The sequence below is a fragment of the Artemia franciscana genome, chromosome 6 (genome assembly GCF_032884065.1).
Source record: "Artemia franciscana chromosome 6, ASM3288406v1, whole genome shotgun sequence".
Lineage (NCBI taxonomy): Eukaryota > Metazoa > Arthropoda > Branchiopoda > Anostraca > Artemiidae > Artemia > Artemia franciscana.
Window position 1 is genome coordinate 37800143 of NC_088868.1, and position 144179 is coordinate 37944321.

At 35.3% G+C, this 144179-nt stretch overlaps 4 protein-coding genes across 5 annotated transcripts in view; 2 read left to right on the top strand and 2 right to left on the bottom strand.

The window, feature by feature from the left end:
• Positions 1–4205: 4205 nt before the first annotated feature.
• Positions 4206–89506, bottom strand: LOC136028385 (DNA replication licensing factor MCM6-like). Its single transcript, XM_065706196.1, has 15 exons — positions 89321–89506; positions 74159–74302; positions 66061–66325; positions 55819–55967; positions 52578–52833; positions 39809–39980; positions 36820–36944; positions 32214–32447; positions 29735–29902; positions 23989–24126; positions 20916–21068; positions 15328–15475; positions 12350–12472; positions 8072–8214; positions 4206–4396 (listed from the first exon to the last, which is right to left on the bottom strand). Exons 1-15 carry the CDS (start codon positions 89416–89418, stop codon positions 4277–4279), a joined length of 2436 nt encoding a protein of 811 aa, XP_065562268.1. The 5' UTR covers positions 89419–89506; the 3' UTR covers positions 4206–4276.
• Positions 46666–47909, top strand: LOC136028386 (enolase-like). The gene has a single exon (XM_065706197.1). The coding sequence runs from the start codon at positions 46666–46668 to the stop codon at positions 47899–47901; it is 1236 nt and encodes a 411-aa protein (XP_065562269.1). The 3' UTR covers positions 47902–47909.
• An 11903-nt stretch (positions 89507–101409) lies between the features above and the next one.
• Positions 101410–128512, top strand: LOC136028387 (protein FAM50 homolog). Of its 2 annotated transcripts, XM_065706199.1 has the most exons (3): positions 101410–101713; positions 117144–117280; positions 127370–128512. In XM_065706199.1, exon 3 carries the CDS (start codon positions 127381–127383, stop codon positions 128380–128382), a length of 1002 nt encoding a protein of 333 aa, XP_065562271.1. In that variant the 5' UTR covers positions 101410–101713; positions 117144–117280; positions 127370–127380; the 3' UTR covers positions 128383–128512. The 2 variants fall into 2 exon arrangements, with proteins under 2 accessions (XP_065562271.1, XP_065562270.1); XM_065706198.1 differs by lacking the exon at positions 117144–117280 and having other exon boundaries at positions 101412–101713.
• A 14310-nt stretch (positions 128513–142822) lies between these two features.
• The window catches only part of LOC136028388 (charged multivesicular body protein 4b-like), a 31596-nt gene continuing 30239 nt past the window's right edge, over positions 142823–144179 (bottom strand). The window contains exon 6 of the mRNA XM_065706201.1: positions 142823–143170. Coding sequence (XP_065562273.1) covers positions 143112–143170 — 59 coding nt within the window. The 3' untranslated portion in view covers positions 142823–143111. The remainder of the gene's footprint in view (positions 143171–144179) is intronic.

Sequence of the window (144179 nt, forward strand, 5' to 3'; positions counted from 1 at the left end):
AACAATGTTAGCTTGGACAGGTATTTGTTTGGACGGGGGAATCACAATTGTTAGCTAACATGAATAAATTCTCCAACAAGTTTTCGATTCATTAAAAATATTCTCTAACATTGTTAGCTTACAGTTTTTAGTTGGATGGCGGAAACACTGTTGGGAAAATGTTTAGGTAACAATAGAGAAACCCCTTTGAACGGCAGAAAAACCCCTTAGGAATTCACTTGGAATCATAAAATGATAGATCCACTTCCTCAATACGTGATTTATTAAAATACATTAGCGACCGAAGGAATGTGCCCAAGTAAGTTGACGCGTCATATAGAAAAAATATTATTCCCGCTGTTAAAAAAAGCCAGTTGACTTTTTTCAACGTAAATTGTTGAATATGACATCTTCGCCAAATATCCTTTCCCATTTCACTAGTATTTATGACAAAGCCGTTTATGGCTCGTATTTCATTAGCTTCAATATTATCAAACAGTTCGTGGTAACGAATTGTAGTAAGGAGCGACCCGGCTCAATAGTAAACGAAACTCTAAAAAAAGGAACTTCGATGCTAAAAGATATATCAAAAGATCCGGTTTATTATGCTGATTTTAAATATATAAGTTTCATCAAATTTAATCTTTGTCATCAAAAGTTATGAGCCTGAGAAAATTTGCCTTATTTTGGAAAATAGGGGGAAAACCCCTTAAAAGTCATACGATCTTAACGAATATCACACCATCGAATTCAGTGTATCAGAAAACCCTAGAGAAAAAATTTCAAGGTCCAATCTACAAAAATGTGGAATTTCGTATTTTTTGCCAGAAGATAGATCACGGGTGCGTGTTTATTTGTTTGTTTGTCTGTTTTTTTTCTTTTCCCAGGGGTCATCGTATCGACCAAGTGGTCCTAGAGCATTAAAAGAGGGCTCATTCTAATGGAAATGAAAAGTTCTAGTGCCCTTTTTAAGTGACCAAAAAAATCGGAGGGCACCTAGGCCCCCTCCCACGTTCATTTTTTCCCAAAGTCAACGGATCAAAATTTTGAGATAGCCATTTTGTTCCACATAGTCGAAAACCACACTAACCATGTCTCTGGGGATGACTTACTCCCCCAAAGTCCCTGAGGGAGGGGCTGCAAGTTACAAACTTTGACCAGTGTTTACATACAGTAATGGTTATTGGGAAATATACCGGCGTTTTCAGGGGGATTTTTTTGGTTTGGGTGTGGGGTTGAGGGGAGGGGGCTATGTGGGAAGATATTTCCTTGGAGGAATATTTCACGGGGGAAGAGAAATTCAATGAAAAGAGCGCAGGATTCTCTAGCATTACTATTAAAAAAAACAATGAAAATATAAACATGAAAAAGTTTTTTCAATTGAAAGTAAGAAGTAGCATTAAAACTTAAAACGAACAGAGATTATTACGCATATGAGGGGTTCTAAAAATACTTTAGCATAAAGAGCGAGATATTTACGAGGAGGTAGATACTTCGCTCTTTATGCTAAAGTATTTTTTAGTAAATTCAACTATTTATTCTACGGCCTTTCTGATTCAGGGGTCATTCTTAAAGAATTGGGACAAAACTTAATATTTAGCGTGAAGAGCGAGGTATTAACGAGGGGACAAACCCCCTCATATATATAATTAAAAATATAAGAATATAAAAGTTTGTTACGTAAGTCAATTCCTAAGTTACGTGTATTTTTACTAATAAAAACGTTAGTTAAAAATTAAAAGTTTTAGTTGCCTTTTTAAGTAACCGAAAAATTGGAGGGCAACTAGGCCTTCTTCCGTACCCCTTATTACTCAAAATCGTCTGATCAAAACAAAGAGAAAGCCAAAATATGCAAATTTCATTAAATTAACTATGCAAATTTCATTTTAATAATTTATGTACGGAGAGCCCATATCAAACATGCATTAACTCAAAAAACGTTCAGAAATTAAATAAAAAAACTGGTTTTTTAAACTGAAAGTAAGGAGCGACATTAAAACATAAAACGAACAGAAATTACTCCGAATATGAAATGGGTTGTCCTCTCCGCAATCCCTCGCTCTTTACGCTAAAGTTTGACTCTTTGCCACAATCTACTTTTTAAAACAATTAAAAACCTTAGCGTAAAGAGCAAGGGATTGTGGAGGGGAAAACCCATTTCATATACGGAGTAATTTCTGTTCGTTTTAAGTTTTAATGTCACTCCTTACTTTCAGTTAAAAAAACTAGTTTTTTGTATTTGATCGGATTAGAAGAGCCTTAAACCACTGGCGAAGATATAATAATCCAATCGATTAAAGAAACTGTTGGAGTAATGCTCGGAGAAAAAGAAGTTAAGGAAATCGAGCGTATACCATAATCCAATAATACTCTTGCGTGATGAATTGACAAAGTGGCTGAATGGACTAAAGATGAATTAATCCAAAGAGTAGTTGGTAGTAAATATTATACTCTGTAACTAAATGAGTCTGTTGACGCAGAAGGCCTTTCTCAACTGCTTGTTTTGTGCATTACATATGGCAGAACGATGTACATGAAGACATCTTGTTCTTCAAGCGAATAAGTCATGGAACTGCTGAGGTAATTTACAATGTAATTGTTTCCCATATAAAAGAAAAAACTTTACCAGATGAATAACTGTATCGGTATATGCCAACGACGGAGTGCGGGCAATGTGCACGAACATAGAGGTGTAGTTATGAGAGTTCTTGAAGAAAGAAGAAAATCGAATCTTCGTCTTAAATTGTACTTCCACTCAATAGGATGCTTAATTATTTTTTTTTAATTTATTTTCTTTATTCCACTCAAAAAATGAGGAGTAGGCTACAATATAAATATAAGGAAAAGACAAATGATAACGCTTACAATCAGAAAATATCAAATATTGATCAAACGCTTAAAAAAGAAAAAAATATGCAAAAACACTTGCTAATTTAACCTGTAAGAAATTGCTAATTTAACGGAAATAAATTGTGGTCAAAAAGGATATTTTTCGCCTTCTCTTCAAACGTTTTATATTTTTTCTTTATACAAACTACGGAATCCTTCACTTTAAGCTTTAAAACAATCTCAGTGTTACTAAAAGAAAGGGGGAAACCAAGTAAAAATTTACAAAATTCAAAATAAGAAACTTTAATGGGCGAAAGATCAGAAGGTCAGAAATTACGGAAGAGGAGGGATGGGAACAATACGTGAGGCAGAGCAACAGCGCTATACACACGACCAAGGATATCCCGACGGTAAAGACCCCGAAAACGAATTAAAAGACGAATTAAAGTTTGATTTATACTGTGCTTAATTGCTTGATTATTTGCTTAATTGTCGAGAATTCAACTCAATTGTTTAAGTTTAATTGTTTAAGTTAGTATGATTGTTTTGGAACACTTGAATCTTTTATTATTGAAAACCAAGTGCAGCCTTGGATAAAAAACTGTCTGAAATTTCCAGTTTTTTATCACTGTTAAAAAAAATGTTGACGACTCTTTTGGGCAAGAGATGAAAAAGATTGAATAGTTGAGCTGGATTTGTAACCCATAAACCAAGACGGCAAACCAACTAGCATGTCAACAAAAGCAAGTGAAGAATGGCTTTAATCGTAAACAGCTGTCGAAATTCTGGCTCCCCAGTGCTGATAACTATCCTTGCCTGTTTGACGAAGCTACAATAGTCCTCCCCCCTTTACTACCTCATCTACGTGAGGTCAAATTTTTGGCTATGGTTTACATTAAAACTAAGTACCGAAATAAATTAGACATATCAAAGTCACTGCGATTAAAAGTGACTAAAATTGAAGTTAATGCTGAAAATATAATTTTTATACGAGAGGTCCAAGCTTCGCTCGGTTTAAAGTTCGTTTCCTGGCGTGAAAAAAAAAAGAAAACAAAAAGAACGATCGAGCTATGTCTCAACTTAGGCAAAGTTCGTTTATGGCCTTAATTAATTTTTGTATAACAGTTTTTATATGAATTACGTTGCAACTACGCAGAGGTCCAACATTTTAATGGTTTTACTGTCTACAGCTTCTAATATAATCTGAAATTAAGGTTGTTCTACAAAAGAGAATAAAACAGTTCTTTCCCTTGCTACTACCATAACCTCCGAAGTTAGAAAAAAAAACATAGAGAAACCATTGTCACTCAGATACGCAAATAATAACTGAAAATGGTGAAATTAACGAATGAAGCTAAAACTAGATGTAAAAACAGCATAGGAAAAAACCAACAAAGTAAATTAGGGTTTCTTTATTACCCATATATAAAAATATTAATAGAAAATGATCAAAATTAAGGCACAGTTCTTAAATCTCCAATACATAATCAGGATGGACCACAACGATAGGGTCTTCTGTTTCTTGAGTGTCCTCGTCTCTTGACTTACTACGAAGACCAGTGCCCGACAAGGGTATAATTACCTGATCCTAAAAGAGAAAAGAAGCATCATAAATACAAGTTAAGTAATAAATAATTCTTATTTACTCTTATACACAAGTAATTTGACGTGCCACCCTGTGGCACCTTTAACGGACAAGTGACTTTATGTTTGCCTTGGAATACGTGGCTCACAGTTGAACCACAGCTGCTGCTAAGAAAACACGAGGATCTATGCAGGCAAGACACTTTGTTAATAAATTTTTAAAATACTTTTCAATTCAAAATGTGATCATTATAAATACGCAGGGGAAGTTTTCTGTGGGACAGGGGAGGCAGAATTTCCGGGGGTGAGAAGGAATCCTCAGCGTGGGAATTTTCCAGGCGGCGATTTCTTTTCTTTTAATATTGCAGCAACACGCGGAGGGTAAACTAAAACAGTATATATATATATATATATATATATATATATATATATATATATATATATATATATATATATATATATATATATATATATATATATATATATATATATATATAAATAAAACACACATAAATAATAACATGTTCTACTTACTCTTTGTTAATTTATCTAATCAAAATAATATAACAATTGTAATTAAAATTTTCCTATAGTTAAAAAAGGGCATTAGAAAAAGAGACATAGATTCCACATTTATTCCAAATCTTTTCCAAATCTTGTACAAATTATTCTTAAAACACCAGGTTTTAAGTAGTAATAATATTAGAAAGTAGTAGGAATTAAAAACTATACAACAATAGTGTCTTGCTCAAAGTTTTGCCCAAAGATTGCAGCAACAGCGGTCGGGTAAGATAGTACACAAATAAATAATTTAAGAACTATTATATGCACAAGATATTAAGTATATACTATATATACACATAAGAAAGTAAAATAACAGTAAATTTATAATAATTGATATAATATAAGAAATTATTAATGTAATAATTAATAAATTAATTAATAATTAATTTGTGATTGTCAGGGAAAGTAGTAATCGTCAGAATAACAAATTATTTGAGCACTATTCTTTCAAATATGTGCATCCCATTCATTGCACAAATGAGCCGTTCAGAAGCCAACCAGGACCGTAAAATAAAAGAAGAGAAAAAATTGAAAACAAAATTCATTTTAAAACGTTTATCATTTTAATTCACCCATAATTTGTTAAAGAAAACGCCCTAGAGCTTCTTGAATGTTTGATAATGTGCTAACGCAAAGAAAATATTTTTAAGAGTGAGAATTTAAATCGCCCCCCTTGTCTCAGCAGCAAAGATTTTCGCTCACAGGGTTGGTACGTCACCTCCACACTCAAACACCAATTCATCAAACCCAATTCATCTTCGACCTTGATCCATCTGCATTTGACAAAGGGCATCAACTTCAATGAAGCCGAGTTTCTGAGTTCTTTTATTGTACAGTAAATTGTACAATAAACACACCTTTTTTGCATTTTCAATTGAAAAAACGAAAAAATCGTCGCCCCTCCCACCTAACTTTCCGTAAATTGACAACACTAAAAAAAAAACTAGGTAAATGGCTGACCTGTGATATAGCAGACCCTAAGATTTTAGCGACTAGGTCAGGGCCGTATCCAAGTGGGGTTAAGGGGATTTGATACCGCTCCCCAAGCGAAAAAAAAATGTTTATCTGACTCGTAAAAACGCAACAAAAAGGAATATAAACAAATTTTCGATGCGTTTTTCAAAGTTTTTCTGACAAAAACTTAGAACAAGCTCCAACCATTGCCCAAGAGAGAACATTCTGGGAAAGACTAATTTGATTCCTCTACGCTGGCACGTAAGAGCATTAAGTTAAGGCATTTTAGGATAAACTTAGTTGAATTGGCTTTCAAAAATATTGTTTAGTGTTAGATAGCAGACAAAAATTACCTTCATTTTTCTAACCGTATTTTAAGAGAATATCTTTGTGATTGCCTAAATTTAGTGTTCGTTAAGCACATTTATGCTAGAAACCTCACTAAATCTAAAAAAGTGGACTTTTCAATTTTGGCTTCTTATTGGTTTAAATACTACACCGTTTTCCTCACATCTTTAGCAAAAATATTTTTTTGAGAAATTGCAAACACATGGTTCGTAATTTCAAAAGTTTCAAGGGAGATTACCGCACTATGATGTTTTATCTAACTGAAGCTCTGCCAAAAAATTCCGGAAAGGGGGGGGGGGGGCAAGTAAAGCCAAGAGTTTTGCTTCTATCAGGATTTATACGGGAATATTTCTAATTTTTTTGTTTTGATGCATTTTTAAAGTTATTTCCTGCTTCCTGATGGACCCCCCCCCTGGAGGCACCCATGCTTTCAAGTGCGGGTAAAACGCAGGAGCAGTTACACAAACTGACAAATTATGCATAACGAAATCATACTAAAATATTTGAATCAAAGATGGGTTCGAAATCAGAAAAGACAAAAAGATAAGTTGTAAGATTTACCCACTGAATAACTATTATTTAAGAGTGGTAAATCATGATTTACGATTGCGATTTTTATGCATTTCTACTCTGTCCAGAGAATAAATATATTTCTATTCCCACAATCAACACCACCTGAGAAGCAGAGGTTTTCACAACAATAGGGGGAAGGGGGCGAAACATTTTCTAATATCTGAGGGGGGAGCGGCTTTTTTTCAATGAAAACACCAACAAAGGATGCATTTTTTCAATGAAATTTTGGCTAGAAAAGACATTTTCTAAAATATAGGAGTAGAAGCCAAGGGGCGAAAAACCCTTCTAACTGACGCTAAAAACATAAAGTGGAAAACTTAAGAGGCACAAAACTACTCTTTGCGAGCTTGTAAGTCGAATATACAATGATCCATGTTTGTATGCTCGAGATTGATTAGTGCATAAATGATGAAGCAGAACTGAGAAAGAGTTGCTTGCAGGGATATTTTGTTGCTGCCCACTAAAACATGTTTATGCGTTGAAATTTATAAGTTTAACTAATGGGATATAAAAATAAAACTAAAAAAACGGAAGATATCAAATTAGAGAATGTGGAACAGATGACCGCCATATTTACTTATATTTGATAAACCTTTAAGAGTGCAATATTTCCAGGTCGATGAGTCCCATTTAGTGAAAGTTGGAGGAAGAGAGTAGCATCAATTGAGGAGGGAGCAATCTCTTGGATCTTGAATTAAACCCTTTTTTCAACCAAACTACTTTCTACCTTTAAACCCATTTCCCTGCCAACCTCCCCCTAAGATATGTATGAATTAATTGATGATTTCCCCGTACAACGAAGTCACTGCTACCCTTTAATTTAGCTATTTTTGTGCAATGATATTATGTTTTAGAAATCTTCTTTAAAAATAAATTGAAAAAAATCCTTCTACCACCACATTTCGTGATTTGGCATTACTGACAAGAGACGGGAAATTTCAGGTTGCTGAGTTGGCGCATCCTTGATCATTTTTAAATAAAAAAAAAATGAAGCTTCATCCCGATCTCTCCTCTCTAAGTGTTTCCCAAGATGTCAGGTTTCCCCCTTCAACCCTAATGTCACTGGATCCGATAGGATTTAAAATAAAAGCTCTGAGACACGAGGTCCTTCTAAGCATCAAATTTCATTAAGATCCGGTCACCCGTTCGTAAGTTAAGAATACCCCATTTTTTTTTTAAAATTTCCAAATTATCGAATTCACTTAAAAATCACTTTTAAATAGGAAAAAAAGAAGCTTACATGATACATGAGTCTATCCATGATTTTTTCTAACAGAAGCTTTTTGTCTCCAAGTTCTTCTGTTGACTCAATTTCAGTCTCTATCTCGCCCAGATACCAATTAATAACGTCACTTTTCCGAAGACCTGTTTCATTACCAGATTCTAAAAAGTACAAAAATAACGTAAGCCAAAAGGTTAAAGGGTTAGTTAAATAGTTCACTGATTAATTTAGATTAGTTAACTAAATTAGGTTAAAAATCCGTAAGTTTAAGGTTAATTCATAGATCAAACAATCGATAAATTTATAAACTACTGATAGTATTATTGGGATAGATTAATTTACACATGGAACATTTATTAAATTAGATTAATCACAAATTACAATGTAATTACATAGTTTAAAAATTACACAAGATAGTGACACAAATTAATTACACAATTAATCAAAATTTCACATTGCAGATGCGCAAGGAGTATTTTCCTCTTGATCCGCGGTGCTGCCTATCTTTGGCATCAGGAGATGTGGATGACAGATAAGGCACTCGATGGTGACTAGAGAAGGATACTGCACCATACACATCGTTCGGGGAAATCTTCGGGCAGCGACAAACATTAAGTTGCTATGAAGAGGCATCGATTTGTCTTAAGGCGTGTTCACACTACTCCGTAAAGCCTTTCATACTAGCAGGACTTACAACTTCACGTTATTCTATGTAATCTTAAGAAACAAATTTTGTCTGTAACGTAGGTATTATGTAGACTCAACAGGGATTTTTGTAAGGTTCCATCAATTCCAAGATCGTTCACAGTGGATTTACATATAGATGATCTGAGTTAACATAGTTGAGCTCCCGTAGCTACAAAACTGGGCGAAACTCGATGCCAACGAACATATATGTTTACCTAATCTTGAAAACAAAGAGAGTTTACGGATTTAGTTGAACTAGGGTTTGACTGCACTAGATAACTGGGTTCGTTTTGATGGTGTGACTTTTGGAAGATTCAACTAAGACCTGCTGATTCTCATGACCATTATCGTCATTAATAAGGAAGGACGTTCAGTCACAGGCGGATCCTGGGGGATACTAGGGGAACCCTACCCCCAAAGATTTTTTCTGGGGTCTTCATTCCTTGTTTTTTCTGCATTGATTCTTTTTGAAAATAAATTTGTCAACTACGTCAATTATTGGCCCCCTTGTCACACATTCCCAACCCAATATTTTGCTTACTGGCGCCCTTGTCACATTGGTCCACTTCCTTAATATTTTTCTCTAGATCCGCCTCTGTATCCAGTAGAGAAGTGACAGTATCCTACCGCTTTTTTATGTTGTCAAACTGTCTTCTAGCACCTGAATGGGCCTGGAACTCGAGGGGTTCCACGATACCCAACGTGCCTTAACCACTTAGTCTAAGAAATTATGTACGCAATGAAAAGCCATGTACAAAAATTACGTATGTGGCGTATGCACCGGTCAGTGAGTCTTACTAATTCAACGACTCATTAAGTATACCGATAGTGAATTAGGTTAACTACACAAAAAAAGATCCACATTTGCGAAGATTTGTAGACAAAAACCGTTTATACACTTAATTGAGCTGAATTGGTCACGTATTCTGAATATCCAATTAGACTTTGTCTTTGTCAATAAATCATTTTATTAGCCCTAAAAAAAGAGAACTTCAAAACTATTTATGTGGTTTATTATATAGCTGCCCTAAGGTTATGGGAAATGGCTCTATTTTTAAAAAGCCAAGATTTTGGCACTCACAGATACAATTTCCCACAAGTGCTTCACCCCGAAACAAGTTATTTCACCAAACCCTGTCAATCCTACAGTAGCAGAAAATTACAATATAGCTGTATTGGCCTTTATTTTGAATACCATTTTTGAAACTGCGCACAATACGCTCTATATCCAGACCCAGATTTGACAGACATCATTAATTCAATTCCCTACACGAACTTCACCAAAGAACAAGATAGTTTAGCAAACACAAATCTATATGAATAAAATTGAATGTATGCCTGTCTTTGTGTCTAGTATACACTACTACACTGTTCATTAGATCCCCAAGAAACTTCAAGAAGTTGCTGCGTACGCTCTTGTGAAGGTTTTAGGCATAAAAAATGTTTTTACTCCCCAGGGCCCTTGTAATCTTCCGATTTTGTTTCGTTCTGACTGAAATTAGAGAACCCTGAACACAAATACTTGGAATAGATGGCATTGACGTGGTAAAGTGGAAGTTAATACTCCTAACCTAAATTTCCAAATACTTTAAATTTAGAAACACGATCGTGGGTGGAATTTTCCGTGGGGAAGCTTTCTGCAGAGAGGCATTTTTCTAAGCAGAGGGATTTTCTCTTGAATTTTTTCTTTTTTTTTAAATCACAGCAGCACGTAACAGGCAAGCTATTAAATGCATAAATCCTAAAATACCAGAGATTTAACTACAGAACTATCTAAGCATCTTAATGCGTAATTGCATTGACTTTCGTTATTTCTTCAGTTTCTTGAGCTTAGTACGAAAATATATTTAAGGGGTTGAGGATGGGGCATCCCCCCTCCAACACGGAATCTATTCGTTTTAATTTTTAAATTGCTCCTTATTTTCAGTTGGACAAACTTGTGTTTACTATTTAATTTTCCATGGAGCCCATCTAACTATTTAGCCCTAATATGTGGAGATTTATTACCATGCTCTCTTTTTTTTGGATTTCTTAGGGTGCCACAACTAGGAAGCATGCTTTCTCTTTTTGAACTTCTAAGGGTGCCACAATTAGGAAGCATGCTCTCTTTTTTGGATTTCTAAGGGTGCCACAATTAGGAAGATTGCTCTCTTTTCTAGATTTCTAAAGGTGCCACAATTAGGAAGAATGCTCTCTTTTTTGGATTTCTAAGGATGCCACAATTAGGAAAGTTGCTCTTTTTTGGATTTCTAAGGGTGCCACAACTAGGAAGCAGCTATGCCTTCTTTAGATGCATTTCGGTATCAAAATTAGGAAACTGCTACCTCGATTATAGATTCTAACGAGCATCAGCCCGGGCGCCAAAGAGCTGATTTTGGTGTTTTTGAATTCAGCACGGAAAATATCAAAAACAAGATTTTTAGAGAATCACAAATTCTATTCCAAACATGAATGTTAACAAAAAACGAGAATCTTTGCAAAATGCAAATTAAAAGAGTCGATTTAAAACTAACTTAAAACAAATAATGTACATTCGCCAACATGCTTGATAATAGCTCTTAATTTTAAATGATGCTTTATAATATGTCGGTAAATTCGTTATTCAGGTTCGATCTTAGCAATGCGAACAGAAAATCATTTGTGTTCGCACCTTACCAAAACTAATCTTTGCAAGAACAGACACGAATTTCACCAAATTTTCATCACAAAAACAGTCGTGCAATACAAATCGGTGAAACAGTTGAAAGGGAATATTACTAACTGTTTCTGAAAGAAAGTCTTACTTCGACTAAAATAAAATAATAACATTAATAATATGCGTTTTAATTAATTTACTCTTATGATAGACTTATTTCTTGACTTATCGTCCTCTTTCTAAACTTATTGTCCTAAGCATAAGTCGAGACCATACGGAATAAACTTTTATTACAGACTTATTTCTGGACTTATTGTCCTCTATCTTGACTTATTGTCCTAAACATAAGTCCAGATCACACGGAATAAACTGTTATTACAGACTTATTTCTTGACTTATCGTCCTCTGTCTAGACTTACTGTCCTAAGCATAAGTCCAGACAATACGGAATAAACTCTTATTACAGACTTATTATCCTATGCATAAGTTCAGAACAAATGCAATAAACTTTTATTACATACTTGTTTCTTGGCTTCGATTGACAGTTATCTGACATGTGATTTGCTTGATCTAAAAAATACACGGACAATAGCCTATAGTTAAATTAATCTTTAGAGGTCAGTGAATCTTTATTTTGGACAAGGGGAGGGGGCTAAAATGGACGATTGGTTTTTACGCCCATGTTTCCTAACTTTCCAAAAGAAATTCTTCAGCCCAATACTAAGTGGGGACGGGGGGGGAGGTTGATCGACGATCTCTGTATATTTGTGTTAAAAATGATATTACAAAGCTGATTTATTATTTTACTTATTCTATCTTAGTTGGATATTTATTCTATCTTATTCTATCTATTTATTCTATCTATTTATTCTATCTTAGTTGGAGCAAAAGGGATCATGGTTGCAGCGATGACTGCAACCTAGTAAAGAATGAAGTTCAGCCCATAGTAATCGAAATTACAGAATATGAAGTACCTTCCATTCGAGCCTCCTCTTTCCGCATATACATTATCATCAAGTTACCAATAGACTTGTATTCTTCATAAGAGATTTTAAGCTTCTTTGTAGGGGGTGCTCCACTACCTTGCCTCTCATCACCTAGAAAATGAAATAGTTCATCCATTTGCCGAGAAATTATTGGTCTATTTGCTTGTAATGCAACTTCGCGGCACGCTCCACACTGCAGCACAAACTTGTATAGCACCAGTCCGCAAAAAGAGAGAAAAATAGATGAGAAAGATAGATAGAGAAAGATGAGAAAGAATAAATAAAAGATGAGAAAAATAGATAGAGAAAGATGAGGCAAAAAGAGAGAAAAATAGAGTTATACGTAGAAAGATTGTATTTTTGATACCGTTTTGTTTGAAATACAAGCGCCCTTTGAGCAAAATTATGTCAGAGTTTCTGAGAAATCGCCAAGAGATTATTTGGTAGGAAAATACTGTTGAAACCTTGAATGACAGCAATGAAATAAAATTAAAACCTAAAATTTAAGAGTGACATGGGGCAAAATTTAGGAGTTTTTTTTATTTAAAAAAGCTTAGAAAACGCATCACAAATTTGTCTATATTCATTTATGTTACGTTTTTACAAGTCAGAAAAAAACAATTGAGGGAGGAGGGAAGGGGGATTTGACCCCACTCCCCTGTTTACGACCTTGGGGACACGAAATTACGGAATTTTAAAAATTCACTTACGGATAACTTTCTATGAAAGCCCCACTTTGTAGGTTTTAGATTTTTATTCATTGAAGATTTTTGCTGAGTTAGGCTTTTTTCTCTGCATATGTTGGTGTTATGACGAAAAATAAATTTCATGTAATCAATTTTATGATTTTCTCTTTATTTATTGTTTCCATAGAAAGGATCCCAATTTGAACATATTACTTAATGATAAAACCATTACTGCTACATCAAGCAGTATTTATCTTTGAAAACTAAAGACACATCGACTTAAAAATACAGTTTTTATGTTTTATTAGCCTTGTAGAATTCCGCCAATTTGACGCCACATTAACTAGAGACAAACATTAAACAAAACTAAACACACATAGGACTTAATAAATACATAATCTCATCATCTGTTTCAATATTCCAAAATTTTATCTTGTTGAGAACGAATGAATTTATTTGCTCAGCCAAAATAATAAAGCATTGCACCAAATAATAGCCCCTCCCCCACCCAAACCGAGAGCTGAGCTGGTGACAGGCAGGTGCAAAGAAAACAAGGATTTCCGATGATCTTCAACGCGAAAAAAAGTAAACAGCCTTAAAAAAAGAACAAAACCGCAAAAAAAAAAAAAAAAAAAAAAAAAAAAAAAAAAAAAAAAAAAAAAAAAGGGCAAGCAGTGCATGGATGGTAGTCACAACATGGACAAACAAACAAAAAAGAATAAAAAAGGGATATAAAAATATACCCATGTTCAATCATCAAAGCTCCCAACCAAAACTTAATATTTTTTGTTTCAAATTATACAGACTATATTATTTTTCTGATTTCTTTTTCTGATTATTTATCTTTCAGATTTATTAAATTATTCTTATTTAACTTTTCCAAAATATTAATTTCACTTTTCATTTTCAAATTATAAGAATATATCTACATGACTCAGCTATAATTTTTTCTCTAAAGTTATATGTTAAAAAAGAGAAATAAAGAGTGATGACCGGTAAAATGTAAAATTATTCTGAGTGCGACTGATTCTGACTCAGTTAGGTTTTATCAGGGTGGTGAGCACGGTCTGCCAGCGCTATTTGCATGACCCCAGTATCAATATTTTGGCAATCTGTCTCAAATGTGAACCACCTGTCTCAAATTTGAACCACCTGTCTCAAATTTGAACCAAGATTAGAGTTGAATTCTTATTTTACTCGATAGAGAGTGGTTTTCAATGGCTGTCAGTGACGCTTTGACTATGGTATAGAATATTAATCTCCCTTTCAGTAATTGTATGTCAATAGAAAACGGCTCTGATTAGTTGAAAATGATGCCATACGACCAATTTCATCCAATCAAAACCAATTCCACGCAACTGTTGGTTCAACTTTGAAACAGATATTGACAACTTTGAGACTAAACAGATAAAAACTAAAAACTGCATATGAAGGTCTTCTTCATTAAAAATTAAATCCCCAATATTTCTTCATTTTTATAGATATATATGGTTGAATGAGTTTCCCGCTGACTCATTCAAACAATCAGGTTTCATTTTGACACTTGTATGATATAGCCCCGACCATTCAAGTTGTTCATCCACTGACGCTTATTGTGAGACAAGACAAAGAGAAGTGACAGAATAGATGGGAAATATATAATTTGGGCTATATATTTGCACATTAGGGGGTGGTGTGGGGGTAAAGTATTTGGACATTTTGAAGTTAGAAAACAATTCTTATTTCATAATATGCATCATAATTGTACCTAATGCATTAGCCATGCATACCCGCTGTACTTTTCCTCCCCCCCCCATAATGTGCAAATATATAGCCTAAAGTTGTTTCTAAATTATTATATTTTTATCATTTTTATTATATTTATATTTTTTAGGTATATTTCATTAGGATTGAGCGTTAGAGAAACAGGTTCTACTTAGATGAAGAATATTAGGTCAGGGTTATACCATACAAGTACCTTCATTTTTATTGCCCTTGGTACTTAAAAAAAAAATTACTTCGTATTTAATGTGAAAGAAAAGCATTTGCAGAGAGGGTAGCAAATCCGTGGAAATCTATACCAAACACTATGAAAACATACATATACAGATAGACATATACACACACATACATATAAAGAAACATTTTTTAATACCAGTAAGCAAACCTATTATTTTGAAATATAAGAGTATGTTTAATATAACTCTCATATTTCTGTCGAACATCAGAAAAGTTGATGATTTGTAATTTTTTTTTTGTTCGGGGGAAGGAAAGCAATTAGTTTAAAAACTTCTAACTAACTTGATGGAGCCTCCTGTCTTGCTTCTGCTTGTCCAGCTTCAGTGCGCATGTCATCCTCTTCTTCCTCCAAGTTCACATCCGGCTGTTCAATACGAATGATACTATGACTAAGCAAACGGTAGGCTTCTTTGACGTGATTTTCAGTTACCTGCACAACACAACAACAAAATCGCTATTATAACGCAATAATATTTGGCACAACAATAATATTTGGCACGACAATTGTGCAAATATTTGGCACAACAATTCTCCGCATTTTTTTTTACTAAAAGACTTCAGAGGTAATTATTTTGAATAATCCTTTACAACGTAGTGAGATACATGTGCTTCTGGAGAGTCAAGCAAAACTCTAAGCGAGACAATATAGACTCGTACAAAAAAAAAAAACTTAAAAAAAGGTGAGGAGGTGAGAGAAAGAGAGAGGGAGAGAGAGAGAAAGGGGAAAAGGAAGGGAAGTAGGGAGAGAGAGGTAGAGGAGAAAGAGAAAAATTTAATAATTGGATAATCTAGTAGAATGAATATCCTCAGGGCTCGGAGTGATTCTTCATCATTAGAAAAGGGACTTGACGGCCCGTTAAGGGACTTTTAGGGGTGAAAAGGAGACCAGAGTGGGAAGGTTGATTGTCATTCAGGGTCAAAACATTCCTTTATTCAGGAATCAGAAACGGTGGCGAAGTCGCCCTGAGAATCGTCATATTCATGAGCCTTGGAAGGGACTCGTTTTCCATATATATTAGTCAGTTGTCCTTTTTTTTCATTTTCTTTTTGTTCAAACTTTCAGTTATGATTATCTAAAAAAAAAAGAAGCAACTTCAAGACTAGAAACAATTTAAAAAAATCCGTATGACATCAGCTTGCATGCAAACTCATTCTTTTTTCGATTTCTTTGAGATTAGTGAACTTGCTTATCAAGTCTGACTTCCTCTTTTGTATATCCTATTTAGCATGCTCTTTTTCATCTATTTCCTTTTTTCGTCTTCTGACGTTTTCATGACATTCTCTAGTAGGGAATTGGCCAAGGCAACGTCCACACAATCCTTTGAAGCCTCCACACTCAGTAAGCAATCGGTGCCTCTTTCAAGAGTGCATCAACAATTGCTCGTTGAAATGTCAACTCGGTTCATCTACATTTCTTTCTGTTGGTCGTGGACCCTTCGTTCAGCTTGTTCTTTTAACTAGCTCTCCACATAGTCCTTTCGGGAATAGGAAACCTTTCGGGTTTGCTTCTATACGCGCTATTTTCGTCTATCATACCCATCTTCACATTTAGGATTCTTTATGACATGGAGGCTCTGTCTGGCGGAAGAAGTCTTTCTGAGAGCGGAAAATCCCGATTTGTGTCAGTACTGCCGTGCAATAATGTTAAAGCAGCTTTTACAAGCTTCGACGAGAACTAACTGGTGTTCTCAAGCAAACTGGTAGAAATTTCATCGGCAGATATGAGAATGTTGGATTTCACAAGTTTCACCTAGTTGGAAGTAAGTTTTTCCGCTCGACATGAGGAGCATGCACAAGGGGTTCGTTCTTCTGAAATGCTGCTGTGAATTTGGTTAAAAAAAAAAACACAGACAATGAATACATGAACTCGAGTTCTGCTAGCATACACTTCCTTTTGGTTAGCTTACAATCTTGACGTATTCTGCTGCCAACACGAAATTCTTCAAATGTTTCTCAGAAGGTGTATAAGGCAAAAAATACTCCAAGAGTGCCCGGAACTGATCAGCCGCTCAGAAAACAGCAGGACCCAACGTCAGCCACCTTGTTGGGACGTGCTACATGAAACTATTGTGTGGAACACACTTTCTTTATCTGGCACTCTTGAAAATCGCATCATACAGGCCAGCCAAGGGAAAAATGCATCAAGATGACCACAAAGTCAGATGGTGCCTTGCCAAATTTCTGGATTCATTTCATGAATGCGTTGTGCTCAACAGGAATGTTTCAAGTTCCAATATTCACAAGCTCTTTCAAGAACATTTTTATCGACACTAGGCCCATTGCTACATATCATTGTTAGTCTTTCAAGAGGTAAATTCATACTCCCAATGCATGACAACAGCTTTATTTTAAATCCCCACCAATTGCATGTCCCATGAAATGTCACTAGATGGCAACTTACGATTTGATCTCTTAAAGAGGACTAAAAGCGTACTTTAATCGGTAGCCCTCTTTTCCTTCACTGTTTGTAGTTTCATCGTATTCAAGAACAAAGTGAGCTTCACCTATGCCCTTCATATGATTCTGTTTACAGTGTGGGTGAAGAGGGTACAGAGCTTTCTTCGCACTCATTGACATCCTGGGGGGGCAGCTAGCCAGGGAACATGGCTTCAAAGACATCAATGATTCCGCCACGCAAAGCTGTAGACATAGAAGCTTCCAAGGACTTGAGTACCCAGATGATTTCTGCTTTGAATGGAACTTCTTTTTCAGATTTTAAAAATTTTTAATTCCATTTAGTTCTGTAACGAATTGACATTGATCTCAACTTGTTTCTTGTGCTCGTCCGACGAAGCATGCTGAATCAAACAGTTCGTGGTAACGAACTGTAGTAAGGAGCGACCCGGCTCAATAGTAAACGAAACTGTAAAAAACGGAATTTTGATTCTAAAAGATACATCAAAAGAATCGAACTTTCATGCTGATTCTAAATATATAAAGTTTCATCAAATTTAATCTTTGTCATCAAAAGTTACGAGCCTGAGAAAATTTGCCTTATTTTGGAAAACAGGGAGAAACACCCCCTAAAAGTCAAAGAAAATCACACCATCGCATTCAGGGTATCAGAGAACCCCATAGCAAAAATTTCAAGCTCCTATCTACAAAAATGTGAAATTTCGTATTTTTTGCCAGAAGACAAATCACGGGTGCGTGTTTTTTTTTTTCCAGGGGTCATCGTATCGACCAAGTGGTCCTAGAATCTCGCAAGAGGGCTCATTCTAACGGAAATGAAAAGTTCTAGTGCCCTTTTTAAGTGACCAAAAAATTGGAGGGCACCTAGGCCCCCTCCCACGCTCATTTTTTTCCCGAAGTCAACGGATCAAAATTTTGAGATAGCCATTTTGTTCCGCATAGTCGAAAACCATAATAACTATGTCTTTGGAATGACTCACTCCCCCACAGTCCCTGGGGGAGGGGCTGCAAGTTACAAACTTTGTCCAGTGTTTACATATAGTAATGGTTATTGGGAAGTGTACAGAGGTTTTCAGGGGGATTTTTTTTGGTTTGGGGGTGGGGTTGAGGAGAGGGGGCTATGTGGGAGGATCTTACCTTGGAGGAATATGTCATGGGGGAAGAGAAATTCAATGAAAAGGGCGCGGGATTTTCTAGCATTAATATAAAAAAATAACAATGAAAAAATAAACATGAAAAAAATTTTTCAACTGAAAGTAAGGAGTAGCATTAAAACTTAAAACGAACAGAGATTATTACGCATATGAGGGGTTCTAAAAATACTTTAGCATAAAGAGCGAGGTGTTTAGGAGGAGATAAATACCTTGCTCTTTATGCTAAAGTATTTTTAGTAATTTCAACTATTTATTCTACGGCCTTTCTGATTCAGGGGTCATTCTTAAGGAATTGGGACAAAACTTAAGATTTAGTGTAAAGAGCGAGGTATTAACGAGAGGACAAACCCCCTCATATAAATAATAAAAATATAAGAATATAAAAGTTTGTTACGTAAGTTAATTCTTAAGTTACGTATAATTTTTACTAATAAAAACGTTCGTTAAAAATTAAAAGTTCTAGGTGCCTTTTTAAGTAATTGAAAAATTGGAGGGCAACTAGGCCTCCTTCCCCACCCCTTATTTCTCAAAATCGTCTGATCAAAACTAAGAGAAAGCCATTTAGCCAAAAAAAAGAATTAATATGAAAATTTCATTTTGATAATTTATGGGTGGAGAGCCAAAATCAAAAATGCATTAATTCAAAAACGTTCAGAAATTAAATAAAAAAAACTATTTTTTATACTGAAAGTAAGGAGCGACATTAAAACTTAAAACGAACAGAAATTACTCCGTATATGAAATGGGTTGTCCCCTCCGTAATCCCTCGCTCTTTACGCTAAAGCTTTTAATTGTTTTAAAAAGCAGAATTGTGGCAGAGTCAAACTTTAGCGTAAAGAGCGAGGGATTGCGGAGGGGACAAAACATTTCATATACGGAGTAATTTCTGTTCGTTTTAAGTTTTAATGTCGCTCCTTACTTTCAGTTTAAAAAACTAGTTTTTTTTTATTTAATCAAAATGTAAAAGCCTTTGCGTCAGCTAAATTTGTTCCCACATATTTTGCAGTAAAAAGAAACCTCATCATCACCAATCCTACAACATTTATTTATCTTTCTGCTATTTGTGTCTTCTTTAGTTAGCCAGGAGCAACAAAATTTGCAATCTTTCCTAAAAAAAAAACTTGGGAGACCTGAAAGGGAAGTAAGTTTAAACAGAGAAGGGTACAAAATTTGTCACACAAGTACAAAATTTTTACCATCTGAACATGCTCATGGTGCAATGCTCTTCTCACTTAACCTGCTATTAGTTGACTAACTAGCCTTTTGAGGGAAAGAATATATAATTCTTACCGTTAGAATAAAAGTGGTTTTGAACAAATTCCTAATGGTATGTTTCGTTTCATGAAGATACAAGAAATTATCTATCCTTGAACATTACCACGATATGACCAATCCATCACACCCACCCTATAGACCAATGTTGCAATCTATCCTTGAATGGTACCACAAAGTGACCCATCTATCCTATCCATTATATAACTCAATTTTGTGCAGTTTTCAGCTGCCTATGTTTAGAACAGATTGACACTTTGACCACAGAAAAAGTTCCCTCTGTTTTGTTTCTTCTTTCTGTACTGCGATGGCGTAACCAAGAGACGTATGAAAACAACAAAGGAAATAATAAATGAAAAGAGAAAAATTAAATAGGTGAAAAACGAAAATTTCGTCAGCCAGTAGCAAAATATGAAGATGAAAATCAAGCAAATATTTCGACAAGGACCTCCGCCAAGTCGTTCTCAGTGCTCAAAAAAAAAGAAAGAGAAAAAAAAAAAAAAAAAAAAAAAAAAACAGCAACAAAATCTAACCTTCTTAAGTGAACTCTACACGAGGAGACTTTCTCTGCTAGAGAACTCTGTACGAGGAGATAACAAGACATCCTCGTTATATGTTTGCCTCGTTATATTTCAGCATTACCATCACATTTTCCCCTAACGAGAACTTGTCCTTGTGTATCGGTAAACCTTTAAGCACCGCCAGTATGTTTGCCATAACAAGACCTCCTCGTTATCTGTAAGCCCTTGAAGAATCCTCATCATATTAGCCATATAACGAGGTCTCCTTACTATATGTTTGGCTCGTCAAAATAGAGCACCACCATCAATATGTTTTCCTTAAAGACGCCTCCGTTATATGTGTCTTTGCCGCGTTACATCTAAACCATTGATTCATCTTCAGTGTCTTTACCATTAACGAGCTGTCTCGTTATATGTTTGCTTCATTAATAGCTAAAAAAGCTGATGATGCTTCAATGACTCAAAAGCACTGATATTTTTCAAGATTTAAAAAAAGTAAAATATAATTTACCTCTTCGCAGCAGTACAGTTTTGCCATGGCTTCTGAGAGGCGAATCATTGATTCCAACTGTCTCACTGTAATTCTCCAAGCTGATTGAGAAACTCCACCACCATCACGCTGCCTCAATCTTTTATAGTTCTCAACAAGTAGATCTCCAGCTTCCTAAAAACGGTTGAGAATAAACAAGGGTTGGAAATCCTCCCAAAAATATAGAGAGGTAGAGAAGAGACAGAGAGAGGGGGAGAGGGAGAGGGAAAGAGAGAGAGAAAAAGTGAGAGAGAGATAGAAATAAAGATAAAGAGAGAGAGAGAGAGTTTTGTGTTAACACGTCGTTTCTGGCTGTTTGGGTGCTACATAAATTCTGATTATACTTTTAGTTAAGTATATGAAGGTTTTCGTCCAGCATAGAACTTTCGGTAACATCCCACGTGACAACAGACATAAAAACAGCTGATTGACACCACCAGGGTGCAATCCATTTTTATTCTTCACCACCTTCACTGTTTCAGCGGGTCAACTGGTATAGTACTACTACTAACAGTAAATCAAGCCCCCTGAGGCCTATACAGCTGCACACATTTCATTTCCGTCCCTATTTATTCAAAATTTCACTATCTACCCCCCTCCACCCTCATGAATTTAAAATTTTCTTAAATCCTTTCTTACAACCTATTCCCACCAGGTTAGGGGGGGGGGAAGACTATCCAATTTTTATTTGGCCCAAAATATATGACAAAAAACCCAATCTTGGGCAATTTATCATCTCTATTTGTAAAACATGGCCCTGTCATGCTAATCTTTCTTACATTCAACCCCCGGAAAGAGATATCGCACTAAATTTTTTAAATAACATATTGTTTGGTATATTCTCCATCGAATGAGGATTGAATAAACTTTCAAAATTTATTTATTTATTTCCCTCACAACTAATTTGTATATCAAATGAAATAAATGTAATAGTATATGAAAGTATGCAGGTTATGTAAAGTATGTACGGGTATATGAAATAAAAAAATACGTAAATGAAAACCGTAAAAATATTTCAACAAATAGAACAAAGCAACAATTTACAATAGGCGTAACTGAATAAAACATGTAAAGAAAATAAAAATATTTACGAGTAATTTTAATTCTGGTAAAAACGAAAAAGCTTACGGATAGAGAGAATATTTTTAGACTGGGTAAAAGTTTATCTATTTTAATTTTAGCTAATGCCAACTACTCTTGAATTTAAATCTCGAAACTAATTCAGGGAAAGCAATTTGGAAAACCAAGCAAAAATTTAAACTAGTAAAGGCGGAGAATATGCGGGAGTGCTACTGCGCTACAATAGAGCCTAAAATATCACAATGATAGATAAGACTAAGTCACATAATTGATCAAAGTGTATTTCTAATTCTTTCTTGAATATATAAAATTAAAATCGATTCCCTTTGTTACTAATTTTCCTTGATCTAATCGTTTCTTCCTTATCTTTAGTTGAAGATTGAAAGTTAGCATCGACTTTGGATTTCGAGCTGATGTACTATAAGATAATCCCAAATAGTATAAAAACCTGGACAAAGTCCACAAAAATGATACATATAAATGGGGAAATAACAAACATCCTTCACTCCTGATTTAATACAAAACCAGTTGCTAACCTCATTTCCTACCTTAATCGCAGCAGTGTTATTCTCGCACATACCACCAATCAATCTAATTTACCTGGTATACTATAGAAGAATAAGACCTTCACTAAAGCTCTTATATCAGCTGAATAAAACGCTTGGTCATAATCTATAAAACTGAGGACTAAAGGGTTTGATGACTCAGGCACTCAAGTGTTAGTCTAAGAGTGAAAACTTAGCCGACGCATTCTCTCTCCTTCCTAAAACTGATTTTTCTCTGAAAATCTACAACATTTCTATGCTTAAGCATCATCATCCTAAGTAATTTGCTTCCTACAGAAACCAGGCTAATTAGAGAAAATAATAACTTAGACCAGTATACAAAGAGGAGGCTTTAGGCTCATTAAACCTTAAGAAGCTTATCTATTAAAGGGAGGTTTTAAAGGTGTTTGAGGTGCTCGTCGAAGGTACGTTTTCCGAAGCTAGTCTAAAACCGAAGCAAACCAAATGTTTACTACATGAAGCTATTTTTTTCGACACCCGACGCAAAGTCCAGAGGCCGAATAGAGATTCGAATCCTACCGGAATGTAGCTTAAGAAGAGGCACATTGCGCAAATATTGGGAAAAATATTGAAAAAAGCGAATCGTATAGAACAAGATAGTTTAAAAAGCAAACTTGCTTCTGTAATCATACTATATTCTTAACTTACTGATAACAAAGCAAACACCCAAAACAAAACATCGAGAATTCTTTTCGCAAGACAGTGGGACACTGTCTTGTCTTGGGACAATGAATATTTCGCCCCCATGTTCAAGGGCCGTCGTCAGCAAAACATAAATATATAAAAAGAAAAACTTACAACAAGATACAACCAATATAACTAAAATGAATTTTTTTTTAAAGAGTCCCAGCATCCTTACTTCAGCGAAGTTCAACCAGGAATCTGGTTGATTCATTCTAATTAGTTTCCCACTGTCTTGCGAAAATAATTAATTTTGATTAGTTAATTAAGATTTAAGACCCTATTGTTCTTCTTGTTTTTGGTGTTTGTTATCGAAAGGCACGGTTGTCTTCGCCGCTATTTATGATAACAAATCATTCGAAAGGATATCAATTTTATCGTTCGCTCTGTCAGTTTGAACTGCTTTAAAGGTCTTTTCATGTTTTTTTTTTCCTTATTCTTGTCTAAAATAATACTCCACCTTAGTAATTTTGTTTTCAATGCTGCCATAATGCATTCTCATTTTCCATTATTTGACAAAGAAAAGGGGTATTTTACCCTATTAATAGGGGTATATCGATTCCATGTTCTGCTGAGCTCCTTATGTATGAACATTATAGGCAATTTAAAAAATATCCTGTTTATATAGCAAATAATTATATAAATAAATGAAAAATAGTATAGTGAAAATTACATAAATACTATATAGGCAATGTAAAAAACTTAAATATTTTTGAAATTCAACTTACCCGAGAAATTGTTGGCTTAAACTGTCTGGCAAAAAGAAGGTACTTTAAAATATATTCTGGTGAGTAGACTCTTTCAATAGATTCTTCATTTCGACAATGAAGGTCAACAATTCGCTGTGCAATTGAATAATCCATCACCTAAAATAAATGAAACATCAACACCATTGATTGACAGTTAGGGAAGAAACTGACGGGCGAAAAAGGCCAAAATAAGATATGAAAAACTGTCAAAAAAAGACCAGTATTTGGGAAAGATCGACAATCCCACCGCAAAGTAGCATAAGCCCTTCAAAAAAGTTGTCACAGTTTTCATTACAATCTCGTTTAGATATTATAGACTTTAAAGATAAATAATTTTATTCGGCTTAAATTTTTATAGAAAAAAAAAATAGTACAAAATATATCATAAAATATCAAGATCTTACCGTTTTAGCTAAGAAATATGATAACAACTAGATCTGCCAGTGAATTTAGGACTAGAATTTAATACTAAAGACTTATCAGAAAAATCAGCGCCATCCCTCCATTACCCCAAAAACACATACGTTTTACAACGTCCTCTTATTTGCCATATAAAATACAGGTATTAAGGATGTTCTCAAATTCCTACTTTCCCTTCACTTCCAAAACCTGGGTCGGCCTCTATCGTACAAGTAAAGCAATAAGGGTCAGTGCTAAGGAAGTCAAAAAGAAATATGTTTCATAGAAGCGAATAATATTACTAGGTCATACATTAATTTTTCAAGGAAACGAAACAATATACTTTACAGGAATTACTTTTTCATATGATTATATTCTTCGTAAAAATTGTGTTTAAAGTAATAAATTGCAATTGTATTACTAAGTTTCACAGTTAACAATAAAAAAATGTTTCTAAAGGTAAATAAAAACGAACTATTAAAATAAAAAAAAATTTAAGGCACAAGGCAGCTCAAAAATACATCGACCTGAAGTTATATATATATATATATATATATATATATATATATATATATATATATATATATATAATTTGTTTCTGTGAAATCTGATTTTTGATCTACGAAATGGAATGTGCAAAGACATGAGAAACACCACCTTAATTTGGCAATATTATACATAGAGAAAAGAGTTACATTATACTTTATAGCTGTTTGATTGAAAACATCTTATTTTATTACCTTCTCTTTGCATTTTAAGTTCGATATTATGACATTTACAGCTAAAAAGGCAGAAAATCAAACTGCTGCATTATTGACATTTCTTTTTTCATTGCCTCCTTGAAAATTCAAAAACATCTTTGCCAAATTTAAATACTATTAGCAATGCCCGATCTAGTGCCTTTTATAACCTGTTTTAGCGCAGTGGATTGAAACTCTACTTGGCAATACGGAGCACCAGAGTTCGATCCCCGCTGCAACAAGGTTGGACGAATACTCACTAAACAAGTCTAGTGCCTTTTGTAGATAAAACAATTGTTTCAAGATTATATTAAAAGACAAACTATAGCCCGTAGTACAACTAAGTAATGCTAAAAAGCAACCATAGGTTTTCGAAAAAAGCATGAAGTAGGAGTAAACAGTCTGTCAGATTAGTCTGCCATGTCTTGGTATTGAAAAAAAATATACTCGTTTACCGGTTCATTATCGCATAGTCTACATTTTTTGGGTTTGAGCCATTTCAAGATTTTCCCCTTGTTTTAACCTAATTGATTATTTTGGTAATTTTTGTTTGTTTTAGTATTTTTCTTTCCCATAGCTTGGCTATATGTTATTGTGACTTTTTTTTTTATATATGTAAATTAATTGGCTTCTGAACCGTTCATACATGTTACGAATGAGGTATACGATATTTGACGGGACGTCATAATGCAGTAGTATATGCCACAGGCCCTCTCTCCAAATTAAGTCGAAAGCTTGTTTGAAGTCAATGAAGAGTTGATAGGGGTCCTAACCGTATTCAATGTTGGTAAAAACATTTACTAACAGATAAATATATTCAAGTTAGACCTTCGCTGTTATCAACCAAAGTGCTTTTTCATGGACGATGTATAACAAAACTGACTATCAGAGCAGAGAGGCTTTGTCTGCCACAAACACCTATGCCCTATGATGTAGCGTTCCTTTGAATGTGGTGGACACGTACACATATCATAAACGTACATCTTAAAAAAAAGGAAAGAAATCCAGAACTCGATTTTTAATCAGCTAAAAATAAGCTAAAAACATATGGCACCAAAGAGCTTAAGAAGGTGTGGCTTTCCTCTGAATGTGGTGGGAATCATACATCTATCATTATATGACAGATGTATGATATTACATCTTTAGATGTATTGTTAGATGTATGATGTATATTATACATAACGTACATCTTATCATAAACGTACATCTTAAAAAAAAGGAAAGAAATCCAGAACTCGATTTTTAATCAGCTAAAAATAAGCTAAAAACATATGGCACCAAAGAGCTTAAGAAGGTGTGGCTTTCCTCTGAATGTGGTGGGAATCATACATCTATCATTATATGACAGATGTATGATATTACATCTTTAGATGTATTATTAGATGTATGATGTATATTATACATACAAGCAAAAAACATAAAAATATATCTTCGGTAAAAAATTAGCTAAAAACAAGCTAAAAAGCTAAATATTATATGAACGATATAAATAACGTACATTCAACACTCTTTTATTATCCTAATAAAAGAGCGGTGAATGTACTATACAGAACGTTATATAAATGAATATTTGACGGTTCAAATTGGCAAAACTGACGAGCATGTGCAAATGTTAAATAAGCTTCATAATTTTAAAACAAACAAGAGAAATACTTTAAAACATAGTGGTTTTCAGGTTGAATAGACCTGAAAGACCTGAAATAGTCACAAGGAATCTCAGAATCTTGGTTTGCCTAGCTCTAATCAGATTCAAGGCCAAAGACAGGTAGGACTGATGACTTTCCTCATGAAAATGATAGGCAATGAAAATATTATACTGATTCGGATACTTTACACTTATTTGATTATCGACTCCTGTCTGTCCAAGAACCGAGGTTTGACTGACCAAAGGCTGATAAGAACTAACCAGGGTAGCCTATAAATCGTAACTCCGTAGCTCTGGAGTTGTCTTATTTTGAAGACAATATTTATTTTGAGGTGTTTGTTTTGAAAAATGTCTTAATTTTCAGTCTTTGGCTCTACCCAAAACAAAGTTCAAAGTCCCCCTCCCCCCTCCATCCCCCCAAAAAAACATAATAGTTTTGTTTTGTGCCAAAGTCAGAGAAAAAAAATGTAGCGTAAGCTCTTTTGCACGGATGGGTCATTTTTTTCCATCCCCTCCTCACAAAGTTCCAAACTTCTCACACCCCAAACAAATCCTGAAGGTTTAAAACTGACAACCAGCCATTAGACACAACAGGGTAGACTTTCTAAGCCAGTGTGAAATTCCTTACCTTTAAATTTACTCTACTGACTGTATGCTATTTCCATAGGCAGACATATTATCTTGCCTTTGGTCTACAGTTATAGCCAGTCAGTCAGACTAGAGTCTACTCTCATCAAGCGAATGTCTATGAGAAAAAATTTCCTGGGAGGGTGATTCAGATCTTAAAGCCTTCCCAAAAAATATTGAAAACTGTTTTAAGATTTTTTCAAAACGTTTCCAAAATTTTCGCATTATTCGCCTATTTTTGGGTTTTGATTAGCTAAGACCTCGACAAAATGTGTCCCATCAAAGAACGTCCTCTGAAACCTTCCGAATTAATACTTAATTTGCCTGTTTTTGGGTTTGAATTAGCTTAGAACTCCGCAAAATGTGTCCCACCAATGGGGGTCCTCAGAGACCTTTCGAATTAATACTTAATTTACCTGTTTTGGGGTTTTGATTTGCTTAGAACTCCACAAAATGTGTCCCATCAAAGAACGTCCTCTGAAACCTTCCGAATTAATACTTAATTTGCCTGTTTTTGGGTTTGGATTAGCTTAGAACTCCGCAAAATGTGTCCCACCAATGGGGGTCCTCAGAGACCTTTCGAATTAATACTTAATTTACCTGTTTTTGGGTTTTGATTTGCTTAGAACTCCACAAAATGTGTCCCACCAAAGGAGGTCCTCTGAGACCTTTCGAATTAATGGTTATACTATTTTTTCAATCTTATTTCTTTTGAACCACCCAACAGGTGCCACAGAATTTCTTAGATCTGTACTTCTTTTGACATCACGGTTCAAGGTTCTTTATAATAATACCAATAAATTACAGAGTTTTATATATTTTCTGTTGGCGGGGAGTAATGCTCTATCATGAAGTTGACATAGCGGCGTTATCACACCTAAGCGCACGCTTACCGTTATAGCTTACATATTTTTGCTGCATCTTCATACATCATATCGGTTCAACGGCATTGGACCGTTAAAAACACATTGGTTGAAAACATAAAAGAAAAAGCTTTCTAGCCAATTTCAATTCTGATTTTGCTATTTGCACTTTACGGATAGAATAAACCGGTTTTATACGAACAGCTCTCTGTTTTTACTGCATCCTTCGCGCAGGAAATATTTTGTGGCAGAAAATAAAAACCAACTTGGTAGAGGCGGAGTGTAAGGCGGAGCCGGAGTGTAAGGTGATCCTGCATAATAGCCAAGGCTGTATATAAAAGGGGGTCTCAATGTTTATCCCCAATATTTTGGTAGTTGCATAAACAACGTTTATTGCACCTTCAACTTCTTGAGGATTTTCGCCAGCCTGTACAATTTCTCCGCATATAGGGTCTCTAGTGAAAACATTAATTTCTTCTATTTACTTTAATTACGTGCCTGATTTTGTTCTTTTTTCTTTCAGTATATTTGATACATTATATTATAATAACAACTCTGGTCTTTGCTGTTGCATAGTAAATTAGCATTTTTTATTTATTTCAGATAAAGCATTGAATGACTTAAATGATTTTTATTCTTTTCTATTATATATCATTTTATTATTAATTTATCATTACTTTTTATTGTATTAATATTATTCCTTTATTGTATTATCATTGTTATTACTTTATTATTTATTCAGTAGTAATTATTTTAGCTTTATCTCTTTTTTAACTACACTTTAAGGTCGGTTCAGCATCATACCTAACTAATTATTTTAAAAAATACGGATTTATGACCAACATCTACAACGCACATCTCATGGGTAATTTAGGAAATATTTGCAGTGGCCAATTAAAATGAACGTTCTAATTATATATATATAAAGATTTTTAATTTATCCTAGGCATAGATAATGATCCATGACTACATATGACCTCAAATGACAGAACCAACTTCTAACCACATCATCATCAGCTTTGGAATGGAGTACTGCTTAACCAAGCAAAAAGTGCGCGGAAAAGTTCCATATGAATACATCTGGCTGCTTGCAATATTCTTAAGTTCAACTGCTTGCCATCAAGGACATATCCAGGATTTCTGTTCGGGGGAGGGGGGAGATCCTTCCAGAGGCACGATTTTACAAAAAAAAACTTTCAAAAACGTATCAAAAGCTTATTTATATGCGTTTTTTTACGTTTCTACGCGTCAGACAATTTATTTCTTTTTGGTGGGGGGGAAGAAGGGGGGTTAACCCAGACCCAATCCCTGGATATGGCCTTGCTTACCATAATACCAAAATTTGATGATTTTAGTATTTCACTAACTGTCACGTATTAGGTACTTGAAACAACTGACCCAAGGAATGCTATAAAAAAGTTATTAATCATAATAAAAAAACAGCTTCAAACCTCATTGCATTCATCAACGAGAATGAAAAACAAATCAAATCTTGACATAATAGGTGCTGTTAAAGTAATATTCTGACGGAGGGATTTTGCACGATCATACCGTCCACCAACAGGATTAGCAGCTGCTAAAATAGATGTCCTTGCATTCAATGTGGCTTTGACACCAGCCTGAAAAAGAAAACGAGTTCAAAGAAGCTCCTCCAACACCCTCGGTCCCTCTAACTTTTTAGCACAAAGGTATGCATGTTCCACCTTCTTTGAAGCGAAATCACGCAAGTATCTTGATTTGCAAAGTGGAGATAAAAGCGGAACCTTGATCCCATGAAATTGACAGGGTTACGGTTAATGTGGTTGCTTGGACAGCAGTCAAGTGCATAGACAAGATAAAATCTTTCAAATATAGAAGAAAAGAACATGACAGATAATGATGACAATCATTAAAGCATTCTAAAGATATATATACATTACAAGACAGATAAATGACAGATAATGAACATGACAGATTACAAGAACATGACAGATATAATGATGACAATGATTAAATCATTCAAAAGAGATATATACATTTATTAGTGTTGCAAGCATCGGAGTGCAGCCCCCAGGAGTAAGATTAACTGGAAGATCCCAACTTTCAATAAGTAAAAATTGTACTGTTAAATATTATACTTTGACATTTTAAACTCACATTTCTATAATAATTCATCACTAACTTCTTAAATGAAATTACATTCATATGATCAATTGCAAAGAGATGTGGTAATCGGGGAGGACCTTCACAAACAAGATTAGCCGAAAGCCCCTTCCCTTCAAAAATTTCAAATTTACGACATCAAACGTCATTTTATGGTTTGAAAATGTCATATTTTGACATTTGACTCACTTTTCCATAATAACTCCTTAGTAATTTCTTAAATAAAATATTTTATGCGCATCATTACGTAACGGAATCGGGGACAATCCTCAAGAACAAAATTAGTTTAAAGAGTCCTTTTCCTACAAAATTTTCAAAATTACGACTTGAAACGTCATTTAATAACTTGAAAATATCACGTTCTGACAATTCAGACTCACATTTTTATAGTAATTTATTAATAATTCCTTAAATAAAACAATCTGAGCATATGATTACCAGCACAGAGATGAGCGAAATCATCCGCTTCCGTAAGAAACCAGAATTATTCAGCGGAACAATCTGCGCTCTTTCGGATGTTCTATGTGATGACATGCAATGGAGCTACGCCCCTGCTGACTACTTAATGGGCATCGCTGTCAGACGTTTAGTCTGACAAATGACTTAAGTGACTTAAGTGACCAATGACTTTGTCATTGGTCACAGTTTCATGACTTTTTGGGCCATTGACAAAGGACTACTCTGAATCCTAATTGACACGTCAATACTCTTTTTTAGAGCAAAACAATCCTATCCCGCATAATTGTTGTTACAATAATTAACAGAGGAAGAAAAAATTAGGCTGGTACAATTTTACTAATTGCACTAAGGAGCGTTCGAAAAGGAGCATATTTATTCTTTAATCGCGTTCTCTTAGAATTGTTTTCAAGCAGTAGGACAATTCCGCTCTCCGGTGCGACTTGCCTGAAAGTTTTCAACCAGTAGGACAATTTCACTCTCAGGTTGTGAGTTACATGAAAAAGAAGACAATTTTAAGGAACAAGGAAATAACTGTCAAACATGAGAAACTCTCTTTCTGATTTGGAGGGTGGGAGTTCAAGCCGCTTTGCGACAGCCACACGGTAATAAAAGACTAAAAATTCAAACTACGCTATATTTAAAAATTTACCTATTCTAAACTCAGCAGACTTTGCCCCCAAACAGGATGGCAGTATATAATACACGTAAGTCTATGCAAACAGATAGGTGGCTTGTGGCTCATGGTTCTGACAGTGGCTCGACATCGCTGTATATGCGGTTCAACGAGTAAGCTTAAACCAACAGAAACAAGTTATTGATTAATTTCGATTTATTTTTACCACACTCTGTTGCACCATCGTGAAATGCCGCTGAATGCTTCTCCATAGATGTTGACTCTATGTATTCTATTCTTTTTCCGTAGATATGGCGGCATTAACCCTCAAATAAATTTGGTGCCAATACCTTAGAAGTCTACAACGCCAAAGTTCTTCAAGTAGAGTAGCCAAATATGTAACTGATCCTAGCTAACCACAGAGGTTTACAAATTTACTATTAAAACCGCATTTTTAACATCTAAATACGGTCAAAAACAAATCTCATTATCCAGATGTGACCCAGTGAGATCCTCAGATGAGGATCACAGTGGACTGTGATCCTCTGGAATGTTATCTAATATAAACATTCATCATTTTAATATTAAAGTTGAAAATAATTTCATATTTTCTCCTTCTTGAAGGTTGTCCTCTATTTCAAATTAGAAATTCATAAATAGGTCTATTAGAGGTCCTAGAAATAAGTCTTAGAAATATTTAGCCGAACTTGCAATACCTTTGTGATGGAGATCGTTTGTTGTTCCATTGCTTCGTGGATAGCGACCTGATCTTTTGGGTCCATTTTATCAAACTCGTCAATGCAACAGATACCATTGTCTGCCAACATGAGAGCACCAGCTTCAATGACAAATTCAAATGACTCTTCGTCCTTAACGACAGCGGCAGTTAAACCAGCAGCACTGGAAGCTTTGCCTGATGTGTAAACAGCTCGAGGACTGAAGTCTGCCACCTAAAAGGGATTGATTTACAACAAACGATAACAATTGAAACAGGAGATAGCCTGTATTATTACGAGGCTTAGACTTGTTTTGACTCTTGTGTATTAGTAGAGCTTTTCTGACGAATGAATTTCTTAGGAGCATACTTGTGTTGGACATACTACAATTCAGCACCATTAGGACCATAGCTACCACAGTAAGATGTTAACTTCTCCATCTTCTAAAAAAAAAAAAAAAAAAAGATAAAGCGACTCTAGTAGTAATTAATAAATTTCTGAGGAGCTTATGCTTGTTGACCATATTCCAAATCAGCATTAGCAGAACCATTATTACCACAGCAGGTTGGTAGAGTGTCTCTCTTCTGTAAGAAAACATACGAGATAAAGCCAGTCTATGGCGGCAATTATAAATGTATAAGAGGTATATACTTGTAGAAACCATATTCCATTCAGCATCATTAGGGCAACAGTTACCAAAGTCTGCTGTTAGTGTCTCTTCCGAAAGAGAAGATGCGAGAACCAGCCATTATGGAGCAGCAATCCGTAAGGTTGTAAGGAGAATATTCTTGTATTGACCCCGTTCCAGTTCAGCAGTATTAGGACCATAGTTACTATAAAAATGGAGTAACTTCCGTTAAGATTCCAAAAGTGTAGAGAACGTATCGTTGATTTTCCTCTGAATTAAACTCGTTTTAAATTGTACTGGTATTCATCTCAGGTGCCTCATTTTTAATTTACTATGGTGTATTTTTGTTTCACTGATATGTAAAATCAATTTTTATTGTTATTTACTTCCTATGTGTGTTTTTGTATATTTTCTTTTTTCCCTTTATTTATTCATTTTTTTATGATCTTAAAAAGGGCTTATGCCAGGTTTGCCTGTCATATACATATACACACACACATATATATATATATATATATATATATATATATATATATATATATATATATATATATATATATATATATATATATATATATATATATATATATATATATATATATATATATATATACATAATTAAAAAAGAAATCACCAATACAACAGCACAAACACAGAAATAAATATAAAAAAAAGACAGAAGGAGAAAGGAGGATTGTTTTCCTACTTTAGTAATTAATATAGATCAGTACTTGAATGAGGCCTTAACCATACTCATCCATCCAATTACATAGGTCAAACAGTATAGCCATACACAATCAACCAAAAAGAAAAATCCATGGACAGGCAGTTGTGTCGTAAGTAAGTATTAGTTGTCAATTACCGAATATTATCTTGTCAAACATTGCTTTCTATTAGTTTATGTCATGAAAGAATAATACGAGATATTAATAATTAAAAGAAAGTTATCTAGTTCACATCAATACGCATTTCAAACAATTAGATAATTCATTTAAAACCGCCATCCAGTTTAGGAGAAAGAAAGAGAAGCAGCTCTCTCATGAAACTAATCATCTAACAAAAAGATAGTGAATCACACGAAAGCAGTGCACTGGTGTGGTGCATCTTTCAAGCTTACCTCTCATATCCAAAGAAGAGATAGATAATCTAATTTCAGCAATATTTCATCTACTTCAGTTATGCATATGGTTTTTGGTTTAAGCCATCTCTGTTTTTCTTACGTTAATCATTTCCAGACACGCCCCTTCTTTTTTCCTTAGGCAAATGATGGTACTATCACGTTATTTAAGATGTTTCAGACTTCATTTGGGTATCCCCAGTAGATGAATAGGACATTACCCTATGTTTTCAAATACTTAAATATTTAATTGAATATTTAAGCTTCATTACTTCTGGTGATTTTTTTTCCATTAAAGGGCCCATTCACAAGGAACTTTTACTAATACTGATATTTAGCTTGCGATATTTTGAGTTAATCATGTTTCATAGAATGTTCTGATTGGCTCAGTAAAATCTCTTTTACGAATAGGCCTTTAGCAAGATTTCCCCGTAGACCAATATCATTCCTTATTGTGTTGTAACAGCAACATATTGATCTTGTCTTTTTTTTAACCCCGCGATTTCAACTTATTGCTAAAAGGTGGCAAGAGTCTGACGTCCACAGTTTTTACGAAAGGTGAGGATCTAAACCCAGATTGATGAGTATGACAGCACATTTCGCAAAGCTGTGTAAAACTGAGGACCAGAAAAGGATGGATTTGGCTAGTGATTGAGCCTGTTGTCAGCGAGTTGAAGCGGATAGTCTATGTGGAAGAAGACTATATGGAGTAAGCAGCCAACCTTTCGTTTCATGAGCCATTTTTCTGCTTACACAGAAGTATTTCGAGAACCAAATGTTGTCTAATAGTGACTACCAAGATCCATCTATGAATTTGATTTTGGCTCCAAATGAAAGGAGCAAGATAAATTCTAAGCCAACCTTTTTCAGCATCTGTAAAGGCGTGCTAATTAACAAACCTTGGAATTCGGATTTACTCCACATTCTAACAAATTACAAGTGACAAAAATCAAGAATTAACACCAGCAGCTGTAGAGCGCAAAGATTTATCAGCTTTAGAGTCAGCCCCCTCATTCAGAAGACACTCTACAACACACAAACGTTGTGAGGACAAGGCTTTGTCTAATGGTGTACTACCAGAACCATCTATGGAATCGATATTGCCGCCAAAAGAGAGGAGCAACTGACAAATAATGGGACAGCCTTTCTCAGCAGCATAATGTAGAGGCATGCTCTTCCAACGGTCCTTAGAATTTGGATCTGCTCCACGATTTAAGAAGTATCTAACTACTTCAATTTTATTACCGAGTACAGCACAATGTAAAGGGGTTCTTCTGTCGTTATTTAACTCATCTATCCCAACACCAGACGAAACAAGCCATTTACATATACACAAGTTTCCTCGAAAAGCATGGTCATGAATTTCTTCGTGATAAAGATCTTCTACAGATTCATAGCCATTATTTTCCAACTCCTCCATAACACGTTTCATTACTCCCATGATTTACAAATATTAAAAACGGTTTTTTTACACGGATATTTAATTTTAGTAGCTATACTTTCGTGAATATAACATTTCTACTTTTAGTAGCTGTTCATTATAGCAGGAGCAGGGAATGAAGTTCTTTTAAATTATGTCAAGATTTTTATACATTTTTGGCTTTTGGCTTTTTGCTTTTGAAAGAAACTCTTTAGCATCAAATATATGGTTCCGAACGCACGCATCCTCGATTCGTCATAGAAATCAACTAAATCGAATAAACTGAATAAAACACAGCTTGTATTCTATTCATGTATGTCAGTAGCAATAGATGAATTGCGTAAAAAAAAGAACAAATGCACATAGCTGTAACTTGTCATGTGACAAGTCACAAAAAAAGAACAAATGCACATAGCTGTAACTTGTCATGTGACAAGTCACAAAAAAAGAACAAATGCACATAGCTGTAACTTGTCATGTGACAAGTCACAAAAAAAGAACAAATGCACATAGCTGTGACTTGTCATGTGACAAGTCACAAAAAAAGAACAAATGCACATAGCTGTAACTTGTCATGTGACAAGTCACAAAAAAAGAACAAATGCACATAGCTGTAACTTGTCATGTGACAAGTCACAAAAAAAGAACAAATGCACATAGCTGTAACTTGTCATGTGACTTGTCATATAACTAGATTGCCAAAAAACTGAACAGAAAACGACTTTAATGTTCCAAGTATCCATAAAAACCACAAAACAGAAGTAAAATTACGTTAAAGAAAGAGCAATTTACATCATAGTGTAATTCGTCACATGGATTTACAAATTGTCGTCATACAGTAAATACCCATCAGTGTAACTCTTCATTCGACGGCATATAATTGGATTGCCAAGAGCCAACCCTGAACCGTCCAATTAGAGCCCACCATGCTATCCACAACGCAAAGTAGGTTTATAGACACTAATAAAGGATACAGAATGATGAAAATCCATGTGAATGTGACATCATTGACATGAATTTTTTCTACAAAATTAAGACTCTAAGCGAAATTTCTCACAGTTGCGACCTATCTAAATTGTATCTTTTTTTACACCAAAAAAATGTTAGTTTACCAATTCTCAGAAAAAAGAATTGAGTGCCGTTTTCGAAAATGCATAGACAAAATGCAATTTGGTCTCAGAAAAATTACCTTATATCGATTTCGATTGGGCTTGAATTTCCTTGAAAGAAATGGATTGCCACATATGCGGCTCGAAGGCGGGGCAAAGGAGAAATATCTGACTTTTGCAAGCACAAAATCTTTTTTTTTGAGAAGATAGGGCCTTTCACAACCTTATATTAATCGTAGCCCCACTTGGCCAACGATCGGGCCACTTGGTTAACCCTATTGAAGTTTCCACTAAATAGTAGTTGCTGAAATTTGCTCAACGTTATTACATACCTGTTTAAGAAATTGTGATTTCGCGCAGCTAGGATCACCAACAATGCACACGTTAACATCCCCTCTTAATGAAGTCCCTTCTCCAGTTTTCTTCGGAACGCCACCAAATAACATCAAAACTATCCCTGGATAAATTGATGATTAAATTACTGATACATGTGAGCAGGTCATATCCAGGATTTTTTCGGGGTAGGGGGCACAAAAACTTCAAAAAACACAACAACAATTTGTTTATGTTCATTTTTGTTATGTTTTAATGAGCCGGACAAACACTTCTGGGGAGGGGGGTCGCCCCCCCCCCTCTTGATACGGCTCTGCAGAAGAGCATGTAATAAATTTCCCAACATCGAGAATGTAGTTTACTAGTCAGATATCCTGTCGAACGATAGACATAAAAAGAAAAAACTGTAGCATCTACTTTTTTTGTGAGATCCAGAGAAAAATACTTTGCCCCTTCCCCAAAAAAGTAAATTCTAAGCAATCCTTAAATCCCTCCACCCCTAAAAAACTTCTCCAAGAAGTTTCAAATTCAACCCCTAGACTTGAGACAAAACAGAATGAGCCTGCCGAAACTACACATAAACTTCGTCATCTTTTAACAAAACTAACTCTATGCAATTTCTATATAGCAAAATACTTGCTTGCCTTCAGACTTCAGGCACCCGTTGTATGACACCATACGATTGAGTTCAGGGCTAAAAATATTGAATGGTATTGGTATTGGATGGAATTATTTTTATATTTAAAAAATACCGTCCCTCTTACCCCAAAAATTAAATTCTAAGTAATCCTTAAACTCCTCCACCCCTCAAAAAATTCACTAGTTACAACTTCATCCTCCAGCCTTGAGACAAAACAGAATAAACCTAATATGACTACACTTTAAACTTAATCTTTTAACGGAAGAAACTACATGCAATCTCTATAATAAGAAATATTCGCTTGCCTTCAGGCTTTATTACTCCTTACAATAACATCCCGCGATTGTTTTCAGAGCTGAAAATTAGTAACTGACTGGAAGTTATGGACATTTGCTGATTATATGACACAAGATAAGGTAAGACAGAGGAAAAAATCTCGAATGAATTCTTCTATCAAACATCTATTAATACAACAGTATCACAATTAAGAAAAAAAAAGCAGAGATAGAATACACGAAAAGAAATAAAATTAAATCAATAAGCCTAAATAGGAAAACGCGAAACTGCCCGAAAAAAGGAAAAGATTTAAAAGGAGGAAAATAACTGGTATTTTTATTCAGAATTATATGATTTACTTTTTTTGTATCTAGGGAGAATTTCTATGTTTAGGGATCACTAAAAATTTCGAGATCAGAGGCAGTAAAAACATAGTAGCAATCTTGTCTGATAGAAAAAGCACTTTCATTGGGTTGATCGTTAACGCATTCTATATTTATCTACGTTATGTTAAATATAAAATATTATAAAAACACAGGATATTTTAATTTGACACTAAAAACAAAAATTTAAGACAAATATTTTAGAACCCCCTCCAAGACCCACTTTCAACGTTTGAAAAGAATTTTCAGGCTACCCATGTAAAACGGGTTCTGGAAGAGGTTGCAAAATTTGATTTTTAACTTTGCTTTCTTTGTCAAATCAAATATTTTGTTTTAATTTATTTGTTTTATATGTGGTGAAGACGGGGAGGGAGCTGTGAGATAGAAACTTTATCCCATTTTTCCATCCATGCCTAAAAATTCCTAGCTGTTAAAATATTCAATTTTTGATGTTTTTTTGTTGTTGATGTTGTCTCAACCAAATATTATTCGGGTTTTCCAATTATTATTTAATATGCATTTCTCGATTTCTATCAAAATCAACTCTATTCCGCTTAATTCATTTAACTCAACACTCATTCAATTCCACCCCCATCCCCCTTGCAACACAACCCCTGAAACAGGTTAGGTCAAATCTGGTTGAGTTGCACGACGGTTGATTTAAACGGGGGTTGTTTTATTGATTTAAACGGGGGTTGATTTAAACGGGGGTTGTTTTATTGATTTAAACGGGGGTTGATTTAAACGGGGGTTGATTTGTTTTATTTTTGGCATTGTCTTTTGCCTAAAGAATCTTATGTCTCAGATGCTCCATTTTCAATTCGAATCGGATCCGGGGACATAGACGGTTGGGGGGGGGATACAGAAATCTTGGAAAACGCTTAGAGTGGAGATATCGGGATGAAACTTGATGGGAAGAATAAGCACAAGTTATAGATACGAGATTGACATAATTGGTACGGATCCGTTCTCTTTGGGGGAGCTGGGGGTTGTTAGTTTGGAAAAGTTAAAAAATTGAGGTATTTTTAACTTAAGAACGGGTGACCGGATCTTGATGAAATTTGATGTTTAGAAGGAACTCATGTCTCAGAGCTCTTATTTCAAATCCCCACCAGATCTGTTGACATTGGGGGGAACTGGAGGGGAAAACAAGAAATCTTGGAAAATGTTTATTAATGTCGTAGATACGTGACTGACGTAACCGGACTGGATCCGCTCTCTTTGGGGGAGTTAGATGGTGGAGTTCAGTGCTTTGGCGAGTTTGGTGCTTCTGGACGTGCTAGGACGATGAAAGTTGGTAGGCGTGTCAGGGAACTGTACAAATTGACTTGATAAAGTCGTTTTCCCCGATTCGAACATCTGGGGGGCTGAAGGGAGAGGAAAAATTAGAAAAATCGAGGTATTTTTAACTTGCGAGTGGGGTGATAGGATCTTAATGAATTTTGATATTTAGAAGGACCTAATGGATCAGAGCTCTTATTTTAAATCCCGACCGGCATTAAGCCTCTGATTTTCCTTTTAAAGCAATCTATTGATTCTTAGAATTTTGCTAGAGCTCACACCATATGAGCTCTTGGCTCTTCCGACCTCGTCACAAGTGTCATATGAGCTCTTAGCTCTTGTTTTGTATAGGCTAAGCAGATTTGACATCTGAATCACTCAAAAGCTAACAATAGTAAAAAAAAATACCTTTTTTGACTTCTTCATTCCCATGAATAGTTGGAAATAGGCTTGTTGTCAGATTTTGGAGAAGATTTTTGTCGCGAGACATCTCGAATATTTTCAACCATTCATCATCTGTCATCTGCTTCTTCAGCAATTCTGCAGTTAACCCTTCTGATCTAATCTCTGTATTTGAAAACTAAATCAAAAGGGTTTAAGTTAGTACCAATCATTTTAATTAACTATTAACACTAATGAATAAAATTGCTGATACAACAACAAGAAACTTCTCTTTTAAATTTTGCATTTTAAAAATATAAAAACGATTTTTAATAATAAAAGAATAATAACAAGAACACAATTATGGTACAAAATATTTAGTAATTCATAGTTCATAACAAAATCTTAAGGGGATAAGAACAACACTAAAGTACAAGGGGCAAATCAAGAAAACTGGGATTATCTACGATTTTTATTTTGGATCAGCTATTAAGGATTTTGGATTTAGGATATTGGATTTTGGATATTTGTTTTGGATCTTTTTCGTTACAAAAATTACCCCTTGATTGCCAAACTAAATCATGGAGATAAATAAGAAGGAACTTTCTCGGTTTACACAAAAGGCGGAACCGAACGACCATATTGCCCAAATATGGTCAAGCATTTCAACAACAGGGCTTTTCAGAACCGAAGTGACAAAATCGGCAAAAAGACGCTTTTAGTATTTCCATATAAAGCTCTAAAAAGGCTGAACCGAAAGATCGTATCGCCCAAATATAGTCAAGCATTCAACAACAGGGCTGCTAAAACTTTTACGAACCAGAGTGTCCAAATCGGCAAAAAAGACACTTTTAATATTTCTCTAAAAAGCTTAAACAGCTCTAAAAAGGCCGAACCAAACGACAATATCGCCCAAATATAGTCAAGCATTTCAACAACAGGGCTGCTAAAACTTTTCAGAATCAAAGAGTCAAAATCGGCAGTATTTTTCTAAAAAGCTTATGGGGCCAAAGATTGAAAAATCTTTACTGTTTCTTACTGTTTTAGAAAGTAGAGTTAAGAGAAAGAATCAAACTTTAGCGTAAAGAGCGAGGCGTTGAGGAGGAAAAGCCCCTTTCATATACGGAATAATTTCTGTTCGTTTTAAGTTTAATGTTGCTCCTTACTTTCATTTAAAAAAACTTTTTTTTATTTAATTGTAATAAGCGCGGTTGTCACTACGGAAGTAACAACACTAATTTTCATTCAAATTACATAAAATTCTACTGTTATCAGTTTCAAAAGCAAATAGATTAAAGTACTTAAATTCAAAATCTACACAATCAGAGACATTACTGTATTACTGAAACCAAAAATATCAAAATATGAAATCTTTTTTAAAACGTAATCATACGGAAAAGACATACAGCGTATTTCACATCGGCAGATTTTTTCTCTAACTCAAATCAATTTGCTAAACGGAAACAATTAAAATCTACATTTGGATCAGACCTCATCCAGACAGAAATTCTCAAATAGAGTTGACAGGGCTGCTTTTTCGAAGTCCCTCAATACTAGCACGAAAATTTTGCTATACTGAAAAGAAAACATTACTGGAAGTCAAGTTGAAAGTCAAAAATTATATTTTTCCTGGGAAAGATGATGACAATTAAAAAAAAAAAGAAAAATGGTTTAGGAGTATCCTGAAATTCGAAGAAGTTTGGAGTTCGGCATATCGGGTGTCGGCCCAAATCAAACATTCAAATCAAATCAAACCAAATCAAAACAAATACAAACCAACCAAACATTACCCCTTTTCCTAGTCATAAATCCTGAAGGATTTATGCTGGGAGAAAGAGGCATTTAAAAGGGAAAGAGGGGCTATTTGCCCACCAATCAGTCTTAAACAACCCCCAACAATATACTCTGAAACGTTCAACTTAATACCCTCAACCTTACCTTAGATATTACTGACACGTGCTTTGGACAGCCAGCTTTCACATTATATGTTTTGGTCAAGGTCGACATCCCTCTAAACATGTCCTTAAAGTTTCACCTTAATACTTTAGCCCTTTTGGAGACCCAGAATCCAACATGACCCCCTTTCCCAAAAACCTTATATGTCAACAATGGGCAACTTACATTACTTACAACCCTTGCTCCAGGGGCTGTGGGAGTTATATCAACTCCGGAGACATTGTTATTTGACCTTTGAACTATTTCGAACAAAATGATTATCTTAACATTTTTATCAGATGTCTTTAAGGCACTAGAACTTTCTATTCCCAATCAAATGAGGCCCATCCGAAGTTCATCCGACCACCCCTTCCGTATTAAGTGGCTTTGGAAATTTAGTAAGAATGTACTAAAACCTCCTAGTTCTTTACTATAGGCAACGCTAGAGTGTTGGCTCAGATTTCATAAAGCGTCACAGACCTCTAACTTTATCCTGTTAACACCCATCACTCTAGAATTTACTCATTATTAGGCTAACGACAATTTAGGCGGTAACCTCGATTTTTCCTATCATATTTACATACCTAAAACTGTTCTACGGCAATCCTCATCATTATGATAACGCTTCTTAATCCTTTATTTTGCTCTGTCAATTTAAGCTGCTTGGTAGTCCTGGTCCGTTGAATATTCTGGTTTTTCCTGTCATTTGTTGCTCGATAATTCATTGTTTTAAAATCTAGATTACAAGACAACTTGGTATACAGCCTTCTATGTGCTCAAATACTGTTGGTTTGGGGGCCTTTTTATCTCTTTTCAATCATTTTCACAATTTCTAGGATCAAATATCTATTTTTGCTGTAGCGATGTTTCCTTGCAATAGACACTTCGGATACTCGGCTTTGATAGTTTTTTCATATTATCTCCCGTTTAGATCGCTCTCTCGGCACCATTTTATTTACGCGTGCTTTGCTAATAAGGCGAATTGATTTTATGCATCCTTTTATATTAGCACACTAGCTGTTGGGGTGGCGCTTCGCGCCACCCCAACACCTAGTTGGTGGGGGCACTTCGCCCCCCCAAGCCCCCCCGCGCGCGTAAGTCGTTACGCGCCATATTAGTTACGCGCCATTGTAGTTGTGTCCCTGTGTCCCACCTGTGAATATAGAAAGATATATATATATATATATGTTTTTAACTACGTAAAACTTGCGAATATACAACATTCTTCGATGTCCCATTGTCTGTGCATATAAATAGATTGTCAGGTTTACCGACTCTTGAACATGCAACATAAAATTGTCCATGGGAAAAATAATCCGTATTCAGATCTATACCTGATTATTCTAATGATTGCCCTTGAGCTTTGTTGATGGTGATTGCTAATCGAACGTTCCCTGTGTCCCCGTCGTCATTTATATATCCCCCTGTGCCCCCGGCATCCCCCTTGTAGTTGTGTCCCTGTGTCCCGGTCGTCATTTATATTCCCAGTATCCCGGTCGTCATTTGTGTCCCAGTGTCCCAGTCTGTAATTTCTCTTTGAGCGTCCCGGTCGTCATTTATATTCCGTGTCCCGGTGTCCCGGTCGTCATTTGTGTTCCGGTGTCCCGGTCGGTAATTTATCTTTGAGTGTCCCGGTCGTCATTTATATCTCCCGGTCGTTATTTGTGTGCCAGTGTCCCAGTCTGTAATTTCTCTTTGAGTGTCCTGGTCGTCATTTATATTCCCTGTGCCCCGGTTTTTAGTTTTCTTTTTCTCCTTTATCTTTCAGTTTTTTTCCTTTTTTTTCTTTTTCAGTTTTTAGTTTTTTTTTTAGTTTTTTTTTATTAGTTTTTAATTTTTTTTTTTGTAGTTTTTACCTTTTTTTATTTTTTTATTTTTAGTTTTTTTTCTTTTTTAGTTTATTACCTTTTTTTTTATTTTTTTTTAGTTTTTTAGCTTTTTTAGTTTTTTTTAGTATTGTATTTTTATTTTTTTGTAGTTTTTACCTTTTTTAGTTTTTTTCTTCTTTTGTATTAATGCTAAAGCCAAGGTTCAAACCTGGAACCTCTCGGACCTGGAACCTGGAACATAACGCTTTACCAACTCAGCTACTTCGGCTTGAATACATTCATTTTTGAATTGGTATATGATGAAATAATTCAGACGTCATATAATGACGTCACTCGACAGACAGACAGACAGACATAACACAAATACAACTTATTTTTATATATATAGATATATATATTTTTAACTACGTAAAACTTGCGAATATACAATATTCTTTGCTGTCCCATTGTCTGTCCATATAAATAGATTGTCAGGTTTACCAACTCTTGAACATGCAACATAATAATTGGCCATGGGAAAACAATCCGTATTCAAATCTATACTGCATTTTTCTAACGATTGCCCTTGAGTTTTGTTGATGATGATTGCTAATCAAACATTCCCTGTGTCCCCGTCGTCATTTATATATCCCCCTGTGCCCCCGGCGTTCCCGTTGTAGTTGTGTCCCTGTGTCCTGGTCGTCATTTATATTCCCTGTGTCCCGGTCGTCATTTGTGTCCCGGTATCCCAGGCTTTTATTTCTCTTTGAGTGTCCCGGTCGTCATTTATATTCCCTCTGTCCCGGTCGTCATTTGTTTCCCGGTGTCCCGGTCTGTAATTTCTCTTTGAGTGTCCCGGTCGTCATTTATATTCCCTGTGTCCCGGTCGTCATTTGTGTCCCGGTCTGTAGTGTCATCTTATAATGACGTCATATACAAAGCCTTATATACTTATAATGACGTCAAATGCAAACCCACAAACAAACAAACATGCATATATACAACTTATTTTTGTATATATAGATACAGTTTCTTTTTTAGTTTTTTTTTTCTTTTTTAGTTTTTTCTTTTCTTAGTTTTTTTCTTTTTTAGTTTTCCTTTTTTTGGTTTCTTCTTTTTATTGATTTCTTTTCTTCAATTTGTCAATGTTCATTCTAACATTGACAGTTGGAAAAATCTTTACGTGCCAAGCATGCTAAAGCTCCAACAATTTATAATAAACCTCAAATTTTGGGTATCTGTTTTAAGGTTTTCAAATTACTTTGATCTATTGTCAAAATATATTGAAATATTTGTGCTTTTCCCAGTTTTTTATTAGTTTTTTCTTTTTTTTTAGTTTTTTAGCTTTTTTAGTTTTTTTTTCTTTCTAGTTTTTTACCTTTTTTTTATTTTTTTATTTTTTTACGTTTTTTCTTTTTAGGTTTTTTCTTTTTTATTTTTTTTTTTTTAGTTTTTTTCTTTTTAGTTTTTTTTAGTTTTTTACCATTTTTCTTTTTTCAGTTTTCTTTTTCTTCTTTATTTTTCAGCGTCACTATAAAATACATATCGCCGAACCTTTGTTTTTTTTTATAACTAAAATCTGGTAGGCATTGATGACCTTATCCAAGTCAAAATCCCAAACCCAATCATCATCGCTATCATTTTCAATTTTGATACGTTTTGACTCTCGCTGTCCAGGTGGATTTTCATCTAACTGCGCGGTTTTGCGTTCTTTAGCCGCAAGTCTTTTGGCATTAACCCTTTAAGCAGATTCCTCGGCTGTTTCTTCTGCCATTGTAGGATTTATACTAAAATTTCTCTTTGAATTAACTATTTGAGCAGCTTCCTCGGCTGTTTCTTCTGTCATTTTAAGATCTACACTAAAAATTCCTCTTCACGTGCCAAGCTTGCTAAAGCTCAACAATTTATAATAAACCTCAATATTTTAAGTATCTTTTTTAAGGTTTTCAAATTACTTTAATCTATTGTCAAAATATTTCGAAATATTTATGCAATTCCCAGTTTTTACATTTAAACCCTCAACACAAAAATACATACAAAATATTTATATATATATAGAAGATGTAATCTGGCGTAACAGACAAAGTGTAACAGACATAACCCACAGACAACTTATTTTTATATATATAGATATATATATAGATAACAACTTCGCGAATGGCATCATATTGTTTTCATACATCATGATTTAAGTTTCAATATAACACTATTTGCCCAGGGTTGTATCCCCACCGCAGCAAGGTTGTTTGACAAGCTTGCTAGTTGTCCCTGTTATAGAGATTCGGCAACAGAAACATCGATTCACCCTGTATGCCAACAATGGCTCTGGAGGATCTTTATCCTTTATGACGCTATTTATGGTTATATTTATGACGCTATTTATGCATGGCGTCATTCGTCATCTTGAGTATGAAGATGCCGTTTTTTGTCAAAAATTACATTTTATTACCACATTATCTTTTGTTAATTAAAAAGAGCACTAAATTGCAACTTCCATTCAAATGAGCGATTAAACAGCCCATTCGTTGCCCCTAGAGACAACCATGATCATGATTGCAGTGGCAGCTGCGACCTAGTAGACAACGAACCACTGCCCATAGTAACCAAAAATTAAAACACGTGTTTTGTAAAAAAAGAAAACTGCAGAGTGGGAAAAAATTGCTATTTCTAGCTGCTTCAGGAAAAACAACTGTTATCCCGATAAATCTTAACAGTAAAATGTTATTTTGAAAACAAGTTTATGGACATTTCGAAAAATAGCCTGAAACCCCTAAAAACCGGCGTCGGATCCGAACAAAAGTACACCATCGGAATCGCCATGGCCGAAAACTCTGCACAGAAAATTTACAGCACCCTTGACTAATACAACAAGGAAAATCCCTTTTTTGCATCTTTTTTCCGTCTAAATATATAAAGCCGGAGTACAAAACATTATCATATAGAAAGTTTCCAGTGGCAATACGTTTTGAATATTTGAATTTTCGGAATTCAGAAGTCCAAAAAATATTTGTTATAAATCATTGTTGAACATCATCTTCCCCATTGGAATCCCCTAAGCCGAAAAATTCTACATACATTGAAGATAGTTTAACGTACATTACGGAAGTAAATTACTATTATATTCATTTCTTGCGTAAAGACATGTCAAATAAAATGAAAATTTCTAAAATTCATGCTTATACAATTTACGACTCTAGAGGAAATCCTACTGTTGAAGTTAGTCTAGAAACGGCCTTGGGCACTTTCAGAGCCTCAGTACCAGCCGGGGCTTCTACTGTGATATATGAAACATTAGAATCATGTGAAGGTTGTAAAACTAAATATTTCAGTAAAGGAATATCTAAAGCAATCAGAAACATCAACCATATAATTGCACCTGCCCTAATTAAAAAAGGTTTTTCAGTAACAGAACAGAAAAAAATTGACGAGTTCTTGTGCAACTTAGATGGCACTGCTAAGAAAGAAAGACTCGGCATCAATGCAATTTTTGGGGTATCCATGGCGGTTTTTAAAGCGGGTTCGAGACATCTAGGGCTACAATTGTACAAGTATATAGCCGCTTTAGCTGGCACGACAAAATTTATTTTACCTATACCAGTATTTACAATGATTCATGGCACATCTCATGCCAGTAATAAGCGTGCAGAGTTCATGATTCTCCCCACAGATGCAAGCTCTTTTTCTGAGGCTATGAGAATGGGTAGTGATATATATCGCGTTCTGAATCGTTTGATAAAAACTCACTATGATCTTGACGACATTACTGCTGGAGATAAGAGAAAATTTGCACCTAATATACATAACAATAAAGAGGTGTTCTTAATACTATTTGCTATCCGTGAGGCCAATTATAAAGGAAAAGTCCAAGTTGGGATAGACGTGACCACCTCTGAATTATATCAAGATGGAAAATTCAATTTAGACACCAACAATCCAAACTCTAGTAAGGCCACTTCTATTTGTGCAGACGCTTTGGTGTATTTAATAAGTGACACAGATATTCAAATAGTGGGCAACAATATGATTGTAACCAATCGAGAACGAATTCAGACCTCACTTGAGAAGAATGCCCCCTATTGCTTACTCCTCAAAGTCAACCAAATTGGTACTGTCACTGAGTCAATTCATGCACACAAGCTTGCCAAGGTAAACGGTTGGAGTACAATGGTTTCTCACACACCAGGCGAAACGGAAGATAGTTTCATTGCAGATTTAGCTGTTGGGCTAGCAGCTGAATTGGTTAAATTTGGAGCTCCTTGTCAATCTGAGTATCTAGCGAAATATAATCAGATTCTACGCATCGAACAAGAGCTTGGCTTCGGTGCCAAGTTTCGTGGTATACATTTTCGTAATCAATTAAGAGTATTTCTTTGTTAATGGAGATAAGAAAAATAGGACGATGTTCTTTTGTTTTAGCATTAGTAGTACTCTTCGCCATATTCACTTCTTTGTCGAAATAGAGCGGTTTTTACATTAATTACAAATTCAGGTAAATTCAAAGAAAAAGAAATGAAAGACAAAATAAAAGACCAATTCTACAACACCCAAAACATGTAGGAAAATGTCATGGAGCGAACTTTCAGACAAAATCAACTAACATTTTATTTCCTTGTCGTTTTGAACGGATGGTCGAAAAACCTGGGAGACGGCTCATTAGATCGCAATGTTATTAAATATTGCGTTGGCAGTGGTTGGCACTATTTTTTTTTTTTTAAACTGATCAATCAAAGGCCAAACTCGTGGCCTGACATCAGTCAGAACACCGAAAACACTTTGCATTAGTATAGAGCTGGATCATCGTTCATTCTGAAAATCTTCTCATCAGGTTCGAATTTTCAAAACTTAAATTCACATATCCCACATCGATCAGACTTGGTTATACTAAGCCATTTTGTAAAGCAAGTTTTGTGGGCATTAGCAATCGATAAGCAAATTAAGATTTTATCAGTTTCTGGACAGCCACAAATTCGACAAACCGATACGTTGAATATATCGATACAGATTGATACGTTCTAACGTATCAATCATCGTTCCCACATCGTTACTTTTTCCTTATAAATATTCTTCTAATTAACATATGAAATGTTTTCAAATCTTTCCAGTATATGTCCAGCCGAAAATTCAGAACAACCTTCAAATCGAAATAATGTCCAAGATCTGAATGTATAAGATTTTCATGCAAGTTTTGGCAATGTTTAGACATTAAATCTTGGTTACCATCTATCTGGTTATTGGTTGCCATCTATCTTTCTTATCTGGTTATCTTGGTTGTTATCTTGCCAGCCAATTATCAGTTGCTCCCAGTCAGTAAAGATGAACAAACCCAAGCCCATATTAACCAAAAATATATAATTCTTCCTAACCAGACTTCACCCCAGCATATTTATCAATGTATGAATTTCATTTATCGTTCCTTTTATTATTTTTGCCTAGTAACGGCTCCCTAAAAATATTCCAAGCTGATCAAAAATCCAAGACTAAACCTGGCCGTACTGTAGAGGGGCTTTAGCCAATCCCTACGTTTAAACGTATTTAAAACTATTCACATAACATACCCGGCGTTTGGGTTTGTTTGTGTATAAACAAACCCAAACCCAGAAGAAACGGATGTCATCACACTTCTCACTCTATCTCACACCAAAAAAAAAATTATTAAAATTATTGTCATTATTTATCCGATAGCTGAACGGCCGGGAGCTACTCACAAATTAATATTTACTAATTAGCAGAGCTTTGATTTTAGTTTTTAAAGTTGATAGCGATAGACTCTGATCAAAAAAAAGATTCATAAGTGTTCCAATTAATTTGTAGTAATATTTTTAGACGAAAATCTAGACCGTTCGAAGACAATGAAAGGCACAGGAAGCTTACTTAAAGGACAACGAGTATTGTATGGTCGGACTGAGGGAGGGCCTGAAAAAAAAAATATTTAAAACAATCTAGTAGAGGATCCTTAACGGACACGGAAAACGGAATGATATTAAAATAACTGTAAAGACTCTTAGTTGGAGATTTACCAGGAAGAGAAACTGGGGAATAAAACAACATCTTAAGGATTCTCATTGCTTTATTTGCTGCATTTATTTTTTTTGAGCATTTGCTCATATATTAATTACAGATTTACAAAATCTGTATCTTTTAGTCTTTATATTAATTAAGTCTGTAAATTTAATCTCTTTTTGGAAAGAAAGGGAGATTGAACCCATCCATTAATTCATCAGTCGACCTTTAGGCCAAACCATTTTCTTCATTAAGTTGTCACTCCATCTTTTCCCCCCTCTCTTTCTTCTGATAGCTCAGTAAATAAGTTTAAATTTTGTATAATATTAGCAAATTATCTTAGAAGTTTCGGAAAATTTTGTTGTGTTTCTTTTTATAAAAGACACGGGTTCTAACATATTCAAATCGTAGGGCACCTTTGTCTTTGAAGGTTGATTCTTATAGAAAAGAGGTTGAGCATTCATTGCTTATTTTTACGTATTAGTAAATCTAAGTAGAGTTTATTGTATTATATGTTTTGAGCATGATTCCTTCGACCAGCAAGTCACCATGTGTCAGTACTGTTTGGTCTTCACTAAAAAGTACTAGCGAGCAATATTGATCTCGTACCTAAATAATTCGGTTTAGATTGCCCTTTTTACTTGCTTGAAAAACTTTACATTCCTTAAAAGAAGAAAAGAGGCAAGTGTAAAAGGCACTAAAATTGAAGAAAACAAAACCATGACGTCTAATGGAAGTCCCATTAAAATGCTTGAACGATATCTAGACAATTCTAGAAGAAAAATCAAAATGAAATGAATGCACAAACCAGACTTGAATAACTAAACGCCCATGTGATTCTAGAAGCCCAAGGAAGTTCACTATTTTCCTCGCAAATAAGTGGAAATGCATATGATTACGCGAAAAGTTTTCCTGGAATAAATACAGAAATACTGCGAGTATTTTTAAAAGCGGTTTTTTGCCATTTATCGGTAGGTGGGTATTGGAAAAAACCGAACTGACTGAAAATAAGGAGGACCCGTTGAAGTTGGGGAAAAAATTCGAATCAGTTCACTTAATTTACTGACATATTTTCATGAACAGTGGAAATTGAACAAGAAACTACGATTACCAACGACAGAACCCTTCTAGGCGTCCAAAGGAAAGTCACTCTAGCAAGATTCAAACCAAATAAGCACTTCATAACAATATGTTTCAATTGTGGAAAGCTATGTTTTGCTAAAGGCGTTCTAGAGATTTAAAGCCCATAGCAAAGGATGGACGACAGATTGCGAAAGATCATTCTTGTCGGCCAACCCTCGAGGGCTGAAAAAAAAACAGGTTGTCCCTAAATGGGGTGGAAGGATGTCACAAGGAAAGATTTAAGGGAAATGAAAACTATTCAGGAATGGAGATAGAGGCTTTGAATAGATTAGGATGGAGGAGGAACGTGCGTAGCTATGTTGGCCTCGGGCGGCTTGGAGCTGCGGTGAGTTATTAGTAGTAATAGTAGTAAAGGCTTTGGGAGTGTTAAAGAACACCATTTGGTAGGCGGTTACATGCATGATGATACGGAATAAGTCAACGAAACCGGGTAATTTGGAAAAATAAGAAATTTCACGGGACCTCTGGGCTCAGAAAATGTATACTGAGGAAAATATTTTACTTGAGTTGAAGACCGCCTTTGCAACTGGAGCATTTGATTTAGGCAAAATGAATTTACCATGGTATAAAGTAGAAATAAATCCAAATGTACCCATTAAACGTGTAAAACAGTTACCCCTACGGTTATTGTAGCTCCATCTAATCAAAATCAGCTTGATTAGAACCTCTTGATACCACCGTTAGTATCCTAAGCTGCATTACCAAATATAAGTGAAGAGGACATAGGGTAGAATAAGCTTCTACACAAGATCTTTGCAGAGGACTATTTAGAAAAATAGAAAAGTAATTACCCCTGAAAATCCCTTTTATGGTATCTTAAACCCCTATACCTAGCGTTAATGCTTTGTATACCTAACTAGAATCGGTTCTATTTAGTTTGTATTCCACCTTTCTCATGTTCCTACTGTTTACTAGGCTGATACTAGTTTGTTTTTACAGGTAAAATTTGCCCCCCCCCCCCTGCGAAGTGTAACTTTTTTAAGGATGTCTTTAAATGTGAAAAGTGAGATTGAAAAAAAAACAATGGCAAAAGCTAAATTTCTTCATTTAATCCTATTTTTAAACCTCACTATTTCATTTATATACTTTTTATTTATGTCAATGCACACTAAGGTCAGCCAGTGATTTTCAACCCGATTTGCCTTTTCTGCCTTTAAAATTGGCATTGAGGTCAAGTGTTTGTTTTTTCATTTTCTGAATATCGCAGTGAAGAAAATTATTATATAATTTAGGATCTATTTTTAAGACACTCCCTATCCATCTGACAAAATAGAAAGAAACGAAAGGGTGTCCCCATATCAAGAAAAAAAGGAAATCTTAGCTCACACGCTTTTACCAGACGACAATTTTAAATGAGGGGACAGAACATGAGTATTTGTAATTTTCAAAGATTTATTTTACTATAAAACAAAACAATGAGGAAATATATCCTATTAGTACAGTAGCCTTTGCTTTTGTTTGGCTTGGCACTTTTTTTCATTTTTAAAAAGACTAGCAAAGATAAAAAAGACAAAAAAAATAACAAAAAGAAAGAGGGCTTCATCAGGGTTTCACGGGGCTTTACCTCATCTTTGATTCAAATTTTAAACATGGTACAGTCAGATTACCTACAAGAGAAGACAAACCACGCCTTAAACCACAAACAAACCAAAACCACACTACTTAAAGTACAGCTTTGTAAGACACAGTATCTCCACTTGGAATAGTCTGTCGAGGGATATTATCCCTGGAAACATATTGATTCCTTTAAAAGAAAACAACAGAAACCACCCTAGTGAGAAAATTGTTATAAATGATTGACTATTTGCACATCAAACCCCAAGTTTTAAAAGCCCCACGCTAAGACTTTAGTCAGGCAGCAAAAAAAGCGATTTCAATTGGGATCAACTAAACATATAATAAAATCAGACCTTGGGGTTGGACGATTGAACACTACAGGCTAAAAACGCAGTTTTGTAATGCAAATCTCGAACTCCAAGGGACTTCAATCCTCTGACACCATCCATATCTGTCGACTGATTCCCCTTTCTTGATTGAGTGTCAGCTTGAACACCAGGCATTGAGATACTCCCGACATCTGGGACAACAATCAAAGTGCCTATGAAATCGGAGCGATCCCCTGCTTGGGCTGTTTCTACCATTTCACCACGCAAGATTATGTCAACACTGGAATCAAGGTAATACTTACATTTTGTAGCACAAAACACTACAATAAACAAGCCAAAAATTAAATCTAATCCATAATCTATGTATAATTCATAAGCTTTACAATCATAATTATAAATAAAAATTAGCCACGAAATTACATTAGCTAGTCTTTAAGCTAGAGAAATTTTTGGTAGAATTTTTTTTTCTTTTACTAAAGGTAGCATACAGCGCCAAAGGTTTTCGAGTTATTACAAATTTTTGATTTGGCAAATTTTATTTTATTTTACAAGTTAATATTAGAATTTTTACTATTCCATCCTTTTAAAGCAAACAAAAGCTATACAAACCAAAATCTTGGCGTTCATCACAATCACAAGTAAGACTTGTGAATAACTTATTGAATTTTAGATTTTTCTTTCCAGATTTTTTTTTTTAACTACAAAAGCTAAATTATTCAATATTTTAAACTATTTTTTTCTTCTTATTTTTAAATATCTTTTACCCTTTTATCTTTAAGACAGCTCCTTTGAGAACGTCACTCACTGAAAGAGGTTTCAAGTTACTAAGTTTGAAATCATAGATTAATACTAAGTGAATATTAGCCAGATTTTCAATATTTATTCGGGTTTTCCAGGCTTTCCTGAAAAAAGAGTTGATTTTTGAATTTAAAAAAGAGGGAATAGTTGTGGGAAAAGTCAAAGTCATGGCCAATTGTAGAAAAAAGCAAAGTAACTAACTTGTTTCATCTCATGCAAACAAATATGCGAAAGGCTTGCAAACATTGTTGACTCAGAAAAAAAAATATGCGGAGGTTCATCATTTTATAATTGGGGATACTCCCCCCTCCCCTTAGACTTAAGATTTTAAGTTAGAATAATGAAAAAAAAACACGGAGAAAATTGGTTCTATTAAAATTGCGAGTAAAAAAAAATTATTCTGACTGAAAATTTGTTCCAGATATTTATTAAAAATTTATTCCAATTAAAAACTATGGCATAATTCTACTCCAAATAAGGTACGACATGCCAAGCGTTGTGCTATAAAGTTGGCATAGAGGGTCAATGTATGGAGAAACAACCGATCCCATATTGACTCTTTGATCGTGCTAATTGAAAGTCCTTATGCAATTTTATTTCAAAAAGATAGATTATGTCTACATTTTCACGAAAGGGTCGAGAAATAAGAAGTTGGGAGGGGGAGAAGAGTGGCAGAAGGGGAAAAGGACGACGTTGGTTCCAAGTTCTTTTTTGCAACGTAGGACATATCTTATTTTCGAAAGCATTGTTTTTTTTTATCTGGTGTACGGCAGCAAAGAAGCACAATATTTAAAAATGAAGGGCCACATAAAGAAATTTTTCGAAAAAGATTTTTTAAAAGATTTTAAAGGGGAATTGCATCTCAACTATTATTTTCCTGCCATGAGCCAACTTTCTAATATTCCTGCTAACAAACAAACGAAAAGAAACCTTCGATATCCTTATTAGTAAGTTGAGCATTGAAGTTTAAGAGGATGAGGATTAAATTAAAAACAGAAATAGCCTAGGAAAGCAGTAGATGGCAGCACTTTCGTACCCGTGTGAAAATATTCCTTTTTTGGATCTCTAAATAATTTCACGCGATTATTTTAACGAAGAAGTCAATGCCTATCATCTTTTAACCACTTCCAGATTTCATTTCTACCTGAATTTGAAACTGATCCCTACTACCTTGCCGGCTTGAATAGAGCTATCTACTCGGAAGCAGAATCACGGACCGAAGAAACGAAACCTCTAAGAATAAAATTCAAACATTTCTCTCTAAAATAGACTATAAAACTCCACTTAAGCTCACATACTGTAGGGTCTGACTCAATTAGAACGAAAAACCATCATTATTAATCCCAGGCAAGCATTTTACATAACTTTCGAAACTTAATATCCTACTCACCGAAACCACCAGAAGTCCAAATCGGTAGCATATGAAATAATAATGAAAACAAAGAACAAAACCAAAGAACTTGAAAATCCAAAACGGGGAGAAAATAGCTAACTCATTGTCATGTTAGGTTTTATCTAAAAAAAATTGCCTACCAGTGCCATTGCCTACTTTTAATGGAGCAGATTAGAAGAATACAAACAGTCATAAATTATCCACTCAACACCTTCAATGCCATAAAGTTCATCCTCAAATCTAATAAAAAATCAACTGCCCAAGATTTACGTCAATCACTTTGATATTTAACAGATATTCTTCAGCTCCATCTAAGATCAATAGATATATTTATATTCAATCAGCCCTTTTGACATTATTAATCGTATCCAAATATTCAGAAATGATTTAAAGGAGGTAAGAACTTCTTAAGAGGGGGTTAGGAACGAAACTTTGAATAGACTGGATGGAGGAGAAGCGTGGGAAGCAGTGTTGATTTCAGGTGGCAAAAAGCATATTCCCAAGCCAAAAACTAATCTGTCAATTGACTTTTCGCATTTTTGGAGTGGGAGGGAGGATGGGTCTTTCAATATTTTTCTCAAAGGGTGGGGAAGGTCACAGAAGGATACATTTTTGGTCTGATTTTTCCTTATTTAACCAGGTTAGGATATTTCTCAGAGCAATCTTGCGGGAACAGAGTTCCCCTCCTCCCCCGCATCCTTTGTCTAAGTATAGATAGGAAGCTAGTTGGACAAACGCAAATTATATTTGTGTTTTCTTCCTAAGATTTAAGAAAATCACTCAGGTGGAATTTTGCAAATAAAATACTAATTTTCCAAAAATTCAGATAGGTGGGTTAAAAAACTCGCCTTTATAAGCAAATAATCCGTCACAACCCATACAAATTCTCCCAATCCATCCTCAAGGTCTTTTTTTTAGTATAATTACAAGAACAAGTCACATAAAACATACAAATAAACAAATTGTAAAAATTATATGGTAATAATTACACAAAAAAATGATTATCAAAACACAGAGGCATAACCCCCATCACTAAAGATGTGCTTTAGACTTTCTAGAATCTTTATTTTTTACCTTCTGGGGATACAGCCTCTGGGTAGTTCGGATTGCGTTTCCTGTATCCGGACTTTTTGAAAATCAACAAATCGAGATCTACTCGAATCCAAGGTGAAATCAGTTCGATTTTGACAATGAGGATTACGACAGATTGCTGGCTGGGTATACTAAAATAAAAAATTAATTAATTAGTCTGTCAATAAAATATGGATGATATTCAAGGCCGTAGCCAGGATTTTTGGTTTTTATCGAGGAGGGGGAGGTAAAAAATTAAAATTGCACATAGATTTTGTTTATATGCATTTTGTTACGTTTTTACGAGTCGGACAAATATTTCGACGAGGAGGGGATAAACCCCCTAGCCTCCTCCCCACTCTCTGGTTACGGCCTTTACTCTGAAGAAACTGAGATCGAAAAATAATAGTCCGAAACAGCAAAGTAACAACGATAAGATCCAGGATCAACTTAAAAAGAACACTATCTTCCCAGTAGAAAACTTGTCATCTAAATCTCCAGGTATTCCTGGCGGTGCACTGAGAATTATGGATACTATAAAAAATATCACCGAGGAAAGAATCGATACTATAGAAAATATCACCGAGGAAAGAAATGACTACTCAGGTCCTGATCTGAGCTGCCTCTTATGTGACGAACCGACAAAAGACAGCCTTTCGTTTGATTGTCACCTTTGCTTACACCGCATGCATGCGGCCTGCGCTGCAATTGATGCAGACATAGTTCTTGCTCTGCAGAAACCCTCGGGACGTTTCTTTCTTTTTACCTGTGAGAAGTGCTTAAACCAGGGTAATATAACCAGCTCTAAAGTTCTCAGTAATAATGTATCTGTTCAATGCAGTAGCTTTCTTACTAGTCAAACAACACAAACCGACCTAGAGTATTCTCAGTCTCCGCATACCGATGAAGAGGGTGTTACAACAGATCATATTCCGGAACGACGTGTCTGCAGATTTCACATAAGGCGAGGCTGTAGAAAGGCGGAGAATTGCACGTTTCTCCATATTTGCTTGGATTATTTCAAAGGCATCTGCCGTGATGAGTGTTGTATTCTGCCTCACAGATCTCTGTGTAAAACATTTGCTCATGGCCTTTGTTTCATAAACTGCTGTCCTAATGTGCATCTCACTTCCCCCAGAAGGAAAAAGCTACGTTCCAATACTGAATTGCGAAGTTAAAAAAACGGGGAGCGAAAAATTCCACCTCTGTTAAAACATGGTTGCCAAAGACAACAGTTTACAGTCCCACTTATGAGCTTGAAGCTCAAACCACCTGTCTTAAATCAGCCAATGCAGATCCCTCCCCCCTCATACCAACCACTCCTCGTGAAAACTTGGAGAAACTGGCAAGAACCAACATCTGCCAGCCTTCCGACAATATATCCAGTACTAACAACCAACCAATTTGGAATTTCAAAGAAATCAAAGATTCACCCACCCCTCAAACCATGTCTTCCGAGTATCCCAACTTGGAACCGATTCAATGTGTTGGCAAGGAGATTCGAGACCGCAGTGTAAAGCCCCCCTTTCATCCCTATATATTTCCGAAAATACTATTATCAAATGTCCGGTCACTTATGAACAAATTAGAAGAGGTTGAACTTTGCTTGAAGAATGAACTGGTTGATATTGCTTGTATCTGTGAATCATGGTCCGCGACTGAAGATGTTGTAGCATTTGAAGGATATGATACCTATTTCAAACCTAGAATGACACCCAATGATATTTCAGTAACACATGGTGGTGGTGTTGGTATTATTTGTCGATCGTCTATAAGAAATCGAGTTCTCACTTTCAGTAATATACCAAATAAGCATGGTTTTGAAGTATTATGGTTGTGGTGCAGGCCTAAGAAGCTTCCCAAGGAAGTGGCATCACTGGTGATATGTGTTGTTTACTATCCGCCCCGTGGCCCCTATCGTAAAGACCTTGTGAAATACTTACAGAATTGCACTGACAATGTACAATCTTTGTATCCTAATGCTGGTATCATAATGTGTGGTGACTTTAATGACTTAGATGCCAAATGGCTAAGTAATTCACTATCACTTAAGCAGGTTGTGAATGTGCCCACAAGAGGTAACCGTATGTTGGATCTCATTTTTAGCAACTGTCCTGAATATTATAATACTCCAGTTACATTACCCCCATTAGGTTTGAGTGATCACTTGTGTGTTGCTTGGACACCCAATCATTTTATCCCAAATAGACAAATAAATAGTGTGGTGTACAGGCCTTTCACACCTGAACTAGTAAATCTCTACAAGAAATGGCTCACAGATCGTGACTGGCGTGATATTCTCTCATTGTCTGATGGTGACAAAATGGCAAGTTTATTCTGTAAGGAACTATTCGAAAAATACTGTGAAATTTTCCCACAAAAAAAAATATATGTGAAATCTAATGATAAACCATGGATTACTCAAGAGATTTGGAATCTGATAAAAGTGAGGAACGAATTGCATTTAACTGGATCCGTAAAAGATTTCAAAAGAGTAAGAAATTTAATTGTATATAAAATAAGATGTTCTCGTAAGCAGTATGGGTCGAAAATAATAAGCAAAATATATAAATCCAACCCAAGGAAGTTCCATGACTTAGTTCAGAACATTATCGGGAAAAAAGTAACCAGAGTTGAAGTGAGAGATGTCAATGGTAAACCCCTGTTACCTAGTGAAATTAATAACTTTTTTGCATCTGTTTGTAAAATTCATCCGCAACTAAGAAAATTACCACCGAATGATTCAGTTTCAAATATCCCTATACTAGAGATTTGTTCAGTTGCTAAAAAGTTAAAGGCACTTGATTCTCGTAAATCTAGTTATCCTAGTGAGATACCAATTAAATTGATTATTGAGTGTGCTGATCTTTTATCTACTCCTTTAACGGCAATTTTTAACCAGTGTTTTATTGATGGTGTTTTCCCATGTATTTTTAAACAGGCATATGTAACGCCAATCCCCAAATGCAAGGCACCTAAAGATATAACCGAGATGAGGCCGATTTCGAAAACTCCAGCTCTCTCAAAAGTATTTGAAAGTTTTATTTTTGATCGTTTATTTGAGGACATAAAGGATAATATTGATCCCCAACAATTTGGATTTAGATCCGGGCATAGTACTGTTCATTATTTGGTTGCATTATTGGATACTATCCTTAAGCACTTAGAGAATAATGGGGCCTATGTTGAAGCATTATTTGCAGACATAGTTAAGGCTTTTGATAGTCTTGATCATAATGTAGTTGTGAAAGAAGCAAAGGCTATGGGTGCCCGTCCATTTGTTGTACGAATGCTAGCTAGTTTTCTTTTTGAAAGATCTCAGTGTGTCCAACTTCCTGATCATGAGCCATCTGAATTTGTAAATATTTTTTGTGGTTCGCCACAAGGGACTAAATTAGGCCCGCTTTCTTTTCTTATTGTTTTTAACCGTATTTTAACAACAATACGTGAGCGTTTTAAATTTGCTGATGATTATACTGTTTTATCACTGCGACTAAGCCCTCCGACTACTGAACAGTCTGACTTGATCAAAATCTATCATGATCTAAAAGCCAAATTAGGAAAGGTAAAACTGGCGGTCAGTGAAACTAAGAGCTCTTATATGACATTTTCCTTCCTAAAGGGTAACAACCACTCTTCTCATAATTCCATACTGCCAACAAAGAAAACTGTTAAAATACTTGGGATTCTTTTGGACGATGATTTAAGATGGAATTCGCACGTTGACTATCTGACTAAAACAGGCGCCTCGCTTTTACATTCATTTTCCAACCTAAAAAGATTTGGTACACCAACTGAGGTTTTAAAGTCTGTATACTGCAGCTATGTTAGACCTTCTCTTGAGTATGTATGTCCTGCTTGGCATCCGGGATTGACAAAAGATCAAACAGATAGACTTGAGACGATACAAAAAAGAGCTGTAAAAATTATACTTGGACAAAACTACTCAACTTACGAAGATGCACTGAAACAACTCAATTTGGACTCACTTGATAGTCGTAGACATGGCTTAACATATAGATTTGGACTAAATTGTTTAAATTCCCCAGCTCATTGTCGTCTACTACCCAACTTTGCGAGCCCCCCAACTGGAGGACCAGTTACTAGACTTCGACAAATAAAAAACAATTGTCCACAGTTACTGACTTGCTCAGCATATAGTACTGAGAGATATCGCAAATCATTTGTTCCATATTTTACCCGTCATTTCAATAATATTGGCGCGACTAATATTTAATGTTTGATTAATATATTGTTTGTTTAAATTTTCCTGTGAGTGTTTTTGAAGGTATAAATTATTTTTGTCATGACATGCTAATGCTAGCTCCGGCTATTGTAGTGAATAAATATATTCCATTCTATTCTATTCTATATTAATGAAGAGAATAGCATCGGTCAGGGGAGTCACGTCCCTCTAATGAGCATATTTGATGGCAACAAAGAACCTTAAACCACAAAAATAACCTAAACTGTTTGGAAGATTGCAAAACAACAGTGATCCAATAAATAATCAGATTTTTTTTATTTTTTAGATGTGGAAAACTGGAGTTTGATCAAATCCCTAGCATTTTAACCAACTCCCAGTGGATGACAAAATAACCTATGTCAACATAGAAATAATACAAACTAAAGCCTAGGTGTAAGCTTAAAACATCGCGTCATGACATAATTTAATCCGAGTGCTGCAATACATATACCATCTATATCGCGTCATGACATAATTTAATCCGAGTGCTGCAATACCATCTATATCGAGCCATGACATAATTTAATCCGAGTGCTGCAATACATATACCATCTATATCGAGCCATGACATAATTTAATCCGAGTGCTGCAATACATATACCATCTATATCGAGCCATGACATAATTTAATCCGAGTGCTGCAATACATATACCATCTATATCGAGCCATGATATAATTTAATCTGATTACTGCAATATATATAGCCTACCACTTGATTTCTAAGGACATTCAAATAGCAAAAACTTTGAACAGGGTGGGATGAAGGAGGAGTGTCTGTCAGTGTGGTGGCCACAGGGATGCTTAATACTGCAACGAGTATAGTAGTAATAGTAGACAGAATAGACTAATTCAACCTAGGGATACTGCAGCTTAAAATAAACTCGAGAAGTGTGATCCGAAACCGAGATATCACAACATTTTACCGTTTCTTTGGATGTGGCCAAAGCAGTGTATTTGAACAGGGTGAGATGGAAGATGAGTCTCCATCAGGGGGTCAGCCTCACGAGATTAGCACCACGACATTTCATTGGTAGTAATAGTAGATGTGGCAAGTACAACCACACAGTGTTTGTACAGAATAATAATAATAATAAATAGTTAGAAACGAACCGTAACATTAACCTTCAGATATCAACTAAGCAATAGCATGCAACAAGTATTTACCCCCTACTCATATTCCGTAAATCCAATGCTTCCACTATCTTCGCGTTTTTCAGGGCCTCCTCTAATTTCTCAAAAAGAGATTTGGGTTTTCCAAAATATCCCTGTTTTTCGAACGTTCGTAAATACACGAAAATTAACAGATTAACTTTCGTTAACGTTAATTTTCCAGAAAACTTCGGGGAGCCCAGTTTTCTTTGAACTCCGAAAACAAAGTCGAGAACATTGCAATCACAAACCCGAGTTTCATTTTAAGTTTTAACAGACTTGAGTTTTATTCCAGCAAACAAAAAAAACAGGAAAAGAGAGAGAAAGAGAGAGGGAGAGAAATATGGCAGGATTTTAAGGTCTAGACAGTATCCTTGCTCATTTGAAAAGCAAGTCTTTCCATAAGAAAACTACTACTACTACTACTATCAGTTCATTGCAGCACCAAGCCGCCTGAGGCCAACACAGCTGTGCACGCTCCTCCAATGTCCCAATTTATTCAAACCCCCCCTCTTAAAACCCTCCCAAAATGTTCCCATTTCCCTTAAATCCTTCTTTACGGTATCATCCCAATCTGTTCAGCAACGACCTGTTTTTCCTTTGGGCTTCGTTGATTGGCCAACAAGGATGGTCTTTGGTGAACTGTCATCCTTCATTCGAAGAATATGTCCTAGCCGCCTCAACCTTTCACTCATTACAACTCTAGAAAGCAAGATTGAATCAAATTTTTCGTACAGCTTACTGTTTGATATACAGTCAATCAGTCGGGTGCCCAGACAATCTGCAGGCAATTGCTCTGGAAAACATCCAGAAAATCCTCCTCCGTTTTTCAGGGCGTCCACGCTTCAGAACCATACTAGACCACTGTCATCACTGTAGCTTCCACTATTCCAATCATGGTTCTCAGACTAATCTGCCAATCGTTCCAAACCTTTATTCAACAGTAAAAAAAAAGCCATGGCTTTGACTATTCCAATTTTTACGTCTTCACTGCCACCGTTTTAACTAACAATTCTACCTCGGTAGGCGAAACTGTCTAATCCGATCGATCTGCTCGATACTCCACGTCACCTTTTCACCTTCACTCATTCCTAGTCTTAGCTACTTAGTCTTTTTAATATTATTTTAAAAATCTAACTCGATCGATCTGCACGATATCCAGCGTCACCTTTTCACCTTCACTCATTTCTAGTCTTAGCTACTTAGTCTTTTTAACATTAATTTAAAAACATAATCCAATCAATCTGCTCGATCTCCAACGTCACCTGTTCACCTTCACTCATTCTTAGTCTCAGTTACTAAGTCTTTTTAACATTAAATTAAAAATCCTTTCTTGCACTCTAAACTCTTACAACCTCCAAAAAATTCATGAGTATGCTAATATTTTCATCTAAGATGCTAAATAATCAGCATAATCAAAGTCTAGGAGAGTTACTTCCCAATTGATTCCATATTCTCCCATCACCTTCGCAGTGCTTCTCAGAACAAAGTCCATCAAAATGATCCATACAAATGGGGATAGATAGAACACAACCCCGTTTAACTCCTCGTTTTCATGAGAACAGAAACAGGTGAACTCATCAACAAATATTTCTTATATTGTGTAATATAACAACAAATATTGTGTAAATTATGCATGAACTTTCATAGCGAACATAGATGCAATGCCATGAAAAAAAGGAAAAACAGATTGTTGTTTTTATTCTAATGGTGCAAATAACTTGCTATTTTTCCATACACAATTTGGGGACAATAATAATGAATCATTAATTTCAATCGTTAAAACAGAATTAAATCAATGAAAAACAATAAATGCAAAATAATGAAAAACCTAATTTCGAATGGAACTCTTTTATAAATTCATTCTACGAGCGTGACCAGGTTTTTTTCGCTCCTCTGAATGCGTGACTAACTGGTGTAGGGGAGTTACAACCTCCTTTCCAGTTAGGCCAAAAATTGGAACATTTTTATTTATTATTTCAGATTTCCAGCTTATAGCACGGTGCAAACACGTCGTTTGATTGATTGATAGAGCCGAGTCAACCAAAACCTATCCCCTCCTTTATTCCCCCTCCTCGCTTTTTTCTATCTGGTTGAAACAATGTAATATTTAATTTCTATGTACCATTCAGACCAGCACGTAGGTCACCCTTTTATGTCCAGAAGAAATCCCACACAGAAGGATTGGAAAACAATACCCAAGAATTAAAATTGTTTATGTAAGTCCTATTTAACTCCAATTCAAATAAATACTCTGTCCCCATCTCCTCAGAGTTGGAGTGTCGTGCACCCATGACCACATTCATACCAGTATTTCATGCAGAATTACAATGTAAGCACAACTTAATCGAGTAAATGTAAGACACAGATGCATGTAAGTTTGATCCTTTGAGGGAAAGAACTCGAGATTTTTTTTTTGTCAGGGGGTGTAAAAACCCTCAAAGTGAATTAATAGACCACTTTTTTCAATTAATCGGGGTGATGGGAATATCACAATTCTCACTTTCCCCTTTATATAGGCATAGTGTAAGAGAAGGTTTATTAAACTTAAACAAGAGCTAAGAGCTCATATGTCACTTGTGACGAGATCGGAAGAGCCATGAGCCAAGAGCTCATATGGTATGAGCTCTGGCAAAATTCTAAGAATCAACGGATTGCTTTAAAAGGAAAAATCAGAGGCTTAATGCTGGTCGGGATTTAAAATAAGAGCTCTGAGTTCAAAATTAATAAAATTAGAATTAATCAAAATTAAATAAGAGCTCAAAATTCATTAAGATCCGATCACCCACTCGTAAGTTAAGAATACCTCAATTTTTTTAATTTTTCCTCTCCCTTCAGCCCCCAGATGGTCGAATCGGGGAAAACGACTTTATCAAGTCAATTTGTGCAGCTGTCTGACACGCCTACCAATTTTCATCGTCCTAGCACATCCAGAAGCACCAAACTCGCCAAAGCACTGAACCCCACCCCCTAACTCCCCCAAAGAGAGCAGATCCAGTCCGGTTACGTCAACCTCTCCCTTCAGCCCCCCAGATGATCGAATCGGGGAAAACGACTTTATCAAGTCAATTTGTGCAGCTGTCTGACACGCCTACCAATTTTCATCGTCCTAGCACATCCAGAAGCACCAAACTAGCCAAAGCACTGAACCCCATCCCCTAACTCCCCCAAAGAGAGCGGATCCAGTCCGGTTACGTCAATCACGTATCTACGACATTTATAAGCGTTTTCCAAGATTTCCCGTTTCCCCCTCCAACTCCCTCCAATGTAAACAGATCTGGTCGGGATTTGAAATAAGAGCTCTGAGACATGACTTCCTTCTAAATATCAAATTCCATTAAGATCCGTTCACCCGTTCGTAAGTTAAAAATACTTAATTCCTAATTTTTAAATTTTTCAAAATTGTTAACCCCCAGCTCCCCTAAAGAGAATGGATCCGTTCCAATTATGTCAATCACGTATCTATAACTTGTGCTTATTCTCCCCATCAAGTTTCATCCTGATCTCTCCACTCTAAGCATTTTCCAAGATTTCCTGCTTCCAAGATTTCCTGTTTCCCTCTCCAGCTCCCCCCCAATGTCACTGGATCTGGTCGGGATTTAAAATGAGAGTTTTAAAGCACAAGATCCTTCTGAAGATTAAATTTCATTAAAATCTGATCACCCGTTCGTAAGTTACAAATACCTCATTTTTTCTAATTTTTCCGAATTACCCCCCCCCAACTCCACCAAAGATAGCGGATCTGGTCCGGTTAGTTCCGTCACATATCTTGGACTTGTGCTTATTCTTCCCACCAAGTTTCATCCTGATCTCTCCGCTTTACGCGTTTTCCAAGATTTCCCGCCCTCACCCCCCCCCCCCCCAATGACACTGGATCCGGTCGGGACTTACAATAAGAGATCTGAGTTACGAGGTCCATCTAAATATGAAATTTCATTAAGATCCAAACACTCCTTCGTAAGTTAAAAGTACCTCATTTTTTCTATTTTTTTTAGAATTAACCCCCCCCCCCCCAACTCCCCCAAAGAGAGTGGGTCCGTTCCGATTAAGTCGATCACGTACCTAGGACTTGTGCTCTTTTTTCCCACCAAGTTTCATCCCGATCCCTACACTCTAAGCGTTTTCCAAGATTTTAGGTCCCCCCCCAACTCCCCCAATGTCACTGGATCCGGTCGGGATTTAAAATAAGAGCTCTGAGACACGATATCCTTCCAAACATCAAATTTCATTAAGATCCGATCACTCCTTCGTGAGTTAAAAATAACTAATTTTTTCTAATTTTCCAGAATTAACCCTCCTCCCCCCCCCCAACTACCCCAAAGAAATCAAATCCATTCCGGTTATGTCAATCACGTGTCTAGGACTTGTGATTATTTTTCCCAACAAGTTTCATCCCGATCCCTCCACTCTAAGCGTTTTCCAAGATTTTAGGTCCCCCCCCACTCCCCGCAATGTCACTAGATCCAGTCGGGATTTAAAATAAGAGCTCTGAGACACAATATCCTTCTAAACATCAAATTTCATTAAGATCCGATCAATCCTTCGTTAGTTAAAAATACCTCATTTTTTCTAATTTTTCCGATTTAACCGTCCCCCCAACCCCCCCTCGCCAGATGGTCAAATCGGGAAAACGACAATTTCTAATTTAATCTGGTCTGGTTCCTGATACGCCCGCTAAATTTCATCGTCCCAGCTTACCTGGAAGTGCCTAAAGTAGCAAAACCAGGACAGACAGACCGACAGACAGACCGACAGAATTTGCGATCGCTATATGTCACTTGGTAGATACCAAGTGCCATAAATAGCACTAATCTATAATAGCACTCAAACGTGATTAACAGGCATGTACCTTAAATTGTTGTTCAACATCGCGATGTTCAGTAGAACAATCATTACAAGTAAAAGTTCCAGCCACAAGTTCAGGATGCACTGGGTGAGTTCGAACCACTTGACCAGAAATACGAGTTAATGTGCCTACTCTTGCCATAGTCAAATCCCGAACTTTGATTGATGTGGGGACATCGGCGAATGCAACATAATATTCATTTTGGAACCTGACTTGCGCATGTTCACGAACAAAAATTCGTAAAGCCTCACATAAATAAGGATAGACCCTGAAAGAAAAAAAAAACAATAAGATGAAGACTTTACCTTTCTAATTTCATGATTTGGTCTAACAGAAAACCTGAATAGATCCCATAGGCAACTGAAAGACCATCATGAAAGCAAATGACAGACAGTCGGATCATCACAAATAGACCATCGTCATTAGGCAATCATGAAGCGAGGAGCATTAAATATGGTCTCGAACTAATAATGATTGGTTGGCACCACATAAAACAAACTAGAGAAAGGAAATTTTATATAAGCAGGGATAAGGATAAAATCCATGCGTCTGGTGAGTCTATTTCTCATGGAAAATACCCATTTTTCAACGCACGAACATTAACGTGAAATACAAATTGTATTGTATGCACAAATTGACATTATGTGTCATATAAATTGTAAATTGTCATTATATTTTATATATGAAAAAATTTACTGTTCCTGAATTTTTTAGGGTTTTCCTGAATTTCTCCAAATAAATATTGGTTTCTCTGAAACCTCCCCGTAATACTAAACGTTCTTGAACAGACGAACGTTAACGCGAAATACAAGTTGTCACTGTTTGTTTACACAAACTGTCAAATTGTTGATATGCCAATAATGAAAAAATAATATCCCAGAATTTTTTTAAGTTTCCTTCTTTTAAATGTCTGTTTGTATTTGTAAATAGAAATTGTCAATTTGTCAATATGTCAAAAAGTAGAAAAAATAATATTCCTGGATTTTTTTAACGGTTCCCTGATTCCCTTCAAATATAAATTGGTTTCTTTGAAACCAGCACAAAATCAAAATTCTTTAACACAGGACAAATAACATAAAAGTTAAATTACCAATTTGTATCTCTATATACAAACTGTCGAATTCTTAAAATGAAAACACATAAAACAAGACCTATGAGCTCATATGGCACTTGTGACGAGGTCGGAAGAGCCAAGAGCTCATATGGTATGAGCTCTATTAAAATTCTAAGAATCAATAGATTGCTTTAAAAGGAAAATCAGAGGCTTAATGCCGGTCGGTATTTAAAATAAGAGCTCTGAGTCACGAGGTCCTTCTAAATATCAAAATTCATTAAGATCTGATCACCCACTCGTAAGTTAAAAATACCTCAGTTTTTCTAATTTTTCCTCTCCCTTCAGCCCCCCAGATGGTCGAATCGGGGAAAAAGACTTTATCAAGTCAATTTGTGCAGCTCCCTGGCACGCCTACCATTTTTCATCGTCCTAGCACGTCCAGAAGCACCATACTCGCCAAAGCACTGAACCCCGCCACCAAACTCCACCAAAGAGAGCGGATCCAGTCCGGTTACGTCAATCACGTATCTACGAAATTTATATGCGTTTTCCAAGATTTATGGTTTCCCCCTCCAACTTCCCCAATGTCAAAAGATCTGGTAGGGATTTGAAATAAGAGCTCTGAGACATGGGTTCCTTCGAAATATCAAATTTCATTAAGATCCGGTCACCCGTTCTTAGGTTAAAAATACCTCATTTTTTCTGGTTTTTCCAAATTAATAACCCCCAGCTCCCTCAAATAGAACGGATCCGTACCAATTAAGTCAATCTTGTATCTATAACTTGTGCTTATTCTTCCCATCAAGTTTCATTCCGATCTCTCCACTCTAAGGGTTTTCCAAGATTTCCGGTTTCCAATATTTCTGTTTTCCCCCTCCAACCTTCTATCTCCCCGGATCCGATTCGAATTGAAAATGGAGCATCTGAGATATAAGATTCTTCTATATATCAAGTTTCATTAAGATCCGATCACCCATTCGTAAGGTACCTCGATTTTCACGTTTTCCAAGAATTCCGGTTTCCCCCTCCAGCTCCCTTCAATGTCACCGGATCTGGTCGAGGTTTGAAATGAGAGTTTCTAAAGGACAAGACCTTCTAGATATCAAATCTCATTAAGATCTGATCGCCCGTTCGTAAGTTACAAATAACTCATTTTTCAAAATTTTCCGAATTACTCCCCCCCCCCAAACTTCACCAAAGAGAGCGGATCCGGTCCAGTTATGTCAGTCACCTATCTTGGACTTGTGCTTATTCTTTCTACCAAGTTTCATCCTGATCTCTCCGCTTTAAGCGTTTTCCAAGATTTCCGGTCACTCCCCTCCCATAATGACTCTGGATCCGGCCGGGATTTAAAAAAAGGGATCTGAGTTTGGAGGTCCTTCTAAATATGAAATTTCATTAAAATACGATCACTCTTTCGTAAGTCAAAAATACCTCATTTTTTCTAATTTTTTAGAATTAACCCCCCAATTCCCCAAAGAGAACAGATCCGTTCCGGTTATGTCAATCCCCTATCTATGACTTGTGCTTATTTTTCCCACCAAGTGTCATCCTGATCGCTAAACTCTAAGCGTTTTCCGAGATTTTAGGTTCCCACCTCAATTCCCCCCCCCAATGTCACCGGACCCAGTCGGGATTCAAAATAAAAGTTCTGAGACACTATATTCTTCCAAACTTCAAATTTCATTAAGATCAGATCACTCCGTCGTAAGTTAAAAACACCTCATTTTTTCTAATTTTCAGAATTAACCCCCCCCCCAACTCCCCGAAACAGAGCAGATCCGTTAAGGTTATGTCAATCACGTATCTAGGACTTCTGCTTATTTTTCCCACCAAGTTTCAAACCGATCCCTCCATTCTAAGCGTTTTCCAAGATTTTAGGCCCCCCCCAACTCCCTCCAATGTCACCGGATCTGGTCGGGATTTAAAATAAGAGCTCTGAGACAAGATATCCTTCCAAAGCTTAAATTTCATTAAGATCCCATCACCCGTTCGTAAGTTAAAAATACTTCATTTTTTCTATTTTTTTCAAATTAACCGACCCCCACTCCCCTCCCCCAGATGGTCAAATCGCGAAAACAACTATTTCTAATTTAATCTGGTCCAGTCCCTGATACGCCTGCCAAATTTCATCGTCCTAGCTTACCTGGAAGTACCTAAAGTAGCAAAACCTAAAGATTTGTTTCATGGAACATAAATGGTAATTTTTTTAATAAAATATCAGTACTGGAAGGTATGCTGAAGACTTTAATGTGTATTCAGGAACATTTCCTCATACGCCTTAGTCTTAGTTTATTGAATGAGTATAGACTTTCGTACTTTTAACATTTCCACAAAGCGTGTTCATTCCCGAGGTCGTCCGTCTGGATGTATACTGCTGAATTTAATGTGTATTCAGGATCATTCTGATTCACAGACGTGTATTCTGATTCAATGTGTATTCAGGAACATTTCCTCACACGCCCTAGTCTTAGTTTACTGGATATGAGTATACACTTCCGTTCTTTTTACATTCTCGCAAATCGTGTTCACTCCCGAGGTCGTCCGTCTGGAGGTATGCTGCTGAATTTAATGTGTATTCAGGAACATTCTGATTAATAATGGGTATTCTGATTTAACGTGTATTCAGGAACATTTCCTCACACGCCCTAGTCTCAGTTTATTGGATATGACTATACACTTTCATACTTTTTGCATTCCCGCATTTTGTATTCCCGCGGGTTTATTCCCAAGGTCGTTCGTCTGGAGGCCTGGCAACTTTACTTTCAGCGAGTATTCAATCATGTTTGTTTAGTTTTTGTGATACTTTATATAGTATATAATACCTGAACGATTTGTACAGGCCTGTGAGAAATTGCATGCCTGTATTAGACAAGTTCAAAAACCAAATATCCCTTGTGTTGTTGTTGGGGACTTTAATTGTGATATTAATTTTTCTGAATCATCAGTATCACTTCGTGCTTCAATTCACCGTGGTATTTTTTCTGATAATCTGATTGTCCGAAAACTAAAAGCAGTCAAAAACTGAAAATTTTACAAAGATTCACACTTCATCTCATACATCAAATCTAGACCATGTGGTTACTTCAATTGATTTCTCAGTTTCTGTGGTTATCGTTATATTCAATTACCAATTATCGGAGCAACTTCCCATAGCAGCGTCTTTTAAACTAGATTTAACATATACACCAATGAATCAAAATACGCCCAAGCCTAGGTAGTCGTCAAAGATTGACTGGGATGAGATTCATTTGCTCCTATATCAAGAAGTTCTTGATTCTATTTTGCAAAAAAAAAAGAAATCCCATCCCTTTCCGGCTTCTTCAGGAATCTTGCTATATTGATGAAACAGATACAGATTGCTCTTAATTTTTATAATGCTGAAATTTGCCACGCTCTAAGATGTGCCGAAAAAGCAGCGGTTCTATCTAAAAAAATACACATCAGCACTTAAGTCCCCGACTGGTCAAAAAACACAAAACTCTCCGAAGCTGCCCCCGTGGAAAGCTTTGGTAAGATAATGATCGTCCTAGGTCGGGTGCTTTGAATTATGTTCGGCTCAATACAAAAAAGATTTTGGCAAGTGAGCTTGCTCGTCAAGGTGCACGCATCGTTGACTTCACTTAGAGTTTCTGCTTCGCCCAATTCCATTTGGACATCTCTTGCTCCCCTAAACACATCTTCACATACTCCCAAGGTTCTGACATTACTCTATCTGAGTGGGAAACACATTTTTCTAATAAATGCACTGCACCGGATCCAACTTTAAAGTCTAAGTATGAATCCGAGCCTGATGAATTTCTATTTGTTTACCTGGAGTAGGTTGGTGCGCTGGATTCGGGATCCCTTGTCTGAGAGGACGCGGGTTCGAATCCCAGTGTACCCGATTCTTTGGTTTGGGACGGGGGTCAGTGGCGTGACTCTGTAGGCTTAGCCAGAGTAGACCCAGCTCCAAATGGGTACCTGGAGAAATCTGGGGAAGGTAAACAGGAAGGGTGTGCGAAAGCACAGGATGGCTGGCCCCCAACCCCCCATTGCACTTCCTGGCTGAAGGGCCAAGAAACGGAGATCAGCACCGCCGGTCCGGAATGTAAAGTCTAATGCCGTATCCTTTACCTTTTTTTACCTTTTACCTGGAGTCTCACTATGTTGTTACAATGCAAACCGCAATTACGACAGTCTCCAAGCTCAAACGGACAGCTTCGTTATAGATAATATTAGTGCATTTTATGTTATCCAAAGACCCCCTTTGCTCATGTCACAACTAGGATTGCTCAAGCAGATGATTTTTGACACTTTTACATTACCGTCGTCTTTTGCAATGGTGATCTCACTCCTATATCCAAGAAAGGCAAATCTAACATTCAGTGCTCGATCTCTAGGCTTACAACAATCTCTACTACATTCTGCAAACCGTCTGAGCTGCTTTATGCAGAAGAATTAAAGGAGAAATGTAGCGTTCCGTCATAACAGTTTGGTTTACAGAATAAAATAGGGTGCGTTGATGCCTACAGTGTTGTAGCTAATGTCCTAATGGAGGCTGAACTGGCTGAAGAAGGCCTCGTTATAGCAGCGCACGATATTAGGCATGCATTGGAGTCATTAGTGCATGGAGCCATGCTCCTTCGTACGGCAAAAAGCTCTCTATTATTCGTATCTCGAGAAATTTATATTTGCGACTTAAAGTACGGATTAAAATTACAAATCCATTAAATTTACCAGTCTTGAATTCATCTAATCTAATATGTACTCCACGAAATACTCTCTTGCTCCACTAACCCACCGAATGAACTGAATAGTTTTGTTTCTGCTTGTAAAGGTACGCGTCAAGGTGCTATCACTTTCTCTACTCTTTTTAACAACAGTGCCCTAGGCGCTCAATCACAATGCATACCCTCATCCATTGAGGCAGCAAAAAACGTGGCATTGTCTGTGACGCGGACCTTAGTGTCCTTAATCTTAGCAGGTCATTACAGAGCATCGAAGAACACTTCAGCATACTTGAGAATGAATATTCTAAATTCGGGCTGGAATTTAACTCTGAGAAATCTGAGATTGTTCCTTTTAATTGGGATAATCCAGGTCCCACATCATCAGTCCAACATTCTTTAGGAAAGCCAGCTGAAAAACTTATTTATCTTTGTCTGTCAATTAGCCCATCCCTAAAGCAAATCTGTTTCCTGCTTATTTCCCACCTTGAAAAAAAGTGGTGCGTCTTATACTTCAGTTTTCCAAAATAAAAAACGTTTCAACCGAATAATCCTTGCTACACTATATAATTCAACAACACTACCATATTTTTATACAGAGCACCATTTTGGAAGATTTTCTCACAAAGATATAAATGTAAACTTTGTTCACTATATATCAAGTTTGCAAAATATTTAATTCATTTACCCCCTTGGACCCAAAATTCAGTATTAATCCGTAATTGAAAGATAGTCGCCCCAGCAATAGCTCTATCAAAACTTATTTTGAAACACAATCGCAACATCAGTATTCATTCATGGTATCCCCTTCTTATAGATTCATATTTAAAGTTTAGTGTATGTAAATGTTGTTCAGTATTTTATAGATGTTCTTTATTAATTGTTCTGATAGTTGTGATGTCTCTTTTTTTCTTTATCTTATTCCTTTTTCTGTCGTTTTCTCTATATACTGCGCCTTTGTGTACTTTTGTATTTTATGACGGATTCGAAATAAATAAGTATCCCTCAATTTTTGTAGGTTTTTTCTAAATTTCTTTCAGTAAAAATAACCTCCCCAACAATATACTTTCTTTAAGACACAAGTTTTCTTTCAAACAAATTTGAAAAAACACCACAAAATTCAGGGATAATGATTGCATTAAATCAAGCATAAGTAATTATTCAAATGTTAATCAGCCAACACCATAACTTGATACCAGAATTCTGAAGATGGTAGCAATTATATATGTATATTTTTTTTAATATCTTGATTAGTCACCCTTAAACAAGTTCAAACTTGTGGAAGTTAGGCGTTGTGGAAATCTAATTTGACTACTAACTAAAAATCGGTTTTGAATGGGTTTGTATTCAAATAATGCAAAGGCTAGCATGAAAAATCTTGATTCCAGTAAATAGCAGAAAAAAAGGAATAGAAGGGAGATTAAATTTGGAGGGAGAAATTTATTAAACTGGGAAAAGGTAAGCTCTACACAATTGGCTGAAATCCTCGAATTTGATGGCAAAACTAGGCTTTGTAGTACCTTTTGAGGGCTAAAAAAGAGCTAAGAGACTCTCGAATTTGTTGGCAAAACTAGGCTTTGTAATACCTTTTGAGAGTAAAAAAGGGCTTGGAGACTCAAATTTATTGACAAAAACAGGCTTTGTAGTACCTTTTAAGAACTAAAAAGGGCTTGGAGACTCTCGAATTGCTTGCAAAAACCAGACTTTGTAGTACCTTTTGAGAGCTAAAAACAGCTCGAAGACTCTGGGTTCTCAAAAGAAAGGAGAACTAAATTTGTTACTCTTTTTTAGTAGGGCTCTCCATATTCACTGGAAAAGTTTGATTTTTGCTCGTTATCATCTCTCCTCTACAACCCAACCCCCTTGCTATTCCTCAAATCCCTATTTCTCCCCAATAAAATTAAGGCTCCCAACATTAACACATCACTATTAATTAGCATTCATCTTACTTAATATTAATTACTCACTATCAATGAGCATTTAGCCTACTAATCATTAATGAACATAGATTTTAATCATTAGAAATATAGCCTAATAGATTAAAGTAATTTAGCCCAATAATAATTACACCCAATTAGTGTGCATTGACTTTACTCAATATCAATTAAAGTCAACACTAATTACTTATTATTTATGCGCATTATATTGCTAAATATTAATTTAACTCAATATTAATGATTCAAAATTAATGAGCAATAATTCTAATAACTAGAAATTTTACTGAATGTTAATTACTTACTACTAATAAGCATTAATTTTAAACAATATTAAGGCTCAGGAACAATTATATACAGCAGCCTTGCTAAAATAGGGCTTATAAGTTAAAAAACTAAAATACCTAATATACTCCTCAGTTATGATCTTCCCTAACTGTGGGTTGTGAACTTCAACATCTGGGAATGACACAGTCAAAGTATTTCTCTCGGGCTTGTCCATACTCTTGGCCTTGTTGAAATATTTTGCCTCACCTTCAAAATTGAACCTTAAAATAAAAATATTGAATATATCCTTTAATTACTATCTGCCAATATTTCATAAATATTGAATATCTCTTACACTAAAAAAAAAATAATCCTCTCTTTTTTCAGTGTCAAAGTATTCCTTTCAAGCTTGTCCATAATTTTGGCCTTGTTGAAATTTACTAACTCACCTTCAAAATTTAATTTTTTTTTAAAAATTCAAAATTAAAATGTTGAATAAAAATATATCCTTAAATTATTATTTGCCAGTTTTTTACTAAATATGGCAGACATGTTACAATAGAAATTGTGATCTTGTCTTTATTTTTGATTCACCAGCATTCTTATAACCTTAGATTTATGATCATAAACAGTGGCGCACTCTGACAATAATTATGGGGGGGATGACTGGGGTCCCTGGGGCAACCATCAGTAAATACAAAATTCCTTTAAAAAGTGGTATTTTAAGGTGCTACTTTAAGTTTATTCTAGCTCTTTCAATGCAGTTTTTGAGTAGGGACTAAGGGATGAATGATAATACCAAGCAGATTAAATAAGATTTAGAAAACAGAATGTAATTTTTTCTTGAGGGGAGGGCTGTCAGATACACCCTACCATGGAAATTTTCCCTGGAATTCTCCTCATCTCCAGTGGAAAGTTGCTAACGCCAAAAACTACTCCATGGACAATCCTCCCCCTCCCCCAATGGAAAACTCTTCCAAACAATCTCAACCCCACTAAAAAATTCTTTCTGAACACATCCACATATTAAACTTAGTCAACAAAGACAAAGGAAGACAAATAAAAAGAATTTTGTAAAGGAGTTGGGCCATTCTCCTAGCGTAAAATTTCCCCTGAAAAGCTCACCCCACAAAATTTTCAATAAAGTTCATCCCGCCAAGCAAGAAATTCACCCCCACCCCCAAATAAGATGTCTGTATACTCTCCAACAATAAATACTATACATAAACAAAGGGGAGATTTTGTAGCTTACAGCCCTTTCACAACCATCTGTGGAAGGAGCAGTCCTGACACCCCCAAAGGCATAGCTACTGGTGCTTTCAACTATGCTAAACCAAATATCTATCTCAAAATTTTTATTGCACAACTTTGGGGAATAGAGGGACAGGGGAGAGGGGCTAGATGCCCTCCTCTATTTTTGGTTGCTTAAAAAGTACATTAGAACTTTTGATTTCCGATCAAACGAACCCTCTCCCGATCTTCTAGGATCACTGGTTTGATATCATCACGCCTGGAAAAAAAAAATAAATAAGAATAACCACACATCCATGATTTCTCTTTTGGCAAAAAATGCAAAATTACCCATATTTGTATATAGGAGCTTGAAGCTGCTACAGCAGTTTACTGATATGCTGAATCTGATGGTGTGATTTTTATTAAGATTGCTTGACCTTTTGGGAATGTTTTCCCCTTTTTAAAAAATTGGACAAATTTCCTCAGGGTTGTAACTTTTAATGGGTAATAAACTTAATAAATTTTAAATATTTTGAATCAGCATAAAAATTTAAATCTTTTTATGTATCTATTGTTATCAAAACTCTGTTTTTTAGATTTTGGCCAAAAATTAGATTTTTTTGGATTCTGTTTTTTTAGATTTTGGCCAAGAATTAGATTTAGATTCTGTTTTTTTTTTTGGATTTTGAGCCATGTTGCTCCTTACTTATAGTTCATTTCCTGAACTGTCTGATATAAAAGATGGTAATTTCCTTAATCTTCCATGTGAATTCAATGGGTAGATGGTAACTAGTGGAATGGCCCCTGTTACAACCAATTATGCCAATTACAAAACCCAACCAAAATATTACAACCCAATTCATACCTGGCAAGAGTTGAATGGCAAAGTAAGTCTTCAAACTAGATTTTTTTTTTGCTATTTCTAGTGCCATCTATATACAATACTATAGAAAGCATATTTTCATCATTGAGCTTCAATTGGTGTTAAGGAGCAAGTCATGAGAGTCAAGGTAAGAAACAGAAATGGAACTTTGGTATTAGCCCTTGGATATGCTTGTCCCTACATTGGTTTCTTAAATTAATTTCACAAATAGTGTATGTCCCCCCCCCTCCTCTTTCATTTGAAAATAGATTTTGGAGAGGTACTTTCACTGAAAATGCATTTTTTTTTTTTTTGTATTTTAAAGTTTTTAACTTCAGATTTTGGTGGTCTTCAAAAACTGAAACATCGCAAGATGTCACAAGTAGAACTGCAGATTAGGCACACAAAATTTCCACTGATATGTTGGTTTTTTTCTATGGTAACTTCTCCCTGAGTCCCGAATTCTTGCTGCAGTCAAGGAGAATGGGGCTCTTTATTTTTCTTGGAAAAAGTTGATCTAATTAATTTCTTTTAGAATCCATAGTTTGACTTGATAGTTGTATGTTGGAGAAACTTTTTCAGCAATATTTAATCCTGACACAGATAAAATTGTTTAATTTAAGTTTATACCTTCCTTTTTTCATTGTAGTGACATGTGAATTAACTGGTTATAGTGGAAACTGTAACAGTCACTAGAGATACTAGAGAGGTTAGAAAAAATCTCTCTATCAAGAAATAAAGAGCCATTATAAAGATTAAAAAAATGAGAGGAATCTGCCATCGTGCCCGCCCCAGTGCTACATAGTTACAATAGCGGCCCTGGTCGTTTTAAACCTCTGGAGCTTTTAGAGCAGTATATCATTTTGCCAGTGTTGTCATGTTAATATAAACAAGCAAAACAAATTAGTTAAATTCAGCAATACCTTTCATTTATCAAATTTCAATGTTAAATACCTGTTGATTTCCAAAGACAACAACACTTAAAAAAGCTAAATGTTATTTAGCTTTGTTGTTTGGTACCACCTTTTTTTTGATTAGCTATGTTTTTAGTTTTATTTTTATCTTTTCACCTCCCTTTCTTTTTTTTAATGTCTTTACTAACAAATTGCTACTGCCAAAACTCCATGCGGTTTTTTTTATTTTTTCAAGAAACTGAATTATTGTATTTCCTTATTTTTTTAAGTATGTAGCTGTTTCACTTTACACTTAGCCAACTCAAAAAAATAAGATTTCATGTTCCCAATTCATAGTAGACATACTTCAAACTCTTTCTGTAATATTAGCAAGGAATTGCTTAAGGGGAGGTGGCTACAGTCCTCATTTTGTGCCCAAGATTCCAATTCAGCATATTAGTTATTGTTTTAAATAACATTGACCAGCAAGATAAGGTGGAGTTGAACCTCCTGCAGAATTTTTGGGGGTGTGAAATTCATCTGGTCTGGCAGCACCCCAAGTTAGCTTCTATTTCACGTTTCTCTGATGTTGAAGATTCAGCAGTCTTGGATTGAATAGTGAAATTTGATAGATTATTCAATAGTGGTCCAGAGCAAATAGTAAAGAAGTTTTGATGAATATATTGTTGGCTTCTAGGAATTTGAAGTTTCTGGCTGTGTCCCCCTAGTGGAACTGTAAAGGGGTGGAGAGAAAACTAAACTTATGTTATGTTAAAATGTGTGTCAATCTTCTTTCTTTTCCTTTCTCACAATCGTTTAGTAGATTTCTTCTCACTGTTATATATTTCTTGTACTTTTTTTGTTGCAATAAGCTTTTGGCCAATTACAGTCTGGACTACAGAACAAAAACCAACAAAGTTTAATTCTTAGATGGTTATGAGAAAAATGAATATTGATTCACTCATGGTCTTGGGCAATGGAGTCCCTAAGGGTAATGTCTTTGCACTAGGGGTAACATTTATTTCTAATAAATGGCTACTGCAAGGCTAGTTGGGCCAAATTCGCAATTTGGAATCAATAAACACAAAAAAAAAGCAAGCAAAGATATTAAGATTGGACAGGAAAAAATTATTGAAGTGTCTAAAAGGTGTTGAAAGATTTCAAAATAATTAGAACTGATAAAATTAAAAGGGAATAAACCAAATAAACCACAAGGAAAATTCGGTCTTGAGACTAAAAATTACAATACATAATTTAATTCTTAAAAAGGAACTATAAAAAAGAAAGCTAAAAATTTGTAAAATAAACGTTAAATAATTGTAAAGCAGAGTGTAGGGGGGGGGGGGGTAAATCAGTTATTTGACAAGTCAAATATATAAGGGCGAAAGTTCTTCTATATAATCAACAGAATATTTTATTGGGGATTTTGATATCCTGCAAAAGTTGAGTTAGGAGAGTGAATTCATGTTTCAGATTTTTCCCTATCTCTATGGCTCTCAAAATTACACAGAATACAGGTGCAATAGTGTCTTAATCTGGATAAATTTCTCAATTTTGGTTTTACTCAGCTTTTTTTAAAGACCTTCCTAGGACATAATTTAGGCTCTGATACCATTCCTTAAGGTATTACTGAACTATGGTAGTATTGTCCTAAGGTTCCTTTTCTGAATTAAATAGCAGGCTTACTATTCAATTCCTTACTTGGCACTGTCAAACAGTTCGTGGTAACGAACAGTAGTAAGGAGCGACCCGGCTCAATAGTAACCAAAACTCTAAAAAATGGAATTTTGATACCAATACCTACATCAAAAGAATCGCATTTTAATGTATATAAGTTTCATCAAGTTTAGTCTTACCCATCAAAAGTTACGAGCCTGAGAAAATTTGCGTTATTTTAGAAAATAGGGGGAAACGCCCCCTAGAAGTCATAGAATCTTGACGAAAATCACACCATCAGATTCAGCATATCAGAGAACCCTACTGTAGAAGTTTCAAGCTCCTATCTACAAAAATGTGGAATTTTATATTTTTTGCCAGAAGGCAGATCACGGATGCGTGTTTATTTGTTTGTTTTTTTTCCAGGGGTGATCGTATCGACCCAGTTGTCCTAGAATGTTGCAAGATGGCTCATTCTAACGGAAATGAAAAGTTCTAGTGCCCTTTTTAAGTGACCAAAAAAATTGGAGGACACCTAGGCCCCCTCCCACGCTAATTATTTTACCAAAGTCAACGGATCAAAATTCTAAGATAGCCATTTTATTCAGCGTAGTCGAAAAACCTTATAACTTTGTCTTTGGGGACGACTTACTCCCCCCACAATCCCCGTGGGAGGGGCAACAAGTTACAAACTTTGACCAGTGCTTACATATAGTAATGGTTATTGGGAAGTGTACAGGCGTTTTCAGGAGGATTTTTTTGGTTGAGGGAGGGGTTGAGAAGAGGGGGATATGCTGGGGGAACTTTCCTTCGATAATTTGTCATGGGGGAAGAAAATCTCCATGAAGGGAGCGCAGGATTTACTAGCATTATTTAAAAAAAAACAATGAAAAAATAAATATGAAAAAGTTCTTTCAGCTAGAAGTAAGGAGCAGCATTAAAACTTAAAACAAACAGAAATTATTACCCATTTGAGAGGCTCACCTCCTCCTAATACCTCGCTCTTTACACTAAAGTATTTTTAGTAATTTCAACTATTTATTCTACGGCTTTTGTGATTCTGGGGTCATTCTTAATGAATTGGGACAAAATTTAAACTTTAGTGTAAAGAGCGAGGATCTGACAAGGGGGCGAATCCCCTTATATATGTAATAAAAATATGAGAATACAAAAGTTCTTTACGTAAGCTAATTTATAAGTTACGTAAATCTTTTACTGATAAAAATATTCGTAAAAAAATAAAAATTCTAGTTGCCTTTTTAATTAGCCAAAAAATCGGAGGGCAACTAGGCTTCCTCTTCCGCTCTTTTTTTCTCAAAATCATTTGATCAAAATTATGAGAAAGCAATTTAGCCAAAAAAAAAAATGCAAATTTTGTTTTAATTATTCCTCAGCGGAGAGCCAAAATCAAAACATGCATTGATTCAAAAACGTTCAGAAATTAAATAAAAAAAAACAAGTTTTTTTAACTGAAAGTAAGTTCAGTTATAACAGTTTTTTTTACTGTTTTAAAAAGAAGAATTGAGAGAAAGAGTCAAACTTTAGCGTAAAGAGCGAGGCGTTGAGGAGGAAGCAGCCTCTTTCATATACGAAGTAATTTCTGGTCGTTTTAAGTTTTAATGTCACTCCTTACTTTCAGTTAAAAATCCTTGTTTTTTTTTATTTAATCAAAATCAAGCATCACTACTGTGATAATTGCATCCTAGTTTCCCACCACTTATTGGGATAGATATAACTGTAAACTCAAGATAACGGGTCCCCAGTCTATTACCGCCCAATCAGCCAGGCCCTAACAATAACCTACCCTCTCTGATTGTTCATCATCGTCATTTTATTTATGACCCATCACAAAAAACCGGGCAGACAACCCAGAAAAAGACAGAGTAAAAATCAAGAAAAAAAAGAGACAACAGAAATAAAAATGCACTTTGATAACTACAAACAAGCTACCAGGAGTTTCTTTACAATTAGGAACCTACAGGGTCTTCCACAAGAGTCTAGATCAACAACCAATATCTACACCAAATGATTTTTTTTTTAATCACTGGAGCATCACAAGGATAGAAATCCTTATATCACTCCAAGCTGCAATTTAAGGTAAGGTACAAACAGAAATGACCGAAGATGGGAAGACTTCTGGCATTTGGTAGAGAAATCGCAAATATGCTTCTCAATAACCCCATCTGGTACTTTCTCTGCAGAAAAGAGTTACTTGTCTAAGTTAGAAGGTCCAATAAATACTTCGCAAATTTAAAGTAAAGGAGATGAACTAAAGAGGAGCAAGGGCAAGTAAGTGAGGAACTGTTAGGCTATTATATAGCTGAGAACAGTGAACTCAAATTAGATACAAACATTTGAAGCCAGGGAGACATTTGCAGCCCAGATCTTACTGGCATAATTTTTAATGGCTAGGTTTATATTTTCTTTCAGTTTGCTCCAATAGGCATGCCCAAATATGAAAAGCTGCTAGTAAAAGGAACCTCAGAGCTGGATAGACTTATTGAGTCTCTATTCCCTTTATAGTTGAATGACAGAGCAACTGTTTTATCAGTATTAAAGCTAAAACCAATGTGTTTGTACTCTTCCTTTAATTCCAGCCTTCAGATTTCTATATATGTATCTTAAACATCAGCACCTTTCAAAAGGGCCTCAAGCAAAACCTGCAAAAATATACACAAGTCAAGAGCTCTTGCAACATCAAGTGCATATAAGACCAAGAAATCACCTCTCTTCAATATCCTTCAGCACATTTATAAGCAGAAAGAGAGCATGCTGTCTACCTAAGCCACGCTGGTACCCAAACTGACAAGGAGGTGTGGAACAATTTTCTTTAATATCTCTCATCAAAAAATAAATAAATTCAAAGAGATTGAAAACAGTACATAGTATGGTAATAGGGTGATATAAAGTGCACAGAGAAGTGCCTTTTTTGCCTTGCTGAAATAGAATCAACACCAGAGGAAGATTTTTCTTTTTCACAATTGCATTAAAGATTGAAAGGCACTTTAATTTTGCTGAGCATCTCATCACAGACTTTACTTAAAGACTCACTTGACACACTTTTCCAATCTTGGTAAGAAAAACAGTTCAATTCTGTATTTTGAGCCATAGGTGGGGATGAGTAAAAGCAAATACAGATAAGAAGGTAGTCAAAGCAGAATCCTTTTAAAACTTGACCCCATGACTGCCAAACAAAGCAACAACATGGTCTAAGTAAGAAGTTGAGGACATCAGCCTAATATATGTAAAGTTATCATTCTTAAGCCATACACAATAGTTGTAAGGAACGCAGCCCCAAAAGATTTGCAATTGGAGAGACATTGTGTTTGTTATATCTATATCAAAATCTCTGCTGATAATTTTGAGGCAACTTTTCTAAGAGACCTGCCTAAAAGGTTGCAGGCAGACACAAATTGTGAATCAGATTGTTTGTTGTTATAATTTGTAGGCAGATAAACATTTTTAGCAAACAAGTTTAGCAGCAATGAAGTAATCAGTATCTGCTAATAGCTTGCAAGGGAATCAGGATAGGATAGCAAGCCTGCCTGATGGTCTGCCTTGCAGTCTCACAAGTGCACTACAAAAGAGGATACAAAAATTAGAAAATAGTGGTAACAGGTTTTGGCAGTCTCCCAGCAGGAAATGCTCCTGAATCAGAGCTAGGTCATGGGACTGCAAAAACTGTGAGAAAATTTGGATTTGATTGGTAACTTTCCCATTAATATTTTATAACAACATTTGGCATCTGAATCTCATTTTGAACTAGATTTACCTTTCAGCAGAGCCTGTGCAATAAGGCATATGCAACTGTAACTTAGGTGGCTGTCTGATTTGCAAAGACCACATTCTTTTGGTTTCTGGCAGGGGGCTGTTTTAGAGCTCTTATGACCGTTTTCTCCACAGATGGAACAACAAATCTTGGCATTTATTGGTTATATAATAAACACTCAGGAAGTGAAGTGTGATTAACACTAATGAAATCAAACAAAATATGATGAAAATATAATAGTTTAGAAACAAATTTGGGCTATATATTTGAACAATAGGGGGGGGGGGGTAAAGCATAGCATATATTATACTAACCTAACAAAACCCAAAATACCAACTAAATACTTAAATAAGATATAGCTACAATTTATTTTTCAACCAAGCCAAAGCTAATTTTGCAGTATAAAGAAGTTGCTTGACCAGTTTCTTGTGTCATGTTTGCATCATACACAATCAAAATTCTATAGTGTTTATTATACAACCAATAAGTATGCTAATTTCATCTATATATGCACTTGAAATATGTTCATATGATTGGCACTTATAGCATTGAAGGGGTGGAAACAAAAACTCTTGAATAGGGAATTGTTCAAAACCAATCACTAGTGGGAACTTCATTGCTTTATTCTTATACTCACTCTTGAGCATGACATTTTTTATTATAGTGTTTCTTCATAAATTTTTATACATAGCCTAGAGTTATGTCAGGTCTCATTAGAGGGAGAATAGAATTGGCATGATAAGGAAGACTAAATTGGGAGAAAATATTCACAGAGAATTAAGTTTCACCACTGAGCTATAGCGTGAGCTTCCCAGGAGAAATCTTCCAACTCCAACAGGCTTACCTTACATCATTTGATACAATGAACTAATTAATGATGAGAAATAGATAGGCTACAAACAAATAATACAAGCCAAGAGACTATTACAGTACTGCCCACTTGCTCTGGCAGAAGCACTGTGGTACTCTACAAGTGGTATACTTCCAATATTGTAAATTGTTGCTTCATTTATTGTAATGGTACAGACTGAAAACATACTGGACTTGATACTGTCAACAAACCCTGACAACATACTAGATGTTAAGCATCTGCCTCTCCTTGGGAAAAGTGATCACTGCTGTCTTATGACAACAATTAGTATGCCAAGCTCAACCAAACGCTTCCAATGTAGCAAACAGGAATACGCCTGTGTTGACTTCCAGAAGTATAGATAAGAAATGCAGGCTGTTGACTGGGAAAAAGTCAAAGTTGCAGAAAGCATTGATGAAAAGATGGCCATCTTGAAGGATGTCATTGGATGGTCTATTGTGTCTGCAGCAAAATGGAAGAAAACACTTGCTCCAAAACCCTCCCCAGACTAGACTCCAAGATGAAATGGCTTATCAACAGGAAATCTAGAAAGTTCAAGAAATGGAGGAAGACTGGTTTAATCTCAGACCATGAAGAATACAAAGAGGCAAAAATTCAGTTCAAAGTTTATCAAGAAAAATAACAGAGCAACTGAAAGGAAGATAGCATCTGAATCAAAACAGCCTCCAAAAATTGGAAGCATGTAAACTCCGAAATCATTTCTTACCAAGGGGTGCCTGACCTGGTCAACAAGGATGGTGGCACTGTATCAGAGGACCAAGAAAAAGTGAAACTCCTCAATGACTTCTTCAGCTCCATCTACACCTCCCAGATAGCCAAACAAACTGAGACAGCTGCCAGAAATAGCCCCAAGATGAATGAGATCCAAATCACCCCAGCACATGTTCTGAACCAACTGAAGCCCAACAAGTCTCCTGGACCAGATGGCATCCATGCCAAACGGCTAACCAAAGGAAAAGAAGAAGCTAAAGTGCCCCTCTTATACATACTTCAGTTCTTGCTAGAGTAGGGGAAACTACCCACTGATTGGAAGACAGCTACAGTAACCCTAATCTTCAAGAAAGGTTTAAAAACCAAAGCCAAGAATTACAGACATATCAGCTTGACAAGCCTGGTCTGTACACTCATGGAGAGAATTTTATAGAGGGGGCAGCATTGAACATGTATTGGAAAATAAGCTGATCAACTCAAACCAATTTGGCTTTCTACCAAGAAAGGGCACCACAACTGCACTTCTTTAAGCCTTGAATGACTGGACGGAAGCCATTGAGAGTGGAAAGTCTGTTCTTGCAGTATTCTTGAATGTGGAAAGGGCCTTTGACTCAGTCCATAACTCTGAATTACTAAACCAGCTCAAAATTGTCAACCTGGCACTCTCCATTACCACCTAGATAGAGGATTTCCTCAAAAGCCAATCCCAGCAAATAAGAATCAAAGAATCAAACAAAGAATGGAATTTTCTCTGATCAAAGTCATGTAAAAAGCAGTGTCATTCAGGGCAGCACCCTCAGGTCTACACTGTTCCTACACCACTTAAACTCTGCCACCACAGGGCTAAGCAGCCCCCACAAAATCTATGCAGACAATAAAAAGATCTACTGTAGCCTATATACAACAGTCAAGACAATTTAGATGCCCTAAAAGACAGCTACTCCCCTCATCCATGATTTGAGACAAGCTGGGCAAAACACACACTATGCCAGTAAAAGGTAAAGGAAAAGACCTTGGCATCATCACTGATGACAAGCTCAAATTTCACCTCCAAACCAACACCACAGCCAACAAAGCTAATAAGGTACTGTCCTTGATCCACCAATCCTTCAAGTACTTCAGCAGGAAGACGCTCACCCATCAATACAAAACTCTAGCCCAGCCAATCATTGAGTACAGAAACATAGTCTGGGGACCATTCTATATTGGGGACTGCACAGCTGTGGAAAAGGTAAGAGCAACCAGAATGATACCAGGCCTAAAAGGGAAGCCATACAAAGACCACCTAAAAACACTCAAGCTGCCAGTTCTGTTGTACAGATGTAAGCAAGGAGATGCCATCCAGATGTTCAAGATGAAAGCCAAAATAGAAAATCTGCCCTTTCTGGGAGAAACAGAACAACAAATTCAATGCATTTACTGAGTAGTCAACATAACTTAAATATAAACCAACTACAAACCCATCAAGGAAACAGAGGGCTTGAACAGGCAGGTCAACTACTGGATGGTGAATAAAAACTTTAAGCAAGTAATAGTGAATTAGAGGATAGGTTTTATTTTATTGACATACCATCTCAAATAAATGGTCTTGCTGATACTTTGTTTGAGAACCTTTAATTTTGTTTCTATTTATGACCCCATTCTTTACTTTTTCCTTTCTGAGGTCGGCTAATTAATTCTCTTACTATGTAATATTTAATATTATTTTTGAACCTTTTTCTCTATTCAATTTTTTAATCCACAGGTTTTTTTTTTGTGGGTAACAAATTTATATTATTATATATATTAGAATGGTAAAGTTTTTTTTGTATAGCCTGAGGCTATATCTGGTCTCAAAGAAGGAGACAGAGATACAACTGTTATCATAGAAAGCGTCATACTTGAAAAGTGTGAAATTGTACAAGGCTACTCTTATGTTAAAAAATTTTAGGAAGAGGCAAGTGCTTAGGCAATGCAAAGTAGCCTAAGAATCTTAGTTCAAGATTATCTTAACCATTTTATGAGATAGCAAAAAACCTCTCATATAGATTTTACTAGTCTTTAAAGCTCCCTTAGCAAACTAGAAGGCAAAGGCTTAGAGTAAGGGGTATTGAGAAGGAAACATATTAAGAAAACAATTCTTACTTTATAATATAGGCTATAGAAAAATTATAGCTAACACATTTTAACAACATCTCTATTGTAAGATAAAAGACCACTTTTTGGGAAAGATCAATTTTCTTTGGCATTCCAAAAAAATATAGATAGGTTTTTGGACCACCCCTATTTTACAACAGCATGATGCAATGTGAGGGTAGTAACAAGAGTCCTGGCTAATTGGTGAAATTTTCCCCAATCATTTGTGAGCATAAATTATAATGTGGTCTCTGTTTTGACAAGCAATTGAAAAGAAAAATTTGTATTTAGTATTCACAATTTATAGAGTAAATATCAAGCAATAGAAGTTGTATTTTTAGAAGAGAATGAGCTTTCTTTTAGTATATGAGTAAAACTGAAACTGAAAGGACATATACATCAAAATAGGATAGTTTGTATTTCCATAAACTATAATTTCAAGCGTTGAATCTAAGTAATTTTTACAGTAACTATATTGATGCATAGCTTTGGCTTTTAGCTATTTATAGGCATATATAATTTTTTTCAACTACCATTTGGTAACAAGATGTGGGATTTTTTTACACAATTTTGCTCAGTTGGATCCTGGTTTTTTACCCTACTTTACACCTCTTACCTATTGTACAAATATGTAAACCACAATATAAATTTCCCGTGCATCTCTCTTGTTTCAACCTGGGTACCCATAAACTAAAGCAACTGTGACTAATCAAAAAACAAGAGCAACAGGTGGCAGAATGTACAAGAAATATATGCTTTTGGTAAAATTCTAGTTTAGCTACTTTTTGCTATCTTGGAAAGAGAAAAATAAAACTTTCAATAATAAATTCAGTGCCACAAACATACTCTAGAAGGTATAGCCATGCCTCTATGTTGAACTTATTCTGATTTCTAATTCTTAGAGATTTGCTGAGACCTACTTGACAAGTTTGTCTTTATGCAAAATGTACCTCATAAAATTTTGAAAAAAACATTTTAACTTAATTTTCAGTTATCCTTTTCCTTTCTCCGGCTTTATTTTTGGAAATACAATTACTGTTATTTGAGTACAATTTTAAGCCACTATGTCAATGGTTTTTTTTTCTAAATTTAGGAAATGTACTTGTAGATCTTTGAAACCTTATAAATTAAAAGTATGAGGCAGATGATCTGTTTTACAAGGCTTCTCTTTTTTAACACAATGATTGTTGAAGGTTATCAAAGGTCCTTACTCTCTAGAGGGAGAACAAATGGAGGTAGATACTTAAAAACACCCTCCCAGGACATGCTTGAGTCTACAGACACATTCCTGAAAGTTTCATTTTCTTAACATAGTTTCTTTCAAAAAACACAAAAAGTAGCTAAACGTGAATTTTACCATACTTTGGGCTAAAATGTGAAACTAATTAGCCCAATGTTGCTAAAATTATAGTTTAATGACTTTTGGCTATCTTGGAAAGGGGTTAGGTTAGGAAAATGGAACTTTCAAGGATGGATCTACAGGCTAAAAGATATCCTGGGAAGGCATTTTAAAGTACCCACCTCCACTCCTTCTTCCTCTAGAGGGCCCTGAAATTTGCCTACATGATAGGTCTATACCTATTGAAATTTTGACAAAACAACATTTTACATTCATTTTCAATTACCAGTTGCTTTTTCTATGCCTTTAGCTCTCAAAATGCAATTTCTGCTATTTGAGTAGAATTTTGAGACCTATCAATTCTTTTTAAAAATTACGAAATTACCTTAAATTGCAACTTGGAGCAATTGAAAGATTTTCCATCCTGTAGCACTGCTCAGCAATTCTTCAAAAATCGACATGTGGATTGATTTGGAATTGTTTTGAATATTGAGTTGGTTTTATTGACTAGGGTTTATGTTCTGGTCCAGGACTCCAAGGTGTTCCATTCCAGCCTCCATTCCTTGTCAAGTGAGACTTTGAATTCTTTGACAGTCTTACTGGATACAGTATGATTGCTCAAGGAGTTCCACTGGTCTACCACCCAATTGGTTAGGAAGTGATGGCATTTCCTCCTCTGAGCATTGACCTTTATGAGCTTCTTAGAATGACCCCTTGTCTGCTGTGATGAATCAATGAAGAAGAGACCATGAATTGGATTGTTGTGAATCCATTCGTAAGTGTTAATCATGTCACCCCTTTTTCTTTGGTAAATCATACTGCATAAGTTCAGAGTTTGCAGTCTCATTGGGTAAGGAAGATGTTGGCACCTGTCTACTATCTTTGTTGCTCTCCTCTGTACTTTCTCTATCAAGTCCTTGTCCACTTTGTAGAAGGGAGATGCAATTGACATGCCAGTTTCTAGCCTTGGTCTGACAAGACTTTTGTATAGCTTGGTGATTGTTTGTGGAGATCTAGTTGTGAATGTTAATTTAATTGTATCTAAATTGCAGTTTGTGCAAGCTAAATTCTTTTCAGTATGACTTCAAAACTTTAACTGGCAGTCAACTATGACACCCAAGTCTCTTTCCTCTGCAACTGCAACTAATGATTCTCTTTGACCAGTTATTTGGTTTTGCATGGTGTTGCCTAAATATGTTTTTGATTTTTATTGCCAAAATGTAAAACTTTACATTTATTCAAATTAAATTCAAGGAGCCATTGTCTAGCCCAGTCACAGAAATGTATTTGCATATCTTGAAAACCTTATAAATTGGGATTGAGCAAAGTTGTGAAGCTGAAAACAATTCTGTTGTACTTCATTCAAGCAAAAGATCTATTTTGCAATTCACTTTTATAACACACATATTTTTAAAGGTCATCAAATGTCAGAACCCTCTAGAAGGAGAGGGAGTGGAGGTAGGTACTTCAAAATACCTTCCTGGGACATACTTTATCCTTTAGACACATCCCTGAAAGTTTCATGTTCCTAACCTAACCCCTTTCCAAGATAGCCAAAGGTCACTAAACTAGAACTTTACATAAATGTTTACACATTAGGGGGTAGGAGGGGGATTACAGGGGAGCTATAGCCTAGGCTAGTAAAGACATTTAGTCTAGGCTACCTATTATTCTGCATTGGCTAATATTATGCAAGAATTATTTTATAAGCACATTCACGTCTCAATATCTCCAGTTTAAACCTTTACCACCTAGAATTTGAGATAGCCTACCCACAAACAGATTGAACAGGCACATAGTCTGATAGGCTAGCCTACTGCTACCAATTGCAGCAATAATGAAAAAATTACGTTTCAAGGAAATCAAGAAATAGTCCTTGGCATCTTTCACCAATTTCATCCTTTAGAACAGAAACTTGGTCTCTATTATCAAGAATTCTAGTGTCCATTTCTCAAAGTTGCTTAAACTTCAATGATGGGTGAGTCACGTGTGCCGCGAAATTTAAAATGGTACCGCTGCTTCCAACAAAGTTTAAAAAGCCTCTCTGTTTGGCACATTCTGACGGTTTGCCGATTGCAAAACGCTTGTGGTCTTATTGACCACTGTTGACCTCATTGCCATCTTCTTCCTGGGTTCAATGATTAGCCTCTAACAAAACTGCTCCATTCGACACTAGAAATTATTTGTTCTATAAATAAAAAGGAAAATATACGAACAAACTGAGCGTTGCATTAACTGACAAGAATAATAGTAATAATAGGAATATATCTCATTAGATTTCGTATTCTTATTAATGGTATATCTATAATAAATATAGTAAAACAACAAAAATTGTCGGCAAAATAGTTTTTTTGTATTTAGTTGAGAATTCATTATCATTACTTAAAGGTTAGAAACATGGAATACGAAACAGACTCTAAAACGTCTCATAAAATTTAAAACAAGTAATCTGCAAGTTATTTCCGGCATTGCTCCGTTAAGACATTTCAAGATTTATCTTCTTATATACTGTTCATATGCCACATGACTCGGCGAACGATTGCTATTTATATATTTTTTTTCTTCCAGCGCGGCACATTTTCTGTTTTAATCTGATCAGGTAAACTGCTTGCTCACATGTTGGCTGTGCTGTCGCTCCTATTTTAATAATAATTACTTATGATCAGCCATTGTGATATTAAAATACCGGATTGCATTCAGCAATAACATCGCATCAAACTTCATAGTTGTGTTTTCGTAAGTTATTGCAACGCGATCAGAATTGTGTAGTAAGAGTTTCTCATCATTTCGGTGGCGTTTTTCAGTTTTTTTTATTAATATGAAGGACAAGAATCTATTTTTCAAAGGTTCCATTATTTCTAACTCCAAACATGAATGTCTTAGATTTTTACTCTCAAACAGAAATTATTACGTATACGAGAATGTTCATCCTTTAGTCAATAGCTCGCTCTTTACGCTAAAGCTCAAGTTTTTTCCTATTCCTTAAGAGAGGACCCCGGAATCACAAAGACCGTTTAATTAGAAGAAAAAGCTCTTTTGAAAGTACTAAAAAAACTATTGTGCAAAGAGCAGAGAATGAACTAAGGGACGGACCCCCTTGTATTCGTAATAATTTCTGTTCTTTTTAAGTTTTAATGCTGCTTCTTACTTTCAATTGAAAAGATCTGTTTTTATCCCTTCCCCCATAAAAATTCCTCCATTGAAAGATCATCTCATCTAATCCCTTCCCCCACCAGAAAAAATCCCCCTGAAAGTGGTCTGTATACTTCCCGATAACCAGTACTATGTGTGAACATTGGGTAAGGCTAAAAACTTGTAGCCCTTCCCCTGGGGTCTGTGGGGGATTAAGTCACCCTCAAAGACATAGCTATTGGATTTTTTGACTATGCTAAACAAAATGGCTATGTCACAATTTTGATGAAGTGACTTTGAGAAAATAATGAGTGTGGGAGGGGGCATGGCTGCCCTTTATTGTTTTGGGGACTTAAAAAGTGCACTTGAGCTTTTAATTTCCGTTTGAATAAGCCCTTTCGCTTTTTAGAACCACTGGGTTAATACCCTTTCTTCTTGTAAAAATTGAAAATTATTTCACTTTTTTACTGCAAATAATGCAAATTTTTCATACCCCAGTCACAGTAAATTTCTTTCAGAAGCATCTTTAGAATAGCAGTAATTTCAAATTGTCTAGTTAGGTAGTTCAACCTTGTTTCTGGTTAGTATTATTTTTTTAAGGACCAATGATAGTTGAATTGCATTAGCTTGCATTAAAGAAAAGCAAAATGTTGTTGTTGTTTAGTTGACGTTTGAGCAAATCAACCGCTCGTATACGTGCGATCCTCTTTTGAAATTTAGGCTTATGAAGCCACAAAGCAAAATGACCAGCTACTGGTTTGACTTCATTTTCCTCCATAAAAGTGTCCCAATAAAATTTAACCACAAGCTACCTTTCTGCAGCACTATACTTCCAATTAATGGGCCATTTTGTTTTTCTAGAATAGAGGGTACCTAAGATACAAAATTTTCCTTTGGACTCTTACAGAGTCTGATTGTATCGGGAAGAAACACTTCAGAACATCTTGTTTGATTGTCAATTTGTGTCAACACAAAAAAATCTTCTAACGTTTCTAATTAAACATATTTTCAGAATAAATTGACGTCTAATTTCGACAAAATTACAGAGGCCAAAAAATAATGGCTTGAATCATAGGTATTCTAAGAGCAATAAGGGGTGCGTTTGTTTACTTGTCCGATTACTAATCTGATTAATCCAAGCGTTTTTTTAGACACATATGACGTCAGAGGTTAGTCGGATTATCCCCACAAACGCTCAGGATTACTTGTCCGTGGGCTGGCACTTTATAACCCCCAAATAAAAAGATTATTTGAGGATTGTGACGTCAATGCTATATCTTTTTTTAAATGGATAAACATGTGAAATCGTCAAGTCTATAGAAAAGACAAGGAAACTGTAAATAATAGAAATAATCTTAGCTTTTCAGTGACCTGTAAGTAATATTATGCATATTCCTTAGTATCTAAAGAGTTTTTGGTGTTCTAGGCCTGTCTTGCATAGGCTAAGCTTCATAAGGAGTCAGAAGAAAAGTTTTTTTGTTATTAAAAAGGTTGATTCTTAGGGAGGCAGCTATCACATTGGTGAGTTAGTCAAATGTTATTATATCAAACAGGCCTAGTTTCTAAACCATCCTATAATTATTAGTTGGAAAAAATTTAGAATGATTAGGCCAATACCTATAGCCTTTTATATAGTCTATATTTGTTGAGATTGCTATTTAAACTGGATTTTTAAGATACAGTAGGGGTAAAATTTTACTTTAGCTACTTTTGGCTAGCCTTGAAAGAGGTTAGGCTAGGAAAATGAAACTTTCAGGGATGTGTCTACAGGCTAAAGTATGTCCCAGGAAGGTATTTTGAAGTACCTACTTCTACTTCTTTCCCCTCTAAAGGGTCCTGAAATTTTTGGGTGCCTTATTTTTTGGTTATCAGTTTCTTTTTCTCTGGCCTTAGTTCTTAATTATTCTGGCTTAGACAACTCCTGTTGATTGAGCAGAACTTTAAGCCATAACACTGTTTTTTTCTAATTCTAGAAATAATCTTTTATGCCACCTCAGTATAGGTTAAATATATGGCTTATATTATTTATTCTCCATGAATTTTTGTTTTATTTGATTTCATTGATGTCAGTGGCTTTCTGTTAAAAATACATTTATTTTTTTTTACATCAAGCTTCTTCTTTTGTGAAAAAATTTGAACTGTTTTTCTTTTTATATATTGTATAAAATGTAAAGGAATACCTGGCCCTTCATTTCACAGATTCAACTGAAAGTATTTGAGGCATCTTACATCAAAATTCATTTGACTCATTTTAATGTTTTTTTTTTTTTTAGATGACATAGGACACCATTAAAGTTTTGCATTTGCTTTGCTAAAAATTGTCTTAAAAAGTGCCAAGTTTAGAGAGTTATGTTAATATTTTTCTGGCTGATGAGTATAATTTTTTTTTAAATTCCTTCTGTTTAAAGAATTTTAGAGAGATTCTGAGCCAACCATGGGTATATTGTTGTTACAAATAATTTTTCTCAAATGGGCTTGTGGAAAACAAGTGGAACATATAATTTCTCTTTTTTTATTATTTCAAAACCAGAATATCACAAAACTAAGCAATAATATTGCTGATTGTACTTTAAGTATATACAATCCCTGATGGAGTTTTGTTGATACCTGTTTAAAAATTTATTTGTCTTAATGAAATACATATTGTTTGTGGGACAGCAATGAGCAACTATGACTTGAGTTATTATTTTTTTTTTTTCAATATTTTCTTTTTTCCAAATAATTTTTGTTCTCTGGTGACATTTGTGTTCCTTCCTAAGTGACTGGCACTCTAGGTTGAGAATCCTTTATCCAAAGGGCACAGGTTTAATTTCTGGCATTAGCAGTTTATTTGGTTTGGGACGAAGGTCAGTGATGTAACTCTGTAAGTTCAGCCAGAATTGGCCCAAACTTAACAGGTTACCTAGAGAAATCTGGGGTCAGTAAGCAGGAAGGACATGCAAAAGCATAGGATGACTGGCCCCTAGCTTCCTATTGCACTTCCTGTCTAAAGGATTACCTGGTCCTTTACTAGGCTTCTGACTTAGCCATAGGAGCTTTCTTTTAAACCCATTAAATATAAGTACAAAGGAAGAAATGTCAGTAAGGTGGTCCTTCCTTTTCAATGAATTTTTGATGTACAGACAACAGCGTAGGTCATAAGAATTGGCTGGTGAATGTTTTGCAAGGTTTAAAAATTTAGGGCAATTGCTCAGGTTGGCAACTGAGCACAAAAGTAAAATTTTGTGAATGGTTTTTCTTTGTGAATGCTATATTTATGTCATGTCCAGAATTTTAAAGTTAATCTTCATTGTTTTTTTTTTTTTATTTCCATGGCACTAGGACTTTAGTGTATTAAAACCTACCTATGTCCATCCATTTTCTTTTAAACAGAGAGGAGTTCTATGTTTCCTAGCTTCAATAAATTTATATGCAATTTTGAGACCAGGGTTACAAAGTAGGTCAAAACTTGCAAGTGGAACTATGATATGACTAATTAATTTGTAAGAAATGTATATCAATTTAAAGATTAAGAAATTATGTAGAAAACAAACAAGACAAATAAATAAAAGTATCCCTTTACAACCATTTAATTAAGTGTAACAAATGTAGATTATCCCTAAGATTGAAATGAACAAAGCTTCAATTATGAATCTGTTTTCTTTAAACAGACTGAAGGGACAAACCTCCAAGCTATGACAAATTCAATCTCACTTTTGATCTCTTTCCTTTTCAATAGGAACATTCTTTGGATTTTTTTTCAACTAAGTAAAAACAGTAGGGACATGATCAGGTATAAGTGACCTTCCACTAAGCCTACATACCCAGGGGAAAATTGTGCAGCTATACTAATAATTGGTAAATTTTTTGTTGTTCATATGTTTGATTTACAAATAAAGTGAACATACTCCTTGATGCCCTTTTTTATTTTTTACAAACATAATAAGTGCTTCAAGTACAAGTTTTTGAGCTCTTGAAAATGACCAAAGTATACTCAAATAGTTTTTGGGTATAAGAAAGCTTAAAACATTGGTCTCAAACTTACTGTTTCATTATTAATCCATTTTTTACATGTTGTATAATCTATGAGCACTGATTTTCCACAATTAGGTTGGATTAATAAATTTTACAATATTATGCTGTATTTCTTCTTCTTTGATGCCAAATTTTCAATTAAGGTATGTGTTTTTGGTCATTTTTGACAAAATAATGTATGTTTTTCACTGCCAAAATTTGTTAGGTTAAGTAAGGTCAAAAAGTGCTTAAACTTGAACTAGCAAAATAAGCAATTATTATATTTGTAAAGAACATACAAAAAGGCATCAAGTGGTATATTCACTTTATTTGTAAATCAAAATATGAACAACAAGAAATTCACCTCTAACATGCCTAATTTGCAAACATATAGCCCAAATTATATATTTCCAATGTTTTCTGCCACCTGTTACTTGTTTTTCCAGTTCTTGTTTTGCCACAGTTGCCTCAATTAACAGGTACAAGGGTTGAGGGATAGATTGGCAGAATCAATAGAAAATATGTAATTTCAGCTATAGATTTCCATATTAGGAGGGTTGGGGCTAAAGTAGAGCAGGGCTGCATGTAGAAAGCTATAATTATTATGTAAATTACAAAGAATCATCTTTTTTTAACAGGTTTTCTTCTATAGGTCTACAGGTCCTTCTCTTGGCTTATACCACATCAAGCATTATATAACCAAAGAAGAATAAGTAGCAAAAAGCTATATATACATAAGCACATGTTATTTAACAATGACTTCTCTAGTGCTTAACTATGACCCCTTAGTAATATTAATAAGAAACAAGGGTAAAACTGATGCAAACAGTATTACTGGCTTTCATATAAAGTGAATATACCACTTGATGCCTTCTTATATGCTCTTTATAAATATAATAATTTCTTCTACTGCAAATTCAGATTTAAGCACTTTTTCACCTCTTGACCTCTTAAAAATGACCTATAAATGGAGTCATTACAAATCTGTAATAGTTTAGAAACAAATTTGGGCTATATATTTGCACATCAGGGGGGTGGGGGTAAAGCATAGCATATATTATATACATAAACTAACCATTGCTGTTTTTTTTTTAATGTGTTTGTGCACATCAAATTTTAATGAAAAGAGAAATCACCAGTGCAACAGCACACACATAAAAAAATTCAAGCAATGGTTAGTTTACATATTTAATATATGCTACACTTTACCCCCACCCCCTGATGTGCAAATATATAGCCCAAATTTGTTTCTAAACTATTACAGATTTGTAATGACCCCATATATAGGTCATTTTTAAGAGGTCAAAAAGTGCTTAGATCTGAACTTGCGGTAGAAGCGATTATTATATTTGTAAACAGCATTACAAAAGACATCAAGTGGTATATTCACTTTATATGAAAGCCAGTAATACTGTTTGTACCAGTTTTACCCAATGGTAAAACTGGTGCAAACATAAATAGGTAACAGAAAAAGTGAAATTTAGTGTAAATGACAATCAGGAACTGGATCAAGGGGGCCAAAAACAGGGCTATATAATTGGAGTTCAAAGAACATGGTGATTTTTTAGTGAAAAAAAAAAACACTTCCCTGGCTAATTTAGGACTTTGAATTAATTAGCCTACCAAAATTTTCCTATCCTATGCAATTGAAATAATTTTCCCTTTTCAGAGCATTAAGACAATTTATCACAATAAAAAATATCCAAAGCATCTTGAATGGAATGACTTAAAAAGGCAAATGACAACCACAATTTGAAATCTTACAATTAAACTTCTGGCCACACAAATTGTATTAGGCTACCCAGCTCTGAAATAATTGCTGAAGCTGTGTTTGCCTGTAAAATTTGAAACAGGCCCAAAGTCATAGCCTCTTCGTTGTCAAAACTTCACATAGCATTAAAACAATAATTACACGTGACCAATGTTGTTATTCTCGAAATTAATCTTGAGCGTGTCCGAAAGCTCAAGTATGCAGAATTAATTTCGCATCCGTCTGGAATTCTTCAAAGAATTCTCAGTTCGGACTAGAATTTCATCTGTAATTATCGCAGGGTTATGACGTCAAAAACCCCACGAAAAAATTCTACGAAATTGCAGCATTTATCTGAGGTTTTTCAGAAGAAACCAAAGAAAGATAGTGGCGATCCATATCTAAAGCATAAGGAAGACCAGAGCATAAGGAAGAAAGGTCTGTTTCCAGAGAGATTTCAAATTCCAGAAATGTGTGATAAAAAAAAACTTCCAATGTAAGTGGCTAAGAATATCTAAGTTTAAAAAAAAATCATTTTTGATCAGCAGCTTTTAGATGATTATCATTAAGGATGTAGATCTTCACCTTGCTCAGTGATCATAGAGCTTTAATTGTATGATAACTGTTAAATACAATGACCATTGACTTCTTGTTCTGTTATTCTTGAAGCAAAAAAATTAAGCTGTTTTAAACAAAGAGAAAACACAAAATTTGTCATGCCCTACTAAAAGATTATCTCTAAGCAGAGTGATAGCTGATCAGTAGTTTTTTATAGTTGTTTAATAGAGTGATTGTTAATATTCTAGTTGAGTGACTTCTTGTTATCTCAGAAAGGGGTAAGGTTACAAAAATGAAATTTTCAGGGGTGGATCTACAGTTTAAAGTATATCCTGGGAAGGAATTCTAGAGTACCCACCTCAACTCCTCCCTCTAGAGAGCCCCAAAATTTGCCTACATGACACCTTTGACAAGTTTAATAGGTCTGTCAAAATTGAAAATTTGACAAAACAATATTTTATCTTAAGTTTTAGTTATCAGCTGCTTTTTCTCTGCCTTTAGTTCTGAAAATGCAATTCCTGTTATGAGTAGAATTCTGATCCATATCAATGTTTTTTTTTCAAAATTTAGGAAATGTATTGGCATATCTTTAAAACCCTATAAATTTTGATTGAGCAAAGTTGTGAAGCTGAAAACAATTTTGTTGTTCTTCATTCAACAGAAGATCTATTTTGCAAAATTTCACTTTTATAACACATATTTTGAAAGTCATCATAGGTCAGGGCCCTCTAGAGGGAGAAGGAGTAGAGGTAGGTACCTCAAAGTACCTTCCCAGGACATACTTCAGCCTGTAGATGCATCCCTGAAAGTTTCATTTTCCTAACATAACCCCTTTCTGAGATAGCAAGAAGTCAATCAACTAGAATTTTACCAAATGATTTTCTTTCAAATAAAATTGATCTACCCGAAATAGGGTGATAATCCTATCTTCAAGCAATCATCACATTAAAGTTGCAAACCCATTGTTAACATCACAATGCAAATAAGCTGAAATAGCAGTATAATTGACTAAGTATCAGTGCAGGATTAGCATTTTAACCATGGTCTGGCTCCTTTAGAATTATGTTTGAGTAACCTGATGTGAGCTACCTCTTCTAATCAGTATAGGGCTTTAAAATAATTTCCCAGGGATCAAAAATATGGTAGCTTTTCCTTTAACTACATATCTTTAACTATATTGTGTATCAGACACACATTTATTTTTAAGCTTTTTGATCTAAAGGATTGTTTTTTTTTAAACTTGGTCAACTATCAGAGACAGCACCTTACTTATTCTTGAAATTATACTAAACAAATCTGATAAATTCTAGTAGGATCCAATTTGGTGATATTTTGCTATGTACATTTATTCTATCTTTCATTTAAATTTGATACTCCTTTCACTAACTTCAGCAAATCAACAAAAAATTCTACTTTTTGTGTATAGAACCTCCTCTTCTTCCCTGTTTGACCCAAGGTCAATGAAAAAAAAACTTTAAAAGCCTTAGCCTTTTTGACATAGGGTCATAGTCTCAGAATCTCAATCAAACAGATGGATGGACAAATAGATATCGCAATGTCTGTGTTATCTATAGTTAACACATTTGATCCCAGAAAAGATTCAACAAATTTTATCATTGTCACATCAAATTTAGCATGCTGATGAACCTGATATTTGCTTTGTAGTGTACTTTTTCAAACACTGTTTATCAAAAATAAAAAGTCTTTTATTTTTGCTGTTTATGATTTTACAGAATGCTATATTTGAGTGTGGGTGTGTGCTAGGATTAACAATGCTTATGACAGCAAAGGTCCTTCCATTTGTGGCTCCACAGAGTATTGAATCTCCGAACCTGAACTCCTGAGTCAACTGTCATATTTGAGATATGTGAAAAAAGGTATTTAATTTTTTTTTGGCTCCTAAAGGTGTGGTTGAAAATAGTCAGAGCTTTGGGGTGTGAATCCCCTTATTTATCCTGTTGGAAGGAGGCTAGTACTGTACTTGTAATTTTCATAGTTTCTTGTTAATCTTATAATCTGAATTTTCTGGTTTCTTTACCACTTCAATGGTATTCTATGAACCTGTTCTTGTTCTTTGTAATATGCCTTTACCATATTTGGGATATACCTGTAGGCTTCTCTTTTATACTCTACAACAGCATCCTTATTTGGATCAGGTTGCATGTAGCTTTTTCTAAATGTTGTCAAGTCTCTTAAGTCACTTATACCTGATGCTTTCCCTACTTTTTTTAGTTGGTCAAAAAAGTCCAAAGAAAGTTCCCATTGATAAGAGCCCAAAAGTGAGATTGAATTTGGCAAAGCTTGGAGGTTTGCCCCTTCAGTCTGTTGAAAGAAAACAGATTCATAATTGAAGCTTTGTTCATTTCAATCTTAAGAGTGACCTACATTTGTGACAATTCATTAAAGGGTTGTAAAGTGATACTTTTATTTATTCATTTGTCTTGTTTGAATTCTAAATGATTGTTTTTTAATCTTCAAATTGATATACATTCCTTACAAATTAATTAGTTGCACCACAGTTCCATTTGCAAGTTTTGAACTACTTTGTAACCCTTGGTCTCAAAATTGCATATAAATTTATTGAAGCTAGGGAACATAGAACTTCTGTCTGTTTGAAGAAAATGGATGGATGTAAGTTTGTTTAATTACACTTAAGTCCTAGGGCCATTGCAATTAAAACAAAACAACAAAGGTTAACTATAACAACAAAGGTTTAGGATCTACCACCTTATCTCGCTGGCAAATGCAATTTAAGGTAATTTTAAGGTAAAAAAATACTTGACATTACATAAGTATAGCAGTCACAAAGAAAAACCATTCACAAAATTTTACTTTTGTGCTCAGTTGCCAACCTGAACAATTGCCCTAAATTTTTAAAACCTGCAAAACATTCACCAGCCATCTCTCATGACCCACACTCTTGTCTATAAATCAACAATTCATTGAAAAGGAACAACTACCCTACTGGTATTTCTTCATTTGTACTTATGTTTGATATGTTTAAAAGAAAGCTTGTATGGCTAAGTCAGTAGGCCGGTAAAGGACCAGGTGGTCCTTTAGCCAGGAAGTACAATAGAAAGCTAGGGGCCAGCCATCCTATGCTTTTGGATGCCCTTTCTGCTCCACATTTCTTTAGGTAACCTTTTAAAGTTGGGCCAATTCTAGCTGAGCTAACAGAGTCACATCACTGATCCCTGTCACAAAACCAAGTAAACTGGTAATCCCAATAATTAAACCTGTGCCCTTTGGACAAAGGATTCTCAAGCTAGAGAGCAAGCCACATAGGAAGGAACACAAATGTGACCACAGAAAATTGTTTGAAAAAAAAACTCAAGTCATAGTTGCTGCCCATAAACAATATGCATTTTAATTAGACAAATTAAATTTAAGACAGGTATCAACAAAACTCCATCAGGAATTGTATTTACTTAAGATACAATAAGCAATATGAAAGCTTAGTTTTGTGATAATCTAGTCTTGAAATAATACAATATAAGAAAAATTATATTTTCTATTTTTTTTTCACAAGCTCATTTGAGACTGCAATATGCCCATGGTGCACTTATAATCTCTAAAATGCTTTAAACAGAAGGAATTGTAAAGATGATTGTTCTGATCAGTAAGAAAAATATTAACATAGCTCTCTAAACTTGGCACATTTTAAGCATTCTATTTGTTTTCCACAAGCTCATTTGAGACTGCAATATACCCATGGTGCACTTATAATCTTTCTAAAATGCTTTAAACAGAAGGAATTGTAAAGACAATTGTTCTGATCTGCAAGAAAAATATTAACATAACTCTCTAAACTTGGCACTTTTTAGCAAAGCAAATGTAAAACAAAAGAATTCAGCTAAAAGGTGGTAAAATATATGACAAAGCTAATTGGTCTAAATAATCAAGGCTTATGAACACAACTGCCTTCTAATCTCAATTCTTTGTGTTTCTGATTCTTAGCAGGAGCTTGGTAATGGAAAATATCAGTTCTATTAGCCTACTAGATATGGTCTAGATGGTTCTGGAGAAATTTACATTTTATTTTCTCTAGAGATATATTTAATGCATAAGTGGATATGCACTATGTTACAAATCTAATGATCACCCAATTTGTATGACCACTAGATTTCAAGGGCCAGAGAAAATTCAATCCTTGAATCTAGTGATGACCTTTGATCTTGATTGCCATCATAAGAAAGTCATGGGCCTTACTTATTATTAGGCATAGGCCTACCAAAGACTATGGTGAATGCTAGATATACCCAGTGTCTGACCTAAGCTATCCAAAATCAAAGTCTTGACAATTGTGCATGCATTATCTGTAAGAGAAAAAATTGCTCCTCCATCAGACAGAGCAAAAGAATGTACAGTACTTTAATTTGCAGTAGTAGCAAAGTGATCAGGAGCTACATGGAAGCTGTTTTCAATCTGATGGTTGATTTCTGTTTCTTCCCCTACTACTAAAGTTGCTGTTGAGTAGGGATTTGAGCTTCAAAGAACAAATGACGAAAACAGCTTTCGGACTGAGTATTTAGAATTAACCCTGCATCTGGATGCAGCATTCTTTGTGAAATAAGCTTTCGGACACGGTCCTTGCCGTTTTAAGTGACACGTGGCCAGACAAGTATTTGTTGCTATCTTTTAGGGGTTAAACCTCGATTAGTAAAAATCCAATTGGACAAGTAAACAAACGGACCCAAGAAGAAAGAGAAGTAGATTGTTTGGCGAGAAATTCTGCACACTGGTAAAGAAGACTGGAACAAACTGAACTGAGGATCAAGAGAAAAAAGTTTGCAGTTAATAAATTTAAGAGGTATAACCTTAGGTGACATGTTTTGATGTCTTAGCAATTAGTTGAATATCACGAAAATATATTAACTTAGCTCACCTGCTAGCAATGGAATGAATCCTGTAGGCCTATCTGCCAGTTCCAGTCATGGTAGTGATATGACCTGTGACTTGTATGTGGTGTTTCAATGGTGCACTCTAGGGTAAAATTTCAGGTGAGCAGTTGCCATTGTGGAAAGCAGTCAGGTTAGGAAAATAATCTAAAACATACCATTTGATGTCTTCTTATGAATATAATAATGGTTCTATTGCAAATTAAAATTTAAGCAATTTTTGAGTTCTTTCAAGTGACAAGCTTTCAATGAAAGTATGATTTATTGGTTGTTTTCCAACAAAATAATCCTACATTTTCTCAGTGCCATCTTTTCTTGGTCATTTTCCAAAAAATAATGCTACATTTTCTCAGTGCTAAAAAGTGCATAAAAAAGGTATCAAGTGGTATATTTACTTTATTGGTAGCCTAAGTAAATAATATGAACTGTCATATATTTACCAAAAAAAAATACTCCAAGAAGGTATTCTCAAGCTAGATTACTATGTTAACCTGTCTTCTGATTTCTATGCCTTGAAATTTTTTAGAACTTTTTTTTTTATCATGCTTAGTTCAGAATGAGAATCTTGGTATACAATTAACAAAATTTTAAGTAGGCATAAGACAGTGATAAAACAAACAGAAATATTTTGTTTCATGTCTAGAAACCTTTATCAATAAACAAAAGAAATGAATGAAAGTACTTAAGCTGTACTGGCCAGACATGACAATAAACAACAAAGAGAGATAAAACTCTACAAAAAAACCTCAAACAAGACAGCAGCCAGTAGAGAGGAAAGACTAAAACAATGCATATATTTTGCCTATATCCTAACAAGGCATGCTCTGCACAAGAAAAAAAGAAAACTAAACTAAAAACAAATAAAACCACTACCAATAATAATATATTTGACAATACCTCATTGAACACATTAATATTTTGAAAACTAGATTCTAGATATAAAGTTTCATTAAGGATACATGTGAAGATATATCTGAAATTATTCATATGTTGAAACTGTTACATCATATACTAAGGATAATCTCTTGCTTTTAAGCAAAAAAAGTGTCCATTTTAAGGCTGAAATTAAATATGAAGACAATTATTTAACTTAAAGTAAGGAGCAACATTAAAACTTAAAACCAATAGGAATTATTCTGTATATGAGAGGAGCTTCCCCTTCTTCAAATAACTGCTCTTCATGCTAAAGTATTTTAGTTTTTTCAAAAACTTATTCTGATTCAGTGGCTCTTGTGTTTTAGCTACTGTACTGAAGGAATTGGGACAAAAAGTCAAACTTTAGTCTAAAGAGTGAGGAGTTGATGAAGGGGCAGCTTTCCTCGTACATGGAATGATTACTGTTCCTTTGTGCTTCAATCCTGCTCCTCACTTCCAGTTGAAAAAAAAACCTTTTTTATTTATTTATTTTCTGGTTGTTCTCAAATTGTACTGAGGCTTAACCAAGATAGGATGTGGGGTACCAACCCATAAAACCCTGGTTTCTTCCTGTTAAATTTTTGTATATTGGTAATTGTAAATTGGTTGGTTTCACCCCAATTTTTCATTTTTCCAGTTTAAGAATTAAAATGTTGGATTGTAGTTAAAATTTCAGGCAGAATTTGATGATTTAGTCATAATTTTCAATGAATAATTGTTTTGTTGAATAAATTCTGAATAATATTTCTACTACAGAGTTTTAAGCTCACAGAGAAGGGTATTATTGTTCATCTTAATGGAGATTATTGGTGACTTCCAATCTTCTATGCAGCTGAAGCCATTGAGACCTGTACAATTAGGTCCTCTGATGTTTAAATACACTGTACACATGCATGTAAATACATTAAAACATTGTGTATGAATAAAAGAGGCATATTTCCATTTTAAATTGCTTAAAACAAAGCTCCTGATAGTGCCTATTATACCCCTAAGAAATTTCTAGTTAAGCTCATGACCCCCACCCCCTTGCATTTTCCACCTCTGTGCTGGTAGGTATGTGAATGTAGCACTTTGTGCTACATAGAAAATATTTATGCAGTGGGAGTGGCTCTTTACCCTCCCCCTCTACTCACACTCTAGAACCAATAATAAAGGCTTAGACCAAAATCATTCCTGTGAATCAATAGGGATTGACTATCAGTTTCTATGACTCATCTCCCCCATTCCACAAAACTCATTCTATATTTACTTGAAGGCCCAATAACAGTTAGGATATTTTTGACATTAAAATGCACTCTTTGGCATCCCCTCCTACAAATGACCCACCACCCCTCTTTCATAATAGATCATGTGCACTTCCACATCCTTGTGTGTATTTTATTAAATATGAAGCAAACCACTTTAGCTAAATGCATCCTTAAAATAGATATCAGAAATATTTTCCTCCCATGAAATGGGATATATCGCCTAACAGCACCCTTTTCAGGCTTAGTCTAAATAAAGGGGGATGAATGATTAGTTTCCACTCCCCCCACACGTCTCTGTGTATTTATCTGCATGACTCTTGGAGAGTTAGACAGTTTATGCACTGAAATATGCTTCTTTAGGCATTTTCCCTCTGCTGGTTAACCCACTGCCATTCCTTCATAACACCTGATGTGATATTATACAACACAAACCATAATTGAAAAATCAAGTCGATCTACCAAGTTAAATAAAGCCTTAAGATAAATACTATATTAGCTATTTATCTTGTATGGACTATGTTACTTTTAAGGAATGAATGCACCGCCTTGTGACACACCTCCTATGTAGCTAAACAGCTCAATATGTAGTTTTTGAAACTTTTAAAAAGATTGGCTATATCAGAATTTTCAATCAGTAGCAACTTGGTCCTCTTTGGGGCAAAATCATAGCTTGGTGCTATAAAATGGCAGATAAAATCACTTTCCTATGGCACAATCTATTTGATCACTTAAAAAGATCACCAGAACTGAAGGTTGGGGCTTGAACAATCTCTCTACTAGTCATCTAGGACCATTAGTTTTATATGATCACTTCTGGGGAAAAAACAACAATAATAAATACATCCATGATCTTTCTTCTGAAAAAAACTGTAAAATTCAACATTTTTGTAGATAGGATTTTGAAACATCTACCATAGGGTTCTCTAATATGGTGAATTTAATGGTGGAAGTTCAGAAGATGCTAATGATGGTGGAAAGTTAGATAAATGAAAAGAATATTTTGCTAATGAATACTTCTATTAAGGAATATTGAGCCCCAAAGACTGTTTTCGAAAGTGTTGTAGCTAAAGGATAATGGTTGTAATTAATGAAAATTGAGGGGATGTCAATCCTTTTAAAAAAGGTACAAAAAAGCTTATTTCCAAAGTTGTAGGGAGCAACTGGGCATCTTTTCTTTCATTTAAAAAAAAATGGAAATTCTAAAATAGGATTGCCCCTCAGAGGTGCAGCTAAGGTTTTCAGTGCCCAGGGACAGTGTCACTCCCCTTCCCCAAATTGTGGTACTGACAGAAATAATCTCAGTTTGGAGACCTCTTAGAGGCTGTATGCTGGGACAGCCATCCTTTCTTGCTTTCTACCTTCACCACTGTTGTTCCTCCCTCCTCATTAACACCCCTGTTGAAGTTATTGGACTACAGGTTAATTTTGGGTATTTTATTGTTGAAACTAATCAGCAAACGAACTAAAACGAGGTTGACTTAGGCAATTAAGTAACTCTAAACAATACCAAAAATTGGCACAATAAGCTTATGCAAATATTAATGTGACCAATGACAGACCCTTATCAGTCTAATCAGTTAGAAGTTTGTTGTATTTTTTTGCTGCTCATAAGAGTGTTATGCCCAAATATTTAGAAGTTCATTGGGTTTTGAAGCTGCCCATCAGGGGCGCAACTAAGGGGGGAAGGGGGATTCCACCCGCCCAAAGTTCCAAGGCGTTGTCAAGCAGTCGTGACGCCTTGGAATTTAGGTGTCTTAATTTAACTTATGTGTCCACATTTGTTGGCACATTGGGCAATTTTGTCAGTGCATTTTGTATACTTCTTCTAACTTGAAAACCTAGCTTTGGCCCTGCTGCTTTTAGAAGTTATCTGCTCTAATATTTTGAAGTTTCAACCAAATATATCCCCTTAGAGTTGGCTATGCACCATAGAAAGGTCTGGCTGAATAGTTTTCAAATCACCATCAACCCAATTAGTTAGGGTAGGTTATTTTGAATTTAGCTATAACTTGGTCCACAAAAGTCACTTGATAATTGCAGTAGTGGTGTACCCCTTGCCGTGATTGTCTCATCATCTATGTTATGAAGTTCAGTTGACAAATGTAATATTTTGAAAGCGTTTCATTTCTAGCAAACATTTAATCAGTTTGTTTATGACCTTAGTTGAAACATCTAAATTTCAGATACCAGGTAAGGTGTATTAATTCAAATCAATATTGCTAGAGATGATTGTAGTAAAAGCATTGGCGTTCTGTGAGGTTTATTATTTGTTTCAGTTATCTTTTTGTGTTTTTATTATATATAAACTTGCTGATGTTTTTTTTGTGGTTCTATTAAGTCTAGAATAGAACTTAAAAAATACTTAGATTATAAAAACAAATAAAAGAAGTAAAAAAAAAAACGGATATAAAAATATTTAATAAAAAGAAATGTACAAATATACTACCCATACCACTTAGACGTTAATAATTGGTTAAGTGTATTCCACTTCAATTGCCAAGATTTAAATTCAATTTTTGACTTAATTTGTTGGATTTTGAACTTTTTATTATTTCAAATAATTGTTGTTTTTTTTTCTGAAAATATGCTAAACCAAAATATTTCTGTAATATTTCAGAGAAAAATATTCACAGAAAAACATTTCTGTGAAACAAAGTGTTTCTGCAGTAAAACTGACGCCATAACCCCTCAGCATCTATATTGCAATGGGCAGTCCAAATATATTGTCCCAAGTGAAGGGGTCTTTCATTTTGATTGGACTAGTCAAACTCTGAAGAGACCAATCATTTTGATTCAAAGGACCTGTCTTCTGTTCAATGGTGGTTTCTATTTGTTTTAATGAATAGCAAGTAAAGAGCTATACTTAAATTTTGAATTAATATAAAGAGATTCACCAAAAGAATCGGAATTCGTGGTGATTCTGAATATGTAAAATTCACCAACTTTAAAGTTTCTAACGAAAAGCTAGTAGTAGAAGAGAATTTGAATAATTCTGTAAAAAAAAATGGATACCACCGTCAAATTGGAGCAATCTACATGAAGACTACACCAACGAAGTCAGCATGTTTAAAAACCCTATATTAGTCATTTAAAGCTCTTGTATTATGTACCCATGCTGGTGGACATATTTATTGAAATTCAGATTAACATACCTCCTGAGAAGGAAAGGATGGCTGTTAGGAAGAAGTTTGATGTACAGTATTTTTAGCAACAAAATGAACTGTCTGTTTTGGTATAGCCTTGCACTGGAATCTTAGTTTATTTCATAATATATTCTACATGTTATATATACCTGCAATGAAGAGAGAGAGGGGAGGGGGTGGTCTTCTGTCATTGAGAATGTGAAAATTGCTGCCTAAAAGTGTACGTTTTCCTTTGCAGGCTCCTTTCTTTTTGATAGATCCCTTTTAATTTATTCCTAGCATTTTGTGCATCAATGGGAATATGAGGTTGGTTGCCCTTATTTGCCTGTTTTATCCAAAAGAATAGGCACATAGGCTGGGAAGCTTTGTGCAGTGTCCCCTCCCCTACCCATAAATCTTGAATGTTTTAGAATAGAATAGAATTATATTTGAAAAAATTCTATTATTCTACTAGTTTCCCCTAGGGCAAAGGGCAGGAGGATCATTGATATTTTTGTTGGATAAATGAGAGATAAGGTTGTTTTTGAGAGTAGGAGCAGTGACCATGCTGTTTAGTATGTTTAAAAGATAGTAATTGAGGATCTTGGAGTACAGGAATGGACTGAGTATTGTTGTTTTGTGTAATTAATTTTTTGAGTTGATAATGAACCCGTTGAATTGAATGAAATTGAATTGGTACATCAAAAAGACACTAATATATATATATATATATATATATATATATATATATATATATATATATATATATATATATATATATATATATATATATATATATATAACACAGGTTGATGCTTCCTCTGCATATGCTTGTGATGTAGCAGATGATGAATGGTATTTGTACTATGATTCCGAATTTTCTTCACTGGATCCGGAGCTTGAGCAACTTTACAAAGTAAAGCTCATAGAAATGTTGGCTGCTTCCCAGCATACCCGTTTTGTTGTTACTACTAAGTCCATTGAAAAAGCTATTTATCAACTAAAGCAGAAAGCATCTAGTGGTATTGATTATTTTAGTGCTATGCATCAAAAGCATGGTGGCTTTCTTTTTGTCAGGCATATCACACTTTTAATGCAAATGATTTTCACTCAGTGCAAGGTTCCCACTACATTTTGTATTGGTGATCTCACCCCCATTCCTAAAAAAGGGAAGGTAGAACCTCAGTGTTCCCTTTTCGACCAATTACTGTTGCTAAATCTCTCTGTAAACTTTTTGAACTTCTCTTCAGAGATGATCCTGAAAAGACTTGTTATGCCCCACCACACCAGTTTGGGTTCAAACAACGAACATGATGTGTTGATGCACTTACAGTCGTGGTAAACGCTCTAATTGATGCAGAATCTGCGGGGGAATGTCTTGCTCTTGCTAGTCATGACGTCAAACGTGCCTTTGACTTGTTAATACACCAAGCAATGCTCCTGAAAGCTGCTAACCGAGGGCTAAGCCCTGCAGTTATTCACACTTCGAGCCATGTATTCTTGACTGTGTTTTCGACAAAAATTACCCCCTGATAAGAATATGCCTCCAGTTGCTGGAACAGAGCTCATTCCAGTTTTAAAGGGTGCACGCCAAGGAGCAGTTTCTTCACCTGCTCTATTTAATAACTACATCATTGATGCTAAGGATCTATGTCCCTCCTCATTAATTTAGTCGTCAAGAAATCTGTCACTAATTTGCTATGCTGACGATGTTCTGAATCTTAGTCGCACCCTGCAACGAGTCAGTGATGTTTTCTCTATTCTCGAAGCAGAATACCTTAGACTTGGTCTACATTGCAATTCTTGTAAGTCGCAAATAGTCCTTTTTAACTGGAAGAGCGATCTAATAAACTCAGTCAACACTTAGGAATTCTTTGGTTCAACTTGTTGGTCACCTTATCTATATTGGTCTACCTATAGGTTCATCCATACGCCAAACCCGATACCTCCTTATTGTACATCTAACCCGCCGCATTTCTGCATCTTAGGCGTCAATAATTTCCTGCAAGTTCAGATTCAACTGGCACTTTCTAGCTAACCGTTTCAATGCAATAGCTCTCCCTCACATTCTGTATATTTCACCCTTTTGGAAACTTTTAACTATTACTGACCAAACAAAAATACGTTCAATCTTCTTCCGTTTTGCAAAATATTTACTCCACCTTCCACCCTGGCAAACCAAGTCGAAAATCATCCGTCAGTTTAAAACTGCTGACCCTAACATTACGATAGCTAGAGTAATAGCTAAACACAATAAGAAAGAGAATAGGAGCGCCCAGGAATGGTATTCTGTACTATTTCACTAGTCTCGGCCTCTTTTTTATTTTGTCGTTGTTTGTTCATTTTCCTTCTTTTTCTCTATTTCTTTTGCTCCGTCTTGTTCAAAACTATGTATTTTTGTATGTCTTAGCGCTCAGTGTGTATTTCTTCTTTTTTTTATTTTTTTTTCTTTCGTTTATTGCTCCGACTTTTGCTTTTTTGGTTTATTTATGTATGAATAAGTTGATATTGTATGTGTGAATTTACTTTTGCTTCGTTTGATTTTGTTCATATTTTGTCCTTAGATTTGCTTCGTTTTGATTTTATTCTTATTCTGTCCCTGATTTATTTATAATTGGCGTTCTGATTTGATTTTTATTGGTTTTGTTGATATTTGCCTTGTACTATGGTGTTTTTTTTTTCTTTTCTTTTTTTATATTTTGCTCCATTCTTTTCAAGTTTTTGTAGACGGGTTATTAATAAATAAAAGAAAATATATTTTATATATTATGTATATATGTATAATGTATATATATATATATATATATATATATATATATATATATATATATATATATATATATATATATATATATATATATATATATATATATATATTTACTAGCTGTTGGGGTGGCGCTTTGCGCCACCCCAACACCTAGTTGGTGGGGCGCTTCGCGCCCTCCTAGCCCCCTCGCGCGCATAAGTCGTTACGCGCCTTATTAGTTACGCGCCATTGTAATTGTGTCCCTGTGTCCCACCTGTGAATACAGATATATATATATATATATATATATATATATATATATATATATATATATATATATATATATATATATATATATATATATATATATATATATATATATATATATATATATATATATATATATATATATATATATATATATATATGTAAAATATATATGTAATATATATATGTAAAATGTAATATATATAATGTATTAAAATGTAATATATGTAATATATATATATGTAAAATATATATATATGTAAAATATATAATACGTAAAACATGCGAATATACAACATTCTTCGCTGTCCCATTGTCTGTGCATATAAATAGATTGTCAGGTTTACTGACTCTAGAACATGCAACATATAATTGTCCATGGGAAAAACAATCCGTATTCAGATCTATACCTCATTATTCTAATGATGTGCCCCTGTGTCCCGGTCGTCATTTATATTCCCTGTGTCCCGGTCGTCATTTGTGTCCCGGTATCCCAGTTTGTAATTTCTCTTAGAGTGTCCCGGTTGTCATTTATATTCCCTGTGTCCCGGTCGTCATTTATATATCCCGCCTGTGCCCCCGGCGTCCCCGTTGTAGTTGTGTCCCTATGTTCCGGTCGTCATTTATATTCCCTGTGTCCCGGTCGTGATTTGTGTCCGGGTGTCCCAGTCTGTAATTTCTCTTTGAGGTTCCCGGTCGTCATTTATGTTCCCTGTGTCCCGGTATGTAATTTCATCAGTTGACAAACATGACGTCAGCCGACAAACAACTTCATGACGCATACAGCTGAATCCTTATAATGACGTCAGTCGACACACAAACATGACGTCACTTGACACACACACACAGACAACTTATTTATATATATATATATATATATATATATATATATATATATATATATGTATATATCATGAAAAGAGAAATCACCAATGCTGCAGCACAAAAAAAAAAAAAAAAAAAAAAAAAAAAAAAAAAAAAAAAGAGACAGAAGGAGAAAAGGAAGACTGTTTTCCTAAATTAGTGATTAATATAGACCAGCACTTGAATGAGGCCTTAACCCTACTCATCCATACAATCACATAGGTCAAACAGCATAGCCACACACAATCAACCATAAAGAATAATCCATGAAAGGCAGTCATGTCGTCAATAAGTATAAGTCGTCATTTACCAAACAATAGAAAAAATAATATAGACAAATAATTCAGAGGAAACACCCAACATAAGGGCTCATCAGGAGAATACACTGGCCTATATAGGGTTTCGCCACTCTAAATTCTCTACCCAGCACAGTGTTGTGGCTACCACAGAATATCCATGGCATCCCCGCGTCAGGTATCACCCCCAAAATACATGCCTATGAAGAAAAAAACAGCAAATGTAAAACAAACAAGTAAAACCAAAACAAGCTTATCCTATTAATATATCCCTCCCTTTAGCAACAATAGGTAAACTAAATATTATAAATTTTACCAAATCACAAATATTAACACATTGCAAAAAACCTGAATGAACTAAACAATTATAGAATTCATCTTTACCATGTGGCTAATTTTTTAGAAAATCCGCTCAATTAGAAACACAATTCAAAATAAATGGCGCTGTGACAACATTTCTCGAACCTCCGAAATTAGTTAAAAATTTCTTTAAGTATTTCTAGATAATTCTTTTGATATTTATTTAAAAGTTCGTTATAATGAAAACTAAATTTTTTAAATTGCCAAGTTAATTTATTTGCAGAAAAACCTCTTGATATCAATTTTTGGCTTAAGATTTTACATCTATTTTTAAAATCAATATAATTACTACAAATCCTTGCATAACGAAGTAACTGTGAGAAAAACGCTGAATATGTGATATTTGAGTGTATATTACTTTCAGGGAATGGGAAACTAATCACTTCAAAATCAAAATCATCCGTTTTATTATACATTTTAAAACTTAATTTATTATTATCACAAATATTAATATTTAAATCTAAGAAATGATCTTCATGACCAGCGCCATGACTAGGCTCAAGAATAAGCTCTGATGGATATATATTTTTAGAAATATCAATGAAATCCTTTCAATTTAAGACCAAAATATCATCTAAATATCTTTTATTACTTGACAAAGCATGTTTAAAATTAATTGGATTATTCTTATCCATCATATATTTATATTCTAGTTGACTCAAAAACAAGTCAGCTATAAATGGGCTGGCATTCCCCCCCCCCATGGGAATTCCCATAATTTGCTTGTACAAATCACCCCCAAATCTTATATAAGTATTGTATAAAACAAATTCCAATAACTCAAACATCATATCCAAGCTGTAACATCTCAAGTTAACTGTAGTATTAAAGCAGTTTGTCCATATAGCTTTTTTATTATAAATGTCTATTTTTAAGAACCGTTTACAAGATAAGAGGAAAGATTTCTTTATAACAGTTTTTAAATTATCAAACACTAAATTAAGTGATAAATTAGTATACATTGTCGCAAAATCGAATGACTCAATTCTTTTAGCTGAAACCATTGTTAAAGAATCTATCACCTGCAGTGAATTATTAACACTCCAATATGGATTAAAATTCGAAAGTTTTTTAATACCAGAACAATAGGTTTTAAGTTTATTTACAATTTCCTTTAAAATTAAAGAGAGGTCAGTAGCAGCAATGCGGGTTGGACATTTAGCTGCTTTAGCAATAAACCGTGGTTTAGGGGGATTCTTATGAAATTTTACAGTCCAATATAGGAAAGGGAACTTTTTATCATTGTCATTTATTTTAATATTAAAATTTTTAAAAAGTATTTCTTCAGTCTTTTCAATTAAATTCTCATCCTCTATATTTACCTTTTCGTAAACATTAGTTGTGCATAACTCCCTTTTTAAGATATCGCAATACAGCTTCTGACAAATTATGGCAAAATTATTATTACCTTTATCCACTGGCACAATTACACATTCATTCTTTAGATTAGCAATTGCTTGTTTAATCTTCGCATTATAAAATAATGATTTAGTGTTACTATTTTTTAAGTTAGAATATATTTTATTTCTTACTCTACTAATAATTAAATTCTTCCAACTTTGAAAACTCTCTTTATTTTTATTCTCTTTCTTACACCACTTATCAATAAATAAATCAAAATCATTTTCCAAGCCATCAAGAACACTCGATGGTTTCACATGATGAGAAAGACGGAAATTAGCCCCTTTATTCATTATAATTTGAAGATCATCTTGCTTTATTATTGACAAGTCCCCTGTTATAACATGTTTGTAAGTAGGATTTACAAATGGGCCAAGTTGCTTACAATTAACAACCGGTTTCCAATTTATATCACTATCTAGTTTTTTTAGTATTAAATAGTTTTTGAAAATTTATAAGTTAAAACTGGACTATCATTATAATTTAAATTACTGGGAAGGGCCTGTTTCACATGCCGCTGATTTAAAATTTCTGGTAAATTAATATCTTCAATCTGCTTACAAGTAAAATTAATAGGTAAATATAATCTGTTATCCTTATTACTAATCTTATCGAACTTTTTCTTTTTTGAAATAAATTTCGTTTTAGTTAGAATGCAAATTGTATCACATATTACTTTAAAATTATAATCAAGAGCTGTATTATTCTTAACAATCCAGAAAAGTTTGATTAAAGTCCTCTTGGATAAATAGTTTAGACACTTTATTACAGCAATCATACCCCTAGATTCAAGTAGCTGGCATAGATCTACAGAAAGCATATGTACATCTAATTCATTTTTTCTATTATTTTTCCTATGTCCTCTCGATCGTTTTTTACGTTTAGTAGGACAAGTAAAAGAAGGATGGTCCATAAAACCATCAATACATTTAACAACAACATGAGACATGTCACCATATTTTGCTACACGATCATTTAGCCCAAAAGGATAAGCTGTACCAAGAGTATGGATCCAGAAATCCTCCTGTTTACGTAGTCTATTATTCTTCTCTTCTTTATTTAAATTTTCTAATTCTAAATTTTCTAAAATTGTGACAGTTATATCTGATATGGGACATTTACCATTATTACAATGTTGAACTAGATAGTTATTAGTTTTTTCATTATTAACTGTTGTCTTATGTCCAGAAAATCTTTTATATATATTATTAGTTGTTTCCCCCACATATTGTAGGCAGCATTTATTACATTCTAATAGGTAAATTACATTGGTTGTTCTACAATTAACATTACCACGTAACTTGCATGCAAAATTTTTATTATACAATGTACTTTTAACAGAAGTCCGTGGGACAAAATGATCTTGGCAAAGAAAACAACGACTTTTACACTTACTAACTTTCAAAAAATCGTTCCGAGTTATATACATATATATACATATATATATATATATATATATATATATATATATATATATATATATATATATATATATATATATATATATATATATATATATATATATATTTGTATATATATATATATATATATATATATATATATATATATATGAAACTTCAATATATATATATATACATATATATATATATTAGGGTGTCCCTTATATGACAATTTTTGTTTTTTGCAATTTCAAAATGCATACCCTCTATATTTTTTACTAATGCTATAAAATACTAAAATAATTTTTTTTTTCTTTCTTGCATTATTGCAACCAGTGCTGACTGAGCTTCAAAGTTTAGTAAAATATGTTATTTTGTACTGATTTCTGCGTGTGCTATAAAATCATAATAAATGCTATTAAATAAGTGGATAAAAGTAAAATTGAATTAGATGAACATTAATTTTTATTTAAAAACATAATTTAATAACAATCAGTCAGGGTGACTTCTTTTTAGAGTATTTTTTTTTACAATCCGGATACAATTTTCTATGTTCATGTACACAGCATAGCAAGAACTATTTTGTTCTTCGTCAGCCCTGATAGGTCCATTAAAATCTTGCATTAATTTAACACCCTTTTCAGCAGTATCATTCATAATTCCCAAAAATCTTATTCTTCTCTTAGCTTCCAGAAAAGCAGCATTATTGTTCCACGGAGATACATCTTTTTAGAAAACTGTCGTCGATCTGCAGTCGTGATAAAAATCGTTTGCTCTTTTCCGATACAAAATCATCCAGTGTTTTATCTGGACCTATTCATAAACAAGATGACGACAGGCGAAAAGCAGCAATTCTCTTTCTAAAGTTTGCTCCAAAATAGCACAAGCTCCATTGAAACGGCCAGTATTGGAAGCTGTTGTGTCGCAGCACGTTCTTTATACGTTATCGAGAAGATTCCAGTCAAAGAAAGCTGTTGAGATAGCCTTAGGCTGATGTTTTTCAGGAGAACTTTCTAGTTTCGGTACTGCAAGAACCTGTTCTCTACCGTGAAACGAAGTAATAACTGGCAAGCGTTCTTCTTTTGAACTTCGTACATCCAACCAGGGTAAAAATTTCCCATCTTAATGGTTTGTGACTACGTTGGGTACATTGTTTTGGAAGTCAGATTTGATAGCTTCTGCCCTTGATTTTCTTGTTTCAGTACGAATTCGCTGAATCGAGGATTTGTAAATAGGGAAATCATCGCTTCTCAGACCAAGAGCTTCTACCACCGCATGAAGAATGTAAAAGGAGTCTCTAATGCTTAATGGGCAACAATCTAAAGCTGCAACTAGTTTAGGTTTGATGAGATTCTTTGTGCCTCTTTTTGAACTTTGCTTATGGCAGAGAACGTCCGGTAAGCTGAGCTCAGCATTCAAGATCTGTTCTTCGTCTGAATCTTCTAGACTTTCTAAGTTATTTGTGGTGGAAATAGATGTAATGGCTAGTGATTCTCTTTGTCTTACAATCCCTTCATCTTCTTTCAATCGTCGTTGTCTAGATCTTTCCTCTTTTTCCGCCAATTTTTTATCTATATCACCCAAGCATCTCGGTCGAACTGGCTCTCACTGTTTCATTGAAAAGAATTTATCTTCCTCTATTTTCATTTTCTCCGAAGCACAAGCAGGTGCAATATCAAACAAATTATCAAGATCAATTTCGAAATTATTTCCACGGCTTCTGAACGCAACCTGAGTTTTCTTGCAATTAAATTGCAACTCTCTCCAAACATGATATATATCATGTTTCTTTATGCAGTTAAGAAACATGTGATTAAAGTTTCTTTACGCAGTTAGGAAATGAACTTGTTGGAATTCTTGCCTTTTCTCAATATATGATACACTCTTTAATCCCAAGATGTTCAGTTTCACTAGCAGTCAGGTTAACCTCGCGGATATTGTAAAATAGAACTGAGAGAACTTGTCGATTAGAGGGTAATTTTGTACCATTTATTTGATTGCTCGGTGATCCAATTGGGTAAATATTTTGTGTATCAAGGAGGCACACTCGTGCCTCTTTAAAGAGGCAAACCACGACAATGTTAAGCGATCTTCGGTTCCAGTGGTCGCAGAGGGATGGGGAGGGATGCATTTCGTAGCCCAAGCTCCAACTAAGAAACCTGCTAAATTTCACCCCCCCTCCGACTTTTCCTTCATGGGGAAAATCTGGCCGAAAGTTTCGACCCACCAACCCCCCCCTTTAACGTTGTCTGATTGGGCTGAAATTCACAAGTTAAGGTCCCCTAGGGCCCAGGAGCTTATCCGCGAAATTTCAGCTCGATCCGATAACTCCTTCCCTGTTTTCCAGAAACCACCCATAGCCACTTAATGTTCATGTTCTCCTTTTGTTTCTTTTTCGCCACGCCTACAGGTCACAGCCGACATCAGATCTGGGTGTACGAAGACTCATTCGACGCGGAATTTCCCGAATAATTTTGCTTGAAAGTTTCGTCGGAAAATCTTAACCCCCCTGATTTTCTAGCTTAGAAAAACCCCATTTCCCCATAAGAGCCCATGTTAAGTTTTTTGTTGTTAAAAGTTACGAATTTCAACATCAAGTACATCAAAATGATCAGCTCGACATGGTGAGACTGACTGAAAGCTTCAAAAAATTCTGTCTTAATCCGTAAAATTTTTATTTGAGAAAAATGACGGAAACCCTTTTTTTTTCTGCCACGCCTACAGGTCACAGCCGACATCGGATCTGGGTGTACGAAGACTCATTCGACGCGGAATTCTCCGAGTAATTTACTGGAAAGTTTCGTCGGAAAATCTTAACCCCCCGATGTTCTAGCTTAGAAAAACCCATTTCCCCATTGAAGGTAAAATTTTCTCTTGTAATAACATCACTTGTTTGAAAAATTCTTACACTAACAACAGCTTGGCGCAGCGGAAGCGTGCTGGGGCCTTAACCCAGAGGTCGGTGGATCGAAACCGCTAGCTGCTAACTTTTTAAAATTTGTAAAATTAGGTTATTTTGTCAGTTTGAATTTATTGATACAGAAAGGGAGAAAATAAACATGGAAACATGTGATCAGAATTACATACTGGAATGTTCACAAGAATTTATACTGAAGCGGGGGCAAGGCTTGATGGAAGCAAGTTAAAAGAACCATTTAAATTGATTTCCTAATTGAAGCCGTTGGTGAAATTTTCTATTGTAATAACTTGTTTGATAACAAGCATAACAGCAGCTTGGCGTAGCGGAAGCGCGCTGGGCCCATAAACCGGAGGCGGGTGGGTAAAAACCACAAGCTGCTAAATTTTGAATTAAGCTGCTAAACTATTAAAATTATCAAAGTTAGATAATTTTGTCAGTTTGAATTTATTGATACAGAAAGCGAGAAAATAAACATGGAAAATTATTATTAAATTACATCCACCATGGATTGTAGAAAAACGTACAGACATAATATGAAAAAAACTTCGTTTTCTTAAAGAGTTAAAGAGGCTGCGTCCCAAAGTCGAACCTTAAAACGTACAGGAATTAGGAGAGGCAGTTGGGGGGCTGCCGCCCCCCAAACCCCCGCTTTTAAAGACTCTTTTGTACAGGTTTTTGTTGTGGGGGGCTACCGCCCCCCTAACCCCCCGCTCTTGGCTTCGGAAAGGCCCTCTTTTAATTAACAAAAAATTGAAATGAATGAATAATGGAATAACTTCGAAAAATGTTAAACACAAGAGGACAGGAGAACCATTGCGCCGAAACTAGTAATTAGTAACAATGAAGTTGACCACTCCATTTACATTTGACATAATTATTGAAACTGTTTCCCAGACACAGAGCACACAAGCTAAGAGCTGGGGGTTTGTTGGTGTACAACAAAAAACCTGTACAAAAGAGTCTTTAAAAGCGGGGGGTTTGGGGGGCGGCAGCCCCCCCCCCCCCAACTGCCTCTCCTAATTCCTGTACGTTTTAAGGTTCGACTTTGGGACGCAGCCTCTTTAACTCTTTAAGAAAACGAAGTTTTTTTCATATTATTTTACTCTGTAATTTCACCGACATGTTTACGCATTGAACAATGGAGCACTAATAATCTCAAAAACCACGTATGAAACGACAAATCAAACAGGTAGTTTAAAGTCACTGCGCACCTACAACTTGCATGGACATATTTAAATCGCAAGTCGGCACGGGTTATATATATATATAAATATATATATATATATATATATATATATATATATATATATGTATATATATATATATATATATATATATATATATATATATATATATATATATAAAAAATAAATATATATATATATATATATATATATATATATATATATATATATATATATATATATATATATATATATATATATATATATATATATATATATATATATATATATATATATATATATATATATATATATATATATATATATATATATATATATATATATAACTTGACCTTTACGTCAGATAAAATTCATTGTACAAATTACAAAAAAAAAGATTCTGCACTTTGTTTAAAAGCCAAAAATAAATAAATAACAATAAAATTAATGACCAAGTTTCCTGGTTATTATACAGTTCAACTAAACTCGGAAGAAAACTCTTGTGATATCATTCATGTTTAGCGGGGAAGGGAATCAGTTTGGGGAATTTTCGGTATTTTATACCGGACGGTCTATTGCGGACGGGATGGTAGGGCTTAGGGAGGATGGAACGTAATCGGGAAAAAGGGGATCGGAATATACATTTTTATATTTAAGCACTTAAGAACGATTTGTTAAATAGGAGGCAACAATTTTAACTAGAAAGGGATTTACTTGAAACTCCGTTAGTAGTTTCTTTACAGGGATATTGTGGTCAATTAGGTCGAACGCTTTCTGGAGATTAAATAATAAAAAAAAACAAGTTTTTTTAACTGAAAGTAAGGAGCGATATTAAAAATTAAAACGAACAGGAATTACTCCGTATATGAAAGGAACTGTTCCCTCCTCAACGCCCCGCTCTTTACGCTAAAGTTTGACTCTTTCCCTCAACTCTACTTTTTAAAACAGTAAGAAACTTTAGCGTAAAGAGCGGGGCGTTGAGGAGGGAACAGTCCCTTTCATATACGGAGTAATTTCTGTTCGTTTTAAGTTTTAGTATCGCTCCTTACTTTCAATTAAAAAAAAACTTTTTTTTTTTTATTTCTGAACGTTTTTGAATTAATGCATGTTTTGATTTTGGCTTTCCGCACATGAATAATTAAAAGGAAATTTGCATATTAATTTATTTTTATGGCTAAATGGTTACCTCATAGTTTTGACCGGACGATTTTGAGAAAAAAGGAGCGGGGAGTAGGCCTAGTTACCCTCCAATTTTTTAGTTATTTAAAAAGGCAACTCGAAATTTTAATTTTTTATGAATGTTTATTAGTAATAATATACGTAACTTACGAATTACCTTACGTAACGAACTTCTATGCTCGTATGTTTTTATTACGTATATGAGGGTGTTCATCCCCTCGTCAATACCTCGCCCTTTACACTAAAGCTTAAATTTTGTCCCAATTCCTTAAGAATGACTGCTGAATCACAAAGGCCGTAGAATAAAAAGTTGAAATTAATAAAATTACTTTAGCGTGAAGAGCGAGGTATTAGGAGGAATTGAACTCCTCAAATGCTTAATAATTTCTGTTCATTCTAAGTTTTAATGCTGCTCCTTACTTTCAGTTGAAAAACTTTTTCATATTCTATGTTTCATTGCTCTTTAAAAAAAATGCTAATAAAAAATCCTGTGCCCCCTTCATGGAAATTTTTTTCCCCATGACAAGTTCTTCCATGGAAAGCCCCTCCCCTCAACCAAAAAAATCCCCCTGAAAGCGTATGTACACTTCCCAATACCCATTACTATGTGTAAACACTGGTCAAATTTGTAAGTTTCAGCCCCTCCCACGGGGACTGTGGGGGAATAAGTCGTCCCCAAAGAAATAGTTATTAGTTTTTTTGACTATGTTGAATAAAATGGCTATCTCGGAATTTTGATCCGGTGACATTGGGAAAAAGATGACCGTAGGAGGGGGCCTAGGTGCCCTCCAATTTTTTGGTCACTTAAAAAGGGCGCTAGAAATTTTAATTTTCGTCAGAATAAGCCCTCTCACGACATTCTAGGACTATTGGGTCGATACGATCACCCCTGGGGAAAAAAAAACAAACAAATAAACACGCACCCGTGATATGTCTTGTGGCAAAAAATGCAAAATTCCACATCTTTGTAGATAGGAGTTTGAAACTTCTACTGTAGGGTTGTCTGATACGCTTAATCTGATGGTTTGATTTTCGTGAAGATTATATGACTTTTAAGGGATGTTTCCCCCTATTTTCTAAAATAAGGCAAATTTTCTTGGGCTCTTGACTTTTAATGGGTAAGTCTAAACTTAATGAAACTTGTATATTTAAAATCAGCATTAAAATGCGGTTGTTTTGATGTAGCTATTGTTATAAAAATTCCGTTTCTTAGAGTTTCGGTTACTATTGAGCCGGGTAACCACGAGCTGTTTGATCAATCAATAAAAGATTCAACCAAGTATCGGGGCTTTGAAGGTTTTTAAGAATGGTTTCAAGAAGACTAACAAGGTAGTGTGAAGCAGATGTCTTCTTCAGGTTTCCAAATTGTTGTAAGTCAATAAGTTCAAGAATCTCTGACTTTAAGCAATTGGTTAAGAAAGCCTTGTACATTTTTGAAAAAAAATGGGGTTAAGGTGATTGGCCGTACTCCAGTGAAATCGTTCACGCCTCTCTTCTTTTAGATTGGAGTAAATATAACCCAGCTTTCAGCACGACGGGTAACATCCGGAATTAGTAATATCATTAAAATACTAACAAGAGGTGTTGATAGTTCATCAGGGAATGCTTTTATTAGATCAATTGGGGTGTCAATGGCACAAATACTAGTTTCTCTTCAGTTACTGTATTTTTCTATTATTTGCTTCGCTTAAATTTCTGGGATTTTATCATTTTGAGTTTCAGGGATTAGCTGGTTTTCCGAGAGCTAGGTGTTTATTAAGCTCATTGGCTGTCTGTTCAGACGGTTCATCCAGAAGAAAATCAAGGCTTTTCCGAGCGTTTTCCGAGAGCTAGGTGTTTATTAAGCTCATTGGCTGTCTGTTCAGACGGTTCATCCAGAAGAAAATCAAGGCTTTTCCGAGCTTCCGAGCGTTTTCCGAGAGCTAGGTGTTTATTAAGCTCATTGGCTGTCTGTTCAGACGGTTCATCCAGAAGAAAATCAAGGCTTTTCCGAGCGTTTTCCGAGAGCTAGGTGTTTATTAAGCTCATTGGCTGTCTGTTCAGACGGTTCATCCAGAAGAAAATCAAGGCTTTTCTTAGCTTCCGAGCGTTTTCCGAGAGCTAGGTGTTTATGAAGCTCATTGGCTGTCTGTTCAGACGGTTCATCCAGAAGAAAATCAAGGCTTTTCCGAGCGTTTTCCGAGAGCTAGGTGTTTATTAAGCTCATTGGCTGTCTGTTCAGACGGTCGGCCCTCCAAAGGTAAAAGTACGTATATGCACAATTTTTCACTTCTCGACTTAATGCCACCACCATACTAAAAAAAATGTGCTGAATCGAATGGTATATGTAAGAAGGCTCTAGTCCAAATATTAACGGAAATAGCATATGGATAAAGTACGTATCTGAAAAATTTCTGGGCGCATCCAAAGGTAAAAGTACGTATCTGTGTAGATACGTACTTTCACCCTTGGTACGTACTTTTGCCTTTGGCCGGCACATTAAAATGAGAAAGGAAACCAAAGGTCAAAGTACGTATATGTCATGATTCAGCTCAATCATCATTGTTTGTTTACCAGAGCAGAGCTGAACAACCAGCCAACTCTGAGCTATTAAAGAGTACTGGCATAGAATGTCAAGAGGCTTTCTAAATTTACAGAGAGCGTTGGTTATACAAAAGGAAAGAGATTTAAGGTAAGAAAATTTTGCTTCATGCTATTTTGGAACCTTTTCTCCAAGTAGGCCTAAACCCTCTGGTAAAACCCCATCTGTACTACCAGGTAGGTACAACAGACCCGCTACAACCAGTTTACACAGCTAGCTATGTAGCTGTCGAATTAGTACAGGAGAGCAGCGTCATACCAAATTACCAACCAACCACCTAAAGCCATTTTTTTAGTATTGCCTACAAACATGACTTACCTTTGAAATAAAATAAAAAACAAGGGATGCATCAAAATAACCCCTAGAACCTTCTCTGTCATCTGAGATAATCAGGGATTAGTTTGGTCAACTATTACAACATTGAGAAAAAATTGAGGGCCTCTAAATATTGCTTACCTTAGAAACAAAAAAAAAAGGATCAAAATAGCCCTAGAACCCCCTCTTTCATCTGAGATAATCAAGGTTGATAACAAGTTCTTAGAATTCCAATTTTTCAGGACATTGGCATGTCAAGCAAGTACAAATGAGGCATCAACTTCAAATACCGACTTGCCATCTTCCAGTGAAGAGCAACGAGGAGCTAGTTCCTGTTCCCCCCCAGAAATCATCCAGATAAATCAAACAACAGACATATCACCCAATTTTTCTGGACATTCTCGATCAAGGGACACCACTGATGGAGAAGCTAAAACTAAGGCACAGTTAAAACACTTTGCTGATGAAGAATTCGAAAAAGAAGATTTAAGTAGAGGTGATAGTGATGAGTCTGATATTGACTGGGAGGACGTTGAAGGGACATTTGGGTCTTCTGATGATGAAAGGCAGACAACTTTGAAGAAGAGGAGAAAGCTCTTTACAGATTTAGTTCCTCTTTCGGTCAGTAATGATCTTACATCAGATCATCCAGAGTACAATCTGATCCATTTTCCTACCGATCCTTTCCTGCCCTTGGAAGATTCGGCTTCGGATGCAGCAGCTTATGAGACCCAAGATGACCAGCTAAATTTGGACAATCAACCATCTAATGAAAGCAACAATGCTGTTTGTGAACCTGATTCCTCAGACCATGTCATGTGTGTAATTGACGCTGTAGCAGCAAGGTCTGTGGGACAAGATAGAGAAAATAGACGTGAAGAAAATGGTGGAGGAGAAGGAAAGTCTATTGTTGACCTTACTCCAAAACGAGTTCGCTCAGAAAAAGATAAATTTGAAAGAGATGTTAAGAAGTATCCATTTCCTGACGAACCTGGCTGTAAATCTAACAAATGTACAAACTCATGTTTGAGGTTTTCCAGTGTAGAATTCAGGAAAATTTATGACACATGTTGGAGCAAAGAATATAAATCAAGACAAATGTGGCTCGCTTCTTTGCTGACATTCCTACCAGTTAAAAGAAGGACTATTGCCCCAGAAGCTGCGTGTAGAAAAAAAACTACAGTTAGGTACAGCCTTCCCAGAAATTTGAATGAATACCCCACACTTACCCCAAAAGTTGAAAACTTGCCAGTTTGCAAGTCTACATTCCTTGGTTGTCTAGGATTTGGCAAGAATGACAGAGTGATTTTTACAATCAAGTCAAAAATTGAAAGGGATGCTCTTGGGAATGAGCTCAAGGACGGAAGGGGCCATAAAGTGGCAGGGCCACCAAACAAAGTTGATCGAAGCCTTGTGATGCAGCACATTGAAAGCTTTCAGCCAGCAATTCCACACTATCGTCGAGCTCACGCTCCAAATGTTCGGTACCTTTCTCGTGATTTGAGCTACAAATTTATGGCAGAGGACTTTAATGAAAAATATCCAGCAAATAAAATCTGTGATGAGACATATAGGAAGATTCTTAATGGTATGAAAGTATCATTGTGCATGCCCCAAAGTGACAGCTGTGACATTTGCACACTATTAAAAGAGAAAGTAGGGGCTGCGAGAACTCCTGGTATAAATGGTGAGGCAACCGAGAAAGAGACTGAACTGTACAGAAAGCACAGAGATCTTGTTGAACAGGTTTCAAAAGCATTTTCTGAAGATAAGCAGAAATACGAAAAAGATTCAACTACCATGTTGTTCACCGTGGACCTACAAAAAGTGTTATTGCTTCCCATCATGCACAGCAGAAAGGAGGCCTTTTTTCTATCAAGACTCGTGTGTTTTAATGAGACGTTTGCCCCCGTTAAGGCCACCCAACAAAACCAGAACCTTTGCGTTGTTTGGAACGAATCTCGACAAGGACGTGATGCACCTGATATAGGTAGGCCTTCCACAAGGTCTTAAAGATGAATAGGGATATCTTGCACTTCATTTTTTATACTGACAATTGCTGTGCCCAGAACAAAAATTGGACAATTTTTAGTGAATTTGTACTGATAGTCAACAGTGAAGGAGGACCTGAAACGATTCGTATCAAGTATCTAGTGAAAGGCCATACGCACATGGGGGCTGACTCCATACACGGATCGATTGAGTCTCGAATTCGAAAAAGGGATGTTCTTGACTTTGAAGATTTGTGCGACACCATAGAAAAAAGTAGAAAATTCACGAAAGCCGTGAAAATGGACATAGAAGACTTTTGCCAGTGGAAAAGCTTAAAAGCTCCTGGCATCGTCATGAAGAACTTGGGCGTGACCATTGATGAGTTCAGTGAGGTCTGTTTTAAGAAGGGAAAAACAGAACTGTTCTATAAAACTAGCCCTGAGGGTGAAGAAAAGAGTCTAAGTTTTGTGCCAAAAAAGCTGGTTAGTACAATCAAAGAGGCAAAGTATCCTTTGCCAGATCCGATTCTTGGCGCAAGGGGGGTAAAGCCAGAAAAGAAAAAGGCCATCTTGGAAAAACTTGTACCTTTTATGAATGAGAATCGCCGTACATTTTGGCGCACTATGCCTTCATCAACAGCTTCTGTCGATTTGCTGAAGCACGGCTGTGTTTCTTAGCTGCCTGCAGTATTTCAGTGATTTCTTTTGATTTTTTTTATTTTTTAACTTCTAATTATTTGAATAAAAAAATGACTTGTTGTACATGCTTCATACGTGGTTTTACCTTCGGTATACGTCATAGATACGGGGTTTTGGGCAGAGTAAAAGTGCGTTTTATGTTTTATACAGACTTTTACCTTTGGGACTTCATTCGAATTCGAGTCTCGAGTCAAAGGTAAAAGTACGTATATGTCATATACGCACTTTTACCTTTTGAGAGCGCCTCTTTATATGAGTAACGGTCCAATGGTAAAAGTACGTATTTACTGTTTCAGGCTTCGGGGCAGTAATAATAGAAAATTTTACTTAAAAATATGAAATCCCCATATTTGTTTACCTATTTAACAAATTTCCAGAATTAGCCAGTGTCCAGTTTCACCGTAAACCGTATTTGAAGCTCTCAAAAGTACTCAAACTTTGAGCCGTGATTTATCGAAATAATGAAAAGTGTAGATACGTACTTTTACCTTTGGAGGGCCGCGGTTCATCCAGAAGAAAATCAAGGCTTTTCCGAGCTTCCGAGCGTTTTCCGAGAGCTAGGTGTTTATTAAGCTCATTGGCTGTCTGTTCAGACGGTTCATCCAGATGAAAATCAAGGCTTTTCCGAGAGCTTTTCCGAGCGTTTTCCGAGAGCTAGGTGTTTATTAAGCTCATTGGCTGTCTGTTCAGACGGTTCATCCAGAAGAAAATCAAGGCTCTTGCACGAGCGACCCCCTTTTCTTTCACTTTCTTAAACCATTGCTGAGGTTTTCTCTGTTTTGAGTAATTTAATTTATTCTTACCACAATGAGAAGCATCACGACGTGTTTCTTTCTTTATTTGTTTACGGGGGGGGGGGATAAGGCTTCTGGTTTCTTTCCGAGGCGAAAAAGTCTTAGTTTCAAATGGATTAGTCCTTTTATTTTTCCATTAATGCTAGGTTTATCTGGGGAACATACCTTCTTTGTAACCTCTGGGAGAATTTTTTGGTAATTTGTCAGTAACTTTGTTTGGAATAAACTAACCTTTGAATTAAGATTTACACACGACAAAACATCATCCTAACTCTCAGACATAATCCAAAATCAAACAGACCTTGACTTGTTATTGGTTGGTACAAAAATTCAGAAACGGAATAATTGTTTTAAAAACTGGTTGTGGTTTCAAAGGTGGCATGAAATTATAGCTACCACCAAGGATGGGGAGGGTAGTTGGGATATTGTAAAAGGTTTTGAGGTTTGTGCAAATAGCATCAAAACTTGTTCCACCTTTTGTAGTAGGGAAATCGACAATTTGGTTAATGTTCTTTAATTTGCACAGATAATTAAGACTTAGTTTGTTTGCGCTTCCTGCTGTAAAGATTGTTTGAATACTTTGTCGTCACAAAGTCAAGACTTGCTGGTAGCCTGTCATGAAAACTACTGCGAGAACAATCATTCTGTCCGGTAAATAATAAAATGAGCAAATTATTAAATTAGTGTAAGGCCTCGGTAGGCATTTGGGCTTACTAGATATCCAAATGATTTCATCGCATTCACCTAGGCCCGGCACATGGTAGGAGATAGGCAATTCTTTGCGAGAATCATTGCTCCTCCTCCTTTTTCCCCAGTGGGTGGTCAACGGGCGTAGCTTTAAACTCCTGAAAACCAGTCATTTTAAGGAGATTTGGATTTTGTGCCTGGACTTCAGTAACTGCAATTATATAAATATGGTTCAATTTTGATGTTGCTTCTAACTCAACTAACTTTTCAAAATTCAGACTTGCGGGTTCGTAAGGAGGATTTGATTTTGCTGTAATATCTAATATTATCCATACAACCCCTTAGTTTTAGTTTTCGTATTTACCACACGCTCCCCCCCCCCCAACCCCTAGAAATAGACTTCAGCTCACACCTCCGTGCACAAGAAGACGTTATAAATTTTAATTCCTAGGATAAACCGCATTAGCTTCTGAACTTCAGATGTTCAGTTTTATAATCAGTTTCCCCCCCCTCCCTCTTGCTTCTCTTTTGCTTCCCGTATCTGACCCCTCTTATCTATTTGTCTTAGCCAGGACATTAATGTAACATTATGTATTATAGTTGTTTAAAAGATGGCTCAATACAAAGGTCCAGCAAGTGAAGGTGGCAGAGCCATGCAGATGCTCAAAAGACGAGAAAAGGCCCAAGAGGAAGTAGAATTTAAAAAGAAGAAAATAGAAGAAGATCTGAAAGTGTCTAGAATGGAGAATAAATTTGCAGCTCATTATGATGCAATTGAACAAAGATTAAAAAGTGAAACAATTGGACTAGTGACGCTTGACGAAATGAGAGCAAAGCAGGAAGTGATTGTAAAAGAAAGAGAAAAGGAAATGGTGAAACTTGAAAAGGAAAGGCTGGCTAAAGAGAAGGCATTGCAAGATAAAATATCTCAGGAAAAGCAAAAACAGAAAAAGAAAATACAATCACTTTCTTTTAATCCAGATGAGGATGGTGATGAAAGTGAAGAATTATTGTCTGAGTCAGAGAATAATAAGTTTAAAAAAATTGGCAAAAATCCTGATGTTGATACGAGTTTTTTACCTGACCGAGATCGAGAAGAAGAAGAAAATCGTCTAAGAGAAGAACTGAGACAGGAATGGTCTGCAAAGCAAGAATCCTTAAAGCAAGAACCAATTGAAATAACTTATTCGTACTGGGATGGCTCTGGACATCGACGTGTTGCCAACTTGAAAAAAGGGAACTCTGTTTATCAGTTTCTTCAGAAATGTTTACGTGAATTGCGGACTGACTTCTCTGAGCTGAAAACAGTTACTGCAGATCAGTTGATGTATGTTAAAGAGGATCTAATCATTCCTCATCATTATAGTTTTTATGATTTTATTGTGACTAAAGCCAGAGGGAAAAGTGGCCCTCTTTTTAGTTTTGATGTGCATGATGATGTTAGGCTACTTGCTGATTCCAAAAGGGAGAAAGATGAAAGTCATGCTGGGAAGGTTTTGTTGAGATCATGGTATGAAAGAAATAAACACATTTTCCCGGCTAGCAGGTGGGAGCCTTATGACCCAACTAAAGATTATGGCTTGTATACCATTAAAGATACAAGTAAAAAATGAAGAGCCAAGCACTGAGTAATTTAATAAACCACAAAAATAAATCCATTTTAACAGGTATTTCTTGATGTGGATCTGCTAAATTATATATTATAATGTTTCTCGGAATAAATAAAGTAGCAGTAATACCTTTTTTCTGCCAATTTAAAGTATGCCTATCCTCTATTCTACTGTATATATATATATATATATATATATATATATATATATATATATATATATATATATATATATATATATATATATATATATATATATATATATGACTGTGTTGATAAGGCTCAGAAAAAACTGCTTATTTGTGTAGACTAGTAGAACAAAGATGTAAAAATAAATATTGAGTTGAACATAGTTTGTTTGGAATGAGGCAGAACTCATCTGCTCACCACATGCCTCTGAAGATTTGGGCTTCCCCGTATCTAAACGTTCCATGTTTTATGGGCAGCCTCAGCCCTATGAGGTGGGTGGGAGCCCACCCCAGGTATATTCAGTATATAGGCAAGAACTGGTTCTAATCAGATCTCAGATATAGGGTCAGTTAGGCCAGCAACCCTCCAACTAAAATTTTTGTGCAATGAAAAACGATGGTACTGTCTCGGATAGGCACGAGCCTGGCAAGCGATATGGGAACCTGAATGGTTCCATTGTTCTCTTTGCTGAACCCTTGGCAAGAGTTATGAGTCAAGCTGGCTGAGATGCTATTACATTAAATTCTCGATCTTGAGGGTACGGGGCCAAACCACAAATAAGCCTTTTTTTGAAGAATAAATTCGTTCTTGGGTAAAGGATGTATTTGTGGAAGAAAAATTGACATTTGAGTATTTTATGCTTTCAGATGGAGAGCAAATCCAGGTAACGGGGAGGGGAGGGTCCTTTTGCTTTGTAAATGGGTTTAGTTGTGTGGGTATAGTAATGGGTATATATATAAAAGCTAGTATTTTATAAGGCCCTTTTTATTGAGATATCAGATTTCTGATTCATTCTTCCCTTTTTACGTTTTAGTAGGGAATGGTGTTGATTATAGTTAACTAAGAGAAATCAGCAAATGTTTCTTGTTTGTTTAAGGAATAATTCCTTCGCCATTCAACTAAGTTGCAGAAGGATAACAACGTGGTGCTGTAACAAGTTCTTATCAATCCGTAACTTGGTGTGATAGGGTAAGAATTATTCTTTGTCACTCTTTAAAGAAACAAGAAAAGTATGCCAACTCCTCATTAGCTAACTGAAGTTAAATATGCTTTTATTTTATTCAATCATTTTCAACATTTTATTATAACTACAACACTATTACAAACGTAAAATGGTTATCAAAGAGTTTGTGGCAACGAACTGTAAGTAAGGAGTGACCCGGCTCAATAGTAACCGAAACTCTAAAAACGGAATTTTGATACCAAAGATACATCAAAAGAATGGGATTTTTATGCTGATTTTAAATCCAAGTGTTATCGAGTTTATTCCTACCTACCAATGTTACGAACCTCAGAAAATTTGTCTTATTTTCGAAAAAAGGGGGAAACACCCCCTAAAAGTCATAGAACCTTAATGAAAATAATACCATCAAATTTGGCGTATCAGAGAACCCATCTATAAAGGTTGTAAGCTCCTATCTGCACAAATGTGGAATTTTGTATTTTTTGCCAAAAGAAAAATAGCAGATCCGTGTATATTTTTTTTTTTTTGTATTTTTCAGGGGTGATTGTATAGACCCAGTGGTCATAGAATTTTGCGATAAGGCTTATTCGAACGGAACTAAAAAGTTCTAGCGTTTTACTGTTTTAAAAAGTAGAGCTGTGACAAAGAGTCAAACTGCCGTAAAGAGTGGGGCGTTGAGGAGGGGACAGTCTCTTTCATATGCGGAATAGTTTCTGTTCGTTTTAAGTTTTAATGTCACTCCTTACTTTCAGTTAAAAAAACTTTTTTTTTTCTAAATTTTCAGTCCAAAAGACTTGTCTTGTTGATGGCCACACAATACAATGCTGAAACACCGAAAGAACCATAAACAATACGCTAAATCATGCAATACATGTAAAATAAAGTTAAAGAGGAATGAAGACTAAAATGCAGTAAAACTAAAAAAAAGAGGTAGTAATAACAATACTAGTGATAAATAGAAACCAAAAAAGTAAAGAAAACTGGAAAAACCAAGTTGGCAAAGAAAAACAAAACATAAGGACTTTAACAGTTTGGGAGATTTCCGAAAACAATTTTAAAAGAAAAAGGAGGGCTATATTATTTGGGAAAGAATACCCCCAAAAACGAAAAAACGAGAAATTATATGAAAAGGGGGAAAATAGGAAAAGTTAAAACCAGTATTTCACTTTCTTTATTTCTTCTTTTTTTACGGCTGGGGGCTCGAGCTGGAGCTTTCAGGGACAGTTTGTTGGGAGGGGGGTTCGAAATTCTATTTGAGGGGGAAACAGTATTTATTTAATCCTCTTTAAGGAGCACATGCTACTAGAACCAATAAATTGATTCGCTTTAACCCTAATAAGTATTTGCAATTTTATAGTTTACAGCCAAGGATTAGAATGAAATTCGCGTTTCTTCTATAAAAGGCCGATTTCTTCGTTAGGCTGACGAAATTTGTTGTTAGTCGCTTAAATAAACGTAAAAGTTTTAGTAATAGTCAAGGACGACACCAGCAAATTTTGGCAATTTTTCAACAAATAAGCATCCTCATTAATACGAAAATGACCCATTCTAACTTTTGTAGCTCTTAATTGTAAACGTTGACGGGCCTAGGCACATTATTTTGCTGTTGACATTATGACAAGTTAAAAATATTCTGCTCAAATTGACAAGTCGCTCTTAGTAAAGCGCAAATGATGCTTTGGCCCTCACAAAATTATACTTTTATTTATTTTATTTTATTTAAGTTGCTAATTATTTATTATATAAAATAAAAAATTGTATTTATTAATTAAAACTGTAATTATGAAATCATAGGCGTTAGTTATACTCTCGTTGATGGTAATTTCTATTGGTTTAAATTAGTAAGTTAAGCTTAATAATAAAAATAAATTGATTCGCTTTAACAGTAATAAAATATTTGTAATTTTACAGTTTATAGCCAGGGATTAGAATAAAATTCACGTTTCTTCAATAAATGGTAGTTTTCCTTCGTTAGGTTGACAAAATTTGCTGTTAGTCGCTTAAATAAATATGGTGCAGTATTTTTCTTTATGTTTGTTGATATATTTATGAATAAAATGATTGATTATGTCACATCATTGGTTAAAAATGTCACCCTCTGCTGATTCTTTATCAAAAATCTTGGTAATAACTCCAGCATTCACAGTGACGATTTATGAATAAAGACAAAGCTCACTGCAGTATTAACGTTACTTCTTGCCTTGGAGTTATTTCAAAGATGGGGGGGGGGCTTTAGGGTTCAAGAAGACGGTCATTTTATTTCTTCTGTTAAAATTTGCATCTACTGGGATTTTTCAGATTTTGGGCTAAAAATCGATGTTTTGAAGGATGAAACGGTAGGAAACGCCAATTTTGGTGGTTTGTTAAGATGGTGACCTCAAAACTTCGTGTTTAAGGCAGAGGCGCCATTTGGGGGAGGTCAGGGGTGGGCAAATGCCCACCCCAGATTTTTCAGGGAGCCCAAGCTTCCACCACAAAGGGCCCTTTGCCAGCCATAATAATCCATTATGTCCAACATAATCCAATCTTTCCAATTGATTTGGAATTACTGCACGCCTATTACCCAAAGAGCGCAATTACCTGACGATTCTTTGGGTAATTATGCTATTTGCTATTAATCATTGTAAACTTTAGAAGTAGGTTAGATACATAATAAAAGTCTCAAGTTCTGTCAAATGCCCATTTCCTAGATGATTAGGAGGGCCAGCTTGTAGTCTGGTTGAATTTTCCACTTTCAGTTTAATCATTTAACCTCGTTGATTATGATCTTTGATGTTATAATTAATTGTAGAGGTTAGTTTGGCTGAGTTCCACATTTGGTTACAGTACATTTCCATGCAACACACGGGTGCTGAAAATGAGTTTTTACTTAGAATATTCGATTGATGGGCTGCCAAAACTCGCATTTTTTCTTACGCGAAAGTTGGGGGGGGGGGCAACATGAAGTTCATGCCCACCCCAAGATTTGGCCCAAATGGCGCCTCTGGTTTAAGGTTTAAGACCATGCAAATTTGATTGGCTATCTTAGAGTGTTTATTGTTTGGCATTTAAAGCCTCTTTGGCAAAAATTAAGGCTTGTTACAGAAAAAGTCGGTTTGCTGAGGTACGATCTCTTTTGTTACCCAAAAAGGGCCACTAGAACTGACGATTTCGTTTCAAATGGTCTGTCTCCCAACAATTTATAATGACTCGTCTGACACAACCACCTCATGGGAAAAAAAGAGACTCAGTGGTTTCCTTGCAAAGAAGTTTAGGTTGCTAATTGTTCAATTTTAATACTCGTGTGTTAAATTTTCGACCATGGTGATACCAATAGTTTAGTTTTAATTTCGATTCAATGTCATTTCCGAGGGCTTTCACACTCTTTGAAAATTCTTATAAATTTGTTTTCACAAGTAAACTTACTGTTAAAATAAATCGAAATAATAGTTATCAACGCTGAAATACTTTCAAATGGTAATTTTTTTCAACTAGACAGATTTTTTCAAAACGAGTTTTTAAACTTTTTACCGCTAAAGGCCGTGATTCGCTCATTGTTAGGTTTTGACTAATCCTGCAACCATGATCTTTATTTTTTTCTATTGAGATTTTTACAAATAAAACCACTCTGTTGAACATGTTATTTTCAGTAAAACCCAAATGATGCTCAATCTGTTTATATGGCTCCCCAATACTTATTCCTAAATAAAACTTATTACTAAGTAATACTTCTTACTAAATAATACTTATTACTAAGTAATATTTATTACTAAATAATAGTTATTACTAAATAAAACTTATTACTAAATAATACTTATTACTAAGTAATACTTATTCGAATATGCTAAGTTCGAGCCAGTTTTGTTCCGCAATGTCCAGTTTAAGTCAATGCCAAACCATCAGCATATTATGTCAATTATGATGTGTTGTATTCATTTTTGAAACTATCACATTTTTTACTTGGCAAATGGAAAAAGAGAGATTAATTTTCTATAGTACCATTGCAAAAGTCGGGGTTTAACTTGGTTAGTTCAACTTTTTTTTCACAAACCAGACACATTGTCCCTTAACCGTGAGTCAAAAAAGGAAAAAAATAATCCAGCCTTTCTAAAACGTGACTGGCTTTTTGCGTATTCCTGTGAAATTCTAAGCCAATAAAAAGACCGGAAAGTATTAGTCACAAGATTTTGAACAAGTAGTCCCTCTCTTTTCTTCGGTGGTAATAGTCAACACACCAAACGATGACTCATAAGTACATCTTAAAAAAAGTAGTACTATTCAGTAATTTCCGTCAAATCAATTAAATTTTGAAAAAAATAAAGTTTTATAGGAAGACTTCAATTTTCATACCTTTTTTAGCACTCCGCAAATAAAAATGAATATTTATTTTGCCTCTAAAAGAGCTAGTTTCACAAAGTGAAGTGGTAACGCTGTTCAAAATTCCTTGAAAATGCCTAGCATAATTGTTTAAAGGTCACAATTGCTTCAGAAGAATCTTTTGTTTTTTTGCAAAATGATCAGTTTTTTACTACTACATTACGATTTTGACGGTCAATATAGATAAATATCAAATATTAAAAATTCTTAAAAAGACAGAAATATTGGGAAAAATCTGCTAGAAATGCAACATCGTCTACTCGCTTCGTACAAAAAAAAAAAAAGTAAAAAAATTATTGAAGTTTAATAAGAACATGTCATTTAACCTGAACTTACAAAATGTCCGATCCATCCAGCAGTTTGTCACTCTTTTTTCATTAGTCACTCTTTTTTTCATTTTCACTCTTTTTTCATTTTTTCACATTCTTTTTTCATTTTTTCATTCTCTTTTTTCATATGCAAAAATAGCTCCTTATTCATAGACCTACGTTTTTTCAACGCAAAACCCCTAAAACATAGTAAATGCTGTAAAAACGAGAACCAGTCAGATCAAATTGGTTTATTCTTTATGTTAAAACACTAACACCAAAACTGAAAAAACACGACATTGGGTATGGGTATGGAATGGTCAGATCAAATCGATTTGTTCTTTATGTTAAAAGGCTAACACCAAAACTAAAAAAAAAAAAAAATGCGACATTGGGTATGGGTAGGGAGCGGTCAAATAAAATCGGTTTATCCTTTATGTTAAAACACAAACATTAAAACTAAAAAAACACGACATTGGGTAAGGGTACGGAGCGGTCAAATCAAATCGGCAGGTTCTTTATGTTAAAACTCGAACACCAAAACTATAAAAAAAAAACACGACAATGGGTATGGTTAATTAGTTTTTTTAATGGTTGTGTTTCAGCTCTATTGATATACCTCAGCCCAGAAATTGAACAGTCATGAAGTCTGAACTAGCAGCATAAAGAGAAGCATATCAAGGGAGGCAGAATTGGCCGTGTTGATGCCGAAACCCACTGTTTGAACCTCGGGCAAGGCTTGTTAGACCAACGTCGTCGCGAATGAGTAACGCCAGCGAAACCGCTTTGTCTGCTACTCCCACTTTCTTAGAGGCACGAAATGAAACAATTATTGCTGTAGATGTCGTTGTTTATAGACCAGATGATGAAAGTTGTCGCGAAAGAGGACTCAGGTTTGAAAGGTAAGGGTACGAGAATAAGTCTAAAATTAAGGTTAAGAAGATCAAGTCCCTTAAACTAAGAATACTGAGTATGAAAAGTTGATGTTCAATTCCAACAAAGTGGCTAGCTCTATTTGCCTAGGTAGAATTAATTAGGAAAGTTGGTGGATGAAGTAAAGATGTATAGCTAAGGCCCAAAGTTATTTTTTCGCAGTTAAGAAGTCCAGACGAATGGGAAGACAACTAAGATTAAGATATTGGAAGCCACGATAATAACAGTGGCTAACTGTGACTCTGAAGCAAGAGCACTTTGAAGGGCTGAGGGTAGATATACTAGATGTTTCTCAAAGTAATTGTCTAAGGACAGTTTTGGGTACCTGTTTCCCTCAAATATTGAAAAGTTGGTGGTTCGATCTCAGTTTCTACGGCTATAACGAGAAAAGGCTAAGATGGGCTGGTCAATTTTAACAGATGAAGGATTCCCAGGAATTTCACTTTTTGTGTATTCATTTGGGACGGAATGAAATATTAAATCCTCCTCTGATGGAAAAGGGGTTTTAGAAAGGATTTGAAGAAAACCAAAACTTTATTGGATGGAATAAAGCTTTGAAAGATCAGGGGAGGGGGAAAGGAGTGTAACTGTGTTGGCTACAGCCAGCTTGATGCTTGGATGAATTGTTAGCATTAGCCGTACTGGACTTTTTTTTTCTGGTGGACAAGTTATCAAAATTTTACGGATAAGGGGAGGAAGGAGTGAGGGGAGGGGGAGAGGATTTGACAAAGTTTGCACCAGTAAAATGTTACCCTGTTCCTGGATAATTCAACATAATGTAAGGTTTGTACAATTTTGATCCTACAGCGGCAGTGTGGGGCTATTAAAAAGTTTATGATTATACTGAAATTGTTTTAGTTCTTTCTCGCTTTCTGGGGCTATAATGAAATAAAGGTTGAGATGGCTAGGGCCCATTCTGTGGGTTAAAGACTGTGAACAATCGTCTTTTTCGGTCAACCATCTAGAGCAAAAAAACAGCAAATCGTCCCCAAATTTGGTAGGAGCTCGCGACGGAGGATTTATGGGAATTTTTAACTTCATGGGAGGGTGTTAAGAGGGAGGCTCTGAATAGATTGGAATGGAGGAACCTGAAGAACTTTGTTAGCTAGAGGCAGATTGTTCCTGCAGTAAGCTGTTAGTAGTAGTAATAACATTAAATTATCGTCAGTTACTTTTTTTTTCTATTTTCGGGCAGCACTATTTATTTCAAATTTTTAGAATCTCCAGTATTTTGTATTTTATAACGGTAAATCTTTCTTAAATTCTTGGTGCGTTTTAAGTCAAACTTATACAGACTTAGAGCAAAATTGCAAGTTATAAAACCGGCTATTATTTCTTTCTTCAAACCATTGCCACTCAGGAATTAATGTTTCCCTTTCGGCATTTCTTAGTTTTTGGCTAAATTGGGCATCAGTTTATGTTGAGCATTCCAAGTAACGTGATAATGTGATGAAATATCTTCGTTTCCTCGTTGTTAGATGGGTCTTCTTGGATGATTTGCTAGATGTTGAGTTGAGGACATTTTTAAGAAGAAGCGTCTTTAAATTCTTCCATTGTAAGTTGCCAATTCTAAAGCGCTCGAATTAACCTTCTATTTGAATTCTTTTTAGGTCAATTTTGTCGAAAGTAATTTGCAATTTGCGTCACTGGGAACAATTTTGTTAACCCTTCGTGATATTGTTTTGGGATTTTATTATACCTTTGTTTGGTAGCGTTATTTTTTTTTGTCTTGTTTCAGACTTGAATATTAGAGTTAACAAGATCCACAAGTGTGTGACTAGTTTCTAGAAAAAAGGAACCAACGCCATCTATCAAATAAAATCATAAAGATGGTAATAAAAACTTAAGTAAACATTACAGCTTTTATTCATCACTTCTTTAAATTTTGCTTCACAGTATATCGAAGACGAAAATCCTTCCTTGGAAAAAAAATTGGACCGGGATCTCCATATTGTACCGGAAATAGTGCAATTGAACCTGGTTGGTAACGCTGATATTCACGAAATGAAAAACTGAAATTAAATACGTCATCTCTGTCACATACTGGGCCTTATCCGGAATTTATGTCCGAGAAGGGGGATGTTTTTTCGGAGGGGTGGGTACGTAGAAAGCTAAAAAAAATACATAAATGTTCATACGCATTTCTGTTACGTTTTTAAGAGTCAGAAAATATTTTGGGGGGCCAATTTTTTATACTTCAATTCGAATTACTTTCAAATTTTAATTATAATTTATATTTTAATACAGTAAAATTTCTTTGTTCTTTGATATCTCCGTTAGAAATAAATTTAGTGCCAACAATCTAGCTACAGACATGTCATATTAATAACCTTCTAAATTAAGCAAGCGGCTGATTTTCTATAAGCTCTAAGGGTTGATTCAAAGTTTTTCTGTTTCACCTTTCTACTTTCAAATCATCCTTCTACTGACCTCTAATTTCTAAGACAGGAGTTGCTAACATTTTACGAGACCCACTCCCCCACCAAACAGTAGGTTCCAAGGCTCTATTGTTTTATAATGCACGGAATTGGATAATTCCATAGAAAAAAAAATCAAAGTAGAAACCATCCGAAATCCTTCGTCACAATTCCTGATTTGGGACCCTCTGTTCTAATACTCACTGAAGTCAACTGGGAAGGGTATCCCCCCCTGAGATTTTTTACCCGCTCTGAATTTTGACAAATACTTTTTTTGGTATTTTCATTGAAAAATACTTTATTGGGATTTTTCCTTGAAAGATTACAAAAACAACAAATGTGTCCCACCCCTAGATTTTGAAGACATTTTGCCCGCCCCTAGTTTCTTTAAATTGACGCCACTGCTTAAGGTCACCTACCGCAATCGATTATCAGTTATTAACTCTTCAAATAAGCTATATTTAGACAAATACTTTTTTTGTGATCACAAGGCTTTTTCGAATTAGAAGTTTTTCAAAGCACGAATCCTAAAATAAAATAACTAAATCAATCCGTCTTTTTTTAGTATTTTGTATTTCTTCTCTGCTGTTTATCCGTTACTAACCACTATTTTTCCCCATCAGACTGAAACCGAAACTTAAAACTTCTTTGAAACCGAAAATGAACGGTTTCACGACACACAGCTCAGTTGTCTACATTTGATTGACCTTAAACCTTCTTTGAAACCGAAAATGAACGGTTTCACGACACACAGCTCAGTTGTCTACATTTGATTGACCTTAAAACTTCTTTGAAACCGAAAATGAACGGTTTCACGACACACAGCTCAGTTGTCTACATTTGATTGACCTTAAACCTTCTTTGAAACCGAAAATGAACGGTTTCACGACACACAGCTCAGTTGTCTACATTTGATTGACCTTAAACCTTCTTTGAAACCGAAAATGAACGGTTTCACGACACACAGCTCAGTTGTCTACATTTGATTGACCTTAAAACTTCTTTGAAACCGAAAATGAACGGTTTCACGACACACACAGCTCAGTTGTCTACATTAGATTGACCTTAAAACTTCTTTGAAACCGAAAATGAACGGTTTCACGACACACAGCTCAGTTGTCTACATTTGATTGACCTTAAAACTTCTTTGAAACCGAAAATGAACGGTTTCAGGACACACAGCTCAGTTGTCTACATTTGATTGACTTTAAAGCTTCTTTGAAACCGAAAATGAACGGTTTCACGACACACAGCTCAGTTGTCTACATTTGATTGACCTTAAAACTTCTTTGAAACCGAAAATGAACGGTTTCACGACACACAGCTCAGTTGTCTACATTTGATTGACCTTAAAACTTCTTTTAAACCGAAAATGAACGGTTTCACGACACACAGCTCAGTTGTCTACATTTGATTGACCTTAAAGCTTCTTTGAAACCGAAAAAGAACGGTTTCACGACACATAGCTCAGTTGTCTACATTTGATTGACCTTAAAACTTCTTTGAAACCGAAAATGAACGGTTTCACGACACACAGCTCAGTTGTCTACATTTGATTGACCTTAAAGCTTCTTTGAAACCGAAAATGAACGGTTTCGCGAAACACAGCTCAGTTGTCTACATTTGATTGACCTTAAAACTTCTTTGAAACCGAAAATGAACGGTTTCACGACACACAGCTCAGTTGTCTACATTTGATTGACCTTAAAGCTTCTTTGAAACCGAAAATGAACGGTTTCGCGACACACAGCTCAGTTGTCTACATTTGATTGACCTTAAAACTTCTTTGAAACCGAAAATGAACGGTTTCAGGACACACAGCTCAGTTGTCTACATTTGATTGACCTTAAAGCTTCTTTGAAACCGAAAATGAACGGTTTCACGACACACAGCTCAGTTGTCTACATTTGATTGACCTTCAAACTTCTTTGAAACCGAAAATGAACGGTTTCACGACACACAGCTCAGTTGTCTACATTTGATTGACCTTAAAACTTCTTTGAAACCGAAAATGAACGGTTTCACGACACACAGCTCAGTTGTCTACATTTGATTGACCTTAAAGCTTCTTTGAAACCGAAAATGAACGGTTTCACGACACACAGCTCAGTTGTCTACATTTGATTGACCTTAAAACTTCTTTTAAACCGAAAATGAACGGTTTCAGGACACACAGCTCAGTTGTCTACATTTGATTGACCTTAAAGCTTCTTTGAAACCGAAAATGAACGGTTTCACGACACACAGCTCAGTTGTCTACATTTGATTGACCTTAAACCTTCTTTGAAACCGAAAATGAACGGTTTCACGACACACAGCTCAGTTGTCTACATTTGATTGACCTTAAAACTTCTTTGAAACCGAAAATGAACGGTTTCACGACAAACAGCTCAGTTGTCTACATTTGATTGACCTTAAACCTTGTTTCACGACACACAGCTCAGTTGTCTACATTTGATTGACCTTAAAACCTCTTTGAAACCGAAAATGAACGGTTTCACGACACACAGCTCAGTTGTCTACATTTGATTGACCTTAAAGCTTCTTTGAAACCAAAAATGAACGGTTTCACGACACACAGCTCAGTTGTCTACATTTGATTGACCTTAAAACTTCTTTGAAAACGAAAATGAACGGTTTCACGACACACAGCTCAGTTGTCTACATTTGATTGACCTTAAAGCTTCTTTGAAACCGAAAATGAACGGTTTCGCGACACACAGCTCAGTTGTCTACATTTGATTGACCTTAAAACTTCTTTGAAACCGAAAATGAACGGTTTCAGGACACACAGCTCAGTTGTCTACATTTGATTGACTTTAAAGCTTCTTTGAAACCGAAAATGAACGGTTTCACGACACACAGCTCAGTTGTCTACATTTGATTGACCTTAAAACTTCTTTGAAACCGAAAATGAACGGTTTCACGACACACAGCTCAGTTGTCTACATTTGATTGACCTTAAAGCTTCTTTGAAACCGAAAAAGAACGGTTTCACGACACACAGCTCAGTTGTCTACATTTGATTGACCTTAAAACTTCTTTGAAACCGAAAATGAACGGTTTCACGACACACAGCTCAGTTGTCTACATTTGATTGACCTTAAAGCTTCTTTGAAACCGAAAATGAACGGTTTCGCGACACACAGCTCAGTTGTCTACATTTGATTGACCTTAAAACTTCTTTGAAACCGAAAATGAACGGTTTCGCGACACACAGCTCAGTTGTCTACATTTGATTGACCTTAAAACTTCTTTTAAACCGAAAATGAACGGTTTCACGACACACAGCTCAGTTGTCTACATTTGATTGACCTTAAAGCTTCTTTGAAACCGAAAATGAACGGTTTCACGACACACAGCTCAGTTGTCTACATTTGATTGACCTTCAAACTTCTTTGAAACCGAAAATGAACGGTTTCACGACACACAGCTCAGTTGTCTACATTTGATTGACCTTAAAGCTTCTTTGAAACCGAAAATGAACGGTTTCGCGACACACAGCTCAGTTGTCTACATTAGATTGACCTTAAAACTTCTTTGAAACCGAAAATGAACGGTTTCACGACACACAGCTCAGTTGTCTACATTTGATTGACCTTAAAACTTCTTTGAAACCGAAAATGAACGGTTTCACGACACACAGCTCAGTTGTCTACATTTGATTGACCTTAAAGCTTCTTTGAAACCGAAAAAGAACGGTTTCACGACACACAGCTCAGTTGTCTACATTTGATTGACCTTAAAACTTCTTTGAAACCGAAAATGAACGGTTTCACGACACACAGCTCAGTTGTCTACATTTGATTGACCTTAAAGCTTCTTTGAAACCGAAAATGAACGGTTTCGCGAAACACAGCTCAGTTGTCTACATTTGATTGACCTTAAAACTTCTTTGAAACCGAAAATGAACGGTTTCAGGAAAAACAGCTCAGTTGTCTACATTTGATTGACCTTAAAGCTTCTTTGAAACCGAAAATGAACGGTTTCGCGACACACAGCTCAGTTGTCTACATTTGATTGACCTTAAAACTTCTTTGAAACCGAAAATGAACGGTTTCAGGACACACAGCTCAGTTGTCTACATTTGATTGACCTTAAAGCTTCTTTGAAACCGAAAATGAACGGTTTCACGACACACAGCTCAGTTGTCTACATTTGATTGACCTTAAAACTTCTTTGAAACCGAAAATGAACGGTTTCACGACACACAGCTCAGTTGTCTACATTTGATTGACCTTAAAGCTTCTTTGAAAACGAAAAAGAACGGTTTCACGACACACAGCTCAGTTGTCTACATTTGATTGACCTTAAAACTTCTTTGAAACCGAAAATGAACGGTTTCAGGAGACACAGCTCAGTTGTCTACATTTGATTGACCTTAAAGCTTCTTTGAAACCGAAAATGAACGGTTTCACGACACACAGCTCAGTTGTCTACATTTGATTGACCTTAAAGGTTCTTTGAAACCGAAAATGAACGGTTTCACGACACACAGCTCAGTTGTCTACATTTGATTGACCTTAAAGCTTCTTTGAAACCTAAAATGAACGGTTTCACGACACACAGCTCAGTTGTCTACATTTGATTGACCTTAAAGGTTCTTTGAAACCGAAAATGAACGGTTTCACGACACACAGCTCAGTTGTCTACATTTGATTGACCTTAAAGCTTCTTTGAAACCTAAAATGAACGGTTTCACGACACATAGCTCAGTTGTCTACATTTGATTGACCTTAAAACTTCTTTGAAACCGAAAATGAACGGTTTCACGACACACAGCTCAGTTGTCTACATTTGATTGACCTTAAAGCTTCTTTGAAACCCAAAATGAACAGTTTCACGACACACAGCTCAGTTGTCTACATTTGATTGACCTTAAAACTTCTTTGAAACCGAAAATGAACGGTTTAACGACACACAGCTCAGTTGTCTACATTTGATTGACCTTAAAAGCTTCTTTGAAACCGAAAATGAACGGTTTCGCGACACACAGCTCAGTTGTCTACATTTGATTGACCTTAAAACTTCTTTGAAACCGAAAATGAACGGTTTCACGACACACAGCTCAGTTGTCTACATTTGATTGACCTTAAAACTTCTTTGAAACCGAAAATGAACGGTTTCACGACACACAGCTCAGTTGTCTACATTTGACTGACCTTAAAACTTCTTCGAAACCGAAAATGAGCAGTTTTAGACCCCCAGTGTGGTTTTCTGAGCTGCAATTAACTTTAAGCACCTAATTGCATCCAACAGTCGAACTGGCTTAAGGAATTATCTTGATACATAATATAATCTTTATTTGATACTATTCATAACAGCCAAAGATAAGGACTTCACAAGAAACTACACATTCAAAGCTTAACCTTTAGAGTTTATCATCCACTCCAGAATTTTGCAGAAGACAGTTATTAACAAAGTTTCAAATATTTTAGCTTTTCCAGAAAATCATAGCAAACTCTGATACATGGAATCAAGTAATCTAGAGCTGTCAGCACAAACGGTATTGAAGGTGAAAGAACAGATAAAACGAAGCAGTAAAAATAATCACAATAATACAATCTTAAGAGGCCCAGGCTTCAAGTTCCTCCAAATCTTCATCCTTTTCTTGAATACGGGACTCTTAAAGATAAAAAGAAAACGTTAAATACTAGTATTATAATTGTAATATAATAACTGCGATAAAATGAATATAACAAAAAGCCAATCAGAGAGGAATATTGCTAAAATGAAGTTTATAAACTTATAAGGGATTACAAAGCAAAGACTTATAAGGGATTAACACAATTAGTATTAAGAGTCCGTCAGTTGCAATGTCACAATTCCCTTACTGACGGAAATGTAAACTACGTCTTAAGTCTTAGACCTAGAGACGTTGTCATTTAGGCAAAAGCGCAGTCTTAGAATATGTAAAAAATATTCAATTTAAGTTGACATAAGAGGACAATGCAAATATTTTGGTCAAGACTTTCGCTTGATCTTCTTCATTGCAGAATAATAAAAATATACCGATAAAAATCCCAAGGATAATATAAAAACCAAACCTTCAAACTAACAATAATATAAAAAGACCCTCTCTAAGCAACGCGAATGGGTAACTGAATAAAAAATAAAATACTCGTCGGCATTTCACGATTTCATCCTACTGAAAGGTATTATGGAATTATCACAGATTCTATTAGGTTTCAAAATATGATTTTGTTGATTAATATAAAAACGATCAGAATTATTAAGTTCATTATAAATGGGGCTTAGATGGGTTTCTCCAGTACCTCCATTGAGAGCGATCCCTTACTGAATGTGCTATTTTATTTCAACTGCCTCTCAGAAAACCTGCATAAGAGCTTTAAGGGGGGCAATAATGGAGGTGTTATCAAATAAAATGGAATGGTATAGGTTGTCATAGACGTGTTGAGCCAAGGCGGAATCAGAAATCCCATGCCTTTGGCTTAGCCCCACAGCTTTGTCAACTGAGGACATATGTTCTGAAAACCTCTCCCCCAACTATTTTTGGATTCTTCCAACATAGAAACAACCGCAAGAACGGGAAACCCTATAAACATCACTCACCAAAATGGGGCTGGTTTTACCTTGCTGCTGTTGAAAAAGCTCTGTATTTTATTAGAATTTT

Bases quoted from the DNA above. Each gene is read 5' to 3' on its own strand.
- LOC136028386 (XM_065706197.1), top strand. From the start codon at position 46,666: ATGTCAAATAAAATGAAAATTTCTAAAATTCATGCTTATACAATTTAC.
- LOC136028385 (XM_065706196.1), bottom strand. From the start codon at position 89,418: ATGGACACTAGAATTCTTGATAATAGAGACCAAGTTTCTGTTCTAAAG. The intron at 36,945-39,808 runs GTATTTTTTTTT...CAATTTATCCAG, and splicing joins GAATGAAGAAGTCAAAAAAG to GGATAGTTTTGATGTTATTT. The intron at 29,903-32,213 runs GTATTGCAAGTT...TTTCTTTTTCAG, and splicing joins AAACGATCTCCATCACAAAG to GCTGGTGTCAAAGCCACATT.
- LOC136028387 (XM_065706199.1), top strand. From the start codon at position 127,381: ATGGCTCAATACAAAGGTCCAGCAAGTGAAGGTGGCAGAGCCATGCAG.